The following is a 144179-nucleotide window of genomic DNA, read 5'->3' on the forward strand; positions in this document are numbered from 1 at the left end:
TTGTACTATTCCACATGAAATATAAGAATCTTACAACATTCTGTTTCCATTTCCTCCCTCATTCTCTGTGCTATTATTGTCATATACTATACTTCTACTTATATTATATATCCCACAATATATATTTTCATCTTAAGTGGTCACTTTTTTCTTAAAGAAATTAAGAGAAAAAAATAAGATAGTATTCTACATTTACCTACATATTTATGTTCCTCATTCATTCCTGTAGATCTGAATCTTTACCTGGTATAATTTTCCTTTAGCCTAATAAGTATCCTTCAGCATTTCTGGTAATATAGGTTTGCTGGCAACAAATTCTCTCAGCTTTTATTTATCTAAAAAGGCTTTATTCCACCTCAGATTTTAGGGATATTATCACAGAATTTTGAATTCTGGTTGACAGGGTTTTTTTTCCCACCTATTACATATGTCATTCCATTTTCTTCTAGCCTCCATTGTTTCTTATGAGAAGTCAACTCTGATTTTTTCTTTGTTCTCCTATATCTAATTTGTCCGCTCCCTGCATCTGGCTGCTTTAAGATTTTCTGTTTATTTTGGATTTTCATCAGTTGGATGTAATTTCCTGAACAGGAATTGAATTGATGAACACTGAAATTGGACCAGCATGTTCAGATTGTAGATTAAATCTCTGGAAACATTTCTTCTTATACTTTAGCCTATTTCCCAGCTTCCCAGCTAAGAAGGCATTGAAGACCTTGGAGAGTATTGGGATTAGATACCCAGAACAAGGAGACAGGAAAAAAAAAAAAGCCACGAGAAAAGGTTAAAGTATTATTATACTGAAAGATAAGAAGTCAGGAAGGACTCATGAAGAGAAAATGCACAGATACCTAACAATAATTAAATCAATTTTTTAGCTCTACCTAAGTAAAATTTTAATAATCAGAGTTGTTTAAAAATGAAATAGACTATCTCAAAAAAGTGAGGTAACCATCACTGAAGTATCGAAATACGAGCAGCAATAGTCCTTACCAAGAATCTGGAGAAGATGGCTCTGTCTTTGGCCTGGGGATGGGCTAGTCAACATCTATGTTTTCAACAAACTCTAGTATTTTATAATTCAATTTCAAAATTTTGGGGTTCTCTTTCATCCATTCATTTATTTAACAAATACCAAATGCTTATTATGTGCTAAGTGCTAGGAATAACATGGTGAGCAAAATGGACATGGTTTCTGTCCAGAATTTACTCATCTAGCAAAGTGATGAGGAGAAATAAATCTAAGCTTTAGCACTAAGGATTTAGATTAGCTCTAAGAAAGGGTTTCCTCAGTTGTTCAACACAGCAGTTTTGTAATTTGTATCCCTTTCCTGTAAATCTTTTAAAATAAGATAGATTCTCATCTATCTGGGACATTTTAAATGTAATCAGGCAATGCTTGTAGACAGAGGAATGAACTATATAGTCACTTGAAATCTTCTCTATTCTTGTGAGCCAATTATCTCAGTCAAGCTAGGTTTACGAGATGGACAGATCTCTTTCTCCCTCTTTTTAAAATGGAAACTGAGCATGATGAAATGATTTCCCAGAACCAAAAGCCAAACTTAGAAAAGTATACTTTATTATCATTGATATTTACTGAATATCTACTATGTGCTATGTATATACTGACCTAGGTATCTTAAGTATATTATATTATTCATTCCTTTCAACAACCTTATGACTAGGTATTGTTATTAACACTTTAAAATGAGAAAACTGAAGCTCAGAGAGTAAATGTAATTTTCTAGTAAGCAGCAAGATCAGGATTCAAGCCCAGATCTGTTTCTAAGGCCTCTTCTCTTAACCACCGTACTATAGTATGATCATACACAAAGTATATGTAGTGACTGGGTTTGTAATTCTCTAGGTTCTGCTGGCCAGGAGACATCCATGGCATGCTCTCTCACTCAGTGAAGACACATCTTGGCCCAGAACATGGAGGGTCCTAACTACCAGGTTAGAGAAGAGAATAGCAGGACCCTGAGCCTTCAGGGCCAAGTAACATGTCTCAAATGACTGAGCTGCAGTGCTCCTGATGAGGGGATGGATACTACTGCTAATTAAAGTCTTCATTCGGGGTCCAGCCTCCTTCCAGGGTTATGAGGCAGTATAGATTAATCCCCTGACCAAGGTGACACTGACTTGCTTTCTGATGCCAGGATCACCCTGTGGTTTGCTGGAGAAGATGTTTTTCCACTTGCTAATTGGATATTAAAGTGTTGTCCTTCTTACCAATTCTATAGGAAACTATTGACATGATTACATTTATCATACTCTTCAAAATATCCTGGTAGTTACATTCTACAGGAGAAGGCAGAGGTGAAAATCCCTCAGAAGACAGATACCAAAGCACTGCTACATCCCTCAAGAAGCCTTCCCTAACCCAGGTTATGCTCTATTATTACACTTAATTGAATTCCAGTTCATAATATAGTTATTAGTGTATGTTTCCCACCTACTTTACTAAAGTACAAGTCCTGGTGAAGCAGCTTTTGGAGACAGATAAATCTGGATTCAAATCCAGGCTCTATCACTTATTACTTCTATTTGGAGTTAGGCAAGTTACTGAACTGTTGAATTTCTCTGACTCTCCGCTTCCTCGTATTAAATTCGAGTTGATGATACTCCCCATTAGAGAGTAATTCTTAGAACTAAAAGAGACAATGTGTATAAAAACACCTAACTAATTAACTAATAGGCATTTGGCCCAGGGTTCTTTCACCTGGAGAGCAGAGACCATATCCCTATCATCTTTGCATCCCTCCAAGTACCTAATTTAGCATCTTGAACTTGCAAAATATTCGATCAGTGTTTGCTGAGTGAGAAAAGTGCTCTGGACTTGCAATCAAAAGATCAGACTTACTAGCTGTGTAGCCATGAGCCAGACTCTTTTCTTTAATGGAGCTCAGTTTCCTTACTTATAAGATAGAGTTGATAACACTTACCTCATCGGGTTGTTGTAAGGATGCAGTAAGCATCATTGTGCCAAGCACAGTGGTTCTAAGTCCTGATTATACATTAGAATTAGAATGTTGGAGCTTTCAAAAAGTACTAATCCCTGGCCCCACCTAGGTCATTTTAAAAAGTCTCTGGAGATGCGGTCTGGACAGTGTATAAATTTCTACAGTAGTTTCTAGCGGAGAATGAAGGCTGAGAATCACTAGCACAGTGTCTGACACGCAGCAAGCTCCCAGTAAGTCTTCTTCCTTCCAGGTAGAAGTAGTAGAGGTAATGATAATGGGAACAACTTCCTAGGGAAAGGAATTCTTTTTTTTAAATTTTTTTTTATTTATGGCTGTGTTGGGTCTTCGTTTCTGTGCGAGGGCTTTCTCTAGTTGTGTCAAGTGGGGGCCACTCCTCATCGCGGTGCGCGGGCCTCTCACTATCGTGGCCTCTCTTGTTGTGGAGCATAGGCTCCAGACGCGCAGGCTCAGTAACTGTGGCTCACGGGGCCAGCTGCTCCGTGGCATGTGGGATCTTCCCAGACCAGGGCTCGAACCCGTGTGTCCTGCATTGGCAGGCAGACTCTCAACCACTGCGCCACTAGGGAAGCCCCAGGAATTCTTATTTCAAAATCATCCCGCACATATCCTGTCACTTAGAAATTCATTTTTAAAAATTATTTTAAAGATTGAAATATGGCTAGGATGGTTATATTTATAAATATTTACAATTTAAGCTGTCTCTTTAAAAGCATCTAGTCCAAACCTCTCATTTTGTGGATAAGGAAACTGGATCCCAGAGAGAGGAAATTATTTTCCCTGTTTCACACAGTGGCAAGAATACAAGTCTGCAAACTGCCAGACTGCTATTGTTGCACTGGATAATGAGATCTTGCTCAAGCTACTACGTAACAGAAAGTAATGGAGGGGTAAGTCATCGAACACGTGCACAAGCCTTGTGCAAGATACTATAAGTGCTGTGGTGACAAGGATAAATCAAGCAGGGATTCTACCCTGATGGAGAGATTATAGACTTTCTGAGAAGAAGGTACAGAAAGGGAGGTGGATTTCTCTTTCCTTGCATTATTACCTTGGATCAGGGGTGGGGGGTCATACTGATTACTGGATCATGAAAAACCATCCTCATGCTACCCTGGGCACTTAACCTAAAGTAAGTTGTTATTGCTGTTGGGTTGTTGTTGTTTATTCTTAATGCAATATGAACATTATAAGCCAGGTTTACTGCTGAGCTCAATACAGACTGACCACATCAGAGGTATCTGGAAAATTCGTATTTGAAATTGACATAATTGAGATTTCCAGCTGTGATTGGAACCTGTACAGACCAATTCTCCTTCCAGCTAGAAAATCTGGATAAAACATTTGAAAGAAAAACATCAATTTGAAGGTTCAGAGATCTACCAAGGCATCAAACACTTGAGGACAAAGAATTTGACAAGGGAGAGATGAATACAACGTTCAGCTTCACTCTTCTCCTAGACACATTTGTTGATTCAAAAGTGCTGTCTGTGAGGCTGGGAGACTGAGCAGAGCCATTGGCAGCCTTAAACATTGGGGTAACAAAAATTGGGGTCAGAGTCCACCAAGGAGGAGAAGCTCGGATAACACCCTAGGCTTTCACTTAGGACCTCTGAAAGGCTACATTTTAGGAGTCAATATGAACTAGAAATAGACAAAAATGATACATCTCAAAAAGGATAAATCTCAGTTCTCAGTGAACTCAATCATCAATTGGATTGGGATAATTTCCCTCTAGACTTTTGGTAGAAGTAAATGTATATATTCTCTGAAGTAAAATAATGTCAGTAAGAGCCTCAAATTATCCTAATTTTATACACAATGCCTAGCATTTAAACAAAAGGTACGGGTGCATCAGGAGACAAGACCAAATGTGTGAAAAACACGAGGGAAAAAACCCAGAAAATGAGAGACCCATGAGAGATCCAGACCCAGACCCATGAGAGATTCAGATCTTGACATTATCAAATTAAAATAACTATGAATAATATATTCAAAAAATAGATAAGATGGAAAAGTTTCTCCAGAGAACTGGAATCTATTTTTAAAAGAATCAAATGGAAATTCTAAAACTGAAAGAAATACAACAACTCAAATTAAGAATTCAATGGATAGATTTTATAGCACATTAGACACAGTTGAAAAGTAGATTCACAGACTAGAAAACAATCAATAGAAAATTTCCAGACACACACACAGAGAGAGAGAGAGAGAGAGAAATATGAAAAAGAGCATGAGACATATGGACATGGTGCAAGGCCCAATGGACACAATATTTAAGTCCTTAAGGAAGTGAGAGAGTGAATGGGGAAGAAACAATATTCGAAGAGATAATAGCTGAGAATTTTCCAAAACTCATTAAAGGCATCAAACCCCATATTGAGAATCTCTATGAATCCGAGCAACATAAATACAAAAACAAAATGAAACCAAGAAAAAACAAAAACCCGCAACTAGGCACATTATAGCAAAACCTCTGAAAACAGAGACCAAGAAAAAACTAAAGGAATCTGTGGCAGGGGGCAAGGGAAGGGGGAGTTGGAATCACATTACCTACAAAGAGGCAAAATAAGACTGACAGATGACTTCCCACCAGAAACTATAGAAACCAGAAGGCAATGACATATTTAAGGTGCTGAAGGAAAATAACTGCTAGTCTAGAATTCTATAACCCATCAAAAAAAAAAAAAAAAACAATCCATCACCAAAAATGAATTTTAAAGTCTTCCGTTTCAAACAAAAACAGAGAATTCATCAAAAGTAGGCTAGCACTGGGCTTCCCTGGTGGCGCAGTGGTTGAGAGTCCGCCTGCCGATGCAGGGGACGCGGGTTCGTGCCCCGGTCCGGGAAGATCCCACATGCCGTGGAGCGGCTGGGCCGGTGAGCCATGGCTGCTGAGCCTGCACGTCCGGAGCCTGTGCTCCGCAACGGGAGAGGCCACGACAGTGAGGGGCCCGCGTACCGCAAAAAAAAAAAAAAAAAAAAAAAAGTAGGCTAGCACTGAGAGAAAAACTAAAGTCAGTATTTTAGGGAGAAATAAAATTATCCCAGATGGTAGATTGGAGATGCAAAAAGGAAAAGAGGCAACAGAAGTGATAAATATGTGGATGATTCTAAAGGAATATTGTATAAATTGATAGTATCATGTAAAGAAACCCCAGTTCCCAAAGCTGCTTACCTAGTGGAGCCAAAACCACTGTAGTCACCCAGGTGATCATTGGAAACACTTCCACATGTCTCAGCCATCACACTTTTTTTTTTTTTTTTTTTTTTTTTGCAGTACACGGGCCTCTCACCGCTGTGGCCTCTCCCGTTGCAGAGCACAGGCTCCGGACGTGCAGGCTCAGCAGCCATGGCTCACGGGCCCAGCCACTCCGCGACATGTGGGATCTTCCCGGACCAGGGCACGAACCCGTGTCCCCTGCATCGGCAGGTGGACTCTCAACCACTGCACCACCAGGGAAGCCCCTCAGCCATCACATTTGTTCTTGCTTTTCTTCTTATACCACAGACAATTTACCTGCTAACCATTAATACTAAGTCTCATCATCGTTTGTTAAACTAGTTCATCTTTGGCCAGGATTTGTTGATCTTTTATGATGACACTGTTCCAATATATCTAAACATGCTTTTTCCAACACGCTATGTACAAATGGTTGTACATAGTCTTTGCCAACATAATTTGATGAATGCTGTGGTCCCAGGATCTAATAATATATATTCAAAAATTAAAGGTCTACTTTCTCTTTCTTTGCCATTTATTTTCTGCTCCTGCCACCAACCATGTTGGAAGCTTTAGTACACTTTGCTCTGTTTCGGCACCAATTATCCAGTCCAGAGTCACAACCACAGCCACCTTCAGCTCCACCCAAATGCAAGCCTCCCTTTAGGCTAGAATTAGGCACAGTTTTGACTATAGAATTTAGGCTAATCTGGTGTATATGCAATGTAGTTCTTTCAGGTTTTTAAATCTAGACTTGCTGGTATGCCATTCTACCTTATTGGCTAGTCTGTATTCTAGATACCCAAGATTTAATGGGGCCAAACGTTGATTTCTTCTATTGGTTATTTATACCTTTTTTTGTCTAAGTTTCAAAGAAGTTCAAGTTAGTGCTTGGCGATGTTAAGTGAGACAAACTATATTTATTCATTTGCTTGACAATTTTTGAGCACCTAGTACAGTAAAATTCCTGCAGTGACTATGAGCTAGATTAAGACAATTGAACGTTGGCTCCTATCCTCCATCCAGCCCCCATTCTCAAATATAGTAGTCTAAGTTTTTTGTTTTTAATTTGGGGGAAAGAGAAGGAATGTGGAATGAAAGTGAAGGCAGGATGGGGAAAAAATGGGGAAATAATAGATAAATTTGCCTTTGGAAGCAGAGAAGTAGAGAATGAATTCCAGCATCTCCAGTATCTTCTGGATGTATCTACTTGAATTGGGCCAACAAATGGTCACTACTAACCAGGAGATTGCTAGAATTATTGCTCTTGCCCTAGAAATTCCAACAATAGGACCCGGAAGCATCCCCATCAATATTTAAGCTAGAAAAGATAACTGCCACCAGGAGTTGCCAAAACTCAGCCAGGTGGTGATAAATTTGGATGGGAACTCCCTGCTGGCTGACTGCACTGGCTAGCCCCAATTATTTCATTAACCTAATTAATTTGACCCCTCATTTTTTTGTTAGTGAATTTTTGGACACTACTTAAAGGATCAGTGAAATTTTATTGATATGAATTTTAATTAATATGCCCTCAAGGAATTTTTGGACACTATTTAAGGATCAGTGAAATTTTACTGACATGAATTTTAATTAACATGCCCTCAAGGAACTTGCATTTTATTGGAGGTGCTAGCTAAGTTAACCAATAATTATAATGCAATTTAATAAACTCTATAATAGAGGTATGGCTAGGATGGGATTATCCCAATTAAACAAGGGGATAACTAACTGTTTTTCTTTTTTCAAGTTTTTCAAGAGACAAGGGTGATCATCTTCATTGTAAACACTTTCAGACTTTGAACAGATTGTCAAGAATGATGGGTTTTAGATCTTTGTCAGACCAACAGCTGAGTGTGTTGAAACAAATGCTACAAATGAATAAGCCACTATCCCCTATTGCAGTACAACTTTCTTTCATTGACTATATTCAGTGTTATCATTATTATGATTATTATTTTAGTGGTTCTTAAGTTAACGTTAGAGCCACATTAAGTCCATTCTTAAGCTAAGCTAATTAACTCCTAAGCAGGTATAATCACGAACTCTATTTGACTATGCTAGTGGAAAAAAGGCCAGTTTAAAGAGGTTATGAAAATTATTAAACTTAAAACTAACATGAGGGAGAAAAAAGATTCCTTTGGGGCAAAAGCTTTTTCATTTCTAAGAATAGAAGAAATGGCAACAGGCAAAATCATACGGTTGGAAGTTTAACATTTTATAAGGCACATGGAGAGGACTCAGAGGAGAAGACAGTCCAAGGTCGATTTCTTTTTTTTTTGTAAATTTATTTATTTATTTATTTAGGCTGTGTTGGGTCTTCGTTGCTGCGCGCAGGCTTTCTCTAGTTGCGGCGAGCAGGGGCTACTCTTTGTTGCGGTGCACGGGTTTCTCACTGCAGTGGCTTCCCTTGTTGCAGAGCACGGGCTCTAGGTGCATGGGCTTCAGTAGTTGTGGCATGCAGGCTCAGTAGCTGTGGCTTGCCAGCTCTAGAGCGCAGGCTCAGTAGTTGTGGCACACAGGCTTAGTTGCTCCGCGGCATATGGGATCTTCCTGGACCAGAGCTCAAACCTGTGTCCCCTGTGTTGGCAGGAGGATTCTTAACCACTGCACCACCAGGGAAGTCCCCCAAGGTTGATTTCTTATGGACAGAACAAAATGAAGGAAGATTGGAGAACAAAAATCCCCGGACACTAATCTTCTCAAGGTTCTTACTTTGCTCTCCCTGCACAGTTCTTCTACAGCCTCTTCTTCCAATCTACTATAGCAGTCAGCCAAATAGCAGCTGACTGGTCTGTTTACAAAGGAATTCCCCACCCCCAGGAATGGCTACAATAGGGTTTCAAAAACGCAATTTATAAGCAAAAATTTACAGCAGGAAACATGAAAGGTACTGGGTTATGCATAAACCATGAGACATATCTGCCAGGGCCCTGTTCCTTAAAAGGTTGGATCTAATTATACAAGGAGCCATAAAGGAGATGGAGTTGGCATGAATGACCCCCAGAGTTTCACATTCCCAAGACTAAGGGACAAGGGGAAGGGGAGGACTTTGGTGTCTCTCTAAACAGAAATAACTCGAGCTTGGCGATGAGCTATGTGTCCCTTTTTTCTGTGATCCTCTGCCTCTTGGTCCCTTTTATGCTCTTTTATATTTGCCAGTTATGTGTCTCGGTTTCTTTTATCCAAGCCCTCTCCTGACTGATTATATTTTATCTCTCACTTTAATGGGCATGTGAGAGTACAGGATCTTCCACCCCCATCTCAGAGCAGACATCTTATTTCCTAGCCTTTCATTCCAGGGCCCACCCAATAAAACATGCTGAACTTAAAATGATGTAGGATCTGCTTCCACTAATCCCCAGTTTAAAGCTCAGTTGTAGAGTCTTTCCTCCCCTCCCCTGCTTATCTCTTTATCAAGGGAAAGCAAATAATGTTACCAGGGTCTTGAACTCCAGCTGTTATCTCTATCTCTACATTCTCCAAAGGACAAGTACCACGTGATGGAAAAAACACAGGCTTTAAAGTTCAGGGGGAATTGAGTATAAATCCTGATTCTGTCACTTCTTAGCACTGTGACCTTGGACAAGTGAATCAATGTATTTAACCTCCATTCCCCCATCTGTACAATGGGAATAAAAGAGCTACTTTATAGGGCTTATGTGATTAAGCAAAATGCTAAATGTAAAAGTGCAAGCCATATAATGTATATTTAGTAAGTGCTAACTATTAGAAAAAAAGACTCTTCAAGTTTAGGCGTGTACTGTTTTCATTCTCACAATAACATTGACATTCACATCCACCTATGCTAACTCTTAGGATATTATTGGTGAATGAGAACTACATTGCATCAGTCCCTGATAGCATGAGTGATGGACAGTAGAAGAACTTCCAACTTATAATTTTGATCAAGAAGTTGTTGTGCTTTCTTCTTGTGTGTCAGATTTCCAGCCAAGCTGGGTGATGAATTCATACAGCTGAACCGATCTCTCTGCTCCAGTAATGGACAGAACAATTTCTTAACCTAATCCCACCAAACCCTGGGGCCTTTCACATTCACCATGTAGAGTTTGGAGAAGGAAGTTGGCCTCCTTCAAGAGAGAAAGTTCCAGCAGAAACAGTGGCCCAGACTTTAAGTAGGAGCAACCTTGTGTCCATTCAGAGACTAACCATGAGTCTAGACAAAGACAGAGCAGGGGATTGCTCTATCTTTTAGTTAGCACTTCACAGTTTTCAAAGGGCTTTCATACTTCTAACCTTCTGGGAAGGCCAGTTCTTCACTGTATGTATGTTTAACTCTCCCTATGTCTTCTTCATTGAGAAAATATTAATTAACCCATTACTTATACATATTATTTGGTCCATGTCTATCTCTAGGAGGACAGGGACCATGTCTAACTAGTGTAACATTGTATTTCCAGCTCCTAACCCAGTCCCTGGCACAAAGTGGGTACTCAATAAATATTTGTTGAATAAAAAGAAGTTACAACACCCATATGCCCATCAATCTTTAACAAAATATTTTTAATCACGCTAACAAGCTTAGCTGGAAAATTAATCTACTGCCAAATCAAATGTCATGACATTTCCCAAAGCCAAAAGTAAGTATCTTTTTGGATAATCCAGGCTACTGCTCCACAGATCATCAGAAAAGGACTATAGACCCCCTTAACTCTCTCTGCTAATGAATCATCATCTCATTTAAGAAGTGAGCAGAGTATTTTCTTCCCAATTCCATTTCATCAGTTTTACTTAAACAGTTGTCAACTCTAATAGGTTGTTTCTCCAGATTAATTCTGCTCACTTTTTTAGAACGACTGATGGCACATCACCCCCATTCTGATCTTTCTATTCTTCAATATCTTCCTCCTAGAAGATAACAATATAATTTAGAGATTGTCTTATCAAAGTGGTCCAGGACCTAGAAAACATCCTAAAATTCATTACATTTTTTTTTTTAATTTTAAGAAATTTTTAGATTGCTCTAGATTGGGCTTTCCTGATTCCTACCCATAGGTTTTCTTTCTTTCTCTTTTTTTCTTAACATTTTCTTATTGGAGACTCTGAAAACAAATAAATAATCAGGGATGTGTGATAGAAGCCCTGAGACGTGCTTCATTCCTGGCGTTACCCCAGATGCACTGCAGCTGTGCCTGAGGCTGCCAACAGGGCTGAATGACATGTCATACACACTGTAGATGACCTGTCTTGTCAGGCAATGCCAAAAGCTGCTTTGATTAATTTTTATTTTTAAATGCAATTGGTGTGTGGGTGGAGTACAGATCCTGCCTTTGCAAGTTTGGGGCAGGGCACATAATCTGTCTCTTTCACCTATCTGTCCACCTGCAAAACTGGTATGACAATAAAATCTGTCTCTCCAAGTTGATATATAGTAAAACATAAACTATCCAGGACCACTGGTGAAAAGGTGCCATGCAAGCACCTCAAAATGTTCTGTTTTCTGAGCTCTCTGTGTCACATCTTGTATCTCTAACAAGCTTCCCTCAACTGTGTATTGAGTCCCCGGCCCCAGCGTTTAGTAGTTGTATAAGCAACAAGCACAGATTCATCTTAGTGCAAAGTAAGTTGAAATAATTCTCCTAGAACACACATCATAGCATTCCAGAGCCAAATGCAGATCACTTTTGGATAATCTAACCCACTGCTCCACAGGCAATGAGGGCTAGCCTCCTTTGGGTACTTACTATGTGCCAGGAACTGTTCTCAGTGCTTTACGTGCATTAGCTCTTCAATCCTAACAAGTACTCTATGACATAGGTGCTATTATTAAACTGCATTTTATATATCAGGAAACTGAGGCACAGAGAGATTAAATGGTTTGCTTGATATCACACAGCTAGTAAGTGGTAGAGTCCAGATTTGAGCCAGCTGGCTTAGCCACCACACTCTACTGCATTTCCAGATAATGATAACGACCATTTATGTGCCAGCCATCGGGCCAAGTACTTTACAGAGATTATCTCATTAAATCCCCATAACAACCATCCCCATCTACAGATGATAAAACTGAGACTTCAAAGAGTTAATCTGCCAAATATCGCATAGCTAGTGAGTGGGAGGCTTAGAGCCAGGCTGTCTGATTTTAGCATCTGAGAACAAAGAAAATACTAGACCATGTTGAGAAAGCCAATGATGGACTCTAACTACGGGATCTTCCATGCAAGACCCCCTCATCCTGCAGAAGGTGGTGCAAATGTGCTTGCTGGATCTGGTGAGGAGAGAAATTGCTCTGGAGTCTCCACTCTAAGGGGTGTGCAGACAGGCCAAGGGGAGAATGAACTCCCAAGTAGGCGCCTGGAATCTCTGTTGATGCAGGCTATCGCTTGTGACCAGCCAGCAGGCTTTTGGAGGGAAAGGCTAATGGTAGGTAGCTCACAGCAGAGAAAGCCCCCTCCGACCACCTTCCACAGCCCCAGCAGATCCACCAACTCTGCCCCCAGCAACAGAGGCTTCCTGTAGCATTCAGGCGGATGAGTTAAATTCACACAGTCTCAGCCTTGACTCTTAGAATGGACTTTCTGTTACTCTAACCAGAATGGCCCCAGAATGTTTCTATCTCCTGTGCCTCTAATCTCTGAGATCGGGGTCTGACATCTGCTCAAGTTTATCCTTTGCTTTGCCATCACATGAACCAACACTCTATACAATCTACTCTTGCCTTTTTATGATCGAATATTGCCCGTGGTATAATCAGGGATATAGTAGAATTGTGCAGGACCAGAGGAAACAGGGGCAAGCCTGGGAGAGGGAAGGGAGATGTAGCAGAGAAACTCTGAGGTTTGGTGGTTTGGGGTTTGGGGGATTGTGGGAGACAGGACGAATATTTCAGTGATGAAAGGGGCTAGTGAGTAGGAAGAAAAGGAAGGCAGGGGGTGGGTGGAGGATGTCCTCTGGGGCATCCAGCTCCACCAGGGAGGGCACCAGAAGACTAGCCTAGGAAATGTGGTCACACAATACACAGTACCCCAGATAAGGCCCAGGTCTTGCCCCTTTGCATTTCCTATCATCTCAGCCTGTCCCACTGAGACCATGCCCATCTATTCTGGTGTGATAAATAAGGCTCACTCAACTTCCTCACAGACCTGGAATTGGCTTCTCTCTTGGCCCACTGTCTGAAGTTGTCCTAAAATCTGTGCCTGGAGCAAAAGAGAGACAGCATTGCCCCCTAGTGATGCAAGGCCAATACCTGTGGTGTTCTAGAAGCTTTCCTGGACTTCCCCAGGCAGAGGCACGCAGATGGAATGGAAATAATTTCCTTAGAACCTCTGACTGTTAAATGACGTGTTTTGCCTGAACGACGAGGTCTCCAAATATCGTCACCCTGCCCCCACTCGCCTCCCAGCCAACTTCCCGCACAGACAAACTAGAACTGTTTGCAGTGTCTGTTTTTTTTTTTTTAATTTTTATTAAAATATAGTTGATTTACACTGTTGTGTTAGTTTCGGATGTACAGCAAAGTAATTCAGTTATACATATATAAATATGTATATTCTTTTTTTACATTCTCTTCCATTATAGATTGTTACAAGATATTGAAAATAGCTCCCTTTGCTATACAGTAGGTCCTTGTTGGTTATCTATTTTATATATAGCACTGTGTATATTTTAATCCCAGACTCCTAATTTATCTCCCCCACCCCGTTTCCCCTTTGGTAACCATAAGTTTGTTTTCTATGTCTGTGAATCTATTTCTGTTTTGTAAATATATTCATTTGTATCATATTCTTAGGTACATTGCCTCTGCAAGAAAACTTGTGGGTTAGTAAGTCAGCAGATCAGGACTGGGGAGGAAAAGAGAGTTCTGCTGTCTTTGTTTCCATTTCGGTCCATTCGGCCAAGTTGAAGCAGACTGCTTTTCATTTGTCTCAAATCCAAATAAATAAATAAACCTCTCAAACCAAACACCATCACATGTGGCCCCTAAGGAATAATGAATTACCTTTTTAGGCAAAGGAAAGAAAGGCCCAGAGAATCCTAGCCAAGCCTGGGGGGAGTGGAAGGAGGCAGGGAATACATTTTGTTGACCGGGTAAATGTCTGGGCCTGGAGCTCAGAAGCCAGGATAGGAGCATCGAGCTCTGGGAACCCAGGTCTGCTCTGTCCCCACGGAGCTGCCCTGCTTGCCTTCCCTGGAATCCCTGCACACAAGCACTCTTCCTTCTGCACTGTCTCTCTGGGACTGTCTGAGGCTTTGCCGCCACGCTGAGGTCACCTTCCTCGCAGCACCTCGTCTGTATCTGATAGGAGAAGGTAAGAGGTGGGTGGACTCCAGAGGATGGTCAGGGCGCGGCTGGAGCAGCCCTTACATCAGAGCGCAGGGCCGGGAGTCTAGACCCATCCTGGCCAACGCAGAAGCAGGGAGTGAGAGAGGCAAAAGGAGTCAGCCTGTTTCCATAGATACGGATTTCAGTTGCATTTTATGACAGCCGTGCCAGGCTGCCTGCAGAGGCATTGTTTGGATGCCTGGGGACCCTCTCAGAAGGAAAATGAAGAAAAAATTCAACAAAAAATAAATTCCAAGTGGCTTCCCTCCCAGTTTCAGGCCAAGAGCCCCCTCAGCCCTTCAGGGAGGTTCTTGTTTGAAATTGAGAGGAAGGCATTTGCCTCACTGGAGCCCTGGGTTATGTGAGCAAAGCTGGCCATGAGCTGCACTTACCCACCAGTGGAATTCCTCCTTTTGGAGGATTTACAATTCCATCTCTGCTTTCCCAACACTCTTCTCTATCCTTTGCCAGCTCTCACACATAAGGTAAAACAGGGCTTGTTACCAGGATGTCCCCCTACACAGTTTGGGGGAGCAACTAACATGCCTCAGTGGGTCCCAGGGGCACATCTGAAGCCCTCTGACTGTAGGAATGCCAGGGGGGTTAGAGGTCCCTCCTCTGGGGCTCCCACACCCTCCCTGTTATGTGTCCAGAGTCCCTTCATGCCTGTGAGAGTATAACCTGGCTCTGACCTATTTTGGTGGACAGCCTAGAGAAAATGGGCCAGGTACCTGGGAGACTGGCCTTGGCGAGTCATGTCAGAAGCACAAAAGTTGAGGGAAATCCCTCAGAAGCCACAGTATCTGAGGAAGTACAGAGCCCTGAGGCAGCCAGTTTTTAGGAAATGGGCAGTCTCTTTCCCCATGTTACCTTGGAGGGTGGGGTAGGGTACGAATTGGCCAGAGACCCTCAAACTAAGCTTTTGCAGGGCTTTATAACCTCACAGGTGTGAGCAAGTAAAGACTCCACGTTCAGGGGCCAGACGACAGGACACTGTGGTGCCGTCCTCATGGGAAAGGCTCAGGACAAGGAAACGGGAAGGTGACATAATACCTCAAAAGGCCGACCTGGAACCAAGGGAGTACAGCAATTCCATTGCTGTTTTTAGGGGGAAAGCAAATCTCCCAGTGTTTTGAAAGCTTCATGCCCTATAAGGCTAGAGACGGAAAGGTGACAGCTTTGTGGTCAGCTCTTTTGGGTCCCACCCACAGCGCTAGCTCAGGACTGATGCCCATACCTGAAACCACAAGGAACCAGCACCTGCCTGCTTCTCTGCCCCTTTTTCCCTGCAGGATTTTCCCCCGGAACTATACTGGCTGCTTCCCCTATATCAGCCCATCACAGAAAGGTCACCTTCACTAACCCGGAGGGACTTTTTCCTATCCTTCTCAGGTACCCTCAGCGGACATTCTCAGGTATCTTTCTATCACAGAAGAGGAAGGGAAAAGAGAATTCTGGCAGGGGTCATCCATGGCAGGGTCCTTGCCTTTAGGTTCAACCTGTATGGCTCTAGACCCTCAATCCGAGGCTCCTTAAGATGACTCTTAGAAGAGGCCACTGCTGCAGCTTCTCTTACAGCTGCCATATGGCTGAAGGAGTTACAATCCCCCACCCCCGGTGACTCCTCATGAGGACTACCACTGGGGCTTTGAGAGGAGAGAGCTCACCCTTGTCCCGGGGGAGGCTCAGCCTGGAGCCTGGGAAGCGCTCCCCTTACTCCCAGATTCACGCCATACACTCCCTGAAACACCCTTTTCCTTTCCCACTTCTACGTCTTCATCTCCTGCCACCTCATCCACCTGAACTGCTTTCCCTCTACTTAACACTCATTCATTTATTTGTTTACCAAAAACAAATTGAGTTCTTTCATTTGCCCAGCCTCCCTACAATAGACACAGGGAAGACACATCTCCTGCCCTCAGAAACCTCATAGACTACTGGGGGAGACAGAAACATGAATGAACTATTGAAAAACAAACTAGATAAGGTCAGAGGAGAATTCCTCGAGAAGGTAAAGCCCAAACTGAGCCTTAACAGATGAGTCAGTTGGGGAAGGGAGGTTGAAGTAGAGGGGACTGCATGGGCGAAGGAATGGAGGCAAAAATCAGGTGACATGTACAGGGAACTCAGTAGATCATGGATGCTGAGGGTCAAGTGCAAAGCTATGAGTGGCAACAGATGGGCTGGAGTAATAGGCAGGCTCCACACGGCAGAGGGCCCTATACGCCTTGTTAAAAAGCACAAGCTTCATCCTGCAGTGGCTCTTGAGCCTCGTTTCCTGGAGCTCCTGAGAGGCAGGACCTGGGGCCCGTCTCCCTCCACCTGAGTGACTTATTTTACATACTCATTTCCAGAGTAAGGTTTAATTTGAAGTAAAAATGTTGATCAATACCTCTGTGTGTAATAGCAAGCTACAGAAGGGTTTTTAGTATAGGCAGGTCAAGTTTGTGTTTCAGAAAGACCTCTCTGGCTTCTGGGTCCCACTTCCAACCATTCCTCAGGGCAAGTCTATTGCCTAAGAAAAGCTCTGACAGTAATAAATGATTTACAGCAAACATGAAAGCTAAACCGTGATAATTGTTGCCACACTGATTACATTCAGAGGGAAGAAAATGAAGTAGGGATCCCCTTTCGCTCGGACTTCAGGCAGAACCATCTTAGCCAGCTGGCCGTGTTGATGACGCCATCTAGTGGTACAAGTGCAGCATGACTCTAAAAGGAACCAAGATTGCTTCGGAAGAACCTTTGTGTCCCATTTATGTGTTAAATTCTCTATTCTCCTGTTTAACACTCAGAACAACTCACAAGGTGTGTCTCAATGTTCATCCATGTTACAGGTCAGGAAACTGAGGGCTTGATAGGAAATACCACTTGTTTTGAGTCTTCTTTGGACTAGGAGCCATGTTAGATGATTTACATGAGATTAGCATTATCCCTACTCCAAAGATGGAGAAACTAAAGTCCTTAGTGATTGAGAGAGCAACTAGACTAAGCCCTAGACAATGAAGTTTTTCTGCTGCCAGAACCATATTCTTCCTGATGAATCCAGTCAGATACAAACCCCTCACTTAAGTCAAAAAAGAAATCAAGTGGTAAGAGTCAGGCATTTTAGGAATTCGGGGTAACTGGCCCAGACTATAGCTATTTTATTTGCCACCAAAAAAAAAAAAAAAAGGGCAAAGAGAAAAAGAAAAAGAGAAAAGTTCCTCCTCATAAAAGAGTAGAAAATATGCCTGTAAAACAGAAAATAATAACACTCTTGCTCTCTCTTTCTCCACCCACACATGTTATCTGAATATAAATAAAAATCAGGCATCCAGAATCATAAAGAGGCAAAACAAAAACACCTACAGGAAGCAAAAGGACACAGATGATTCCCAGGTTTGGTTTTCCAATTTGCAAATCAGAACAGGCCCCTGAAAATGGGGATGATGATGAAATCTGTGGCCAATTACACCAAGTTGATGAATAAAAATTGTATAATTCCTTTATTATTAAAAAAAAAAGGCCAGGAGGAAAAAAAAATGAGGTAAAAACTAGGAGAGAATCAGCAGTACTCACATTGTTCTGACAATTCAGTTTTTTCAAGGATACGGGCTTAAATGCTGAACTGAAACAGAATCTACTCTGGCAGATTTTTTTTTCTAACTGGTTTCCTGAATTTGAATGACATGTAGAGGCCTTTCCAAGCCAGGCACAAAGTCAGGAAACCATACATTTTTTCATGACAGATTTGATTAAATAAAAATATAAATCCTCTGTTATAGCAAAACACACTAAAAATGAAGTTACAAGGGATAGTTTGAAAAAATGTTACAACATACATGACAGAGAAATAATAACCATAGTCTATAAAAAGAGCTTATGAATCAACAGGGAAAAGGCAAATAACCCATCAAAAATGGACAAAGGATATGAGTAGGCAGTTCAGGGGAAAAGAAATGCAAATGGCTAGTAAACATGTAGAGTCACTCCATCTGTCCAGTAATCAGAAAAATGCAAATTAAAATAAAAAATATTTTCTGCCCAACCGATTGCCAAATAAATGTAAAGATAGACAATAGCAAGTGATGGTAAGAATATATCATGAAGTGCCCTATCACAAGCTATATTGAGAGCATAGTCTGGTGCAGTCTGTATTGAGAGTAATTGGGGGTACCCACCAACTTTTCAATTTTACCTATCTTTTGAACAAAAAATGCTACCTCTAGGAAGACATCCTTCAAAAATATTCCTACACGTGCTCAAAAATATGTACATATGGATGTTTATTTTTAAAATTTGTAATAGCCAAAAAAAAAAGAAGCAACCTCAATGTCCTTCAATAGAGAACAGACTGAACAAATTTATAGGATGTCCTTATTATGGAATACTCTTGCAGACATTAAAAGGATGCCTTTGATCTCTATGTGTACTTCAAAGATATCAAGATATATCAAGTGAAAAAAGCAAAAAGGGTCTGGAAGAACACACACCAAACTGTTAAGCATGGTTACAGTGATCTTGGGATAGGAAGAAGGGGGTAAAAAGAGATCTTTACTTTTTATCCTACAGGCTCCTATATTGTTTGATTTCTTTTTTTCCGATGTGCAAGTACACATGCCATACATTTGTAATATTTTTTAATATGGATATGTGCCTAGTGAATTCATCTATTTAGAAAATATTTGCAATTATGCTGGTATCTCAGAACAAACAAACAAAAAGACATTTTTAAATACCCAGATGTTAACTGGTTAGCACAAAGACTGGAGATCCCAAATGCTCTGAAGGGTCAGCACTGTAGAATTGAATCTCCTAATTAAAGGAGACAAGATGAGCACCCAGAGCAAACACGGGCTTTGGAGTCAAGCAGATCTGGTTCCAGTCTTGCCCCTGCCCCTTTCTTTCTGTGACCGTGAGCAAATTACTTAGCCTCACTGGAGCTTGATAAAATGGAGATAAAAGTACAACATTTTTTTTCTCCCCTTCTGATTTATGATATTACAGATGTCAGATGGGCTAACAGGGCAGCTGAGAGACAGCAGGGAACTCAACAAGAGCTGTTTGCTTTCTGGATAGACCCAAAGAAATATTTCTAGGGCCTTGTCTTGGCGGCAGCGTGTCAGGAGCTGCGGTGGGTATGGGAGAGGGCTGTCATACCAAAGTTCTGGGCACCAGGGCCAGGATGATCGATTCTAGTAGCTGGGGCTACCTCGAGCAGTATCGGAATCACCTGCGGAACTTGTTAAAACAGTTTGTTGGTCTCCAACCCCAGAGTTTCTGATTCAGTAGGTCCAGGGTAGGGCTTGAGAATTCGCTTTCCTAACAAGTTCCCAGGTGATACTGATGCTGCTGGTTTGGAGAACCTACCGACCTGGAGCATCAATAACTGCTCCCACTCCAGTGAATTTTAGGCTGCAGCAGCCTCTTCCCCTACCCCTCTTCTTGGATGCTGTCTCTGCACCCTTCCACAGGCACCTAGAATGCCAGGACACTCCTTTGTCTCACCCCTAGCCAGCCGATGGCCACCTTCTGCGGCCTGTGCTCCTCTCGCCAAGGTGATGGGGCGGCTGAGGAGAACCCAAGACTCTGAGCAGGGGGAGGGGAGGAGTGGAGGGGCCATGCTGAGAGCCAGAGCCAGTCCCAGCCCTGGCCTGGGTCCTGCCTGTTCTGTGTGCTCAGCACAAGGACGGGAAGTGTGTCCCCCTTCTGCCTAAGCAGATTGAGAAAGATAACTTTGTTAGCAGGAGAAGCCCGGGCCGAGGGGTCGTGCTCTATAGAACTGGCACAATCTGCTCTCATGCATGAGCTGCTCCATTCAATAGAGAGCCCGGCCTTGTCCTGACAACTCGTCTGTGCGGGAAATCCTCTCCCCAGTGAAAGTGCCCCACGATCCGCCCTCCACCCCACCCCTTGCCCCTCAGGGCACGGGAGCCCTTGAACCTTGGCCAAATGGCTGTGATGAAGAAGAATCTGTCTCACAACCAAGCTGGCCAGGGAGGATGGTCAGAGAGGGCCATGGCTCACCTTCCCAGGTGGCACAAACAAGAAAAAGAAAGTATCGATCCCTGTGCTGGTGAAGCAAGGAACCCTTGATCCGAACCTTCTTCCTAATAGTGGGAATAGCAGTTACTATTTATCAAGTGCTTCCCAAATGCCAAATACTGAACTCAGTTTTACACGCGTTGCTTTATTTAATCACTACAACTCTTTGTGGTGGACACTGGTTCCCATTTTTCACAAGAAAAAACTGAGGCGGAGACATGGAAAGTCGCCGGCACGAGATCAGGCAGCGGGCTAGTGGCAATGCTGAGATGGTCTCATTCCAAAGCCTGGCATCACAGCATTGCTGTTCAGTTTCCTACAAGATGGAGGCCTCACCCTAAGGCCAGATCTGGGGTTTGGGGGCTGGGAGACCAGATCCCCACAGTCCCCCTCTCCTTGAGCAGACATATGTGTGGTAGGCATCCCGTCAGGGCCCGTGCCTTATCCATCTTTGTGTTCCCAGCACAGTGCCAGGTACCGTGACAGCTGAGCAAAAAGGGTGTAGTGGATATATGTATATGTATAACTGAATCACTTTGCTGTACGCCTGAAACTAACACAACATTGTAAATCAACTATACTCCAATATAAAATAAAATTTTTTTAAAAAGACAAAAAATAACCTATAAGGGAAAAGAATCTGAAAAAAAATATATATATATGTATGTATAACTGAATCACTTTGCTGTACGCCTGAAACTAACACAACATTGTAAATCAACTATACTCCAATATAAAATAAAATTTTTTTAAAAAGAGAAAAAATAACCTATAAGGGAAAAGAATCTGAAAAAATATATATATATGTATGTATAACTGAATCACTTTGCTGTACGCCTGAAACTAACACAACATTGTAAATCAACTATACTCCAATATAAAATAAAATTTTTTTAAAAAGAGAAAAAATAACCTATAAGGGAAAAGAATCTGAAAAAATATATATATATGTATGTATAACTGAATCACTTTGCTGTACGCCTGAAACTAACACAACATTGTAAACCAGCTATACTTCAATTAAAAAAAAACTGAAATTAAAAAAAAATGTTTTTAAAGTATGTAGTGGAAAGGAAGGGCAAAGTTGCACATTGGATGCTGGGTGGCATCTCGTTTCTCGGTGGTGCTGGAGTCTTAAAGACATGTGGGTGAACAAACCATACATGGACAAACAAGAGACAAAAATTACATTTCCCACGAATTTCTGTCCTCGCCCACTCTGTTTCAGCCCCTTGGGCCTATTGCTGAGCACCTTCCCCAAACACCCTCATGCCTCCGTCCCTCACCTTCTTCAACGTCTGCTCAAACCTTACCTTCTCAGCGAGGTCTGTGTCAGCACCACCTCCCCTCCACTGGCTCTCCCAATCCCCCCACACATCCTGTCATATTTTTTCATATTTGGTAGCACTTATCACCTTCTCACCTACTATATGATTCACTGGGTTATTGTATTTAATGAATATTATCTGCCTCCCCCACAAAATATAAGATCTGCTGTGGCAGGGATCTTTGTTTTATTCACCGATGTGTCCCAAACACCTCAAAAGGTGGGAGCTTAACAAATACTTGTTGAATGAATCTCCGAACATTGCCCACTAAGTCAGAGCCAGGCCTGAGACACTCAGGGAAGGGACCCGATTCACCCACAGCCCCTGGTCCTCGGTTTTTCAGAACCCCATTCCCCTTCCACACCTCAGCAGCTAGGAGAGAGAGATTCTGAGTCCCCTAATTCCAGTCACTGGGATTGACTGAGGACAATCCCCTCAGGCCCCATGTATCTGCCTGCCCTTCTAGTCGTGCCAGGGCTCACCTGTTTCTCCCTAAAGAACCCTGCTGCTTATATAAGTCTGTGCCCCCGACATGGAGGCACCGGAGCCATGGAAAGTGCCTGGGCCTCAGAGACATACCACAACATTTGAGCATCATTTCCACCCTGAGCCTGGTTTTCCTCATCTGTAAAATAAAGAGGTTGAAGCCAGTGATCTCTTCTGGTCTTTCCCAGTTCTGACACTCCCTGTGGTCAAGGTTCACTTAGAAACAGACCAACCCATGACCCTGGGGTGCAGGACACAGCCGTACTCAGAGCAAGAGGAGATCACAGCAAACATAACCAACAAGTGAACAAGGATTCACAGCATTGTGTAGGTTATATCGGTAGCCACCATCATCATAAAAAGTCCTTTTTACAAAACAGAAAGGCAGTTATTAGCATCTCTATTGCACAGATGAGAAAACTGAGACTCAGAGAAGCTGAGCAAATTGCCCACAAATAGGAAGCAAAAGAGCCACACCCAGAGTCGGGTCTCCTGACTACAAATCCCATAATCTTTGCAAACACGTAAATGCTTCGCTATTTCCAAAATGCATCCTGGTAAAAGAATGCCACCATTAAATTATCCAAAATGTTAATAATCTATTCTAAGTAATTACCGAATATAAAATTAGAATTTACATTTGAATGTGGTTATGTCTCATGTTTTAACGATTTATTTACATCCAATAAAATAATAGGGCCATCATGAGAAGACATCCCACTGAAAGACCTGAGAAGCTGACTCTGATTCCTGGTAGGAATAGACAACCCATCTCTCAGCAACAGCTAAGATGAGTCTCTCTCCCCATCTCTTTCAAAACATTCCTCAAGAGGTGTGGAATTAAGTGTTTATATTTCCAACGACTTTGCAGCTGACAACAAAAATAAATCAATCAATTGGGCACTATTAGTAGAATGTCTTCAGTGTCAACAGAATAAAAAAGCAAAGGAAGTGCTCAATTAGAAAGCTGGATTCATCCAAACCTGTGAAACTAATTGGTTCAGAGCCATGTGGACGTTCCCTGTTTTTCCAGATGCAAGTACGTGCTCTACTATCATCTCTCACACAATGATGTCAGGAGGTGGGACCACCCCACCAAAGTAGCCAAATTGGTCTGGGATGCCCTGGATGAGTAAAGTTCATTTGGAAGGTTGTGGAATGTCTCAGGGAAAGCACAAGCTTCAGGAATCAATATTTACTGAATGTTCTCAAAAGAAAGAATGACTGGGTTTCTTTCCCTCTCATCTCTGACTTCTTGCCTTATTGATAATTGGGAACAATCTTGACTGTCTGTTTTTAACTGAGGGATTCCTTAGAAGGCATTGTCTCAATCAGTGCGGGCCCTCAAACCTAGAAGTTGGAAAGAAATCAGAATTCTAAAGTAAATAAGGCTGTAGGCTAATGAACGTTTTAATAAAAATGGAAGTTAAGACACACAACATTGGTACCATCCTCCTTCAAACTGCCCCTGTCAAAATGCAATATGCCCACGACACCAGAAAGGACAGGAAATAAGAGGTGTGGGTGAAGCAAGCACCCTTTTTCCCCTGGCTTATTCTCAAAGTTGCCTTCGATTTAGTATCATACATTGCAGATTTCCTAAAACAATCCCAGTTACAGCCATTTTTGCTCCATTGTTTCTACAAGTAAGCTTGTAGAATAAAATGCCCCAATTTTTGTTTTGGAAAATGTGGTCAAAAACAACCATTTTCTATACCAGTGCAATAGACAGTCCCAGATAGTGGAAAGGGATCAGGCTCAGAGAGACAGAGAACATGCATTCATGCCCTGCACACTAGCTTCCCAAGCATCATTCCTCATTAAGCCATACTGGTGTTTCATCCAAGAGCCTCTTGGTAAGCAAAATCATCATACACCCATTTTACAGATGGAGGCACTAAAGTCTAAAACTGTCACTGACGTTGCATTATCCCCTTGATTCTTCAGCTTCTCAAAAGTATCTGTAGGGATTCCCTGGTGGCGCAGTGGTTGAGAGTCCGCCTGCCGTTTCAGGGGACGCAGGTTCGTGCCCCTGTCTGGGAAGATCCCACATGCCGCAGAGCGGCTGGGCCCATGACCCATGGCCGCTGAGCCTGCACGTCCGGAGCCTGTGCGCCGCAACGGGAGAGGCCACGAGAGTGAGAGGCCTGCGTACCTCAAAAAAAAAAAAAAAAAGTATTTGTAATTATGGGTGAAACAAAGTGGGAAATGTCATAGCCTTGACAAATGGTGCCAGAATTCTTTGGAGTATTAAGACTCCTTTTCAAAGAGGGAGACTGCCCTGCTGAAAGTTATGAGACACAAGAACAAACCACCAATGGAAGATGAAATATCATCCTTTAAAGGGACCAACTGACCTCTTGCTGGGGTGACTTTGGCCCAGTCTGACTCGGTGACCTCTGACTGTCCCTACATCCCTAAGATTCTCTAAGCTGATAAAAATGTGCTAGGAAACCACCCCCAGGGCTCATGCCCTCTGGAGAGAAGCCAAAGATTTCCTGTTGTAGAAGGCCAGTCTGCTGCTAAAAGAAACTTTTGGAGACTGCAGAAGCCCCAGCTAAGCTTTCCCACATCAGCTTTTCCCCACCCCTCGTCTCATCAGTGCCCAGCACAGCTCTCCCATTCTCTCTCTCCTATTGTTTTCCAACATCCCTCCCTTCATAAAAGCTGTCTGGCTGGGAGCTTAAAATATTGCTGGACAGTAAAACCTACCCATCAGGGCCAATCCAGTCATATCTGTTCAGTCGTGCAGCACAGTAGGGGCGGGGTAGAGAAGTGGGAGGTGGGCTTTTCGGCACCAAAGGAAATTTCGAGGCCAAGCTCACCATTTTACTGCTGAGCGCCAAGAGAAGAAGAGAGTACCTATTTCTCCGGGGGACCCTACTCCTATTGGCAAGTTTTCCATGGGTGATATTAGTTTGCAGGCTTCCCACGCCCCCCTCCTTTCCCAGCCTAATCTAAGGGCTATATCTGGAATTCTCCACAAGGAAAAATGTTGCCACTAAAGTTCGGTCTTGGACTGGGATGTCTGGACTTAGAGTCCAATTCCGAAAACCTTCTTGGAATCGCCCTAAGAGTTGGCAGAGGTTTGGAAGGGAAAGAAATGTAGGAATTGGGGGCACAAGGGTGGGGTGGTGGCAGAGATGTCCAAACTCTAACTACAACTTGACTTTTTAAGGCCTTTCATTTTTGAGAATGAATTAACACGTCCCCAGTTATCCTGAGGACCTAAACCAAGTATTTGAGGTTTATGAAAGATTTCTGTAATTTTTAACCTAAACTCTGCGATAGGAGTAATAGTAATAATTGTTGAGTGCTGTGGGTATAGGAGAGGCTTCATGCTCAGCATTCTTGATGTTGGAGCATTTACTAGAACACAAGGATGGGTTTGCTAAGGACCATTAAACTCTTCCTGGGAGCAGGTTCCGTGGTCCCTACAAGAGCTGGAGGTTAAAGGGGCTGCTCTAGAAACACAGAGGCGCATTTACACTCCCTTACCCACCAGAGTGGTAAGTGGCCTCTAATCCTTTTTGTGGAACTTGTTAACACGAATGTGTATGTGTTGTTCTGCCTCTTAAAAGGCAGGAGAAGGCAATGCTATCCTGGAAATCACCCTGGGCTTGAAGCTGAAGACCAGGGCTCACGTCCCAGCTCTGCCCTGACTGGCTGACCCCCCTCTTGGGAGACTTACTTAACCTCCCACTCCATCTCCCATTCTGGTAATGGGGACTAATAATGCCTAGTTCCCTGGTTCTCAAACATCCATCTGTAGACCTGTCAGTTCTGGTCCGAGATGAATTTTTCGGCAGCCTGTGACAAAAATGTGACAACAACGTAGTAAATAATGCAGTAAATTTTTCACCAGGTTAAATGTGTTTGATTTAAAGGCCTGTCTTTTATTCTGAAATTATGTCCTGCCTAGGTTTATGGTATTAAAATTCCCCTTTTATGAAATGATGGTGAAAATAGACTGCAGTCATAGTTAGCAATTAAATAAGTTTTAGGTCCTTGTTTGACAAAATAAGGAGTCAGTAGCCCTATGCTGGTTACCATATTTTGTTGTTGTTGTTGTACTAGTCTCTTAAATCCAAGTCTGAGGGCCACTGGCATAGCTCACAGGTTGTTATGAGGACTGAAACAAGATTTGCTAAAATGTATCATTTCTAAATAGATAAGGGCTACCCAAACATACGGTGTTATTTCAATCATTACTTAAAACCATAATCCTCTAGTGGGTTGTTCTGGTGGATACCCTGGGGGTGGAGCCTTGAACTCTGGCAGCTTATTTTCCACCTGCAATAGATTTTCAGAAGAAAATAAAACAGAGAATTGCCCTTTGATGAAGAGAAATCCTTTGGTTTCGATTTTGTCCTGCTCTGGTGGAACAGTTTGCCCAGATTTACTTTGATCTGACTTCCTTTAATTATAATTTTTCATTTTTAGAAGTGGAGAACCCAAGGCACTTTTCCTTAGCACCTCTAAAGCTTTTCTCCTTAATGCCATAGTTGGCCTGTTTCAATAGCATGACATTGGAAAGATTTTGTCCTAAGTTATAGTTTCTCTTCTTCCATTATATTATAAGATATTTTGTAACTAGACATTAAAAAAAAAAAAACGTAAGAAAGAAAACCACTCAAACAATCCTAGCATTGCAGGGTGGGTATGGAAGGACACAGCTCTGTCTGGCTTTAGTTTGGAAATTATGAATGGGTTGGTCAGGAGGGTCTTCATGTGTCATGAACATGTGTCGTGACACTCATGTGTCAAGAATTATTGGCCCCAGTTTATAGCTTTAATTTTATATAAAACAATACCTCAAAATAGCTAGTTTTGGATCAATTTACTATTCTTTTTTGGAATTTACCATTGCTTTGCAAGTTGTCAGTCTCCCACTGCTAGCCGCAGAGAAGAGGACTGGAGTTCCCTAGGCTGTACATAATACTGGTATTACATGCACCCAGGAATTGAGAATTTCAGGTTTCAAATGATTACCATTAGTCCTATCCACTGGTATCTATGGAGCTCCCAGTCTGTAAGATCTTTGTTCTGTGTCATGATGGTTCACAGACAATAAAGACAAAATGGTCCCTGTCCTCCAAGAGCTTTTGATCCTAAAAAGGGGAAACAAGACTGGTAGACATACAGTCCTGAGAGCTTGTGCTCGCCACTCACATTCATGTGGGTACATGAGTGAAATACACACAAAATCCCAAAGGGGCTAATGTGGTACAAGTAAGATTGTAAAAGGAGTTGATATATCAATGCGGATAAGGCATCAACACCACTAGATTTAGAGTTTGTTAAAGCCAGACTTGATCTCATAGGAGTAAATTACACGAATTATTGTTTTGACATGAATTTTAGATTGAACTTTTTGGTTAAAAAACCTTGGATTTTCCTGGTTCTTCCACCAATAGGATTTATGCTTGGGTTCTTTACCTGATTGTGGTGTTTTCCACCTTTTTCCAGAAGGCAATGGGAATGGCTGCCACTCTTTAATAGGGCAAATACTAGATTTAGCTGCAGTTTGAGGAGTGTTAAAGGTAGAAGTATAACTACATACATGTGACTGGGATTCTGAATGGCTGGTTTTGAATAGAGGACCCCCTCCCACTCTCAATTCCCCATTCCTAAATGGAACTCTTCCCAATGTCAGAGTCATGACTAGGGATGCCACAGCTGCTCTCACCTTCCCAGGAGGAGAGAAGCTGCTGTTGGATGCCTTGCCTAACTAGAAGTTTCTGGTCCAAGAGGAGCAACACTCTCTGCTCTTCACCAAGAAACAGCTGAGAGCATAGCTTGTTCACACCTGCAATCAGTATCTACCACCAAGTTCTGTCTGGCCAGGCTCCAAACCGCAGGTTGGAAGGAAGCTTATCCTCTCCTAAAGATGAAAATCCCACCTAATTTAAGATACCACTTTTCATCACTCATTCAAGTGTTTAGCAAATATCCCTGTCGTTAAATGTGGTGGGTGTATTCCTCTGGCCCCATGGACTTCTGATCCTATAAGGTGGGGCACAGCTGGAGAAGCCTGGACCAGCATCCCTAGCATGGGTTCATGCCCTGGTCTGAGGGCAGTGATGAGTAAATGTCACAGCACTAGAGAAGTTCAACATGGGTAACATCAGCTGAGGTGGAAGTTTTTTGTTTTTGTTTTTGTTTTTGTTTGCGGTACGCGGGCCTCTCACTGTTGTGGCCTCTCCCGTTGCGGAGCACAGGCTCCAGACGCACAGGCTCAGCGGCCATGGCTCACGGGCCCAGCCACTCCGCGGCATGTGGGGTCTTCCCGGACCGGGGCTCAAACCTGTGTCCCCTGCATCGGCAGGTGGACTCTCAACCACTGCGCCACCAGGGAAGCCCTGAGCTGGAAGTTTTGATCAGAGTCTTCCGGAGATTACCAGCTTGCCCCACAGGTTTGCACTGGACAAATGACCCAGTCTGCACACATCACCCCTGTCAGTTCAATCCCATGTTCATTAGTCATTGCTGTTGCTAGGGGCATTATATACTAGCATGTTTAATGGTATTTTTATTCCTACAGAACAAATTTTAGCTCTATTAAAATAGCCACAGTTATAGACCCTAAACCCTTTTCATTCTGTGGGACACTAAAACTGTCTTAGAGGACTTTCCTCACCCTGTAACATGATTTCTTCCGAAAGTGCTCCTCCCATTCTTTGGGTTTAAAAGAGTAATAATAATAATAATATATTTATACTGCTCTCAATTTGTAAAGCTATTAAGAAAGGTTTCCAGATTTCAACCTAGAGAAGAGAAAACGTAAATTAAGAGTACAGGAGTCACAAAGAAAGAAAGGTGAGAGAGTTGCAACATTGCTGACTTTGACGATGGAGAAAGAGGGCCACAAGCCAAGGAACGTGGGCAGCCACGAGAAGCTGAAAAAGACAAAGAAACTGAATCTCCTCTGGAGCCCCCAACAAGGAACATGGTCCTGTAGAGACCTTGATTTTAGCTCAGTAAGGTACATGTTGCTCACATAACCCACAGAACAGTAAGAAAATCATTTTGTATTGTTTTAAGCCACTAGGTTTATGGTAATCTTACCATAGCAGAAAAAACTTAATACGTTGTCCTTTAAAAAAAAGAATAGAGAGTACAGGAGTCACAAAATTGTATAGCTCCAATCACAGGCAATGTATCTCAATGGGGCAACAGAAAGAACCCAGCCTTTGGGATCAGACAGACAGAACCACTACTATTTAGCTGTCTGATCTTAGAAAAATTATTTAACCTCTCTGAGCCTCAGTTTTCTCATGTGGTGGAATCAAATTAGTTAAACACTTATCAAGCTCTCATTATGTGCTGGGCTCTGTGACAGGCACTGAGTATAGAGCAGTAAATAAAACAGGTGTGGTCCATACCCTCATGAAGATTACGGTCTAGCAGGATCCAACTGAATGAAAAAATGTAATGTCAAAAGTCTGTCATAAAGTAGATATTCAAAAAAATGTTTCCTTCCACTTCCAACATCCAATCATTATATACCCTAACACAGTCAAAAGTAAGGTGACTACGGGCAATTTCATACATAGCAAAATTTTGTTGAGGGCCCAGACACAAATGGATTAGTATACTTCTTCAGCATTATGACTCATGAACCTCAGTTCAGCTTACGGTTCTGATTTAAATCCATGTAACCATGGGTTTCTATTTATGATCAACAATGAATCCTTATTTTGGGGTGGAGTTCAAGGCTTATACAGATACTGCCTCATTTATCCTTTCAGGCAGCTTGTGAAGTGAACCCATTTTACAGATGAGGAAACCAGTGGAAGCAGATTCTTTTATGCTTCTTTCGTTCCCTAATACTCGTCTGCACAGGGGAAGCACTCAGTACATGCTGTTTACGCATTGACCGTGCCAGTCACTCAGGAAGGAGAGGTACCCTGAGAGATAGCAAAGAGAGGCTGATTCGAGATTGCATTGTAGCGTCTCAGCTTTCCTTCTCCTTCCTCCAGGTTGCTGAGACATGGGTGACTGGAGTTTCCTGGGGAACATCCTGGAGGAGGTGAATGAGCACTCCACGGTCATTGGCCGCGTGTGGCTGACGGTGCTTTTCATCTTCCGGATCCTCATCCTTGGCACGGCCGCAGAGCTCGTGTGGGGGGATGAGCAGTCCGACTTCGTGTGCAACACCCAGCAGCCAGGCTGCGAGAATGTCTGCTACGACGAGGCCTTCCCCATCTCCCACATCCGCCTCTGGGTCCTACAGATCATCTTCGTCTCCACGCCGTCGCTGGTCTACGTGGGGCACGCGGTGCACCACATCCGCATGGAGGAGAAGCGCAAGGAGCGCGCGGCGGAGGAGCTGTGCCAGCAGTCGCCTGGCAACGGCGGCGGCGAGAGGGCGCCCCTCCCAGCGGACCAGGGCAGCATCAAGAAGGGCAGCAGCAGCAGCAAAGGCACCAAGAAGTTCCGGCTGGAGGGGACCGTGCTGAGGACCTACGTCTGCCACATCATCTTCAAGACCCTCTTTGAAGTGGGCTTCATCGTGGGCCACTACTTCCTGTACGGTTTCCGGATCCTGCCTCTCTATCGCTGCAGCAGGTGGCCCTGCCCCAACGTGGTGGACTGCTTCGTGTCACGGCCCACCGAGAAAACCATCTTCATCCTGTTCATGCTGTCCATGGCCTCTGTGTCCCTCTTCCTCAATATGCTAGAGGTGAGTTACCTGGGACTGAAGAGAATCCGATCTACCTTCAAGAAGCCAGTGGAGCAGCCACTGGGGGAGATTCCTGAGAAGTCCCTCCACTCCATTGCTGTCTCCTCCATCCAGAAGGCCAAGGGCTACCAGCTCCTCGAAGAAGAGAAAATCGTGTCCCATTATTTCCCTTTTACTGAGGTTGGGATGGTGGAGGCCAGCCCACTTTCTGCCAAGCCTTTCAGTCAGTTCGAGGAGAAGATGGGCACCGGGCCCCTAGGGGACTTGTCCAGGGCCTACCAAGAGACACTGCCTTCCTACGCTCAGGTGGGAGCCCGGGAGGGGGAGGGGGAGGGCCAGCCTGCGGAGGCGGGAGCAGAACCGGAGGCGGGAGCAGAACCGGAGGCGGAAGCAGAACCAGAACCAGAAGCAGAACCAGAACCAGAGGTGGGAGAGAAGAGGCAGGAGGCAGAGAGAGTGAGCACGGAAGGCCAGGAGACCCTGGCCGTGCTGGAGGGGGAGAAAATGGAGACCCCCCAAGTGGGGAAGGAGGTTGAGAAAGAAGAGGTGACGCCTGAGAAGGTATCAAAGCAGGGGCTGCCACCTGAGAAGGCGCCTTCACTGTGTCCGGAGCTGCCTGGAGATGACACCAGACCCCTGAGCAGGCTGAGCAAAGCCAGCAGCCGGGCCAGGTCAGACGATCTAACCATATGAAGCAGTGCCAAAGGAAGAAAGAAAAGAAAACACCCGAGCTAACATATGGCAAGATGAAACCTAAAGTTGCCAACATGCTTTGAGTCGTCTGTCCCTCCCCTCACACCCACCCTGGTTGGACAGGCACTGCGGTAGAACCGTGCATGCCGTACAACTAGGAAACTGCCTTTCCCTTATATAAAGGCTATCCAGATGAACCCATTGTCCTGTCAAAGTTCCCAGTCTCATGACTGCCCTGCCCCTCTACGCCACAGGGAATTCTGCTTTCATCCCCATGTCCCCATAGAAATCCTTCCAATCAGAATTGTGATTGTCTCATAGCTTTTCACCAGTCTTGTCTCAAGCTCACAAACTCTGCTGAATTTTATCACCCCAGCATTTCCCTAGCAGACACCGTGTGACATATATTAGGGATCCCAAACTTAAACGCCTATAGGATGCAGGCCGGTGGTTGAAATTGGTGACGTGCGCCTGTTCTAATGCCATGGGAGAGCTAGGGCTGTGAAATTTGGAAAGCAGAGGGCAACTGCTGCTCATTTCCAGGCAGCGATTACCAGACAGTGTTACCTGGCCATCTGATTTTTCAAGAGAAGCCAGAAATCCAAACATTTAAGTGAAGTTTCCCACATTTTTAATGTTGCCAGCTAAATTTTAAATATGCCATGTGGGCCAAAGAAAATGTGTGCAAGCCAAAGTTAACCTGTGGGGTACCAATCTGCAAGTTCAGCTTATACTCATGAGCCCAGCTTTCCTATGGAATTGGTCATATTATTTAGGGTCTCAACTTGTTCCTGTGGCTTCCAAACCTCATTTCACCATTTTGGAGTGTTTGGTTTAAATCATCAGTCTAGGAGATGTCCAGAGTTCTCACTGGCCTTTCTTTTGGGTCACTGTAGCCCCTGGGTTCTGATGTAATTACATCCCTTGTATTGGTGGGAATTCTGCACTGGGCGCTCTCAGAAAAGGAGAACAAACCCCATAGCCTCTCCCAGAACTGAAAAGGCTTTGAACCCTGGTCGCAGTTTTCTTCCCTGAAGCAAAGGAGATCCTTTTCTTTCCTGTCCTCTTCCAACATCAGTGCTCAGCCTGAAATCTACACCTCCTTTCATCAGGGGCTGGGAGCAAGCCCAGCTCTGAGCCAGACGATACCTGCCTACTGGCCTGTCTTGAGGAGATTAACCCTCAGGCCTTGCTCAGGCAAAAAACATGTACAAAAAGGACCATCAGAGTGGCACTAGAGAGAGCCTCTTACAAATTGGGAACACAAACAGCCAGGGTCTCAAAGTCTAGCCCCAGGCCAGACTTCATCCCCGGAAGGGACATAAAGGCTTAACAAGGGAACAACAGGGATCTTGAAGGTCTCCTACCCTTTATCCCCCCAACCAACTCTCTTCAAACATAGAGTCCAGTCAGGGAAAATCCTCAGGTATAAGTACATATTTCACACAGGGAGCAATTTTACCTAGAGCCAATCAGTTCCCAGAGCAGAGGGAGAAATTGATATCCAAGCTGGTCCATCTAAAACAAAGCTATGCTTCATGGGCTGCAGTGCCAAGGCTAAGATAGGAGGGATAGAAACCACAGCTGGGATCTGGACAGGAGACCACCAGGGTACCCAGAAAAAACTGCCTTCATTCTATCTTACCCCCAACCAGCACCATCCCAAAGAATGCAAATCCCTTGTGCTGCCCTCTGTTTACCACCTTCCTTTTAAGATATTCATTTTAGATGTGCTTTTCTAGAGCAAAGCCTCCTCCAAAACTATTCCTCCCCTGTGACAGTATTCCCATTCCTTGGTGCTCCATTCTAAAGCAAAATGGTCTAAAAATGAAATTCATTCTAAGGTATGATTTTTTAAAATTAATCCAGGGAAAATTTACATTTTAAAAGAGAAAGCCTAAAATGTATTTTACCTAGGTTAATCCAAAGTGACAAACTTTCAGTGAAGGAATGAATTAGGTAATGGACAGTTGAATAGAAGAGGTATATTTGTCTTGTAGACAGGTGACTTTCTGGCTACTACTTGAATCTTCCTTCCCCTTGCAATCAACACTATTCCAGACAGACTTTCTTCAGTATGATGACAGAAGTAACAAAATCCCAGGCCTGAGAACCAGACATCATTGCACTCTCCCTAATGGCTGCACTATTGCTCCTACAGTTTTGCTCCTGAAGACCCATTTTAAGAAGATGTAAACTCAGAACTTGAAAATAGCTTGATCATTACCAGAATAAAGTGTCTATATCAACTAGGACTTAATCCAAAAGAGAAAAGAAAAAAACTGTCATTCCAAGTGAAAACTGCTGGTGCTCTTTGGAACCAGCTGTAGAGGTGTAGGTGAAGGCTGCTTGTCTTGTCTTGCTGGGGCCTAAGTGTGTGAGTGTATTTCCTTGAATGAAGCAGCATCCTGCTTCAGTGTCTGTACCTACCCCACCAGCGGGGAAGTTGCCATTTTCCCTCTCAGTCTTCCCAACAAACGAGGAAGCTTATTTTGGAAGAAACAGACACAGGCATCAAGGGACCAGGGCTTTTTTTTCTATTTCTGCTATTTGGTCGCTGTGTTATTGTCATCTCTTACCCTCTCTGTACCTCAGTTTTCTGTCTACAAACTAGAGGTGGCATTTACCACCAACGTACCTCCAGGGGTATCAGAAGGATTCATAAGTTACCTGCCAAGTCTAGAGCCTGTTGAGTGGTGTCTGAGAGATTCCTCCAGCAGCAGGGAGACTGGGAAGAAGGGCAGGTGGGTAGCTTCTATCTGACTCTCCCAACCTGCCTTGCAGTTATCTGGTGAGAGTTTTTCAATGTGGAATAGACACTCAGGAGATCCGTTTTCTCAGAGAAGGCTCAGAACAGAATCTTGACACCATATGTTTGGTAGGAACCTGTTTGACCTTGAAAAATGGCTGGGGACAGATGGGCAATTACTCTCCACCCATGGAAAATGTCACCTCATGCCTCACCTTAAGCTGCCACACAACTGCTGTCAGGTTCCATTCACAGGCAGTGGTGTGTCTGTGGAGGACCTTACCCTGTACAGCTGGATCCCTCAGTATCTCTTCTGAGGCAAATAATTATGATTGACTCAAGATGATAATCGCCCCTGGGCTCCATGAAGGCCAAGCTTTAAATCCTAATCCTGGTCCTTCCCCTGTTAGGTTAAACCTTTACAGTATGTGGATCTACCAATTTAAAAAAAAGCACTGGACAGCATGACATCAAAAGCACAGCTCTCTCGGGCTTCCCTGGCGGCGCAGTGGTTGAGAGTCCGCCTGCCGATGCAGGGTACACGGGTTCGTGCCCCGGTCCGAGAAGATCCCACATGCCGCGGCGCGGCTGGGCCCGTGAGCCGTGGCCGCTGAGCCTGCGCGTCCTGAGCCTGTGCTCCGCAACGGGAGAGGCCACAACAGTAAGAGGCCCGCGTACCGCAAAAAAAAAAAAAAAAAAAAAAATACAGAGAGATCAGCTCGGTGCTTTGTGACCGCCTGGAGGGGTGGGATAGGGAGGGTGGGAGGGAGGGAGGGAGACGCAAGAGGGAAGGGATATGGGAACAGATGTATATGTGTAACTGATTCACTTTGTTATAAAGCAGAGACTAATAAAAAATAAATTAATTAATTAAAAAAAATAAATACAATCTGTAAAACGAAGTAGGTGTGTACCTAGAAGTGATAGTGAAATAGGCACGGAGAGTTTTCCTTCTTGTAATTATCATATTACAACTAAATATGTAATTGGGGGAGGAAGGAGGAAAAGGAAATAAAATTCTAGGTTCAGCAGTTAAATAAGAGGAAAGATTTTTATGAAAGACAAGTCATCTCCACTGCCCTAGACATTGCTGCTCCCAAAGCCAGGAGAGAGTGGTACTCCACTGCAGCCAACAAGGTAGCAGTGGGATATACTGTAGCCTCCAGCCCCACGCATTCTGGAAGTTCTCCCAGGCAGACAAAGTATATTATGGAAGAATTCATAAAGTCTCCTGGAGGGAAAAGTAGATGGCGTCACTGCCTTTTTCTGCAAATTTTCCATCTATGAAATAGGATTAGTAAAGGCTCAGCTAAGAAATATGTTCACAACAAACTTCTTGGGGAAAATCTCTGGCAAAAGCATTATTGGGATTGTGTCCTGAATTCTCCAACTTTCCACATCTTTATGTCAGAGCTAATAGTTACATGTTAGACTGTTACAAAACAATAAAACTAACTTGACTTTTCACCACCTTTGTTTTTTCTTTTGACCTGTCAGCCATGCTACCCTGTGAAGAGTAGTTTCTGGTGTTCTTCCTTTGAAATTAAGGGGTTGAGGGACAAGAGCACTGGGGGACCAGGAGGGGCAGTGATATGCTGGTAAACGTGTAACAATCAGATCTTTCCAGGGTAAAGAGGCCCTGGTTTGTAGTGTTTGCCAATTTCCTTGCTATAAATTTTTCCACCATCACCAATTTCAACCCACCAACATAATGTCACTAGGCACAGAGATGAGAAGAGATGTACAGTAGCATAGAATTATAAATATTTCCACTATACAATAGATATAAATAGCCTCAAGAGCATAGATAATAGTAAAATAATTAAGAAGTGATTGAGCTCTGTGCATTACCTTTGTTTCATTTTTAAGTTTATGTAGTTTAATTGTTAATAATGACTGTACACTTAAAACTGCCTCACAAAATTCCAAGAAATTTAGCAAATGGCTCTTACGAGCCAGTACAAGCCAGCTCCAGCACACAGCTGGGTGGAATGGAGGAGAATCTGATTTAGAAAGAACATGAAACTCTCCTTATCAATTGAGGTTTGGTCAGTTTGTCCCCTCTCTTTCTCCACACAAATCTCAGGAAAAATAGTAGTATACTTCTTTGGCGCTTTGGAAAGGGACAAAATAATAGGATTTGTTCTCTTCCATGTCACTGAGAACTGTAGAAACAGTTAAAGTTATTCATTACAGATAAAAATAGATAAAATAAAATTAGCCAAAAGATTCTGCCTGAGATTTATCATGTCACTTCTCTACTTAAAATCCTTCAATGACTCAATTGCTTACCCCGAAATTCTAAATTCCTTAACATGACTTACAAAGCCTTTATAACTGATTGTAACCCACCTAGAGAGGATGTCTATTTTTACTTGCCCAGAATCTATTCTCCCTTCTTCTATAATAACATCTTCTATTGGGAAATACTCTTCCTCAGTTAGATATAGTCTTGGTGGGACTCTTAGTAATGTTTACCCTGACTTCCCGTGGTCAAGAGTCAGGTCTTGTTGTTTGTTTTTATTTTTTGTTTTTTGTTTTTAACTCAAATGGGCCAACCATACACTCACTCCCTGGAATGTGAATCTTGAGTGGAGTAACCGAGGGACCGAAACTTGGTTGAGATTCATTTATCTTGACAGAAGCCTTTAAAGAGACTCACAATTAGTTCCTGCTTACCTAGATTTCTGGGAGATGCTTAGTTCCTCTTTTTTCAGATCATGGTTCATCGGCCTTCCTTCAGTTCGCTAAGCCAGCCCAGAGTTCCTTTTTTTTTTTTTTTAATTTAATGTTGCCAAAATTGTCTCTATTAATTACAAGCCTCTGACTGGTAGGTACACCACCTTTCTAGCCTCGTCTCCCACATCCATCCACATATGCATGTGTTCCAGCCTTACAGAAACATTGGCTGGTCCCCAAATATGGACAAGCCTGGCACTTAGTGATGAAGAAATTCCATGGTATTTCAGGCCTCTGCCCTGTCCTGCCTTTTTTCTGTAATCAGCTCTTTCTCATCCTTCAAGATTCAGCTCAGTTGTCTTCTTTATGAAATTTCACAAACTTCCCTATACAAAGTGAGTTGCTCCCTCCTTTGTGATCTCTCAGTATTTGTGTACACTTCTCTCATAGCACTTATCAAAAGTGATTTCAGGGCTTCCCTGGTGGCGCAGTGGTTGAGAGTCCGCCTGCCGATGCGGGGGACACGGGTTCGTGCCCCGGTCTGTGAAGATCCCACATGCTGCGGAGCGGCTGGGCCCATGAGCCATGGCCACTGAGCCTGCGCGTCCGGAGCCTGTGCTCCACAATGGGAGAGGCCGCAACAGTGAGAGGCCCGCGTACCACAAAAAAAAAAAAAAAAAGTGATTTCAAAAAGAGATTTCATATTATATATCTCTGAATATTCGGTACTTAGCACAGTGCCTAGAACATAGCAATGTTTGCTGAATGAATGAACACTACTCAGGCATCTCCCAGGGCAGGAAGGAGATAATTGGCTAAGCACTCCCCAGCACCAGAGCAGGCTGACACTACATAGCAATATATCTGAGGAAGAGGTTCCCTGAAGGTCCCAAGAGTTCCAGGCTGAAGGCAGGCAGACTTGCTTTATCATAAATAAAGGAAGGCAGGGAAATTTTCACATGAGTTGCTGGATGTCATCTCCCAGAGAAGCCTTGGAAGCCATATGTTGATGACGGCAGTCAGAGCCTTTGAATGACTGTAGACTAGAGGACCAGCCCCCCCACCCCGACACCCCTACCAATTCCCACTAATTGGACTTTCGCACTTTACATTAAACAAAAAATAAGCTTTTATTGTATTAATCTTCTGAGCTCTCAAGATTTATCTGTTACAGGATCTAGCATTATCTCATCTGTTTACAGAAATTAAGGTTAGGTGTGACTATAACAAAAACCTAAACTATGTGGCTTTGGCTTAACAGTTGAACAGTGAGTGGTGAAGAAATGAAAATCAAAGGTTACAAGGATAGAGCCTCAGGCTATACCATGCAAATATTTAGTAAAAATGTCGCCTGTGATGATTTGTGTATTAGTTATCTATTGCTTGGTAACATATCACTCCAAAACTTAACGGCTTGAAACAACAATAAGCATGTATTATCTCTCATAGTTTCTGTGGGTCAGGAATTCTGGAGCAGCTTGGGGTCTCTCATGAGGTTGCAGTCAGATTTTGACAGGGCCTGCAGTCGTCCGAGGCTTGACTGAGGTGGTAGGATCCACACACTCACGTGGTTACTTGACCAGAAGGTTGGTGCTGGCAAGTTGGTATCTCTCTACTTGGGCCTCTCCATGGGTCTGCTTGAGTGTCCTCATGACCTGGTGTCTGGTTTCCCCCAGAGCAACTGAATCAGGAGATCAAGGCAAATGCTTCAATGTCTTTTATGACCTAAGCTTGGAAGTCACATACCATCAGTTTCACTGCATTTTATTAGTCACTTTCCCTCAGACTGCTCCAATTACTGTACAGAGAATAAACTAGAGAGGAGCAACATTTGAGATAAAGATGCCAATTTTGGCTCCTTTTTCTCTGTTTTAATGATTTCCTTGTACATATGATATGTATTGTAATCATCTCCAAATGCCTCTTGGAAATAGGCAGGATTGGAATCATAAATGATAACTATAATGCAAATCCCAGACCACAGTACAATTGCCACCATCAGGGAAGCCCTCAGCCAAGGATAATGTTTTTGGCCAGGACAGAGTTTTGAGTTCTTTTTTTTCCCCCTCCAGCTTCTGTTCTTCTCTAACATTTGGCTTTCCTGAAAACTGTTCAGCTTTTCTAATTCATCTAAGTTTTCCAAATGCATTTTTCTATCTTTCTCATTTGCTACAGTTGTCATCTCCACACTGGCTAGATCTGTAGATGGAAGAAAGGACAAGGCACCTCCGGAATTGAGTTAGGCTAATAAAACCAGCAGAAAATGGATGAGATCAAATAAACACAAGTGAGCTAAGCCAGCAGAATATAATGTAACAACAACAACAAAAACAAAACCCAATTACATCTTTAAGGCAGACATTATGACAAGGGACATTCTTATGACATTACAACAAATAGGGACATCTCTAATGTCTCTCAGACCAGAACCTCAACTTTCTCCAATTTCTTTTTTCATGATTGTATCAGAATGAAGCAATAATTTCCAGGACAACTCTATCTTTCATGAATTACAGACTATTTGTCCTCCCTTTAAATATTTTTTATATACTTATCCAGTAGTCAAAGACCCTTCTTGACTTGTAAAAAATCCTGTTGACCTAATTACTGTGCCTAGTTAGGTCCTATACATAGACCAGGACAGAAGAGACTCTCATCTTTACAGATAAGTAACAGACAAGGAAAACAACAACAAAGAGACAGCTAACAGCCTAGAATTTATGAAAGGTATAGGAGACATGAGAAGAAAACAGCGGTCACCAAAAGTAAAAGAATAGAATAATTTCAAAAGATATTTACTTAAGAAAACAAAAATAATCTCGAAATCTATTTTATGCTCTCAAAAAGATGTAAAGAAAACCTGGGCTCTATAAAACAAGAGATGAAACAAAAGATAATAAAATAACAAACTGAATTGGAAAAGGAGCTGGCAGAGTTAGCAAACAATGTCATGGCAGAATTTAAGAAGAATAAAGAGCAGAATTAACAGCACATAAAGCCAAATCAGTTTTGTAAAGTGTCAACATCAGAAATTCTCCCATAATGCCAAGGGGAAGAACAAAGAGATGAAAGTTATCGGAGAGGAGATAAACGATATGGAGAGAAGGCAATAGAAATCCAATACATAGGTATTGGTTCTCCTGAAGGAGAGTCAGGACAAGAGAACCACAATCATCAAAGACATAATGGGAGGAAACTTCCTTGAGCTGATAAAAGACCTGAAACCACAAATTGGAAGGAATTCACCATGTACCCAGAAAAAAAAAACTAGATAAATTGTGATTTGAACGTATAAAGAGATAATTCTACAATTTTAAAAATATAAGAAACAACTCCTGCTGTGGTTTGTGTACTGCTAATGAACAGTTAAGTTTTCACATTCTTGCCCAGTTGTGAACACAGAGTAGGATCACACCTTGTCAATAGGAGCTGAGGCTTCCTGTGAAGAAAATATATATTTCAATGTATAATCCTGGAAAGGGAAAGATCTTGGTTGAGAAAAGAGGACTTGGAAGGTGAGCCTTAAATAGGAAGAAGAGGGAATTCCTTTCTCTGCCTGACCCTCATTCTCTTAAGCCTGGAATCCAAAGAGTTCCAATGTGCTCAATATGCTTCCAACAGATAAAGGAACAATGGCATGTGCCATATAGAAGCAAGTCAGGGACTAAATTAGGGAGTTAGTGATTTAGTACTTGTCAAGATCATAGAACATTACCTGGCTCATAGTAAGCACTTGGTAAGTATTAGCTATTATCATTATCATAAATATTATTTCTATGTGATTAATTACTGTGATTTAGTATAGTGTTATTATTAAATGATACACCTTAGACTCAACTGGGATACAGAGATTTGAGAGAAGGGTTTGTGCACTTGATCTAGAGGGATAAGAAGGAGAAATCTCCCCTCTCTCTCAGAGACCACTGTTGGCCATGGGGATCAGTGATAGCTGTAAAGGAAAAGAGAAGCTAGGGTGAGGACAAGAAAGCAAAACTCTTGGCTCTCAACCGTAGCCATCTCATCCCTCCCAATGTGGAGTTAGTCCCCCCGGAGCCAACTTTGATTAACAGGATATTTATTAAGTTAGCTACAAAGGAAGAAAATATCAGGCTGGCTTCATTCTTCTCCATAACATATTAAATTTCAGAAAAGAACATCTGTAAAATATTGAGGATGAAAACTTTAAGCCAGGAACCCCACAACAAGCCAAATGGCATTCATGAGTAAAGACAATTGAAAGGAATTTCAATTATGCCAAAACTCAAAATTCCTGCAAACCCTTCTTTAAAGAAAAATTTATCTCATGATTCACTCAAGCCAAAAGAGAAAGAATTTTTAAAAAGAATTTAAGAAGGCCAAGTATGAAAGAGGCTAGTGATGAATACTGAAGACATTAAACATAAAATGAATTAAATGTAACTGTAGTAAGAATCGTTACAAAACAGAATACAAATGTCATAAATAATTCTTAACACATAGTAATTTTTTAAAAGTAAGGCTTAAAATCCCAGCTTATACCAACATAAACTTGGGAACTGTGTGAGGTGGAAGGAGTAAGGGAAAAGGAGAAATATGAGGAAGTAGAGTGCCCTGATATTTTTTACTTACAAAGATATTATTTTATTCTCTATTTTAGCAGTTAGAAAAATATAGAGTTGCATGTGTTATTTTAAAACAAAATGTATGCCTTCCAAAGTACCAGGGGAAAAAATTAAGGAACACATAGTCCATACAGAAGAAAAGAGAGAACAGAAAAAAGAAAAATTAACAACAGACACACAAAACAAGAAGGCAGAATCATTAAACCAAACCAAATATTTATTTGTATTGATATAAAATATAACATGGAACAAAGACATAGTATGGATCATTTTGCACTGTAAAATATGGCATCTATAAGAAGCCCTCAGAAATACAAGGAGATGTAGACAGAAAAATAGTAGTAGTTAGAAACTTTAACATGCCTCCTTCAGTTCTTGACAAATAAATAGAACACAAAAATATAGAGGACCTGAATATAATTTACAAGTCCGACTTAGTGGATATGTTACAGAATGTTAAATGGAATATTTCCTATGCCTTAGGGTTTCAGCCAAGGCTGCAAAACCAAGGACGATGAATGCTCAGTGCTTATACGTTCTGAAGAGTGAAACAAAGCAAAAACATTCCATAACTGCTATTAAAAAAAAAAATGGCCCCCCAAATGGTCTTGCAACCCTTAATCCACCATCTGCTCCAGATTATTTAAGAGAATGATAAGGTTTAATTGTGAGGGCATTCTTTGAAGAGAGGGTCAGATGAAAATAAAGTGCTGCAATGTTTCCCCTCCCATCCCCTCCAAATAAGGGTTCAAGGAAAACCTCTGAGATTTTTCTGGGAAACACCTGCTTGGAGGGAAGCCTGACATCTTACTAGTCATTAGCCACCTACTAATCTTCAGAAGTTTGCCCGCCCACCTCAGGCTACCACAGGAGCCAACCTTGGAGGAGCTAATGTGTGTGGCCCCAGATCTGCTGAGTCACAGACATGGTGACTGCCCCTTGCCCAGGGAAACTTGAGGGCTTGGGTAAGTGTTTCCTGTGGGCCAAATTCTTCACCACATTCTTATCTTATTACAGAAAACAAACAAAAACAAAAAAAAAGCATACTGGTTAAATAAATCATGGCATAATTAGATGATTGGAATGTTATTGAATCAATGAAAAATGTAAAATCTTTGGCATGAGAAAGTATGTTCATGATATATTTCTAAGTGGAAAAAGTATATAACAAAATATCATGCTCATTGTATCCATTGTGGGAAAAATGAAAAAGTATACCTGCATAAGTGTGGGCATTTAACAGAGTAACCAAGAATAAGACTGAATATCTCAGACTTTGGAAATATGCCAGGATTGAGCTCCTTGGTACTTGTCTTTCCAAAGTCCTGATGGTAAATCACAATCCAGTGAGAAAGGCAGGGGCTTCTCTAAAATGAGGGAATGTTCTTGATGTTAGTCATTCAGAGAAGTTAGTCCTGGAACAGGAAATGGTGGGGAGATAAGGAAAGCTTTCTGCTCTGCGCAGGCCCAGATGACAGGAAACCCAAATTTAAGTGCGGAGAAGTTCACAACAGTTCTTATGGGAAAAGCATGCACATATTTTACTTTTTTTCATGAATTCCAATTTATATATTCAATTTAAAATTTCCTCTCTATATATTCTTCCCTTATATTCAAAAATTACATGGATCAAGTTAACTCTGCATTATAATTACATTAATAAGGAATCCCCAAATTAGCTTTAATAAATGGGAAAAGATTTAATGTTATATATTTTAAATAATGCCTCTGAGTCTTTCCAAATTTGGCAGATATACAATCATCAGTCTTTTCAATCCAACAGGAATAATTGGCAACCAGAAATTTTAAATATATGTTTAAACAGAGTAATAATGAAGGCAAACTGTGACTGTAAATTCATTATAATAATAATGAGTAGGGGCTTCCCTGGTGGCTCAGTGGTTAAGAATCTGCCTGCCAATGCAGGGGACACGGGTTCAAGACCTGGTCCTGGAAGATCCCACATGCCACGGAGCAACTAAGCCCGTGCGCCACAGCTACTGAGCCTGCGCTCTAGAGTCCGCGAACCACAACTACTGAGCCCGTGTGCCACAACTACTAAAGTCCACGTGCCTAGAGTCTGTGCTCCACAACAAGAGAAGCCACCGCAATGAGAAGCCTGCACACCGCAACGAAGAGTAGCCCCCACTCACCACAACTAGAGAAAGCCCGCATGCAGCAACGAAGACCCAACACAGCCAAAAATAAAATAAATCAATTAAAAAAACCACACACACAAAAAATACTCTGGCCCTCAGTCCCCTTTCTCCAGGCAAATCAGAGCTGACCTTTCCCTATTGAAGAAGGGCTTTGAGGTGGGAAGCAGAGTCTCACAACCAGTCCTCCAGTTCTGTCATTGTGTATGGAAGTTGTTAAAAATGCAGATTCCTGGGAGCCACCCTCAGAAATCCTGAGTCCACAGGTCTGCCTTAGGGCCTATGAATCTACATTTTATTTTTTTTATTTTTATTTTTATATTTTTTTTTGCGGTATGCGAGCCTCCCACTGTTGTGGCCTCTCCCGTTGCTGAGCACAGGCTCCGGACGCGCAGGCTCAGCGGCCATGGCTCACGGGCCCAGCCGCTCCGCGGCATGTGGGATCTTCCCGGACCAGGGCACGAACCCGTGTCCCCTGCATCGGCAGGCGGAGTCTCAACCACTGCGCCACCAGGGAAGCCCTGAATCTACATTTTAAACAAGGTTCCCAAGCAGTTACAGCACCACACTTTGAGAAAACTGCACCTATAAACTTTTTAGGTACCAAGTATAGATGCTGTCCATGGGACCACTGGGAAGGAAGTGTCTCCTCTCTGAATATTTGGGGTTTCCTGGCCAGCCTACCTTGGTGGATTACTGGGGTATAGAGTGGAGTTCAAGGTCTCAGTGAACCTGACATAGCAAGGAAAGCTACATGGTAGGATGGCTATACATGGAGGGAGACAACTGGAGTAGGATGCCATGGAATTGGTGATGTCATATATCTCAAAAATCCATTTGTATGTTTAGTACAACTGCATGTGAATCTACTACTATATCACAACAAAAAGTTTAAAAAGAAAATTCCTAACAGAAGTCATCCAGCCACTGGCATGGGCAGGAGAAGAGGTGCTAGGATGTTTCCCAAGGATCTAGTGTTCGTGTCAGCTCCTAGGATCAGTCTTTTGTATGAATTTGGAGGAAGAGGGGAATGTAGTTAGCTGTCAGGATGTGGATGGTGCTGGACGGCGTGAGAAGATGGGTGCTGTAGCTGCTATGAAAAAGAGTGCAAAAAATTGTCATGAACAACACTGGTCCAAGGGACACAGATTGGTCATGTTGTCAGCAGACTCTTTAAGAGTAGATCTATGTGGCTGTCTGGCTGTCAATCTCTAGATGAGTGGTAAACAATGGTCAGCAACTATGAACATGAACTATTTTGGAAAGCATCCTTGGAAAACGGATACAAACAGGGGGCTCAGGTAGAGCCCAGGTGGCTTGACAGTCCCTGGAGGCAGAAGCAGATCTCACTGTTGAACAGGACTGTAGCAGCTAGAGTGAATTGGGAGAACAGTACTGAGGTAAGGGTAAGAGGACAAGCCATCTTGGTGACGGAGTCCACCACCACCAGGAAAGAGACCTGCTTTGAAAGGACAGTCAACTGGACGTTAATCTAGTGTGAAGGTTTTCTGGAGACATTCCATCAAAAGCAGGGGGGGCTTCCCTGGTGGCGCAGTGGTTGAGAGTCCACCTGCCGATGCAGGGGACACGGGTTTGTGCCCCGGTCCAGGAAGATCCCACATACCACGGAGCAGCTAGGCCCGTGAGCCATGGCCACTGAGCCTACACGTCCGGAGCCTGTGATCCGCAACGGGAGAGACCACAACAGTGAGAGGCCCGCATACTGCAAAAAAAAAAAAGCAGGGGGCAGTGGTTCTTTGGCTCACCCATGCCTGTCCTTGACCTGGACACAGTTGTTAACAATAGGGAGAATCCTGAATGGTGTCTTTCAGAGTTTTACACAGCCCTGGGGCCAATGAGATTGCATACCTTTTTCTGCTGCCAGATTCATTGAGACCCTGATCCCCACCATGCACTCCACTAAGCCACCAAGGTAAACTGTTTGCCTTGATAGGCTAACCCAGCATTCTGCACTATCACACAGTCTTGATAGATGACAATCTAACTCATCATATGCCTACACAGATGCTACTGCTTCCCTGATAGATGTAGCCAGGGACACAAAGTTCTCTGGTTTAAGACTCTCCCTTAGTAGGGCTACCTCCACTGCTCCCTCACCTTCAGGATTGGGGATTGGACATCTGATAGGTAGTTCGGGCTTCTTAGTATGAGTAGAGTTCAAGTCTAAGAAGAAAGACACATTCCCTTGTGTGTAATAAATCTGAGTCTCAGTTACTCAGATTGCAGTAATCTAAGCACTCTGGTCGAAGATGCAGGTCCACTCAAGGCTGTGCTTCCAGTATTGACTGCAGTCTTGAATCCCACACTGGGTGATTGCCCTCAGCTGGAGCCGGCTTCAGGCCAAGACTACAGGACTACAAGGAATAGGTAGAGTCCTGGTGGGAAAGGATAAGCCCTACAGCAGTGCATTAAGCCTTCACGCAATGAGTATTGAATGGATGAAGTAGTGATTCAGTCTACATGTGAGCAATTCCAACATGGGTTGAGGCGGTGGGGGAGATTATTTCCTAAAATAACTCATCTTCAGACTCTTAAAGAATTATTCCTTGTTTTGAATTAAATCTATCTTCATTTAACTTCCAGTCCTTTGTCCTACAAATATCTCTTGGGGCCATATCAAGTCTATCCATTCTTTCAAATGAAGACAGCTGTCAATGTTCCTGAGTCTTCTTTCTTCGATTCCTTTCATCTGTCCTCATCTGGTGACTCACCTCTGAGCATTCTCCAATACATCTAATTGCCTCTTAAAAGCGTGGTAAAAGAATGCAATACTCCAGGTGTGGTCTGATGGGCATCAAGTACGAGATGGATCACTCCCTTGTTAAAGATGGTGTGCTTTTATTGTTGTTATCACATCAAATTTACTGGGTTAGCTATATTTGCTAAAACCTGCCTTTCCACTCTTCCCTCTTTATGCAGTTGTTTGTGGAGCCAAGTATAAGCTGTAACATCTAGAACACAATGCCTGATTTATGGTCTAACTCATTTTTTTTAATGGTCTAACTCAATATAATAATAATCATTATTATTAACTTCATCTTATTAGCAATGACCATTATAAAATAAAATTACCACTTAAAATGTTAGCTCAGGGCCCACCTCCTTTAGCCTCAGAAATGGAAACGCTCCCTTGCAATACATCTGCTTTCGAATTTTCAGGCCACATTGTTGTATCCCGCCCCTTTTAGCCAGGCCACCTCTAATTAAGCCCCGCCCCGCCCCCTGAGCGGCCACTCCCTGGCCCCTCCCCTGGCCCTCAGCTCCTCAGCACCCGCCCACTCCTAGCCCGAGGCGGGAAACGCTGGACGTAGCTGCTGATTGGCTGGCTGGGGCGCAGCTTGATGGCGTCGGGCTGGCGAGCGGAGGTCCTGGCAGTGGCCCGCGGGCGACAGCTGCCAGTGTGAGGGGGCCCGTGGTCAGAGCGTGCTGTGGCCTTGGGGAGTGGGAAGTGGAGGCACGAGCCCTCCTTATACTTCGCCATGAGTTTCCTGATCGACTCCAGCATCATGATTACCTCCCAGGTGAGCTACCGCGTTCTGCCCCAGGACTCCTCAGCCTCCCTTTCCCGAGTCGTCTCCTCCGGGCCTCAGCGATGCGGGCTGGCCCGGGGTCTCGGTCTTCTCGCCCGCGGCCAGTGCCCGCCTCACCTGTGCCCAGAGCTCGGGGAGGGTGTGGGATTTGCTGCATCCGGTTCCCTGCCCCCTGGCTGTCAGGAGGCGTCCTGCGGCGGTCCGCGCCCCCCGCCCAGACTCCATTCCTCCTCACCCCACCCCACCCCCAGGTTTTCCGTTCACTTTTGGGAGAGGTCAGGTGGCCTTAGCTCTCAGAGCGGGTGCCATGAGAAGGGAGCTGGCCCCAAAGCGCCCCGAAGCTCTGGACTGCGCCGCTGATTCATGGATTAGGGAAGAGTGTGGTTCCGGGCGCGGAGGGCGCGACTCGCCAATCCCTGCTGGCTCCTGGGGGCACGTGAGGGCTTTGCTGGTTTAGCTGTCAAATCCTGAATCCGGATGCGGAGAAATTTGCCGCCGTCACTTCAGAGATCTAATAAGTATCAGGTTTCGTTTGTACAGTAACACCTCCATCCTTCATCCTCTGCTGCCCACGCTTTCGGATCTTTTTCTAACCCTCTTTCCTTCCCGATTGGCCACCTTCATTCATTCGTACAGTCAGCAAACTTTTATCGAGCATTATATAAAGTTCTGAGGATACAAAACTAAAATAAGACACTGACTTGTCCCTGCTCTATAGAAACTTCATCTAGTGAGCCTTTTGCTTTTACCATGTCAGTTCGTTGAGTTACTCTGTTTTATTTTCTTCACAGCATTTATCATAGCACTGATATCATTTATGTATTTGTTTATGAATTTATTTTTTGAGATAAATTCTTCATAGCTCTATCCTCCCTCCAAGTGCGAGTACTCAATAAATATTTGTTGGCCAACTGATAAAATTTGTAGAAGCTCAGACTACCTAATTACTGATCTTCCCTCCACCCACCCCCATTTTTCCAGTAATTTAAAGTATTCTTTCTTAATTGTTCTTTTTTTTTCAAGTGGCACATGACAGAAACAGTTCCTTCTGAGGGTTTAAAGTAAACTAAATCTTAGGGTTTTGGGGTTTTTTTCTGTTTTTGTATTGCTTTATCCTAATGCTTCTGTCTTCGGAGTGGAGCATTGTCCTTGTTTCTTGAAACCTTTTATTAAAACATTTTAGAGAGCATGAAACAAGGAACATCCTGATAGGATAAATTTTTTGTTTTTAAAATTACCATTCTTTATAAGTTTTCAGAACTATAGTTTTTATTGGCTACATAATATTCAAATGCATCAATGTATAAAAATCTGGACATGTAATTCTCTTGCTTTTCTAACTTTTCCAGGGCTTCCTGTTGCCCTTTATGACAACTCAGGGTTATTTTTAGCCCTAGTACCAACTCAAGAAAAATGACAATATTTAAGTAGCATTTTTTTTCACTCAGAATAAAAATAAGAATGTCAGTGAGGAAATTGGCATTACATTATAACCACTAAGATGGTTATAACCATTTTTAACATGGATATAATTGATTGACAAGTTGAACCAAGAAAGTGGCTTTCTGATCTTGTATGCCATATAATACTTTAACTTTCACACATGCATTCACATGCAATATTAAATTTAATTCTCAAACCTGCTCTTTACAAGTGAGGAACTAAGACCCGAAGAATCCTTTGCGTGGAATTGTTCTCTGTCCATATATTTATGTGGCTACTTCATCATCATTTAGGTCTCAGTAAAAATATCACTTCGGGGAGGCTTTACCTGACGCCCTACCCCCAGTCAAGGTAGCCTCTATTCCAGCCACCTTTTGTCTCATGTCCCAGTTTTAGTTTCTTCTAAATATCTATCACTTGTTTGTTTGTGTTCGTTAGATGTAAACTCCATGAGGTCCAGGATACTCTCTGTCTTGTTTCTACTGTATTCCCCAGCATCTAGATCAGTTTCTGGCACATAGTAGTCCTAGTAAATATTTAGTAAAAAGCACCTTTCTGGAGAGGTGTGATTACCTTAGAAACACCTTCCCCTCATTTTTCCTGTTTTGTATGAACTGAAAGATTTATTTGAAACGAAATCTGAAATCAGAGGTCACATATTGAATCTGGTCTGTCTCAGGCAACATCCTGGTGTAGAGATTGTCACAGGATAAAGTTCACATTCTTAATGTGGCTTATGGGGTCTCTTATGATGAGACCCAGCTCTTACCTCTTCACTTCAGCCTTGGCCCTCACCATTTCTCACTTCAATTTATAACACACTAGCCTTACTAAACTTCTTTTCATTCCTTAACCTGGCCATGCTACCATGCCTCCAGGTTTCCACCAGTCTGTTCTCTTTCTGGACCTTTTCCCCATATCCCTCCACTTCTTTCTCCTGGCTAACTCCTATTCAGCCTTCAGATCTCAACATGGATATCCAAAAAACCTCTTCCAGACTGGACTAGATGTCCCTATACATGTTTTCCTAGTACCCTTTGCCCACTTCACTTACAACAGCACTATCACACTGTTTCATAATTACTTGTCTATCTCCTCCATAGATTATAAACTCCTTAAGGCAGTGTCCATGCTCTCTTGTTTGCCATTCTACCCCTAGGGTCTGGCACATATTAGACACTAATAAATATTTGTTAAATAAATAAAAGTGTAAGTAAATGATCCAAGAAAGGGATCTTTTATTGTCAGTTCTTTAATAACTGTCCTGCCAATGGCCATCTATTTTTTTCAAATCTGTAGCTAATTTTCAATGTAGGAGTTATTTTTTGTAAAAGCAACTGTTATCTAACCTCTGTTTTCAGCCTTCGCTACAGTCATAAGACTTATCAGTTCCAAAGTACACTCTTAAGTCCCAAGGTCAAGACTCTGCACAATTTCAAAAATACTCTTTTTGAATAAGAGCTGTGCACTTTCTATTTTATTTGCAAAAATGTTTGAAATCGCTTTTACCTTTTGCATGCTTTTTAGATCCTCTGTAATCTTGCCAGAATTCATATTAATCTTGGACTTCTTGAATTCTCCTGGTATTTTTTTTCATATTACTTGTGTAAAACTCTTTTTAAGCATTTCTTCAATGTGAAAGGAGCCCACAATGAAATATAAAGGTATGTACCTCTTTCTCTTCTTCTTCTGTTTCCCACCCCCGCATATAGACTTATCAATTTCACTTGTTTTCTTTTCCTTGTCGAAATCCCATTTCAGAGTGCTCTTAGTGAAATATTTTATTCTTTTTTCATCCATCTCCACCATATACAATACTCCCTAAATTTCTAACTTCTCCATCTGCAGTCATGACTTCAGAAGTCATTTAAATATGGCCTCTAAACTACAAATTTAAATGTCTCCACTGGTAATGATTTATAATAGCCAAAGGATCTCCCAGGTAGTCTAGGGGTATTTTCTCCTAATCTATTCACCCTCTTCCTTTTCTACTCGGTCTGGATTCATGGAGCCAAGCTACTTTCTCATACCCTCTTGTTTCTTTACCTACATATAAAAGTCCACACTCGGATCACTGCTATAGTTTGTCTACTACTAACTCAGGGGCCTAAAGCCTTCTGTAGAAAATCATACAACTGTGCAGATTGCCGATGCCATAAGTTTATGGACACCCTTAGCTCACTGAATCGTTTTTTTTCTTGACTTTAATCAGCTGCTTGTTCCCTTCCCCTCATAATTTCTCTGAGTCTTTATCACTCTTCAAAGCTCCCTTTTCCATTTTCACCCTCCTACTCTTAGCAGACCACCTTGCCTCCTACTTTATCAACAAAACTGAGGCCAAGAGGTATGAGCTCCTTCTATTTCCTACATCTTAATCTAAGCAGTTATTTATATCCGCAACCATTCCCAATTCCTTTCCTCCCATGGGAGAAAATAAGGTGCCCCTTACTCCTGTTTAAGGCGATGTTTTCCACCTGTGCCTTTGATCATGGAGCAGCTTATTGGGAAGTGGTTAAAAGCACAAGCTTTGGAGTCAGCCACCCAGACTTCAGCTTGAATCCTGATTCCGAAACTTACTATAAATGGGTTAACTTCTGTTAAGCCTCAGCCTTCTCTGTAATAAAGACAATCAAACCTACCTTATCTGGTTTTCATGATTAATGAGATTGCAAGGCTAAGCACTTAGAGTTCCTGGAATATACCACATGGTCAGTAAAAGGTAGCTGTTGCTAATAATAATGAATTAATAACATCATCAACTCACCTCCAGTGTTCTATCAGTTCCTTCTCATATTTGTTTATCTCTTTCCTGCTTTCTTCCCCTTGGCCTGTAAATTTTTCTCTTTACCCCACATGCTTCTTTAGGCTACTCTCTAATGTTTTCTCTCTGCCTCATTCTTGGCTGTCCCTTGGGTTATTTGTGCTTATTGTCTCTACTGCCTTACCCGCCGCCGCCCCCACTACACCCCCCCCGCCCCGCTGCGGGCATCCCCAGCCCACTAGAGTCTGGTTGCTGCCTCCACCTCACTACTCAAACTGTTTTCCGAAGGTCAGCGTTGACCAACAAGTTACCAAGTCCTTTGAGCCTTTTCAGTCCTGGTTCTGTTGCCCGTCTCTGCTTCATTTAACAATCCTTTAAACTCTATTCCCTTGGTTTCAGGATACCACAATGTCCTGGTGCCTATTATTTCTCTGACCATTCCTCCTCTGTCTCCTTCCTGGTCTCTTCTTCCCATTCCTTCCCTCTACTGTTTTCTTCCTGGCATATTGCCTTCTTCACTCTACGTACCATTCCTGGGTGATCTCATATTCTTTGGTGGTTTCAGCTCTTAGATGCATCTCAGCCCTACCTTCCTAATCTGTCCTTTATGTCAATTTGGATTGCTCTCAAGCACTTAGCACATCTAAAAGTGAATCCATCATCGTCCTACCTCCCACCCCCATTCCCAAACCTTTGTTTTCTTGCAGTAGTCTTTATGTAAAGTGAGTGGCCTCACTCTTCATCCTGTATCCCAAACTAGTCATCTTTGATTCCTCCCTGCTGATTTTACCTTCTAAGTACTCAGATCTGTTGCCTCCTCTCTAACCACCGATGTCTTACTTCAGGCCTTTATCATCTCTCTCATCGGGACTGCTGCAACAACCTCCTATCATGTTTCTTTCTCTACAGTGTTGTTTCCCTCAGATAGCTACCATAGTGCTCTATACAAAATAAACCCAGCCATGTCTTTTCTGTACTTAAATAACTCCTCATCACCTACAGACTATGATCCAAGCTCTTTACAGTGGCCTCCAGGGCTTTCAGTCATTAGTTCTCTGTTCCTCCTCTTAGCCTTATTTTTAACCACTTCTTTCTTTGAATTTTATCTTCCAGCAGCACCAAACCGTGTGTAGTTACCAGTATATACCATACTATCGGACTGGCCCAAAAGTTCGTTTGGGTCTTTCCATAACATCTTATAACATCTTATGGAAAAACCCGAACGAACTTTTGGGCCAACCCAATATTTCTTACCTTTGTGCCTTTACTCATGCTCTTTGCTGTCTGAAAATAAAGCCCTGTCCTTCTACCCCCACTACCTGTCTTTTACCTGCCTAATTCTTTTTCATCTTTTAAGAGTGTTTGTTTGTTTGTTTAATATTTTAGGGATGGTGGAAACCTTTGAGTGTGTGGTGAATACCTTGGAACCTCTCTCTAGAGAAATGCATATAACCCCCAAATTTGCACATGATATCAGGTTTTAACCCTAAATTAAATCCTCCTTCATCTAAGGTATTATCGTCCCCAGAAAAATGTGTCCTAACCCCCTGCCAGATTGGTTTAGTCTGCCTCTTTCATATTCTTTTACAATATCATGTGCATGTCTCACATTATAATTATTTAGTGTCTTCGCCACTATACTATACCTCCTTGAGGGTAGTAACTATCTTACTCAACTTTTTGTCCCCAGCACCTAGCACAGCACATAGAAGTTATTACCAAAAAATTGAGGTTGAATGTTCCTGAAGAACAAAACATCTTTCACTGTGGACCATTTATCCATTCAGCAAACATTTATGGAGAGCCTGCTATGTGCCAGGCATTGTGCTGGGTGCTGAAGATACAAAGATTAACAAGACAAACATGATCCTTATCCTCACAGAGCTTACAGTCTAATGCCTTTTTAAAAAGGGTGTTTTTAAATTAGACATTAAAAAACTGTGTGGTGAGTGCTTTGGTAAGGGAAATACAGGGTATAATAGGATTATATAAAAAGAGCAAGTTACCTGTATTTGGGAGACCAGAGAAGGCCTTCAAGAGGTAGTAATAATTAAGTTACGATCTGTAGGATAAGTAGGGAGGGGACTGGAGAGAAGTTCCCATCAGAGGATAACATCTGCCAAGGTCTTGGTGTGAAAGAATGTTGTATCTAAAGCAGCAAAAGCAGTTCCATGTGGCTGAAAATATGAATTTGGTGGGTAGGAGGGACACAACAAGAGGAGGAAGAGTCTGCTAAACCATGCTCAAAAGTTCACACTTGCTCCTAAAGTCAGTGGGAAGGCATAAAAGAATTTTTTTTCTGAAATAATGCCATTTGCAGCAAAGTGGATGGGCCTAGAGATTATCACACTAGGTGAAGTAAGTCAGAAAGAGAAAGACAAATACCATATGATATCACTTATATGTGGAATCTAAAATATGATGCAAATGAACTTTTTTATGAAACAGAAACAGACTCACAGACATAGAAAACAAACTTATGGTTACCAAAGGGGAAAAGGGGTGGGGGAGGGATAAGTTAGGAGTTTGGGATTAACAGATACAAACTGTTATATATATAAAATAAACAACAAGGTCCTACTGGATAGCACAGGGAACCATATTCAATATTCTGTAATAAGCCATAATGGAAAAGAATATGTATATATATGTATAACTGAACCATTTTGCTGTACACCAGAAACTAACACACCATTGTAAAGCAATTATAATTAAAAAAAAAGAATGTTATTCTTCAATAAAGTTCCTAGCCAATATAAGAAGAAAAGAGGAGTTGTGTCAGAGTATGTGTATGTAGAGAAAGTTCTATTTACCAATGGAAAACAAATGAGCTTTAGAAAGCTGAACAGAGCTGTCATGTGGCTACTGTCTCTGATGCCAGCCTGAACCAAAACTGACAATGTGAGATCCTGCAACCTTTTGGCTTTATACTGAGATGGAAACCACTTTAGTGGATTAGTCAAGATGGTGGAGAATCTGAGAAAGGTCCATGAAGGAAAACATATAGAAAATATCACTCTTTCTACTACTTTCCTTTTTTAAAAATATCTTAAAAATAAGTCCTTTTCCTTGAAGTTGTTTTGTTTTTCTAAATACTTGCAAGCAGGAATATCTGTAAGAAGCAAGTTTCAGTGACTCCTTTTTTATTTGCTAATTTCTCTGGCTCATAAAATGATTATCATAAGATTACAGGAAAAATACATACTTTAATTTTTTGTCTAACTTAAACAAGGATAATTTCAAAAATTGAAGAGTCTTTCAACATCTAGTCCCAGTGTTGAGGACTTTAATAAGTAGATCTTATATGGGTGGATGTCGCCTTTAATCTCTGAAATAAGCTATTTAGTTAGGCGACCTTTTATGTAAAATAGTCTGTAGAAGGCATTTCTCAAAAGATTATGTATATTGACCTTCTATCTTCTTTCTCCTCCAGATACTTTTCTTTGGATTTGGGTGGCTTTTTTTCATGCGACAACTGTTTAAGGACTACGAGGTGAGAAGAGATCATTTTGATTATGCTAATATTATATGAATTTAGATTGTTTTAAATGAGACAAGAAAAATACCTCCATTAAAGAAAAATCATGTTCGAGAAAGACAAATATCATATGATATCACTTATATGTGAAATCTAAAGAAAATGATACAAGTGAACTTATTTACAAAACAGAAGTAGACTCACAGACGTAGAAAACAAACTCACGGTTACCAAAGGGGAAAGTGGGGGGTTGGGGGGGGTAAACTGGGAGTTTGGTTTTAACAGATATACACACCACTATATATAAAGTAGATAAACAACAAGGACCTACTGTAGAGCACAGGGAACTATAGTCAGTATCTTGTAATAACCTATAATGGAAAGGAATCTGAAAATGTATATATATATCTGAATCAGCTGTACACCTGAAACATTGTAAATCAGCTATACTTCAGTTAAAAACAAAATGAGTTATGCTTGAACTTCCATGACCTGTGATGGTCAAGAAAAAAAAAGAAAAATCGTGTTTACTCCCAAGATGGGAAGTTTTTGCCACTATATAATTCTTAAATTGGAGAATGTAATTAAGCTTAGTTGATTTTTTTTTTTTTAGGCAAGTCGTGTATAGCCCAGAAGCCAGGATCATGAAATATCATGGCCTTAGTCATATCAGTATATATACCAATAGCAGATAGTTATTCTTTGGGAGAGAATTTAACTTATAATGTCTCATAAATGTGCTCATTCATTTGGTATCTGGCCTTCAGTGTTAATTACCAATCTTACATCCTAAGTTAATACCAAATTCTAAGGCTGGTTCGATTCGTATCTTAAGCCTTGAATTCAGAAAGACCACAGCCTACACTGGACATTTCCTAATTAATCTTTCTCATTTAGTAATAAGCTCAATGGTTATGGACTATCTGGGGTCATTTCTAGTATGTTCTCCATTAAACTTCCCTAGGGAGTTTGAGTTGTTGTCTGAAATAGCCCAGAATTCCAGAGATTCTGTTCTGCTCAATACTTTAAGGCCTCCTGGGGGAGGTTCTAAAACTGGTCCAAGGTCTGCAGAATGTTGAAGTAACCCTTTTAGCACTAACCTGTATATATAAATCTGTAAATTTTTTTGTCAGTGTGCATCAGTAATTCTAAATGCTACTTCTGACCCTGTCACTTCATCTTCTTGTGCTTTAAATTTTTCATCCACAGGAGGAGGATGATAATAGTGACCCATGAATTAGAAGTACTACCTACTTTCATCTATTTCTTTAGCTCCAGACAAGTTACTGTCACGGCCCTGTTTCTAATAACTTGAGAACTTCCTTAATATAAGTTTTCTGACTTGTAACCAGAAGGTTATCAACTCAATATTTCACACAAGGAAATGACGTTTAGTCTCTATTTGACTTTTAACAGGTGCGTCAGTATGTGGTACAGGTGATCTTCTCTGTGACTTTTGCATTTTCTTGCACCATGTTTGAGCTCATCATCTTTGAAATCTTAGGAGTATTGAATAGCAGGTGAGTAAGAGTACTAATTAGCTCTCCTCTTAAAGAGACCTATGTTACTTCCTTTATGGTGGAAGATTTACTGGGATCCCATATCTGAAAAAATCCACCACGTAGTTAGTTTAGTCTCAGTAACTGTAATAATCATAGCAAATACAGGTCCCTAGCACCTAGTAACTGGCTTGACAAAGATTATGAAATAGCAGGAAAACAAGTCTGAGCATTAGTTCTGAAGTACTAATTGAGACTGAAGCTGTGAGAGCCTAGGTCCCAGGCTTCACTCTGAGAAGTTTTATTTTTCTCAGGCTGCTCTCTGATTGAATCCCAGTAAGAGCCCTTCACGTTGTCCTGCTGATTGAAAAATCTCTACCTGCAAAGATCGGAATTTCTCAGAGCTAGTTAAGGGCTTCTATGAAGACTGAACTCCAGTTCTTACTAATCAAGTTAATTTTGTTGATTTCATAGGCATGTTCAAGTCTGATTGAACTTAGAGTGTTCTTTAAAGCATTTTTTAAAAGCAACTCCTGTCCTCCTCCAAATAACAGACCTGTTTAGTTTATTGAACAGTCTATCCAAAATATTTCTTGCTTGTTAAACTGCAAGCTTGAGTTTTTGGGTGGCCAATGTTTGTGTGTAGAGAACATCAGCTATTCTGTATAGAGTCTTGTACTTTTTTATCACGACATGGAAAAGTCTTTTAAGAATAAAGTGGCATTGGCTCTGTAGTCAGGAATCAATGCTGAGCTAAGCTGTATAACTCATTATAGACCTCTGACACTTGAGACTTACGGAGAGATTATATTCTCAAATTCCTTTTTTGAGAATCAGAATTGATAATTATGGTCTCTTGATAGATAAATTAAGAACTTGTAGTATGGGAAAACAGGAATATGTTCTGACTCGGCTGCTTTTAAACTTGTTCTTTAATAATCCAAACCTTTCTTGGATGAGCTAGATACAGATCCTATGACCGTCAAGACATGCTAGTTATTAAATTTTATTTAAGAGCCCAGAAATAAACCAAAACATATACAGTCAATTATTTGAAAAGGGAGGTAAGAATACTCAATGGAGAAAAGATAGTCTCTTCAATAAATGATGGTGGGGAAATTGGATATTCACATGTAATAGAATGAAACTTGACCCCTATCTTACATTACTCACAAAAATTAACTCGAAATAGATTAAAGACTTAAATGTGAGGCCTGAAACCATGGAACTCCTAGAAGAAAATATAGTAAAAAAAACTCCTTGACATGGGTCTTGGTAACGATTTTTTTGGAAATCACACCTAAAGCACAAACAACATCAAAAACAAACAGGTGGGACTATATCAAACTAAAAAGCTTCTGCACAGCAAAAGGAACCATCAACAAGGTGAAAAGATAACCTTTGGAATGGGGAAAAACATTTGCAAACCATGTGTCTGATATGGGGTTAATATCCAAAACATATAAAGGACTCATATAATTCAATAGCAAAAAAACCAAATAATCCAATTTAAAAATGGGCAAAGGACCTGAATAGACATTTTTCCAAAGAAGATTTACAGGCCAACAGGTACATGAAAAAATGCTCAACGTTACCAGTCATTAGGGCGATGCAAATTAAAACCACAATGAAAACAGTAAAACCACACCTCAGATCCGTTAGAGTGGCTACATCAAAAAGACAAAACAGGGCTTCCCTGGTGGTACAGTGGTTAAGAATCTGCCTGCCAATGCAGGGGACACGGGTTCAAGCCCTGGTCTGGGAAGATCCCACATGCCGTGGAGCAACTAAGTCAGTGTGCCACAACTACTGAGCCTGCGCTCTAGAGCCTGTAGGCCACAACTACTGAGCCTGCATGCCACAATTACTGAAGCCTGTGTGCCTAGAGCCCATGCTCTCCAACAAGAGAAGCCACTGCAATGAGAAGTCCACGCACTGCAATGAAGAGTAGCCCCCTCTCACCGCAACTAGAGAAAGCCCATGCATAGCAGCAAAGACCCAACACAGCCAAAATAAATAAGTAAATAAATATTTCAAAAAATTAAAAAAAAAAGACAAAATATAACATAGTGATGTGGATGTGGAGAAAAGGGAACCCTTGTGCACTGCTGCTGGGATTGTAAATTGATATAGCTGCCATGGAAAACAGTGTGGAGGCTCCTCAAAAAATTGGAAATAGAACTACCATATGATCCAGCAATTCCACTTCTGGAAATATATCCAAAGGAAATGAAAACACTGACTTGAAAGAGTATCTGCACCCCATGTTCATAACAACATTATTTACAATAGCCAAGATATAGAAAAAACCTAAGCGTCCATCAAAGGATGAATGGATAAAGTGTGGAATGTATATACAATGGAATATTATTCAATCATAAAAAATGAAGAAATCCTACCATTTGTGATAACATGGATGGACCTTGAAGGCATTATGCTAAGTGAAATAAGTCAGACAGAGAAAGACAAATACTGTATGATTTCACTTATATGTGGAACCTAAAAACAAAAATAAGAACACCAAACTCATAGAAAAAGAGATCAGATTGGTAGTTGCGAGAGGCAGGGGGTTTGAGGATGGGGAATTGGAGGAAGGTGGTCAAAAGGTACAAATTTCCAGTTATAAGATAAATAAGTTCTAGAACACTGCTGTGTAATATATAGGAAATTTAAGAGAGTAAATCCTAAGAGTTCTCATCACAAGGAGATTTTTTTTTGTATCTATATGAGAGAATGATGTTAACTAAACCGTTTGTAATCATTTCACAGCATGTGTAAGTCAAACCATCATTGTAGACACCTTAAGCTTATACAGTGGTCTATGTCAGTTATTTCTCAATAAAACTAGAAAAAAAATTTATTATCACAACCTGGAAGTTTTACTGATATCTAAGCAGAGGTCAGCAACCTTTCCTGTAAAGAGCCAGATAGTAAATATATTAGGCTTTGTGGGCCACACCGTTTCTATTGCAACTACTCAGCTCTGCTGTTGTAGAGCCAAAGCAGCCATAGGCAATATGTAATCAAATGGGTGTGACTGTGTTCCAGTAAAACTTCATTTATAAAAACAGGTGCCTGGCTGGCCATAAGTAGTGATCTAAGTGGTGTAGAAAGGACTATGACTCAAATAGTCTAAAACCAAAATTATTGTTTTTGGTAGCTGATGTCACCCAACTTTTGACTCATTTATAATTAACAATCCAATATAGTAAGACGCCTCACTCAGTTACTTGGATTTATATTCCTCAAATAGCTTATCTTAAAGAGTATGGAAGTAGCATTGCTAAAATCTGGTTCTTCTTTAGGTGCTTTTTTGGGGGATTGGGTAGGCTGAGACATGTCTTCAGTTATACCTATTTTTTCATACTAACATTTTGTCCTACTGTGTAACAGAATTATGGACCATGATCATATATTATTACCTGTGCATTGACTATTCAGAATACTTTTCAAAAGAAAATCTTGGACCTGACCAAGAGTATTCTTTTGGCTCCTCTCTAAACAGAAGTGGTATAGCCTCCTATTTAAATATGTAATCTTGTTGGTATCCTTAATTTTCTCAAGAGAATGTCACTTTACCATCAGCTCAAATGACAGTTAAAATATATGGTTTGCTTTTAATTGGCAATATGGATTACACTTGTCATTTCAAACCCACTGCCTCCCAATATCTTTCAGAAACTTAGCTGAAATACTAAGTATGATTGCCTGGAGGATGTGCATATTGTTTGTTTCTCTAGATGCTCAAAAGTGGGTAATCCAGATGAGCAAAAGCTATCAGTTTATCTAAACCAAATGGTATTGGCTCTCTGTAGGGCAGCCTTTACTGAATAGCTCTTTGTTTTATGATTCCTACCATCTACACTAAGGAGTAAGCAGTAAGAAATAGCCCTCTGAAACTCATCAGTGTTTCTCTTGAAAGGATGTTGTGAAGAACATTGTTAATTGCCCTCATATTTTCTTCTTTATGAAATCTCTGGAGAAATTTCAATATGATCGTGGTAATAATTCAGTAATAATAAATCAGTAATAATTATGCTTACTTTATATAATTTGTTTTTCTTACATACACTATGATTTATCTAACTGATCAATTTTTCTATTTTACATTGACTATTAGAAAACGTAAAGCTAAATTTATGACCCACCTGTAGCAAGTTTCTAGAACTTTATGTTGAGCATTTTCATAATAACCATCAAGCCTGGCCTGATATTCTACCTATACTTTGCCACTGTTTTTCCTTCCTTTCTTATTTCCTTATAGTTTATTTCATCATCCTGTATTTTATACGTACTCATAAACCACTTAACCACTTAAGCTTTTTTGAAACAAGGCCTAGTTTTAAGTAAGTTTAAAATCAATAAACTTGACACCATCGAGAAAGTGAACAGATATCTTACAAATTGGAGAAAATTTTTGTAAATCATGAATCTGCTATGGGACTTCTATCTAGAATATATAAAGAACTCTTACAACTCAATAACAAAAAGATAAATATCACAATTAAAAAATGGACAAAGGATCTGAATAGGCATTTCTCCAAATAAGATATGCAAATGGACAATAAGCACATGAAAAGATGCTCAACATCTTTAGCCATCAGGGAGATGCAAATCAAAACCACAGTGTGATACCACTTGACACCCACTAGGATGGCTATAATCAAAAAGACAATAACAAGTGTTGACAAGGCTGTGGAGAAATTGGAACCCTCATTTGCTACAGGTAAAAGGTAAATGATACAGCCACTTTGCAAAATAATGGCAGTCTTCAAAATATTAAATATATGGGCTTCCCTGGTGGCGCAGTGGTTGGGAGTCCGCCTGCCGATGCAGGGGACATGGGTTCGTGCCCCGGTCTGGGAGGATCCCACATGCCGCGGAGCAGCTGGGCCCGTGGGCCATGGCCGCTGAGCTTACGCGTCCAGAGCCTGTGCTCTGCAATGGGAGAGGCCACGGCAGTGAGAGGCCTGTGTACTGCAAAAAAAAAAAAAGGATTAAATATAGAGTTATTATATGACCCAGCAATTGCACTCCCTCGTAGATACCTAAAGAGAAATTAAAACATTTCTACACAAAAAACTCCTGTATGAATATTAATAGCATTGCTATTTATAACAGCTAAAAAGTAGAACAGCCCAAATGTTCACCAACTAATGAATGGATAAACAAAATGTGGTATATTCATACAACGATATGAATATTATTCAGCCATAAAAAGGAATGAAGTATTGATAGATGCTACACATTGTTGAACCTTGAAAACATTATGCTAAGTTAAAGAAGTCAGTCACAAAAGATCACATATTACATGATTCCGCGTACATGAGATGTCCAGAATATGTAAGTCCATAGAGACAGAGAGTATATTGGTGGTTTCCTAGGGCTGGGGAGGTTGAAAGGAAAGGGGAGTGATTGCTAATGGGTACTGGGTTTCATCATGGAGTGAGAAAAATGTTCTAAAATTGATTGTAGTGATGGTTGCACAACGATGTGACTATACTAAAAACCATTATATTGTACACTTTAAACATGTGAATTATGTCTCAATAAATTGTTATAAAAAGAAAAAGCCCTAAAATATTTTAATCAACAAGTAAAATATATTTTATAAGCAGTAGTAAAAGTGGTCACACAAATCAGATGTTTATACTGAGGGTACAGAAGAAGTATTTATGTGTCTTTATAACACATATTATTATTAACATTTATTTTCTTTTAACTCATATTGAAATAGGACTCCCAGTGGTAAGTGAAACAAGTCATTCTACCAATAATATATATTGATAAATGTTATTATACATTGTCTATGAATATGACTAGAGCATTAACATTCTCAATTTAATAAGTAAAATTCTTAGGAGGTTAAGATGGCCATATATACCTTTCAGAACTTTGTATTTTTTAATCTCTATAAATGAGCAGATAGTAACAACCTAGTTGACTAATTAGATGGGATATATTCAGTATTGAGTTCAAAGAGCAAGAGATCCTTTGGAAGGCTAAAGAGAGTGAAAGTAGCTGCCCTCTTCCCCTCCTAGTGATATTCTTTGACATTTGTTTCAGCTCCCGTTATTTTCACTGGAAAATGAACCTGTGTGTAATTCTGTTGATCCTGGTTTTCATGGTGCCTTTTTACATTGGCTATTTTATTGTGAGCAACATCCGGCTATGTGAGTATTTTACCTTCGTGTCAGCACATAAGATGAGTATTCTTAGGGATTGAGGCTGTAGAGAGCTTCATTTCTATATTACTTTCAGTAGCTACTGTTGTTTGAGGGCACCTCATACACAGCATCTTTAAAAGATTGGTACAAGGGGCTTCCCTGGTGGCACAGTGGTTGAGAGTCCGCCCGCCGATGCAGGGGACATGGATTCATGCCCCGGTCCGGAAGATCCCACATGCCGCGGAGCAGCTGGGCCCATGAGCCATAGCTGCTGAGCCTGCACGTCCAGAGCCTGTGCTCCGCAACGGGAGAGGCCACAACAGTGAGAGGCCCACGTACCGCAAAAAAAAAAAAAAAAAAAAAAAATGATTGGTACAAAATAAATATTGAATGAATGATTAGGTTATTTGTCCTGCCACGGCTTTATTTGTTTCTACTATAATATCTTTCCTTTCATTTTTCCAATGCAGGGTACTATTTGTACTTTCTGATTTGTACCGGGAATTGTTATTAGTACTTTATCAGAAAATGACCTTTCCCCCTCCTTTAACTGTCATTTTAAAAGACTTCTTGCATTCTTTTTCTTTAATTAATTAATTTATTTATTTTGGGCTGCATTGGGTCTTCGTTGCTGCACGCAGGCTTTCTCTAGTTGCGGGGAGAGAGGGCTACTCTTTGTTGCGGTGCAGGGGCTTCTCATTGCGGTGGCTTCTCTTGTTGCAGAGCACGGACTCTAGGGCGCACAGGCTTCAGTAGTTGCGGCGCAAGGGCTCAGTAGTTGTGGCTCACGGGCTCTAGAGCACAGGCTCAGTAGTTGTGGCTCACAGGCTTAGTTGCTTCGCAGCATGTGGGATCTTCCTGGACCAGGGCTTGAGCCCATGTCTCCTGCATTGGCAGGCAGATTCTTAACCACTGCACCACCAGGGAAACCCAAGAATTCTTGCATTCTTAAAAAAAAAGAAATGTCTCCCCTAACTCAACCCACATCTTAATTTCAGCCAAATTTCTCTTATGATGGTAAGAGGTTTAGAAAACAATTTCTAAAACTTATATTGTTCCATCATTCATTTGCCAAGTGAGCAAGCCAGCCAAATATTAATTAGCATGATCCCATAAACTTATGTAGAGAAAGCTCTTTAACATATATCTATTTCACCTTGTCTCCTCTTTCTTAGTGCATAAACAGCGACTGCTTTTTTCCTGTCTCTTATGGTTGACCTTTATGTATTTCTTCTGGAAACTAGGAGATCCATTTCCCATTCTCAGCCCAAAACATGGTGAGTGTATATGTGGTGGAGAGAGGGAAAGTGTTGTTTATAATTTTCTAATTTGAAAAAAATCAAAATTTTTAAAACTATTGACTATGGGAAACATAGCAAGTTATTTCTCTAAAAAAGTCTGGTTTTGAACTGAATTTTTCTTTCATCCTAGGAGGTATCAAATGCTGGTTTGGGAACAGATTTCTATCATTTTAGAGTAGGAGTTTTGACTTTAGGTTAGTGAATGAACTTTAAGGGAGTAATGGGTAGAGAAAGATATCCTTAACTTTAACCTCCTAATATTTTATGCAGAATTATGGGAATGTATTTGTATGTGTATTTGGAAGTGAGGGATCCATAAGCTTTTATGAGATTCCCAAAGGGGTCTGTGACCCAGAAGAAATGGCCCCTGCTTAAGTGATAATAAAGATCATTTTAGGGAATGTATGTATTTTGGCAAAGAGCAATGACATAAAACACAATTAGTAGATGAAAAACTTTTTAGGAGTCAGTGTCTCTCCTCACACAAAAAAGTTCATCTTACATACAAGAACAGGTCATGGACATAGCCCTAATTTCTGTGCTAAAATCAATGAACAAAAATCCCTCACCTAACAAGTTCTTCTAGAACTACTCCAGAAATAAATACTACTCCAAAAATATACATATAAAATAGGACTTCCCTGGTGACACAGTCCCCAGTGCAGGGGACACAGGTTCAATCTCTGATCCGGGAAGATTCCACATGCTGCGGAGCAACTAATCCCATGGGCCACAACTACTGAGCCTGTGCTCTAGAGCCCATGAGCTGCAACTACGTAGCCCCTGCGCCTAGAGCCTGTGCTCCACAACAAGAGAAGACACTGCAGTGAGAAGCCCATGCACGGCAACGAAGAGTAGCCCCCACTCGCCGCAACTAGAGAAAGCCCGCATGCAACAACAAAGACCAACACAGCCAAAAAAATAAAACAAAACCAAAAGAAAACAAAAAAAACAATTAAATTTCCTATAAAGATAAAAAAATAGATTAGAGCCTACCTGTAATAAATATACTGGAACTTTCATATACTGGAGCTTTTTTTTAAAAAAAATACACATCTTTTCATTTCACTATCCTGCTATATTTATCAAGGTTCTTATAGCAGAAAACAGATTCTACTCTAACTAGTTTAAAGCAGAAAGTGATTTATTACAGTGTATTAGGGAGTTAAAAACCGTGAAAGTTGTCACCTACCACTCAGGACATATGATCAGGGACCAGACATTAGAAACGGCTTCAGCTGCCCCAGCTCCCAAGTGTTGTCACCACTCCCACGTTATTCACTTCTGTATTTGAGGTCTTACATGTGCAAGTGAATATGATGCAACCTAGGTAACATTCAGAACCTTAGCTTCAAGGAAATCTGGGAAAGAGCTTTTGGCTTTCCAGATTCTGTAGTTCAAGAAGACGTGCTAGAAAGGCATTGGAATGAGTGTTTAATGAACCAGTGTCTTGAATCTGCCGTACCTCCCATGCGTCCTTCCGTATCTACTCATTACCTAGAGCAGGGATTTGGGGGAGAGAGGTTATAAGACTCTCCTGCAGGAGTGTCAGAGGAAACGCAGTTTTGAAAAGCATGTGCAACATCATAAATAACTGTATATTTTAAAAACAAAAATAGCTATTTTGAAATTTCACATAACATTAAATAAGTCCCCAAAAGTTAAGAAGCACCAGCATACCAAAAACATTCAAACTCTTATCATGTCATACAAGACTTTCCAAGTCCTGACAACTGCTCTCGTTCTCTATCTGTCCTCCAGTCCTACCAAATTAGTTGAAGTTCCTAGAGCTGTTCTATCAGCCTGGACAATGCTTCACATCTTGTCTACCTGGAAAATACCTATTTATTCTTTCAGTATTCAACTCTTGTCAGTTCCTCTAAGAAGACTTTCCTGGCCATCATTAGGAGATATTAATTGCTCCTGCCTCAGTGTACTTGTATCACCTTTAAAACTTATGATTACTTGTTTCCTTATCCAACTTCCTCATTAACCTGTGAGCTCCCTGAGGTCAGAAACTACATCTTATTTATCTTTGTATCCTTAGTGCCTAGCATGGAACCTAGCACATAATAAGTGTTTAATACATATTTATTGAATTAGTGAATGAAAAAAAAGTTTTTGGTTCTCCAAGGTGGTAGACGAGCTCAAGAATGTAACATTCTGGGGCTTCCCTGGTGGCGCAGTGGTTGAGATTCCGCCTGCCGATGCAGGGGACACGGGTTCGTGCCCCGGTCAGGGAAGATCCCACATGCCGTGGAGCGGCTGGGCCCGTGAGCCTTGGCCGCTGAGCCTGCACGTCCGGAGCCTGTGCTCCACAATGGGAGAGGCCACAACAGTGAGAGGCCCGCGTACCGCAAAAAAAAAAAAAAAAAAAAGAATGTAACACTCTGGGTAGGAATTTAGGATTTGCTAATATGGTCAGCATGCCCATGTCACTGTATGGAAAGATTTGGGGTAGAGAGGCCCTGATAATATAACTCTTAAACTATTTCAAATAAACCCCCAGAGAGACAGATTTGTTTGTGATACTAGAAATGAGGGACAGTAGTTGTAAAAGGACCCCAGGGCTGCTTACAACGATAATGCAAGCTCACATGCAGTCCAAAGATGTGACTCTGACACCTTTTTCCAGCTTTCTTCTTGTGAGCAGTCGGCTTATGTGACCAGTGCAGCCAGGCCATGCCCAAGGGGAGATGAAGACCATCACATCTATTGTACCTTCATCCATCCCTTTTTTAAATTCTGTGGGAATGTCCTGAAGAATACACCGAGAAGAAGAGCTAAGAAGATAGTTTCAGTATTAGTCTTTCTTTTGTGCTCTGGTAAATAAGCATTTTGGTTTTATTTCTGAATGTTCAAGCATCTAATTAATGTGACCCAGTAAGAGAAATGAGTAGGAAGAAAAGTTTAGGCAGTGGCTGAGAAGCAGCCAGGCACCTTTTTAGAGCTTTCCCAGGACTCTCCCAACAGCCAATATGGTTTGTTGCTATGGAGACCACACAAAAAACTATAAGACCCAATCCTTACCTATATGAAAAAATGTCTGTGAAAGTATTCCATGTGCAGTGCCTGAACCTAGGAAGGTTGGAAGACATTCCATAGTGGGAAAGAGAAAGAGAGAATAAGAAATCATATGAAGCTAGAAGGAATCTCTGTGAGTAAATAGCAACAGTGAGATGGTCTTCTGCAAGTCACTTATCCATCTGACTTTCCATTTATGAGCTGGAAAACAAGAATTATAATGATTAACCTTTACTTCATAGAAATGCTGAGATTAAGTAGATAGTATCTAAAGGTACTTTAAACCAGAAAAAGATACTTAATAAAGGGACATCACCTTTATTAAGAGAATAAAAGGAGAGGGGACTTTTTTTTCAGTTTTTTATATTTAACAACCTGTATTAATCCCTTGGATTTTTTTTTATGTTACTGGGCGATAATAATGTACCCACAGTCTACAAACATTTGTTGAACACCTTCCATGTGCCAGGCAGTAAGAAAAGCAAAGTTCAATAAGACATGATTCCTTTCTGTAAAGAGGATGCAAATTCAAGAGATATGTGGAAAGTAGCATCAACAGAATTTGGATGAGGATTTATTCATTCATTTAACATTCTGCAAATATTTATTGAGTACCTAGTTTATATTAAGTGATAGAGATACAACCATGAACAAAATAAACTTGGTTTCTGCCCTCATGAAACTTACAGTCTAGAAGGAGGGACTAAACAGTAAATTGGTAAATATATAAGCACATAGTTGCCAATTGTGATTATTGTCATCACGGAGCAAACAGGTTGCTGTGATAGAGAATAATGCAGATAAGGATATCAAATTTAATGCAAGGCCTTAACGTCAACCTTTCTGAGGAGGTGGTATTCAAGCTGAGATTTAAAGGGCAAGATCAAAGGTAGACCCAGCAGGAAGGCACAGGAAACATCATGTAAAGCCCTGAGGTAAAAAAAAAAAAAAGACTGGTGTATTCAAGAGTGAGTAAGAGACAGAATGGAGACTAGTGGTATAGACTTTTTATTTGGGTGACTAGATAGCTGATGATGTCATTTGCTGAGATAAGTAATACAGAAGAAGGAAGATAATTTTAGTTTGGGATATGTTGAATTTGAGTTGCCTGTGTGCATCTATCTAAGTGATATTCAGTAGGTAATTGGATACACAAGTCAGGAACTTAGGAAAAAGGTATGGATTTATCTGTCCTCTTGGAGATAATTTCAGGAATCTGAAAAGTTAGACATCAACTAAATGCCATTAGGTGAGACTGGGGAAACAGGCAAGATCACCCAAGGAAAATGTATAGACAGAAATGAAAGAAGGAATTCTGGCCCATGCAGAGCAAAAAAAAAAAAAAGACCAAGGAAAAGCAAGTAGAGAAGGAAACGGGAAAACCAAGGGAAATTGTGGTATGAAAGCCAAGAAAGGAAAATAATTTTTTTTTTTTTTTTTTTTTTTTTGCGGTACGCGGGCCTCTCACTGTTGTGTCCTCTCCCGTTGCGGAGCACAGGCTCTGGATGTGCAGGCTCAGCGGCCATGGCTCACGGGCCCAGCCGCTCCACGGCATGTGGGATCTTCCCAGACCGGGGCACGAACCCATGTCCCCTGCATCGGCAGGCGGACTCTCAACCACTGCGCCACCAGGGAAGCCCGGAAAATAATTTTAAATAGGAATGATTCAGTGTCATAAATTATTAAATAAAACAAGGATTGTAAAATGTTGTTGAATTTTGCAACCAGGAGAAAATTTGTGACCATATTATAATAATGGCTAAGAGTCCAAGCTCTAGAGCTAGACTGTTTGGGTTTTAATCCTGACTCTGCCCCTTGTTAGCTGTGTGGCCTTGACTAAGTTACTTGACCTCTCTGTGCCTCCATTTCCTCATCTGTAAAATGTGATATTCAATAATATCCACCTCATAGGGTTGTTATGAGGATTAAATTAATTGTAAGTAGAATACTTAAAACAGTACCTATTATATAACAGGTGCTTGGTGAGTGTTACCTATTCTATTGCCATTACAATTATTAAAGTACTTTTTATTGGGTGAAGAAGAATGGGTTAAAAACTGAATTACAGCCAGTTGAAGAATAAATGGAGGTGAAAGAAGCTTGGCTATTAACGGGTAGATAGAGAGGATTGGTAACTAGATGTAAACTCAAGGCCAAGGACAGACTTTTTCTTAGGAAAGAGACTTGAAACTGAAAGGAAAGAACCAGCAAAGGCGGAAAGATTGAAGATACGAGAGATAAGAGGACAGGAAATGGAACAAGATTTTGGAGGAGGTGGAAGGGAAATTAGATCAAAACCGCAGGTAGAGAAGTCTTAGCTTCGGACACCATCTTGTTCTGAGGGGGGCAAGTTGGAAGGATGATTACAGATGTAAATATTTATAGTAGAATGAAGGTAGTTTATGTCTAATAACTTCCTTCTTATATAATAAGCCCATTAGCTAAAAAGAACAGATTGGAAAAATGAGTTAAAGAGTATCTGCTGAGCGGTAGGGGGAGACATGGCTGACCACGGGCGAGAAAAGGATTCCTTAGTAGTGTGTGATTTCTGTTAAGACTGGAGACCATATACCTGTAATGGCGTCAATGTCAGTATGCATTCTAGCAGATTGGTGCAGCTCAGTCATGGGCACAGGGAAGGCAGAGTGTTAGACTGATCCAGAGTTGGAAGTTTGCAGGATCAGTGCTTCAGGAGAAGAGTAGAGGACTGAAAGTCCTGGAGAGAGAAGTTAAAGCAAACAAGCTTGCAGTCCAAGCTCAGCAAAGAAGGAAATGGAAGGTCGGAGGAGGCAAAAGACTAGAGACCAGCAGTCATAATGACCTCTAAAATGGTGTAGTGGAAATACAGGCACAAGAGGACTCAAATATTGAAAGTTCAGCTTCAAAGCTAGTAGAATTCCTGAACTGCAGCTCTGGCATTAGGCCTTAGGAGTGGTTGGCTGAAGTGATGCTACCCTAGAAATAGGAAGTGAAAACAAACTTAAACTAGTGTTTTCCTGTGACACCAAACTTCCTGAGTTATTCTTTGTTTTTTTTTTTTTTGCTGTACGCGGGCCTCTCACTGCTGTGGCCTCTCCCGTTGCGGAGCACAGGCTCCGGACACACAGGCTCCGCGGCCATGGCTCGCGGGCCCAGCCGCTCCGCGGCATGTGGGATCTTCCGGGATCGGGGCACGAACCCGTGTCCCCTGCATCGGCAGGCGGACTCTCAACCACTGCGCCACCAGGGAAGCCCCCTGAGTTATTCTTAGCATTGCTTTCTGTCATATATCCCCAATACATCAACAATAGCATTTATTTTAACTACCAAGTTGATTTTCAGCCTTCTCAAATAATAGGAAACAATTGATAATTAGAATACAACTGAGTATCTAAAACTCACGTACTTACATTTGAATTACTCATTCTATAAATTCAGCCCATTTATTAGATGCATTATGTGCATATTGATGGCAAAAATGAATAAGACAAAGGTAGGTAAAGAGCTTATGACATTAGGGGAAAATGTATAGATTGAAGTTAACTAGAGTAAGAAGTGGTATCTGCTATTTATATTTTTCCAGCACTTTTGCTTTCCTAATTTTTTTGCCAAACCTTTTACTAAAAGTACTACCTTACTTTGTTAGAGTTCACACTACCTTGAATAAATAGGCAATAAGTGTTATTTATAATTGTTGTTATTATTTTACTATTACCATTACCCAAGAATAGAGATGATTCTCGAAGCATTTGGGATAAGAAGAAAATCAATAGACATATTTACTAGAGAAAAATCTACATATTAATAATTAAAATTTAGCTTATGTTAAGTTAGCTAAACGTAATGGTTGCTGTTTTCAGTCATGTTTCCTTTTGCTGTGCAGATAAAAGCCGTTTTACCTGTATCACCTGGCATTAATGTGCTTTGATATTTTTAGGGATCTTGTCCATAGAACAACTCATCAGCCGGGTAGGTGTGATTGGAGTGACTCTCATGGCTCTTCTTTCTGGATTTGGTGCTGTCAACTGCCCATACACTTACCTGTCCTACTTCCTCAGGTAACAAGAGTTTTGTCTCTTTTCTTTTTTCCCATTACTTATTGAATACGTATGTCACATTGTGCCACCATCATTAATACTTAAATATTAGATCTATGACATTGCCTTTTTACTCTTCTCTGTCCTTATGGGCATTGACCTAGAAATCTTTCAAATAAGTCTTATCACTTATATTGCTTGCCTTTGTTATTTGTCCTACATTTATTTATTTTTAAAATGGCAATTTCAATCTGACCTTCTCCACCCCCTTTTCACCCCCACTTTTTAAAGACACATTTTTAGTGGACAGCAATGTGAGCTAGTCTCAACTTCAGCAAATCAGTTCCTCCCAAAAGTAGAACAGTAGATGACAATGCCAAGTTAAAACTGTGCATACACGTATATCCTAAATGTCACTGGATCAAAGTTAAGCAAGTCTATAAGAGAGCTAATTACCTTCCACTTCCCTGAGGCCCCAGAAGAATTAGCTACTAAAAAATGACAACAAAAGCATTTTTCTTATTATAGTTATTTTAATATTCCTCAGAAAAAATACAGTTCCTTGAATTATAGGGTAACAATTGAGGTTTATGTGTTTCTCCAGCTGCCTTGTATTATGCCCAGGGATGGAACCCAAAACTTTGCTAACAGCTTGTGCTTATTATAGGAATGTGACTGACACAGATATTGTAGCCCTGGAACGGCGACTACTCCAAACCATGGATATGATCATAAGCAAAAAGAAAAGGTAGGATATCAGCACATTAATGCTATTAGAATTTCTCAACAAGGAAATTTGACATGAATTGGTGCTAACAGGGAATTTCATCTCATTTCATTTTTAAGTTAGGGAACCATCAAAGACTTAGTGTCTAATCTTATGTGAAAGAAAATTTTCAAATTCAACCTTAGTTCCTAACTTTAGATAAATTCTCTTGAGATAAATTTTAGAATAACTTTTATATTTGAAGGTATTCTACACTGGATGTTTTAAAAGTCTTTTGTGCTGCATTTTTACAAACTTTTTCATGCCTTATTTCAACTTCCCTTTCTCCAACTACTTTAAAAAATCCTTCAAGTCTTCCAGCTATTGTTGTTGTTTTTATTATTTAAAAACTACTTTTAAAATGTATGTTTTCGAGGCGACATTTCTAGAAATCTGTATCACAGTGGGTAAAAGCATAGGCTCTAGATTGACTATCTGAATCTGAATCTTTGGCCTACAACTCACAGTGTGACTTTGAGCTAGTTGCTTTATTTCTTTATGTCTTGGTTTCCTTATCTGTAAAATGGAAATAATAATAATGAGTTGACTAACATGTAAAGTTCTTAGAACAGTGAACTATACATAGCCAAGGAAAACTATCTAACTTATTAATAATCTCGGCAGGACAATCATTTGGTTTTAATACTTGGCCTTTATTCATTCATATAGTCATTCACTTAATAATTATATAGAAAGCCTACTTTATGCTAGGCACTGTACTAAATGCTGAATACTACATAGAGATAGAATGATGAATGAGGTAATCTGTTCCTACCTTCATGAGGCTTACTGGTCTACTGTTTTTATTAGAGTTATTAGTGCTCATATAAAAATGATGTCATAGAAGTTTTAAATTGCATGAGTGTTTTTCCATTTCATGTTTCTTCTTTCAACACTTTACTGTGTAGTAAGATGCATAATCAAGTCAAAGAAGACTTAATATAAGAGAGAACAATAGACATTAGAATGATAAAGAGGTCCAGATTCACCAACTAATTATTTATCTCCATTTGTATACATCTTTACTAAGGGAGTGGAAGTAGATACACATGTGTATACATTTGTTTACTTATATATGTTTTGTTCACATTCATGCTCTACAGTTTATTTTACATGAATGAATATGAATGTAGATTTTTAGAATATAACAACAAGAGCAGCATTGTTCAATATTAAAAGATACTTGTATAGGAACATACTATTTTGATTCCCATGATCATTCTCCCTTGTACTATGTTTATTTTATTTATATAGAAAGATGAATATAAAGTCATGACCCATGTCATTGTGGATGTGCACTTTTAAGCCATTTCATCACCAGTCATGCTGAGGAATTGGCTCTGATCTATACATGTACCCCTATAGACCTTGTTAAGTCAGGATCTGGGATGGTTTGTGGTCCTGCAGTAGGTCTTACTAATTTGAGTGGCTCTCAGAAGAATCAGCCTCCCAACTTGACCTAATTATCACAGTTCTTTACCCAGTGGAGCTGACAGGGCAGATAGACAGCTAACATGACAACACTGCAACCTTTGAGGTTCATGCAATGTCCTTGCTATTTACCAAAATATTGAAAAAATGTTTCCAGAAACACTCATAGTTGCAGAAGAGTAGTGACCAGAAAACATCTTTCAATTTAACAGCAGAGGTCCCTAGTGAGATGACATACACGAAAAATAGCATCTGTTGTGTACAGAAAAGTTAATGGTTGAAAATGGGGGCAGGAAAGAGGCATACTGTCTTCTCACTTGGAACACTGAATAGAAGATAAGGTTTATAGTATTTGGAAAATATTCATCAAAAACCTAGTTCAGATAGTATAAATATGCTGAGTTAGTGATCAAAGCCTTTCAGCTTTTTTCAGTTTGAGAGAATTAAGTGACCTGTTATTTTGTTTTATTTTTCTGTTGACTTAGATTTTAAAGCTTTTGTTTTGGAGATCTATGATATAACTGAAGTATAGTCTTTTTTCACAAACAATATTAGTTTTGAAATTGTAGTATTGTAGAAGATAAAAAATACAGTTATGCAACTACACACCACGGTAAAGGAAAAGAACTTGAACTAGACAATCACTTTACAAGAAACTTGTTAAGTCATCTTGAGCAAATACTAAACTGTCTCAGTTTTCTCATTTGTAAAATGGTGGGGTTAACTAAAGGGTCTCTAGGATCCCTTTCAACCCACAAATTCTGAATTTATACTTTTTCACACAGCTTATGACATACAAAAACAAAAAACCTAGAGTACATAGAGTATGTAAAAGTTAATGCAAGCTATTACTATGAGGAAAAACCTTATCTCTACCCTTGAATTAGAAACAGGAAAAATTGTTAAAAACAAATATTCTAAGGCAATGGAAAATGAACAGAGAGAGGTAGAAATTTGAAGAGTGTCAGGTAACTGCATGTTTGTGGTTTTCTTGCCTCGGAGTGCTCTTCAACCACTGCTCACTTAAGTATACAGATTGATAGAGTTCAAATCAGCAGAGTAACTGGAAAATTTAAAGGGAAAATTTTGGAAGCAAGAGAAATGCAGAAGGACTGAGATCTACAATCTACATAAAAACTTTGCCCAAATCCCTGCCTCATCACTAAACTATGCATGTGTAGAGGAAATACCAGAGAGTTGAGAAGTAGGCAGAAACTAGAAAGGGGTCTACCCTTGAAAGACAGCATTGCCTCTTAATGAGATTTGCAAGTTTGTTGTGTCTTTGACTGAGTGCATTGTCTGAACAGTATGTAAGTTAGACATTGTTGGATGACAGAAAGTGACAGGTATGTAAGTTAGACAAGTTGGATGACAGAAAGTGAAATTCTTACTGGCTTGAGGTGTCAGAAGGTAGAACTCAGGACTGGCAAAGCAATTAGAAATTTAGGAGGGATCCCTAGAAACAAAGGGACCACAGAGAGGGTAAGCAAGGCCTAAAATCTGATTATAAAATCTGCCCAAATTCTTTGTTGGCCACTAACCTGCTCAGGCTCAGAGGAAACCACCAGAGAGTCAGACTAAAGAAAGAGCCGCTCAGAGTTGAAAAACTGAGCAGAAACATTAGTTACTGCACACAGTAAGTATGACAGTTTCACGTTTCAAGTCCAGGTAAATTAACTGCTTACTAGAACAAAAAAAGAGCAGTCCTCAGAAAAATAAAACAGATTCCAAAGCCACTAAAACATAATATCTACAATGTCAAGTTTTCAATCAGAACTTACTAGACATACAAAGAAACAGAACTGTGCAACCCATATTCAAGATTAAAAGCAACTAATAGACACTTAACTCCAGGGGGGCCCAGATAACAGATTTAGCAAACAGACTTGAAAACAGCTATTATAAACACATTCAAAGAAATGAAGGAAGCATAATATTAATTAGTGAACAGAAAAGGAGTCTCAAAAGAGAAATAGAAACTATATTTTAAAAAAGAAACAAAAGAAAATTCAAACCTGAAAACTACAGTAACTGAAATGAAAATTTTACTATGTAGACTTAGCAGAATTGAGATGGCAGAAGAAAGAATCAGTGAACTTGAAGGCAGATCGATAGAAATTATTCAGTCTGAAGAATAGAGAAATCAAAGATGGAAGAAAAATGAACAAAATCTCAGGATGAAGCAATATCAAGCAGTCTAAATACTTGTAGTTGGAGTCCTAGAAGAAGGAGAAAGGGGCCAAAAAAGTATTTGAAAAAATAATGGCCAAAAGCCTTCCAAATTTGGTGGAAAACATTAATTTACAGATCTACGAGGCTTAAGTAGGGGAACCACAAAACTACACCTAGGTTCATATAGTCAGATTGCTAAAAGACAAAGATAAAGAAAAAATCTTGAAAGCATCAAGAGAAAAATGATAAATATAGGTGAACAACAAAAAAAGTAATGGTTGCTGAACAAGGTTATAGGATACAAAGTAAACATACAAAAATTAATTGTATTTTTATATTACTAGAAATTAAAAATACAGTACAAATTACAGTCACTCAAAAAAAATGAAATACTTAGGTATGAATCTAACACAACATGTACAGGACTTATATGCTGAAAACTATGAAGTGCTGATGAAAGAAATCAAAGGTCTAAATAGAGAAACATACCGTGTTTAATAGATTGGAAGACTCAACATAGTAAAGATGTTAATTCTCCCCACATTGATGTACACGTTTAATGTAAGTCATTTCAAAATCCCAGCAAGATTTTTTGTAGATACACACAGAATTATTCTAAAGTTTATATGGAGACACAAAAGTACTAGACACTTTTTCAAAATAACTAAAACAATTTTTAAAAAGTAAAATGAACAGTATCAGTCTATCTGATTTCAAAACTTATTATACAGCTATAATCAAGGATTATATTGGCAGAGGTATAGACGCATAGACCAATGGAGCAGAATAGAGGACTCAGACCAACAGAAAAATGCCCAACTAATTTTTTTACAAATTTGCAAAATCAATTCAGTGGAGGAAATATAGCCTTTCAACAAATGGTGCTTGAACAATTGGACATCCATAGATTTTTTTTAGATGAATCTCAGTCTAAGTCTCACACCTTATATAAAAACTAATTCAAAATGTAAAACTATAAAACTTGGTAGAAAAATAGGAGAAATATTTGAAATCTAGGACTACACAAGAGTTCTTAGACTTGACACCAAAAGCACAATTTATAAAAGGAAAAATTGATAAATTGGACTTCCATCAAAATGAAAAAATTTCACTCTGTGAAAAACCTTGCTAAGAGGATGAAAAGAGAAATTACAGACTGGGAGAAAGTATTTGCAAACCACATATCTGAGAAAGAACTAACTTTCAGAGCTTAGAGAAAAAAAAAAAAAATCAAACAGTCCAGTTAGAAATTGGGCAAAAGACCTGCACATTCACTGTACACGTTTTATAAATGGCAATTAAGCACATGAAAAGGTTTTTTTAACATCATTAGCCATTAGAGAAATGCAATTAAAACTATGAGCTATTACAACATACCTATTAGAATGACTAAAATAAAAATCAGTGACAACAACAAATGCTAGTAAGAATGCAGAGAAACTGGATCACTCATACATTGCTGGTTAGAATGTGGAATAGTATAGTAACTCTGGAACACAGTTTAGCAGTTTCTTAAAAAAACTAAACATGCAACTATTACACAACATAGCAATTGCATTCCTGGGTACTTTTTTTTTTTTTTTTTTTTTGCGGTACGCGGGCCTCTCACTGTTGTGGCCTCTCCCGTTGCGGAGCACAGGCTCCGGATGCGCAGGCTCAGCAGCCATGGCTCACGGGCCCAGCCGCTCCGTGGCACATGGGATCCTCCCGGACCGGGGCACGAACCCGTATCCCCTGCATCGGCAGGCGGACTCTCAACCACTGCGCCACCAGGGAGGCCCCATTCCTAGGTACTTTTTCCAGAGGAATGAAGACTTATCTTCACACAAAAATTTGTGCCTTAATGTTTATAGCAGTTTTATTCATAGTAGCCAAAAATGGAAATAATCCAGATATCCTTTAATGGATAAATGGTTAAAGTGTGGTTTATCCATACCACAGAATACTGCTGAGTAATAAGAAGTTATGAACTACTGATAGATGCAACAACCTGTATGAATCTCCAGAAAATTATGCTGAGTAAAGAAGCCAATCCACAAAGGGTACAGACTGTATGATTCTATTTATATAACATTTTTTAAATGACAAAATGGAAGTGGAAACAGATTCGTGGTTGCCAGGGGTTAAAGAAGGGCTGGAGGTGGGAGGAGGGAAGTGGGCTATACAAGGGCAACATGAGGGATCCTTGTAGTAATGGAAATGCTCTGTATTTTGACTCTACAAGTGTCAGTATCCTGGTTGTGATATTGTACCCACAAGATTTCCATTGGGGAAAGGTGGGGAAAGGGTACATGGTATCTCTGTATTTTTTTAATAACCCCATGTGGATTTACAGTTATGTCAAAAGAAAATGTTTAATTAAAAAAGTAATTGCTGACTTCCAACCAGAAGCGATGGATACCAGAAAACGGTAGAATGGAGTATTTAAACCATAGTAGACATTTTTCAGCTTCTTTACGTGCAAACTGCCACCAAGTACATACTTCTTCTAGTGATTACCTCTTAGCCTGTTGTGGGACCACAGTGCAGTGTCTGTCATCTTTACATGTTCAAGAGGTTCCACTCCACAGCCAGTCATTATGTTTATTGTATTATAGACATTGAAACTAAGGACAACAGAAATGCACTTCTGTGCGCCCTATCTCCCTCTGCCTTCCTTTAATCCAGCACGGTAGGTTGATGTAAATGAGTGGGATAGAACCTCTTCCCTTTTGCTCCAGCTTTCCCAACTATGAAAATAGGAAAACTAAGACTTATGAGTCTCGCCAAGTCAAAATCTCCCTAGGTCTGAGCCTCTTCTTGGCTGATCTACATCTTCCAATAATGCTGAGTTACAGTGAACATGTGTAATTAAAGGAAAAGGCAGAAGGAGCTAATACAACTTGGGAGCTATATTCCATTTACTCAGTATCCTAGTAAAGGTCATTTTAAGGAGGAAACAGTTAAGTCAGTGTGGCTAACACACTTAATATTCTTTATTGTTAATATCATTTTAGCCAATGGCTTAAAGAATTTAGCCCACAAAAATACCATTTGGTATTTGTTACCATTGGTTCCATTTGTATTGGTCCTAACCATGAATACCAATGCTGCTTCTTTATCTTTACCACTTCTATCTCTTGTCATCCTTTTGAGGTTAACCTTGAGTTAAATTTTTCTTTGGTTCTACAACTCTTTTTATTAGAGTCATTCTGATTTATTTTAAGCCTGTAGGCCTTGGCCTATTGTACTCTTCAAGTAGCCATTAATGCACAAATGATCTGTTTTTCCTCACAAGGACCCTATTCTATGTGGTGGGCTGGAACATGGCAGCAGCCACCACTGAGGCGGTAGGTCCTTCCACAGACTGACAGGACAAGAGGAAGGACAAGTTTTCCACTGATTTATTCGGTAGTAGGGGGAGACTGTCATTAAAGGGAGAATGGTGTTTTAGAAGAGGCCAGGTTTATGTGATTTTCCGAGGTTTTTGTTTGTTTGTTTGTTTTTCTTTTGTCTGCTTTTAAAAAGGAAAGAAAAAAACATTTATTGAGTTCCTACCCTGTACCTGATCCTTTAGCTAGGCATGTTAGCTATTGTTTTATTTTGTTTTTAAATGATAATGTTAATAATTAAATATATTATTTCATTGATCTTCACAATCATCCAGAGATGAGGAAATGAAAACTCTAAGGTCTCACAGTTTCCAAGTTGTAGAGCCAGTCCTCAAATTTATTGCCTACTCCAATTCTGTGCTCCTTCACCTATTCCACATTCCTTCTGGGAGTGTATGCTTTTCCCTCAGTTGTAAGTGGTGGAAAAGTGGGACTCCAGAATTTGAATCCTTCCCTGAACAGCTCAGCAAATGAAAGGAGCAGTTATGAGACTGGAAAGCAGATGAGAATGGACTACGAGGGTCCATGCTTCCTTGCTGAGGTTTTATATTTTATTTCAGGATGGCAATGACACGGAGGACTATGTTCCAGAAGGGGGAGGTGCATAACAAACCATCAGGATTCTGGGGAATGATAAAGAGTGTTACCACTTCAGCACCAGGAAGTGAAAGTATCCTTTATCCCTCTGCTTGATTCTTTTTCTCAACTCTGGACCAAGGGCAGAAGAAAAAATAGTATTGGGATATTCTCTTCTAAGATACCTGACTGCAACAGAGTTCAACTGGCCAGGGCTGGGCTTAGGAAATACAATGTGTACAGTCATCTTTCCAACAGCCATAGAAGATCATAAAATAATAAAACCATTGTCTTTGAACTGAAGGGGTCCTAACATGTCAGTCTTTCCATTTTACAGATGAGAAAATAGACCGAGAGAAGTTGTCACACAATGGCTTGTGGCAAAGATAAGACCAGAACTGTGGTCTCCTCAGTTCTTTCCACTACACTATTGTATTTCCCACCTCTGCAAAACCACCACAAAACAATGCCTCCCCCAAATGGATGGTTTGTATATGAGATTGTAAGGGCCCATTTCTAAAGCAGTCAGTTTTAGAAACAAACAAATTTTAAGCAGCTCTGTATCTCCAGTGACTTTTTGGTTTAAAGAATCAAGGAGATTGGGATAATGGACTTGTCTTGGCCCAGCTGGTTGCAGTGTTAAACTGATTCCCAAATTGAGTAACCAAATCTCTTTGTGGCTACCAGGTTATTAAGCCGGAATTTGGGGTGGGGGACTAGAGGTGAAATAGCATATTCCTGCTTCATTCTCTGGCCTGAGGAAGAACAGATTCCCCTGTGCCTCAACTGGAGGAAAAGAATGTAACCTATTCTTGCTATAAATTATGATATATCTTTCTGGTGTGAAATGAAGGTAAGAATTAGAAAAAGAAAAAAAAAGTAGGATGACCACAGGAGAGAGAAAAAAAAGATGACTTTAAATTCATTTCTCGTCTCCTATTTCCAGACAGAGTGCTAAGGGGTAAAATGATGAGCAGAGGATAGCCTCTCTCCTCAAGGAGCTTACTGCCTAATCATGGAAGAGCCAAACGTGTAACTCATTAAACCACATTATTCAGTGGCCTGGACCATGCCAACAGCAGCCACTACTGAGGAAGGACCTGAAGGGCATTTGCTGATTTGGGTAAACTCACAGAGAGGAGGGAGGATTTGGATTAAAGCCAATGCTTCTGTTTTAGAAGGGGCTGTCTTTACTATTTTTATTACTTAAAAATTCATAAAGGCCAAAGTTTAGGTTTAAGCTGTCTTAGCAACACTAAGTCAAGTCAAAAAAGTGTCGGGATTATTTAAGATCTCTGAGTCCTTTCCTAAATGGAGAGGATAATCACATGACCTCACTGAGTTCTTCAAAAGTGGCATAGCGTAATGGAAAGAGCAGGCCTTTGAGTAAGGCAGATCTGACTTTGCTTTCATGCCTATTAGCTGTGTGACTTTGAGCAAGTTATTTGACTCTCTGAGCTTTACTTTCCTTATCTGCAAAATGGATAATAACACCTATCTCATGGGACTGTTGTAAATAATAGAAGATAATATCTGTAAAGAACTAAAGAAGGTAATGTCTATAAATCCCAGCCTGTATTAGAACTCAGTAAACATTAGTTCCCTTCCCTAACATTGTATTTATTCAGATATTTCAGGAGAAAACTTTGCTATATTATAGGTGTTTTTCTTACTATGTAACCTTTTGAGATGCCAAAGATTACATTTGACTTAATCTAACTAGATAAAGCAAAAATAAACAGAACCATCTCTCTGAGCCACTTGAGCTGGTGAGAAACTGAGTGGTAGGTGTTTGGTGGTGATGCACTTGATGGAAAAACTTTTATACACCTGTGTCTGAGGTTGGAAAAATTGTGCTAAAGTAGTACTGCTGGCTATAAGCAGGAAATTGAAAATATGGGCAGCTCCTAGGACCCACTGTAGAAGAAAGCAAAAGCAAATGCTTTCTTTATTGCTATTCCTTGAAACTTCTATGTGATTTAAACCTTGATGCCCGTTTTGTGCCAGATCTTACTCTTATTCAACAGGAAGTGGATGCTTTGGAAGAACTAAGCAGGCAGCTTTTCCTGGAAACGGCTGATCTATATGCTACCAAGGTACGGAGCAAGGAAACTGAAGTGTGGTTTTTACTAATATGATTGAAGAGAAAACAAGACTAAATAGCTTTTTAGCATCCTCTATGGCCAAGCCATGTTAAGAGGCACCTCATAGCTTCAATATCAGCCATGAAGCACTGATGGCTGCACCCTTTGTAACATTGCTCCTACCAGTAGCAAAACCCTTAATGGAACACTCTCAAAAATAGAAATTAGTGGGATAGTCAGAAGAGGCTTTTAATCATCTAGGAAGGTGGCACACACCACTTCCTACTGATGATCCAGGATCAAGAGGGTAGCTCCTATGGTAGCTCCTCTGTTTTTTATTCTCTTGCAAGTTAGTAATAGTGTAAGAGCAGTAAGACACCAGTCTGCTGTGGTCTAGCCCTATTTTAAAGGATCTGGATCAAGAAGGGATCTAACGGGCTTCCCTGGTGGCGCAGTGGTTGAGAGTCCGCCTGCCGATGCAGGGGACACGGGTTCGTGCCCCGGTCCAAGAAGATCCCATATGCCGCAGAGCGGCTGGGCGCGTGAGCCATGGCCGCTGAGCCTGCGCGTCCGGAGCCTGTGTTCCGCAACGGGAGAGGCCATAGCAGTGAGAGGCCCATGTACCACAAAAAAAAAAAAGGGACCTAACTACAAGAAGTAACTTTCCTTTGTACACCTAAAATGCAATGTAATTTAAATATGCAAAGTCTATTAGTTAAGGTTGTTCAAACTATTTTAATCCTTTTTGAGGATTACTTCACAGGAATAGCCATGTAGGATAGAGGTAAACATAGGCTTTGAAGACAGATAGACCTGAGCCTAACTTCCCTTACTCACTAGCTCTGCAACCTTAAGCAAGCTATTTAACCTCTCTAAGCCTCTGTTTTCTCATCTGTAAAATTAAAGAGAACATATCTCATAAGAGTTTTTATGAAGATTAAAGTAGATAACGCATGTAAGGTGTTTATCCTAATTTCTGGCTTAAAGTAATCATTCAATAAATGCTTCCCACTACTACTATTACTGTTATTTTAATATTATTATTATTATCATGTGTGGTTTTAATTCTTAGCCTGAACAGTGATTCATAGAGGCAGGAATTTTGTGGAATATAAATGTAATTTTGCTGAGACTAACCATGTTTTGTGTTTGTTTTCCCTCAGGAGAGAATAGAATACTCCAAAACTTTCAAGGGGAAATATTTTAATTTTCTGGGTTACTTTTTCTCAATTTACTGTGTTTGGAAAATTTTCATGGTAAGTGTATTATTTTTAATTGTCAGGATTTAGGTGATTTTCCCTGGTAATGGCAGAGAGAGAAAATTGAATTTGGTTGAGGCATTGAACTAAATTCCAAATCCAGTAACTAAATTCCAAATCCAGTTGAGTCAATAGAAAATGTGATCTTTCACATCTCTGAGCCTCATTTTTTCACCCTCTCCTTTTTGGGTCACCTAGAAGAGGGAGGTTGCATTTTTATTCTGTCAGAAATCATGAATAAGTTCTTAGATTATGAAATATATGAAGAGTGAATATTGAAGTTTCTTATTTTACACCCTGCTTTCCATATTACGCATGAGTACGTGACTGTATATAACGCAATTCCTACCTTCAGCTCAGAATAGAAACCACCTGTCCTTTTTAATAATCTGTATATACCCAAAAAAGTAAATTCTAAAACATATTTCTACAGATAAATTCATCTTCTGTGCTTACAGCTCTTATTCTTTTGTGGCTCTCCCTTAACGCTCTATTCTTTATGTGCATTTTATGTACTGCATTATTTGTCTTTACTTGTGACTCATCTGCAGGTATTAATGGATTTCAGTGTGATTATAGAAAAGGCTGATTTGACGTTCTAGTTTGGTGACTTTCCCACTGGAGCTGTGCTTGCACAAAGAGGAGCTTTGTCAGCTTGTTAGTTAATTTTGATCAGTGTAGGTGAATGGAGGATTGTGGATTTAACAGATCTAATGTTATAATAAATTGATGTTAATACCCATTCAGATGACATTTTAAAATCTTTTTTTTTAAATCAGTGTTACTTTATTCTTTTTTTTTAATTAATTAATTAATTTGTTTTTGGCTGTGTTGGGTCTTCGTTTCTGTGCGAGGGCTTTCTCTATTTGTGGCGAGTGGGGGCCACTCTTCATCGCAGTGCGCGGGCGTCTCACTGTCGCGGCCTCTCCCGTTGCGGAGCACAGGCTCCAGACGCGCAGGCTCAGTAGCCATGACTCACGGGCCCAGCCGCTCCGCGGCATGTGGGATCCTCCCAGACCAGGGCTCGAACCCGTGTCCCCTGCACCTGCAGGCAGACTCTCAACCACTGCGCCACCAGGGAAGCCCAGACATTTTAAAATCTTGATTCATTCAGTGGGAGAGGATAAATGAAGATATTGTATTCAGTTAACTAAGCTACTAAAGGCTTTTCCTGAGATGCAGCCTTTAGGAGAGCATAACATTTTTAACAGCTTTGTTGAGATGTAATTGACATTCAACAAACTGTACATATTTAAAGTATACAATTTGGTAAGTTTGTATATATATATATATACCTGTGCAACAGTCATCACCACAATCAGGATAGAGAACATATCCATCCATCACTTCCAAAAGTTTCCTCAGGCCCCTTTGTAATGCCTCTCTATTCCTTTTTATTGCTGAGTAGTGTTCCATTGTATGGATGTGCCACAATTTGTTTATCTGTTCACCTGCTGATCGATATTTGTTTGTTTTCAATTTGGGGATATTACAATAAAGCTGCTGTGAACATTTCTGTACAAGTCTGTATTTGGACATATGCTCTCTTTTCTCTTGGGAGAAAGCATTTAAGTGTAGAATGGCTGGGTCATATGGCAGATGTATGTTTGACTTTTGAAGAAACAGCCAAACTTTTCCAAAGAGGTTGCACCATTTTATATTCCCACCTGCAGTGTTTGAGAGTTTCAGTTATTCCACATCCTCACCAACACTGTATAGTCAGTCTTTTTAATCTTAGATGTTTTAATAGGTATGAGGTGGTATTGAATCATTTTAATTTGCATTTTCCTAATGTCTAATGATGTTGGACAACTTTTTATGTGCCTTTTTGCCACCTGTATATCCTCTCTGGCAATGTATCTATTCAAATTTTCTGCCTATTTTTTTTTTTTTTTTTTTTTTTTTGCGGTACGCGGGCCTCTCACTGTTGTGGCCTCTCCCATTGTGGAGCACAGGCTCTGGATGCGCAGGCTCAGCGGCCATGGCTCATGGGCCCAGCCGCTCCGCGGCATGTGGGATCTTCCCGGACCGGGGCACGAACCCGTGTCCCCTGCATCGGCAGGCAGACTCTCAACCACTGCGCCACCAGGGAAGCCCTTTTTTGCCGATTTTTTAATTAGGTTGTTTTCTTTTTACTGAGTTTGAGAGTTTTTCAATTTAGTCTGGAAGCCTTTTATCAAATATGTGATTTTCAGATATTTTCTCCCAGTCAGTGGCTTGGCTTTTCATTCTCTTAGCAGTATCTTTCAAAAACCAGAAATTCTTCATTTTGATGAAGTCCAGTTTATCTTTTTTTTTCCTACTATGGATTATGCTTTTGGTGTTGTATCTAAGAAATCTTTGTCTAAAGATTTGTCACAAAGATTTTTTTCATATGTTTTCTTCTAGAAATTTTATAGTTTTAGGTTTTACATTTAGGTCTATGATCCATCTTGAGTTAATTTTCTAATATGATATTGGAGTATGAATCCAAGTTCATATTTTTCATATAGATAGCCAATTGTTCTCACACAATTTATTGAAAAGAGTAACCTTTCTCCATTGAGGTAATTTTGCAATTTTGTCAAAACTAATTGACCATATGTGTGTGGGTCTGTTTCTGTACTCTCTTTTTTTCTATTGAGATTTATATGTAACTTATATATTTACTTCTGCCCATACCACACTGTCTTGATCAATGAGTTTTCCAATTCATGAGCATGGTACAACTCTTCATTTATTTAGATCTTCTTTAGTTCCTCTCAACAGTGTTTTATAGTTTTTAGTGTACAAAACTTTCATCAGACTTATCTCTTAAGTTTTTAATTTTTTGATGCTATTATAAATGAAAATGTTTTTATAATTTTAATTTCCAAGTGTTACTAGCATATAGATATACAATTGATTCTTGTATATTGATCTTATATTCTGCAACCTTGCTAAACTCCCTTATTATTTCTAGGAGCTTTTTATAAATTTCGTAGGATTTTTCTACATAAACAATTCCATCCTACCTTTCTTCTTCTCCTCCTCCCCCAGCCTTACTGCACTGACCAAAGCCTCCAGTTACAGAGTTAAATAGAGCACTCATCCTGATCTTGTTCCTGATCTTAGGGGCAAAGCATCCAGTCTTACACCATTAAGTATGATGTTAGCTGTCGGTTTTTCCTAGGTGCCCTTTATCAGGCTGAGGAATTTTCTTTTATTCATAGTTTCTTGAGTGTTTTTAATCATGAAAGCATGTTTGATTTTGTCAGATGCTTTTCTGCATCTATTGAGATGATCATATGATTTTTCTTTTTTAGTCTGCTAATATAGTGAATTACATTAATTTTTGAGTATTAAACTGACCTTGCATTCCTGCAGTAAACTTTACTTAGCCATGATATATTATCCTTTTTATATTTTGTTAGATTTAATTTACTAAAATTTTGTTAAGAATTTGTGCATCTATGTTTATGAGAAATACCAGAATGTAGTTTTCTTGTTAATGTCTTTGTTTGGTTTATGTGTCTAACCTTAGAGAATAAGTTGAGAAGTATTTCTTTCTCTTCTAATTAGCAGAAGAGTTTGTGTGGAATTGTTATTATTTCTTTCTTAAATGTTTGGTGGATTTCATCAGCCATCTAGACCTGGAGTTTTCTTTGCAGAGAGTTTTTTAACTACAAATATAATTTCTTTAATAGTTATAAAGTTTATTCAGGGTTATCTATTTCTTCTTGAGTGAACTTTTGTACTTGTGTCTTACAAAGAATTTATCCATTTTTATTGAAGTTGTCAAATTTATTGGCATAAGATTGTTCACAGTATTCTCTTATTATCCTTTTAATATTTATAAAATCTGTAATGATGTCACCTCTCTCATTCTCTTTTTATGTAACAGCTCTATTGAGATATAATTCACATGCAATACAATTCACCCATTTAGTGTACAATTCAGTGGTTTTTAATATTCACAAAGTGTGTAACCATCAACACAATCAATTTTTATCACCCCAAAAAGAAATCCCATACTCACTAGCAGTCATTCCCTATTTCTCCCCCAGCCTCAGGCAGCCACTAATCTATTGATACTTTCTGTCTCTATAAATTTCCCTATTCTGGACATTTCATGTAAATGGAATCATACAGTGTGGTCTTTTGTGATTGGCTTCTTCACAAATGTTTTCAATGTTCCTCTGTGTCGTAGCCTCTATCAGTACTTCATTCCTTTTTATGACTGAGTAATATTTATTTCCTTATATGGATATACCACATTAATTTAAATTATCCACTTATCAGTTGATGGACATTTGAGTTGTTTCCACTTTTTGGCCACTGTAAGTAATGCTATTGTGAGCATTCATGTATAAGTTTTTATGTGGACAGATGTTTCATTTCTCTTAGGTATATACCTGTAGGGGTAAAATTGCTGGGTTATATGCTAACTATATGTTTAACCTTCTAATAAACTGCCAAACTACCAGGCTGTTTTTCAAAGCATCTGTACCAATTTACATTCCTACCAGCAATGTGTGATGGTTGCAATTTCTCCACATCCTCAACACTTATTATCTATCTTTTTAATTATAATAATTTTATTGTATGTGAATTGGTATCTCTCTAATTCTTGATATTGATAATGTGTGTCTTTTCTCTTTTTTTCTGATCAGTCTCGATAGAAGTTATCAATCTTATTGAACTTTTCAAAGAACCAGCATCTGGGTTAATTGATTTTTCCCTGTTGTTTTTCTGGTTTCTACTATTATTTCTCTTCTGCTTTTTGGGGGTCTTCTTTTTCTAGTTTCTTAAAGTGGAAGCTAAGATCATTGGTTTGAAACCTTTTTTTTTAATATAGGTCTCTTAACGCTATAAATTTCTTGCTAAGCACTATTTTAGTTGCATCTCACAAAATGCAACTTTTTTGATATGTTTATTTTTATTTTCATTCAGTTCAACATACTTTCTGATTTCCTTTTTGATTTCTTCTTTGACTTGTGGGTTAGAAGTATGTTATAAAATATTTGGGGATCATCTGAATATCTTTCTGTAATTGCTTTCTAATTTAATTTCATGTGATCTGCAAATATACTTTGAATCTTTTTAAGTTTATTGAGACTTGTTTTCTGACCCAGAATATGGTTAACCGTGGTTAATGTTCTATGTACACTTGAATAGAATGTGTATTCTACTCCTGTTGGGTGGAATGGCTTGCAAGTGTCAATTAGGTCAAGTTGGTTGATAGTATTGTTAAAGTTTTCTGTATTCTTACTGATTTTCTGACTAATTACTGAGAGAGGGGTGTTGAAATTTCCACCTATTGTTGTGGATTTGCCTTTTTTAAAATTCTGTCTTTTTTTTGCTTCATGTATGTCATGTAGGGTCATTATGTGCCCCTTGTTGAAATGATTCTTTTATTCTTATGAAATGACCCTTTTATTTTTTGCTATGAAATCTACTTTGTCTGATATTAATATAGACATTCCAGCTTTCTCTTGATTAGCGTTAGCATAATATATCTTTTTCCATACTTTTACTTTTAACCTATTTGTATCTTTAAAGTGGGTTTCTTGTAAGCAACTTGCTTTTTTATCTAATCTGATGGTCTCTGCCATTTAATTGTCATATTTGGACCAGGAGTCAGCCATCTGTAGCCCACAGGCCAAATCCAGCCACAACCTGCTTTTATTTTAAAAGTTTTATTGGAACACAGCCAAGCCCATTTATCTACATATTGTCTGTAGCTACAGTTACATGACAGTGGCAGAGTCTGCCAACCCCTGGTTTAGACCATTTATATTTAATGTGATTATCGATATGGTTGAGTTTAAAACAACCATGTTGCTGTATGTTTTTATTCATCTCATGTGTTCTTTTTTCCCCTTTTTCCTTTTTTTCTTCCTTCTTTTGGATTAATTGGGTATTTTTCTTAATTCCATTTGATCTTCCTTGTTGGCTTGTCAGCTATAACTCTCTTTTTGTTGTTTTAGTGATTGCTATTAGAGCTGTCAGAAAATAACCACAGGGAATGACCCTGGAATTCCTTGATTCTCTTACCCTGAGTTCGTCTACCAAAATGTTTCCTTTCTGGATCCTATTAAATTAAGTTGTATATGTCATAGCCTTATTCCCCTTTATACTCTACAGAAAAGAAAGATAGTGTAGATAGGGACTTTTGTTTGCCTATGTGTGAATAGCCAAAATAGATTTCTTATATATGATTTAGATTGAGAGTAGAATTGCATTTTTAGGAATATCCACCTGTAAGGTACATTTGGTGATTAATTCATTATTTTGAATCATTTTTTAAAATGGTGATTATTGAGATACTCTAATGTAAAGGTCTGTGTCTCTGCAGGCAACCATTAATATCGTTTTTGACCGAGTTGGGAAAACTGATCCAGTCACAAGAGGCATTGAGATCACTGTGAATTATCTGGGGATCCAATTTGATGTAAGAGTTGTATCAAAATCCTTGTTTGTTATGTTTCTTTCTATTTTATCTGCTCTAAATTACAATTCTTTAGATTCTAACTCCTTATTCTAGGTGCTTGCTCTGCTTTCATTCTTCTCACTGTCCTCTATATTTTGGCATATTCATATGGCAAATTCGTAAAGGGCATAAAACCATAAGTAACGACTGGCAATTATTATTGTCATGGAGAGTGATTATTTCTGTAGTTCCTCCTCTTCTTCTCTGTAGCAGCTACCACTCACCAGCTTCTCCATAACAAATATTCAAATACTTCTCTCTGTGATACTTGATGACATCTTCAAACATAACTCACCTTTGATTCCTCTGGTAGAAAATTAAATACTAATTAGTGTTTTTGTGTTAGAACTGAAATGATTTCTGCTATAAAAAATTAACTGTATTGGGCCTCCCTGGTGGCGCAGTGGTTGAGAGTCCGCCTGCCGATGCAGGGGATACGGGTTCGTGCCCTGGTCCGGGAGGATCCCATATGCCGCGGAGCGGCTGGGCCCGTGAGCCATGGCCGCTGAACCTGCGCATCCGGAGCCTGTGCTCCACAACGGGAGAGGCCACAACAGTGAGAGGCCCACGTATCGCAAAAAAAAAAAAAAAAAAAAATTAACTGTATCAATTAATTCATGTGGGTTTTGAGCTAAAAATGTTAACTGTCACCTGTGCACAAAGGTTTTTTTAATCATCTTTCTACATGTTTTATAATACCACTGTTATTAAACACACTCTTGTCCCAATTTAAGTTTAATGTCTTTATTTGTAGAATAGTATATTTTCCAGGTATATATATAGCCAATGATTCTAGCTGATTAGCACTTTGATAATAAGACCAATGTCATGTTCTTAGTCCCTATGAGTGCCATTTAGCTGTGCTATGATCCTGGCCACAGACTGCATGCTACCCCCAGCCAGCCATCTCAGCTGGACATGCCCCTGGTAGCTGGATAAAATGAAAATACACCAGAGCAAATTGAGCTCCAGTCCTTGAGAAACAGCTCAAAGCACACATTTTTTTGATGATAGATCAATAGTGTATCCTTTTTTGAAGGAGCATGGTATCTTTCCTTCAGGTAGTGTATAAATTATACGGTAAAGTATGCTTCGCTCTTTTTTCACATGTGTTTTCCTCTTTTAAATTTTTTTACTGGGGTGAGTTTTTAGAAATGCCCTTATCAGTGCTTTAAGGCTAGCTGCTGTGTGTGTATATGTATTCCATCTATAACTCATCTATATACATACTTCACGTTTCATAATTCTGAATAACATCTCTTAGATGTTAGCAATGCAGCTCCCCCTCAGATGCTTTTCAGCCCTGAATCAAGCACAGGGTATCACAGCTGCCTCTCACTCTGAAGCAATCCAAGAGGAGAAGAAGGTATCATCATGTGATTCAGATGAAGGTCAGCTATTTCCTAGACTATAGCTGAGAATGTCTACATATTCTTTTATTATAAGAAGAAAAGTTTCTTATAGTTTTGGGTGATCAGAGAACTGTCATTCACAGATATTAAAAATTATCAGGCTGCTATTTAGTTTCCTTTTAATTCATGCTTTTCACTTGAAGCTGTGTTATTAGCTTTGTGTTTCTTCTGGTTATTAGAGTTATTTTCATCACTTCATTGCACTTTCTTTCTTCTGTCCTTAAGTTTTAAGTCTGCTAGTTAAGATATCCACTGCAGTCTTCCTGTACATGTTTTCGCTGCCACTTACTTGCTAATGAAGTTCCCTCTCACAGCTACATAAGTGATAAGAATGCATCTTCTTAGCTTTCCCATCTCTCTGAACAGAGATTTAACAAATATTTTTCCTTCCTATTGTGTTGACAGGTGAAGTTCTGGTCCCAACACATTTCCTTCATTCTGGTTGGAATAATCATTGTCACATCTATCAGAGGACTGCTGATCACTCTTACCAAGGTAGGTTGTATCACAGAGTTTAAAAGTACTAATTTAATTACATGTGGCACTGTGAGATGATTTTACCTAATTAACATTTCTGCCTTCTGAAATCTTAAACAGCAATCGCAAATATTTAAAAGACATACAACAGAATAAAAGAAAAAGTTAAACTAATACATAAGTTGATGATGATGTATTTACATCATACACCAATCAGATAAGTACAGTTAGTTACCAAAGGTCACAGAATGAGATCCCAGTCTGTTTCATTCACTGATATGTCACCAGCATCTAGAACAGAACGTGGCACATGGTAGGTACTGAGCAGGTATTTGGAATGAATAAATGAGATAGTATTTGAGGTTAGAAGAATAACTGTGAGAGTTGCTTGTAAGGAGGATATGGAAGTAGGAGAAGCAGAATGTTCAGCTGTTTTCTGATCAACATAGGAAGGCTTCATGGAGCTGGAAGGTAAATCCTCTCTGGCAGAAGAGGTAGGGATTTCAAAATCCAAGAATTGTTTGAAAGGAGAGAAGAGGTTGGGAGGGGAGAAGGGATCACCAAACATCTAGCACAATTTTAGGAAGAGCTCAGGGAGCCTAGTAACAATTTCAACGGCTTGGAGTGGCCTGGAGTAATTTGTTTTAATGATTTATAATGATGTTAAACTCATATGTATCACATAGTTTCTGATAAGGTGGAATCCTTTCATGTTATAATACCTAAAACCACCAACTTACCCATATGGGAAAAGTATAACTGGATCCTTTTGGGGCAGTCTATTTAAATATCTTATTTATAGCCTTAATCATATGAATGGTTCTATAAAGGATTGTGGCATGGAAGAGACATTTTTAATTAAATGTTAACTGTACTACGTAATGTTTTTGACACAGGAATCTAGCAGTACCGTATAAATTCATCTCTCCTCCCTTTCTTGACAGTTCTTTTATGCCATATCCAGCAGTAAGTCCTCCAATGTCATTGTCCTACTATTAGCACAGATAATGGTAAGTTTAATGAACTAGCTTTATGTGTACAGCTGTAAAATGCCAGAAATGTATTCTGTACTTTTAAATATTTTAACAATGTCCTGGGACTTGTCTGTCACTACGTTCAAAGGGACTTCTTGATTAATCTGACTTACAGGGCATGTACTTCGTCTCCTCTGTGCTGCTGATCCGAATGAGCATGCCTCTGGAGTACCGCACCATAGTCACCGAAGTCCTTGGAGAGCTACAGTTCAACTTCTATCACCGTTGGTTTGATGTCATCTTCCTGGTCAGTGCTCTCTCCAGCATACTCTTCCTCTATTTGGCCCACAAACAGGCACCAGAGAAGCATATGGCACCTTGAACTCATGGCTATTATAGACTGCTACAGGCCAGTGGTGTCAGAATTTGGATATAAGAGGGAAAAAATGGAGGGGACCGGGGCCTAACATTTTTTAAACAAACAAAATGCTATGGTGGCATATTCTACCTCCAGCTTATACCTTCCTCCTCCGATGATACTGTGATCATGAGTAGCATCAGCTACTCATGATCACAGAAATGAGAGAGAGAAGTAACTCAAGCTAGTACTCAGCCAAGAGCACCCTGTTTGGGTTTGAGGCTGGTGCAGTATGCTGGGTGGTGGGACTGGACAGAGCCAAGAAACTAAGGGGAGAAAATACACTGGAATTCTGGGCTAAGAGAGATCTAAGGTAGCTGGGCCAAACACATGAGATTCTGTTCAAGTCAAGGATCACATGGAGAAGGTTATGACGTTCCCTTGAGATTGACTATCATTAAAATCAGAGATTGTTAACACTTTGGACTTAGCATCATTTTATCGAGGATAGCTTGGTTAAAAAGTTATGCTTGTGTGATCTAATATGAATTGGCATCCCACCCTTCCTCCCCAACCCCTGTCCCCTTAAAATAACCAAGAGGTTATCTGTCCTGGGGAAGGAATGGTATGCAACTGAACTAGAGTCTACCAAGAGAGACTTCAAAGTATGTCATTTTTCTTGATTTCCTTTCAACTTATTATTTAAAAGTGAATTACTCTAAATTCAAGTCAGTGATGATATCTCATTTTTTCTTTTCATTTGCCCCTCGTGCTGTGGGGTAAAACAATGAATAACTGCTAACTGGAATAAGTCACTTTCCTATCCTACGACTCAATTTCTTCATCTGTAAAAGGAAGCTGTTGGAAAATTTTAGAACACTCAGATATGCAATTTAAGAAAATCCTGAATTTTATTACCAGGAAGTCTCTTTTTATTACTCAGATCTTATTCTGAGTTTTATTGTGTTTTGGGTTTCTAGAGGCAACATGTAGATTAAAGCATAAAAAGTTTACCAAAAACTAAAGCACTATTAAGGTTACATGAGCTAACAGGCAAAATTTAAGCATACTCAAAAGGCATTTTTAATGGCATTTATTTTAGCAACAACAACATTCTTACCAAGGATAATTTTAATAGGCTTATCTGCTCAGGTACTTTAATTAGCAGTTCTCACATATACAAATTTATAAATCATCTTTGGTGCTCTAGGAACCTACAGAAGAGATAACAGCATACGGAGAAATGTAGTTAAGTTGAAGCTTGAAAGAAATCAAATGAAAAGCATCTGGCTCCTGCCTTAACTTTTCCTAAGTTGACCATAAATAAGCTATCTGCAGTAGCCGCCCCTAAAACAGATGACAACAGAAGACAATCACACATGACAAACTGGTTTCCAGAGGAGTTCTTCTCTAACAGAGACAGTAAACCGGTGGTAGTTCATTCCTTAGGAAAAGATTCCTATTAAATACCCAGAAACAGCTATCAGCCAAAGCTATTACTTGTTCTCATCACATCTCTGTATCTTCAGAATTGGAAGAAGAATGAGAGGCTGTACTGTGGGCCTGTGCAAAAGAAAACAAAGGATCTATAAGTGGTAAGAGTGTGAACATCAGGAGATGGATGATCTATTCCAGAGTTGCATGACTTAAATCAGGGAGTAGAGTCACTCACTAGAAGCCAGGTGACCTGAATTCTGTACTTGGCTTTGTTTCCAGTTTGCTGTTTGACACTAACAGATTTCTTAATGTCCATATATGTATAATTTCTTTTCTGTAAAGTTAGCATAGTACTATAATGACTTCCTATAGAGTTGTTATAGAATTTTTTAAAGACACCTAGAATACAAGGTCAATGGCTATCATGTATGCAATGGTCTGCAAGTCTGTATCTCCCTAAAATGGGTAAGTTGAAATCCTGTTCCCCAGGGTGATGTTATTAGGAGGCAGGGCCTTTGGGAGGTGATTAGGTCATGAGGGCAGAGCTCTCATGATTGAGATTAGTGCCCTTATAAAAGAGGCCTCCCAGAGCTCTGCAGCCCCTTCTTCCATGTGAAGGCACGGCCAGAAGTCAGCAGTCTGCAAGCTGGAAGAGGTCCTTCACCAGACACTGAATCTGTCAGTGCCGTGATCTTGGACTTCCCAGCCTCGAGAACTGTGAGAAATAAATGTTTGTTGTTTATAAGCTAACCAGTCTATGCTATTTTGTTTAGCAGCCCAAACAGACTAAGACAGCATGTATTCATTAAAAATGAGTATTTGTTTTTTGTATTACCAATCAATAGAAATAATGTAACAGAAAGAATATAAAACTTTTAGAGTCTTGGCTTTGCCATACATTTTCTTTATGAACTTAGGTCAGTTTACTTTTGGACCTCAAGTTCACCTGTGAAAAGAAATTAAGACTTACCAAGGAATTTATCTAATCCAAATACATACGGAATAATGCTTACTCTTCCCCAGTAATAAAACTTGAATATCTGCCAATTATTTTAAAAACAATACTGTCACTAACCACCACCATTCATTTTCATGCTTACCATGAAGCAGGCACTGCTCAAAGCACTTTAACAGTCTTAATTAATATAATCCTGATAACAATCTGACAAATTATCCTTGTTTTATAGGTGGGGAAACTGAGGCATGGAGAATAAATCCATTTACCCAAGGCTGATAAATGGTAGATCCAGAATTTGTACATAAATAGTCTGATTCAGTTTCTTCTGGTGGTTCCCATTATAATTTTGATAAGTTACCATCAACTCCATGCTATGAAAAATAAGATGTTTGCTGTTCTTATACCATCTCCTCTCTGCCATGATAAATAAATTTGCTAGTTCTCTTTACACTGTAATTTTCTAGTATTTTAGGAAATCTGTGGTAAACATAGACACATGGTGCACTTATTAAGGACTTTACTAGACTCTGGTTAGTTAGATTACTAAAAGAAATGTATCACCACTCACTCGTTCTTTTGCCATGTGTGAGTCTTGCTCTGCTTCCTCCGGCGTTCCTTCTTCCGGATCAGGGGCATCATCCAGTGGATTAGCCATGGAGGAAACGATAGGGATTTTCTTAGCCTGGAAATAATCATAGGCCTTCTTTCCACAGACTAAGAGTATGACATTCTTGCCACTGGTCTGGATTCTGTCCACCACCTTCTCATAGGGCTCATCCAGTACGTTCACTCCATTCACTTCAATGATGACATCCTCATCCTCTAGCCCAGCCAGGTCAGCAGGGCCACCCTTCTGTACCTGTGGGCAGAGGTTCTGAGTTATCACTTCCAAACACAGATAACAGAATGTTAGACTAGCTATTCTTCAGAGGAGAGATGAGGACATTGAGAATTTATTTTTAATTATGTTATTATTTCTCCTTGAGGTAGAGAAGTTGAGAATGGTTCTCTATTGCTTTTCTCCTTATGAAAGCTACAACTTCCGTACTCAAATGAGTAGTGTCACAGTGGTTGAATATCATATGTCTTCTGGGTTGAAGGCATTAGATTTCATAGGTCCGCCTTCTTTGTTCCCAACTTGAGAGCTGTAGAGATAGTCTTCTCACTGTCAGTCCCTGCAGGGTAAGGGCATTATGCACAGAAGCAAACAAGTATCACTCCCATAATATTTAGTGACTGTCACCACAGTCATGTCAACTCACTCTGTTTACAGTATTTGATTTGAAAGTATCTATAGAGACAATTAGGTGGAACAGATGTTTAAGAAATGAAAGATGTGAGCTTAGGATGTACTAGTACCTATCTTAAAGGGTACAAGACCATAACAGTGTTTATTTGAACCCACGTGAGACCCTCAGTGTAAGCCTTCAATGTAACCTTTTTACTGAGCCATCAGTGAGTGGGAGAAACTGGGACTCTCCTAATTGTGACTGTTCGTTGGGCTGCTGGAACCAGATCACCATACCTCTTTGACGAATGAGCCTGGCTGACCCCGAATCGCATTTAAGTGAAAGCCATAGCCATCTTCACCTTTGACCAGCCTGCAGAGTTTAGGCTTATGATCTGCTACTTCCTCGGTAGTATCTGGGCTTGAGACCTCCAGAGGGGCAGGAGTAGGAACTGGAGCCTCCTTGACAGACCCATTAGGCAGTTCTTGATTTTGATAGTAGAGTAATGGAGAAAAGCCAGCCTTTAGAAAATAAAGGGGAAAAAAAACCATTAATTTTAAGTATGAGAAGTTACACTTTATTAAATGTGCTGGTTTAATTTATAAGGTATCCTCCATGTTCCACTCCTCTTCCAGATACATCTGGCTGTGGGCTATAAAATTTCTCTACTACCCCAAACAGAAAAGGTATAAAGGAAGACTGAGCTTGGTTATAGAGTAATGAGTGTAAACATGTAAACAAATGTAAATATATATAAAATAAAAGCAGTATAGAATGTTGTACAAGGATCCAAAAATAAGTCTAACAGAACTGCCAGTTTATTCTGATTCCATGATAGTGAGCGAGTCACTGAACAAACCATAGGCAATCTCCCTGTTAGGAGATTATAGACATTGAGTGACTTGCCCAGTACCTCATGCAGAGCAGGTTCACCTGGCCCTTCCCCTTCAATAAGATGGTCTTCAGAACTCTTCAGAGCTCCTTAAACACATTAGAGAAAGTGAAACATGAGACATTATTTTTACCACTATTTGAATTACACGCAGTAATTAATTGGGGGAGGGGGTAGAGGAGGTTGGCAATCATGTGATCACATATGGTAACAAAAGTCAATTCCAGGGCTTCCCTGGTGGTGCAGTGGTTGAGAGTCCGCCTGCCAGTGCAGGGCACATGGGTTCGTGCCCCGGTCCGGGAAGATCCCACATGCCGCGGAGCGGCTGGGCCCGTGAGCCATGGCTGCTGAGCCTGCGCATCCGGAGCCTGTGCTCCACAACAGGAGAGGCCACAGCAGTGAGAGGCCCGCGTACCGCAAAAAAAAAAAAAAAAAAAAAAAAAAAAAAAAAAACTCAATTCCATCATTTGCTACTTGCTTCTCCCCCTCCCCCTCCAGTCCTGTATCTGCTGTACTCAATTTATTTTACTATTTATTATTGTAACCATTAGCTGACACTTCTATTAAGCCAGACTCCTCACTATCTTTAAATACTTCTAATCCATCTCAACTCCCAGACCATCCATGTGAAGAAGGCAGTGATGGTCTCAAATATAAAGAGGCAGAGAACAGGAAACATATGACTGGTTTGTGTTACAGAATGAAGAGTTTAGCTGAGTGTGGGTTTTAGGTGAGAGAATTAAAAGGGTATATTTGGGTCTAGTAAGATCTTGGATCAGTAGTTAAATTATCACTCACAAGCATCCAGGACATTTGTTAGGCAATGAGTAGAAAATCAAGCAATTGAAGGTGAGTACGTTTGCTCTGCCCCAAATCATACTGTTCAGCAACCTGGATAAAACTGGATTTGGGGTCCTGGTGTCATCTGTCTTACTAACCCCAAGACCACATCTTCCTTTCTTATCAAGAGTAGCACCAGCACAGAACCTGCTAGTTACCTAATTCAGCTAACTTCAGACCTTTCAATGATATACTTGCAAATCTTCCCACATTTCTTTCTCTTTAAAATGTGGAAAATTGGGGGCTTCCCTGGTGGCACAGTGGTTAAGAATCTGCCTGCCAATGCAGGGGACACGGGTTCAAGCTCTGGTCCAGGAAGATCCCACATGCTGCAGAGCAACTAAGCCCATGCGCCACAACTACTGAGCCCTTGTGCCACAACTACTGAAGCCCACGTGCCTAGAGCCCATGCTCTGCAACAAGAGAAGCCACCGCAATGAGAAGCCCACACACCACAACAAAGAGTAGCCCTTGCTGGCCGCAACTAGAGAAAGCCCACGTGCAACAATGAAGACCCAATGCAACCAAAAATAAAAATAAATAAATTTATAATTTAAAAAAAGTAGAAAATTGGGACTACCCTGGTGGCACAGTGGTTAAGAATCCGCCTGCCAATGCAGGGGACATGGGTTCAATCCCTGGTCCAGGAAATGTGGAACAACTAAGCCCATGCACCACAACTACAGAGCCTGCCTTCTAGAGCCTGCAAGCCACAACTACTGAAGCCCGTGTGCCTAGAGCCTGTGCTCTGCAATAAGAGAAGCCACCGCAATGAGAAGCCTGCACACCACAATGAAGAGTAGCCCCCGCTCGCCGCAGCTAGAGAAAGCCCGTGCACAGCAACAAAGACCCAATGCAGCCAAAGATAAATAAATTTAAAAAATAAAATAGAATGTGGAAAATTGTCAAAGTGACTCATCACATGCAAAAATACCACTGATGTCACTACCCAAACAAGCAAATCAACTGTATCTGCCAGTAGCAGCTAATCTTCAGGCAGAGGACAGTAACATTAAACACTTAATGAGTTTTTACTCATTCTTCACTCAAATATTTGGCTGTCTAGTATGTGCCAGGAACTGTTTTAGGTGTTTGTTTTATTCACTGATATATATCAAAGATCCAACCACCTCCCACCTACCCATCTATGGAACTTACTTTGGGGTGGAGGGGGTAGTGAAGAGGGAGGAAGAAGATGGCAACAAGCATCTTTTTAGGTCCAATTTCTCTCATATTAACCAAAACATTAAAATTATAGTTCAGTCATGCTGTCATAAGTTTAGGAGGCATTGAAAAGGACTTGATGCCAGAATTCCCTTTACAACAGCTACAGCAGTGACCTTCTGACTTCTGCTTGATTTTTTCCACCAACTGGGAGCTCCCTGCTCTGCAGAGCTTGTTCCTGGCAGCTTCAGTTATCCTTAAGCCAAAAGCTAGCTCCCTGTGCCTTCTCTATTTGGTCAAGCTGTGCCCCATAGAACACCTCAAAAATAAGTCTACTTCCTGCACGTAATAGCCTTCCAAATTCATTAGATAGATAGATATAGTTGAGAGATGATAGATAGATCTAGATAGATAGTATATAGATATATAATATATATATAACATTTTTTAAATCCATTCATCTGTCAGTGGACACTTGGGTTGATTACATCTTTTGGCTATTGTGACTTAATTTGTGGCCTAACATATTGTCTATTCTGGAGAATATCCCTTGTACATTTGGGAAGAATGTGTATTCTGTTGTTGGATAGAGTGTATGTCTGTTAGATCTAGCTGGTTTGTGTTGTTCAGGTCCTCTAGTTCCTTACTTCTGTCTGGTTGTTCTATCCAGTATTGAGTGGGATATTGAAGTCTCCAACTATTATTGTAGAACTGTATTTCTATTTTCAATTTTGTCAATTTTTGCTTCATACATTTTCCCAGCTTTAATGAAGTATAATTGACAAATTGTATATATTCAAGGTGTACACATGATGATTTGCTAGACATATACATTGTGAAATGATTACCACAATCAAGTTAAATTAACACATCCATCACCTTACGTAGTTACCATTTAGCCTTTCAAATTCTTGAAGATGTTCTTTCTTCCCCAAAGTCTGTGCTTATTCAAGCGAAATATTCATGTAGTGTCTTACGAAACCTCTGCTCTGGTTACCTTTCTTGACACTGGCCTTAAAGTGAGGTTCTCAGAACTGGACACAATGTTGATTTAACAAACATTTATATGTGCCAGGCATTATTCTGAATGCTCCAAATATTAACTCATTTAACACTCATAGCCACCCTTCACTGTAGCTACACCCATTTTACAACGAAAGAAACAGACACAGAGAGGGTAACTTACCCAAGATTACATTACTGGTAATTTCAGGTATAGTCTGACCAACTCAGTACAGTAATACTACCATCTCCAGAAGCTAAGTGTCAATTAATGTAACCTTAAATTGCATTTTTTGGATAGGGGCAGAGTGTCATCAAGACAAGTGTCTTGAAATATCTAATCAAAATGATGTGCTGGGAGGGATTATGGCATAATAAAACCTGCATTCACACACCGGCTTCAGTCTGCTAAGCTGTGTGACTTTCGCCAATCATCACTTAGTCTAAGTTCCATTTTTTTCATCTAAAAAGGACGCTAGTACTACCGCCACCTCTCATAATATTCCTCCCTCTATATCACTTATACACCTTTGGATGCTTCTATTATTGCATATCACACAGAACAAGTTCATCTTTGTTCATTTTTGTGACCAACACCCAGCAAGGCAGATGGTGCCTTAGGAGGCCCCCAAATGTCTGCTAAGCTAGAGTGAACCTCAGTTCTTATGACAAAAATGTTATAAAAACCTTAAAATGTGCAGATAATAGCTGTTGTGATTAGAGGAAATAAGGTTAGTTTGACACCAATTGGTCTTGGTGAATCTGTGTTTCTACTCCCTTGCTAAGGGCTTATAAACTGTTTAATAATCCTTTCTAGGCTTTTACACGGATTGATAGAATGTATTGGTCTATAGTTTAAAATCCAATTATTCCCTATTTGGGAAAGTTAGGGCTACATCTGCTTATTTCCAGGCTATTGTTCATAGGTTTTTCCCAGGTCACCAAGAGAGATTCTGCAGTTATATTTGCAAATTCTTTCAAAATCTTGAATCTAAGGACTTAAAACTCATGTGCCAATCACTTGGCATTCTCTTATCTCTACCAATTTGAGCTTCAATGCAGCCTTTATGATGATTTTATGCCCCTTCCAGTACGAAGATCAAAGTGGTAACTTAGCCAAAGTTTGAGGGCATGACTGAATGGACCCAACCTTAATTCATGAATATGTGGCCTTGTATTACTTACCAGTTTATATATGTTTTCCGTCTCTTTGTCCACCACCAACAGTGAAGTCTGGTCTCCACTCTTTTTAATCATTTCCACCACACTGTCATGATCGAGGGACTCCACAGACTCGCCGTTGACAGCAACCACCAGGTCATTGTTCTTCAAGCCAGCCTTCTCTGCTGGACTTCCGGAATCTATGTCCTTAACGATTTGACCTACTCACCCCCACCAAAAAAAAATTAATAAAATTATCAGAAAGACCACTAAAAAACAAACTGGGGGATTTCTGCTGGAACCTAAGGCCCTTATAAAATAGATATAAAAAGCATGCTGAGTACAACTCCTGTCCTTCCCACTGGCACCCTAGGATGTCTATACACATCCTATCCAGCCTCATTCTTTGGTCAGAACTCATTCCAAGAACAAACCCAGCCATTAATAATGAAAGGGTTTTAAAGAATGTTGTTACTAAAAGTGTTTGGGATTCAATCTTAACAAAATAGCATGCTCAGCAGTAAGAAGGGTCAGCAAGGTCCCAGGAAGTCAGTGTGCATACTTGTATCTGTACATCTTATGTAGAAGTTGCCATAAAGAAAAAAGGGGGAAGGGAAGAATGATGAACAAAACCAAAGAATTCAGACCCTAGGAAACCCATGCTGGCATTTTAGTAGCAGTTGGGCAAATTCAGTTGTGAATGCGTTTGTGTGTGCACACCACAAGGATGTGTCTTTAGCCTTATTCTCGTGACTTAAACTATCTTCACCAGATGCCTCCAGATCTCTCACACTTTTTTCTGTCCTTCATTCAGTTTTTTTTTTTCTTTTTTCTCTTTCGCGGTACACGGGCCTCTCACTGTTGTGGCCTCTCCTGTTGTGGAGCACAGGCTCCGGACGCGCAGGCTCAGCGGCCATGGCTCATGGGCCCAGCCGCTCCGCGGCATGTGGGATCCTCCTGGACCGGGGCACTAACCCGCGTCCCCTGCATCAGCAGGCGGACTCTCAACCACTGCGCCACCAGGGAAGCCCCTTCATTCAGTTTTAACAAGCTCCAGTTTCACTTTTCCAGCTAGCTGCTTGGCATCTCCAACTGGATATCCCATAGATTCCTCCAATGTAATGTATTCAAACCAAAAGTCATCTTGGCCCGTCTCCCTCATCATGGTCACCTGTTAGTGGGAGCACCATCTCCCCAGGCACTGACACTTAGCAACTGATTCTTCCTCAGCGTCCACTCCCCATGTCTAATCAGCCAAGTCCTTCAGTGCTACCTTAATATTTTTATACATCTCCTCTTCTCGAGTTCTAGATCCTCTACCTGAAATTCTACCTAAACTGCCACAGCACCTTACCAGTTGCTCTCCCTGTCCTTAATGCTCACCTTCTCCAATGCAGACCTGCCTCCAGATTCATCCTGATGCAATGTCTGACCGAGTCACTCCCCAGGGCAACAGCATGAACATGGGCTTTGGAACTAAACAGACCTGAATTTGATCCTAGCTGTACCACAACTAACTGTTTGACCTTATAGAAATTATCCTATCTTCTTCAAGTCCTCAATTTCAGCAATTCTTGCAGAATTATTAGGAGTAATTGAGATGTGTAAAGCTCCCGAGACACTGTAGGCTTAATTTTTCTTCTCTCTCACACTGTTCAAAAAACATTTAACTCCCCACTGACTATAGAAACAAGTCCAAACTCCTCAATACGCACTAAAGGTCCATCATTTCTTGCCAGCCAACCTTTCTAACTTGGTTTTCTGTGCTACACATTAGATGCCAATAAAACTGTGCCTGTGTTTTCCTGCTTTACTCATACAATCCTGTCTTCATGGACTGGCCTTCCTGTCCCCACTCCATCAACTTGCCCAAATTCTATTCATACTACGAAGCCTGAGCTCAAGTGCTGCCTTAGTAAAAGAGGCCTCCCAGTACATTTTTAGTGAGAAAAACTTGCTCCAACATTGGATTTCCACAGTATTTTATCTGCCCTGTATTAAGGTGCTTCTCACCATCTACCTTCAGTTATGGATACACATGTCTTATGTCCTCTACTAAACAAGAGGCTTCTTGACTGAAGAATTCTTGTCTGATTCACTTGATATTCTCAAGGGCCCTGAGGATGTTTTTACATTATATGAACCAAATTAATGTTTCATAAATTAATATAAATATATGATTAAAAGAAAATAGCAACTTCTGGGTGAATAACAGTTCACATGGCCTGAACCTACATTTTTTTAATGTATTCAGCTTCTGTAGGAGGACCTTAGTTCTTTCCTTATTGAATTACAAGGAACCAGAAAGACTCCTGGTTCTCTTCAAGTCCCAGATCCCAACCCACACCTCTGCCTCAGACCTAGGGGTGTGTTGAAGCTGCCTCACACCAGCTCATGAAAACACTTCTCAACTTTGCATTCTGTGACAGCATGTTGGTGGCTTGAAATCAGACATGGTGGGAGTATTTACACCACAAAAAACAACACAAGCTACAAATTAGGGCTTTTTTTTTTCCAGAGAGCCAATTTACCAGCATACTACTGCCCAGATCCAAAATTCTGCCTTATAATTCTGCTGTGGAAACCTAGGGATGCCCATCATCAGGCCCCCACCCCATATGCACGGAGTTAAACTGACCCAGCTATGCTTTCTAGTTTCTTACTACTTCCTTCATGAATCTGATGAGGGGTTGGGGGCCTTATGGAACTCTGGAGTCAGACTGGGATGAGGAATTGGATGGTTACACTGCCAGGTTTTCTGCTCTTCAAGTGCCTTACCTTTCTGTTCGGGGCCTGACCTCAGATAGAAACCATAGCCATTGCTTCCCTTCTTCATCTCCACAACCCGGGGATGGTGGGGTAGCAGTTTCAAACTGGCTGTTTCTCTCTTGAATTTTATCTTCTGCTCACTATGGTGCTTGTCAGTTTCCTTATCCACCAGCAGGAACATGACGCAGCTTCCGGACTTCTTCACCTGTAACAACATACACAGGTGAGGACCAACATCAATCTCCAAGAATGATGCTGGGAAATAGGAAAGTTTCTGTATCAAGGCACACAGTCTATAGATTCAATAGGAAATATGAGATGTGAGGCCTGAGTTTAATCTGTAATACTGTTTTCTACCACCTCACTGGTATTTATCTATCTTCCCTCATACAGTTGTTGTTTTTCGCCTTCTTAAGTATGACCTCACCCACACAGATGCTAACTGAACCCAAGTGAAATCTGTGTACCCAGAAAGGTACATAGGTGAAGACTAGGAAAGGAGTTTGAAAAAGAAAGTAAAGGTCTACTTTGAACGATCCTTCTACCAGGAGAAGATAAATTTTCAAGGTTCCATATGACCCCAAAGGAAAACTTCTGACGGACTTCCCTGGTGGTGCAGTGGTTAGGAATCTGCCTGCCATTGCAGGGGACACGGGTTTGAGCCCTGGTCCGGGAAGACCCCACATGCCGCGGAACAACTAAGCCCGTGCACCACAACTACTGAGCCTGTGCTCTAGAGCCCACGAGCCACAACTACTGAGCCAGCGTGCCACAACTACTGAAGCCTGCGTGCCTAGAGCCCACGCTCCACAACAAGAGAAGCCACCGCACACCGCAACGAAGAGTAGCCCCCAGTCGCTGCAACTAGGGAAAGCCCACGCGCAGCAACGAAGTCTCAATGCAGCCAAACATAAATAAATAAATTTATTTTTAAAATTTATAAGTAAATAAATTTATATATAAAAAAAAAACCTCTGGGCTTCCCTAGTGGCGCAGTAGTTGAGAGTCCGCCTGCCGATGCAGGGGACACGGGTTCGTGCCCCGGTCTGGGAGGATCCCACATGCTGAGGAGCGGCTGGGCCCGTGAGCCATGGCCGTTGAGCCTGCGCGTCCGGAGCCTGTGCTCCACAACGGGAGAGGCCACAACAGTGAGAGGCCCGCATACCGCAAAAAAAAAAACAAAAAAAAAAACCTCTGAGTGTTTTCCATGTGTCATGGAACCATGCTAGACAGAAGATTTGGGATATAACAGGTCTTCAAATACTCCCCATGTGTAGCTCAATATTCATCACCACACTGGTTATCTTCCAGCTTGTATTACATTTTAGTAACATGGGCTCAACATTCACTTTATTATAAATTTAGAGGGGGATTCCAACCCCCCTCTAAATTGGAATTAATTCCAATCAATTACAAATAAGATCCAAAAGATAAAGTTAATGGTTCTTTAGAACACTTTTCTTCAAAACAACATGAAACTAGCAAAGGCCTTATTCCAAAACCCTATAACACTTTATACCACTAGTGAGTCTGTTTGCTGTTAATACAAAGGGTTAGCTTCCCATTATTATAGTTCGCCCATCATAAACTACCATTCCTGTCTTCCTGTCACTTCGAATGAGAGCAGAGTGAAAGATACAGTAAGAAAAGTACTCCTTTGGGATATACCTTTTCAACCACCTCGTCATGGGTGGCATCCTCTACGTTCTCTCCATTCACTTCAATCAAGTGATCATCAGCCAGGACTCCTGCTTTCATAGCCACACCTTGAGGTTTTATATCAGTCATGCACACTCCCTTTTTACCTGAAAGAGGGTAGCAGGTGAACAAGCGTCACAACTCCATTACACAGAAAGTCCAACAGCAAAGGGTTTTCTCCCAATAATACAAAATTAGAACTTCAAATTTTAGGGCTAACTCAAATAGACTTTGGCTTCTGATCTAGAGTGACAATTAGAGCTCATAGCGCAAAGCTTGACAGAGCCATTACTTAGTTGGTTTTTGTTGATTTGAATAGGATTTCTGAACCCAACTAAATGCAAAGAAGCAATCTCAGGTGGCACTGGCTTCTTGAACCAGAAAGTACCAAATCATGCCCACACTGCATCACTGTGTCATACTCCCTTTCTTTGCATTTGTAGAATTAGAAGTCGTCTGCTCCATTCTGTCCTCTTTAATTAATACTATCAACAACCACCACATCCAGTGGAGTGAATAAATCTCACTGATGCAGGCTAAAGAGGGCAGAGGCACAGGAGGAGAGGAAAGCATCCACACAGTCATTGTGTATTAGTAGGTGGTATGATTTAGGTGCTTCTTAAAGAAGTGCTGTCAATTCTTTCAAGATATTAATATATCAGCCTAGGCAAAGGGTAGCTTCATAATGACTACATAAACAATTTGCAAAGAATAACAGTAATTTAAACTCTGCTTCCTTAAATACTTAACATTTCTCCTGTTACCTTGTTATGTATTTGTCATGAAGAAAAAATTTTCTTCATAAAGCTAACCTAAACCATTCACCATGGACATTATACAAAGGCCAAATGAGTAGAGTATGAATTAAAATTTCTTTTTCTTTTTCTTTTTCTTTTTTTTTTTTTTTTTTACCATTTTACTGATAACCAACCTCTGGGAAATGCCAAGCTTCCCTTGACCACCTACATCACTGTGTTTTAATAACTGACAAACTTGAGAAATACCTCTTATAGCTAGTTTATTTATCTTGCTACTGGTTAAATAAGCCTTGGAAACTATTTTATGTTTACTATTGGTCTGCTGTTTAGCACTTAGCAAATTATGACCCACTATCAGTACCTCTCCAATACCAGAAAGAACAGGGAAGGAGCAACATTAGAGGTGGAACCAAAAGGCTAACACAGCTATGATTCCAACCTCAATCCCAGTGGAATCATTAGAAAACCGTGGTCAACTGAGCGTGGGTCAGCCTGCAGCTCTGAAATTCTAGAAACAGAACTTCTAATGCTTTCTGATGGTTGGGATTTCTCAAATCACTGTACCTCTCAGCTAGAGGTCAGGAAGTCAGGTCAGAGCTTGGCCACAGCTGAGGGTACTATTTAAAGGCCACAGGAGGGTGGAGATTTTTGCAGTGTCCTCAGCAACTGTAACAGTGGCTGATACATAAATAGGTACTCAAGAATTTTTTGAATAAGTGACTACCTGTGCATTCTGAGAGATGAAAAGAGATATCACTCTAATTCAAGAGTGACCATCATGGAGAACCTCCCTTCTCTTGCCTCTTTTTCTCCATTCTCCCCTCCGTCTTTACCCACGAAGAAGCATCAACCCTCTAACCTTCTGGCCTCAAAGGCTCAGCCTGATGAACACTGGGGGACAGGAGTGCCCAGTGTCCCCCACACAGTGCTGCTGTCCAATGTCCTGATCCCTCTTTGCACAACTGTGCAAAGCAAGGGAAAGGCCAGGGAGGGAAAGGGAGAGAGAGGCTGCTGTTGGATCTCCAACTGAAAATTAGTCAAAGGAGTCATTAACAGATAACAGTATCTTTCTTCTGGAAAGCTGTTTGTCCCTGCCCCACCCTCAAGCTCACCTTGGACAGTTTTCAGAGAGAAGCCATAGCTACTCCCCTCCTTCACCAGGTAGCAGAGCCGTGGCTGCGTCCAAGTCTGTGCTCCTCCGTTCATCACAGAGGGCAGCTTCTTATCATTCAAACTCGACTCCTGACTTTGACCCAACTCTTTCAAATCTACTTGTTTTTTCATAGCTTTCTCATAAGAATCCCCATCCAGGACCAGTATAGTCACTGAATTCCCACTTTTTCTGACCAGATCCACAACCTAGGAGGAAGAAAGAAAAAGGTTCACTTTAACCGATAACCCTCTATCAACCTCCGGGGTGGGGGCCGGGGGAGGGCTCACCATCTGGCTCATTATGTGGCCCTGGAGATTCTACTAGCTGACCCCTGACACCCAAATAGTTAGCAGATCGTGCCCCAGCCATCTCTGCCCAGGCCCCTCCCGAGATCCAGGTACAGATTAGGCTGGGCCTCTAGCACTACTGTAATCTAGAGTATAGCCCAACCCTAGCCCAGGGGACTTTTACTAGGACTGGTCCTTTCCAGGGATGAATGCTGCCCTAGAGCAAAACAGGTCCTCCTGGGTCTATGGAGACAGCATAGTACAGTGAAAAGAGCACCCAGTTAGAGGCAGACAGAATTGGGGTAAGGTCAGACCCTCCCCCATGTTCACTACATGAACACATTAGCAAGCTAAGGTGACTGAGCCTCCACTTCCTCATCTATGAAATAGTGATATGAACCTCATGAGTTGTGGTGAGGATTTAACAAAATAATGAATATGAAATTGCCTAGTATAGTTCCTTTCATGTAGCAAATATGCAATGCATATTAGACCTGACACTATTCAAACCTAGGAATAATTTTTACAGTTCTTGGTTAATCATGGGAGACTTGATTGGCCGGCAGAATATGGCTGTAAAGGTGTCCTGCCTTGCCAGTGGCAGCCAGGAAGGCTCCACTGACCCCCAAAACTAGATTCAGCAGAGATGTGGGAGCTGAAGAGATCCTAGAGGCAGAAGAACCTCAAATGTCCCATTTACCTGCATATGCTCTTTCTTGTCCACAAAGACACCATTGATCCTAAGAACTCTGTCTCCATCCTGGAGACCTGCCTTCTCTGCTGGGCTTCCCTTCTCAACCACCCGGACCAGGTGGCCATCAGTGTCCTTCTCAATTCGCAGGGAGAAGCCATAGCTTTGCCCTTCCTGTTTAGACAGCTTGCATTCTCGGGGGTTGAAGGTGGAGGCCATTTCTGTGATGAAAAACAAATGGGTAAATCCACAAGACAGAAAATCTAACTGGGGTGAGAAATCTGTCCTCCATCTCCTATACCTCTATTCTTCTGTCACACCAAATCCAGACTGTTCAGGTAGCAACATTCGGGGTATAGGAAGCCACCTTCCAGGACTTGCTAGTGACTTCCAAATCTATTTCTCCCCAAAGATGACCTTACACTTGAATTTCAGACCCATGTGTTCGGCCAGGTACTGGACAGAGATACTTCCATTTCAATAGCTCCAAGACCAAATTCCCCTTTGTCCCCTGACCAAAAGAGATTAGTTCCAAATACATTACCTAAAAATTTTAAGAAAATCCAAGTCCACTTTCATTTAAATATTTGAAGAGCTTGCCAAGTTCTGGTCATTGAAGATAAATCTGTGGACAAGACAGACCTATACTTTGCCTCTCATATCAGGGAGAACATGTTTCTACAGAAACATGTTGAAAACATGATGAATGATCTACTAGGGAAGAATAGAGTGATAAGGGAGAATATAACAGAGTGTCTTGGGAGTAGGGAATGGGGTGGGAAGAATTAAGAATGGCTTCCTGGAGAAATGACTTTTCCAAGACCTGAAGAATTAGTAGGAGTGGTGAGGTGAGACAAGATAAGGAAGACCTCAAACAATTAAAAATCAGAGAAGCCAGGCCTGAGAGCTGACCTGGTACATTGGAAACAGATAGAAAAGTGGTTTCTAGGACGCTGAAGTTCTAGTCAGAACAGAGGAGGGATGCCCGACAGAGAGAGGATTCCCGCTGCCACGTCAGATTTCTCCCTCCTGAAGCGCTTCCGTTTCCACCCATGCTGCCCCTCCTTTCACCCCATTGCAAGAGCAAGGCTCTGGGCCACAGGAGGAGGAAAGGAAAAGTGTGAAAACCAACAGCTTGGGGCCCTGGTACCCAGACATTAAGGGTCAGATTCCTGCTAGGCACAGGGAACTATATTCAATATCCTGTGATAAAACATAATGGAAAATAATATGAAAAATATGTATAACTGAATCACTTTGCTGTACAGCAGAAATTAACACAACATTGTAAATCAACTATACTTCAATAAAATTTAAAAAAAAAAAAGATTCCTGCCAGGGGTCCCCAACCCCTCCTGGCTTAAGCACTTGAGAATAGAGGCCAAGAACAGCTGGTGTAGAGCAGAGGCCCGAGAGCAGTAGGCTAGACTCTGCTGGTTAAACTGCCTGCACAGCAAGCCCTCACGTTCCCCTCGTCACAGCTCCCTCCAGTAACTCAGAATAAACCATCCGTTTCTCCTGGAGGGACAGGAGCAGATGACCGCACAGGGTATGGGGGTGGAGGGCGGAGGAGAGACAACAAAGTGCTCCAGGCTCCCTAGAAGCCACGCCATGGTAATTGGACTTGGCCATCTCTGACTTCTGTGCCCACAGAAACATACAGTACAAATGGGGCAGAAAGCCTCCCACGGCCCGATCCCTTGGCTATTGCACTTGCTCTCAGCGGAGTCTGGCAACCAAGCCACCAGAGGCATCAATGACTAAGAAGCCAAGGAAACAAGAAATAAATAGACAATGTTTCCACACTAACCTATCTAAAATAGATAACTAACAAGAACCTACTGTATAGCACAGGGAGCTCTACTCAATACTCTGTAGTGGCCTATATGGGAAAAGAATCAAAAAAAAAAAAGAGTGGATATATGTATATGTAAAACTGATTCACTTTTGTTGTACACCTGAAACTAACACAAGAGTGTAAATCAACTATACTCCAATAAAAATTTTTAAAAATAAAAAAATAGACAATGTTTCAAGTGATCTCTTATGAGGGCCTGAGGCCTAAGGCCACCCCAAAGAGAATCAAGGGCAGAGAAAAGTGAAACCACAGTCACCACGATCACCGTCCACACCTGGGAGAGCATTGCAGCTCTGTCTTATCATGACCAACCGCCAGGAAGATGCTGCTTTGGGAGGAAAGGGGGAAAGTAGAGAGTTAGGGGAGAAGAGGGCAGCGCCAGAGTGGGGCTTCCTCACATGCGGGAACCTGTGTGTGGCCTCTCTGACTCTGACCCATGACTTTTCTTTCTACTGATCATCCAGCCTGCAAGCATTCCGTTTTCCAACTGGAATCTACATCTATGTCCAAACTTACCCCTAGATCCCTATCAGCTCTCAATTTCATAGGCCTGAAAAGCCTTGAAGGGAAAAAAAAATAAAAGCCCTCTGAAATTTGGAAGTATCAATAATTATAGAGAAACCTCATCCAAATCCTACAAAATTCAAAACATGTCCTGAAAACTATTCAAAATAAGGGCCATTAGATGCTACGTTTTCATCAAGAGATGAGTCTCTTTCTGATCAGCGTATGAATGCTCGTTTCTAAGGTACCCACCCCTACAGTTCAGCCATCTCACACTCTGCAATGGCAGCCACAGGATCTTACTCTTTTTCCCAAGGATGGAAGATGAATCCTCCTTGCTCGTAGGGCGGTCCAGTGTTTGGGGAGAGAAGAGACAAAGTTTTCCTGTATCTCAATAGAGACCTGAAAGTCTGATATACAAGGAAACACAAATCCCTGTTTCTGGGCAAAATCTCAAGTTGTTTGTGTGTTTCTTTCTTTCTTTCTTTAAAGTTTCAAACAGCCAGACAGTAATCACTCAGATCTGCACTTATGTCTTTGAAGCCTCAGGTGTTCGAGGTCAGAGTTTCTTTTCACATCTATGGTTGAAGCACAGAGAATTAGATCCAGTTCACACCGATAAAAATACTGATAGAAATGCTACCACTCTGGGTGGGAAACAGCTGCTGTCCCCAGGCCCAGATTATGTCCTTCCACCCTCTCTGCTCTTCCCACAATTCAGCCACTAAAGGATTAATGCTGCCCCCCATACCAAACTGATGAAATATTTAACACCTTCATCTGTACTAGTAGAGAAAGCTGATCAAAACCCCCAAAGCTTGGCCTTACATAGGGCCCTGAAACTGTTTGTTTCCTGTGCCATCTTGTAGAGAGACAGTTCAACTAGGAATCAAGAGGGCTGGGCTCTGGTCCAGCTCCAGTCCTGGGTTTGTCTAGTCCACAGCCTGGTTTACACTGGCCCCTAAATCAGGGCTGGCATCAGTCACTTTAGCAAGACTCTGTCACTACTCCATGATAAGGATGCCTGGAACTCTGGAACACAGGGCCTAACTAGGAAGGATCTCTGTATTTAAGGATACTGTTTCCTATTTCTTCCTCCTTTTCTTGCAAATCAAAACCACAGTGAGATATCACCTCACACCTGTCAGAATGGCTATCATCAAAAAGACCACAATTAACAAATGTTGATGAGGATGTGGAGAAAAGGGGACCCTCGTACACTTGTTAGTGGGAATGTAAATGGGTGCAGCCACTAAGTAAAACAGTATGGAGGTTCCTCAAAAAATTAAAAATAGAACTACCATATGATCCAGCAATTCCACTCCTAGGTATATATCCAAAGAAAATGAAAACACTAATTTGAAAAGATACACACCCCAATGTTCATAGCAGCATTATTTACAATAGCCAAGATATGGAAGCAATACAAGTGTCCATCAACAGATGAATGGATAAAGAAGATGTGACATACACACACACACACACACACACACACACACACACACACAATGGAACACTACTCAGCCATAAAAAAGAATGAAATTTAGCCATTTGCAACAACATGGATGGACTTGGAGGGTATTGTGCTTAGTGAAGTAAGTCAGACAGAGAAAGACAAATACTGTATATTATCACTTATATGTGGAATCTAAAAAATAAAACAAACAAATGAATTGTTTGTTTGTTTAAAACAGACTCACAGATATAGAGAACAAACTAGTAGTTACCAGTGGCGAGAGGGAAGGAGGGAGGGGCAAGATAGGGGTAGGGGATTAAGAGGTACAAACTACTATGTATAAAATAAATAAGCTACAAGGATATATTGTGCAGCACAGGGAACATAGCCATTATTTTATAATAACTTTAAATGGAGTAGTCTATAAAAATCTTGAATCACTATGTTGTATACCTGAAACTAATATAATAGTATAAATCAAATATACCTCAATTTTTTAAAATTAAAAATAAGTAAGGTAATAGTTTAAAAAGAAAAAAAGGATACTGTTTCCTATTTCTTCAGCCCCCACCCCCATCTTCTGCTTCTTGAGAATCCAGAGATCAGAACCCTATGGTGGAAAGATATGCAATTAGTGAAGGCCTATGGATTTCCATAATATCATATCGGCAATGATCTGATTCAGGCTGGAGTCCATCAAACCCTCAGCAGGCCTTACTCCCCAGTTCAAAGAGCCAAAATAAAATACTGGAAATGGAAGAAAGCTCTAACCATTTCTGAGCTCTGGGGGAAAAAGTCAATTTTTGGCAACAAAGTTGCTTGTCTGTGGGAAGGAGAACAAAGTGCTGGTGGGCAGGAAAGACTCAGTTTTGAGAGCCAAAGAGATTTTTTTTTTTTTTTTTTTTTTTTTGTGGTTCGCGGGCCTCTCACTGTTGTGGCCTCTCCCGTTGCGGAGCACAGGCTCCGGACACGCAGGCTCAGCGGCCATGGCTCACGGGCCCAGCCGCTCTGCGGCATGTGGGATCCTCCCGGACCGGGGCACGAACCCGTGTCCCCTGCATCGGCAGGCGGACTCTCAACCACTGCGCCACCAGGGAAGCCCCAAAGAGATTTTTTTAATCAAACTTTATTATTAATCATACCTTTAGACTCCACCTTCTTCTAAAAGGATTAGATTATTGCTACCAGGAAAGGCAATAATATATCCAAGGTCAAGAAGAAAAAGTAGGTACATTTTAGAAGTTAGGAAGGCTAGCTAACGACAATAAGAGGAGGGTTGGTAGGACCTGTGAATGTGACCAGAGAAGAAAGAACTGAAGCCACTGGGCTATTTTCCACAGGAGAAAAGTAGCTGGTGGGACCCAGGGGACTCTCCCAAGGCCAAGGTAGCCAAGGTCTCCCGGCTCCAGGCAGCCATCAATATGGACCCATACACGATCCGAGTCAACACCCACCCTCCCCAGCGGTGCTGCACAGAGCCAAGAGTGTGGGCAGGAGCTGCTCCTGAGAGGATCACAACCACAAAAGTGAGACTCAAACAGCCAGAAGGGTTCAGCTTAGTTGGCCCAGGCTAAGAGGAAGCCTCATTTTCCCCTCAGTTTGTGTGTTTGGGGCTGGAACCTACAGGAACTTCCTCAGCAGGGCTAGTTGGAGAAAGAGTGAGACTCCATTTCAGTTGATTCCCACACCAGTGGGACTTGTAGTGAAGCATGCCTGCCTTGTCACCCGGCACGTCAGAGAGTCCCCTGTTCCACGATAGGTGCTGTAAGTGGAAAGGTCCCATTAAAAAATACCATGGGCGTGAATGCCTTTAAGCACCGCCCCCGTACCCCTCCAGTGCAGGGGAGGGCTAAGAGTGAAGGGATCTTAAAGCCACTTAGCTCATCAAAAATCTGTGATCTCCTGAGAAATATTTGAGAGTCTCAAGGTCAGTGGGAACCTGACAAGAACACAAAGCATCTCCCAATACAAAATGGAACACAGGGTTCTCCGAATTATTTCCTGCTCTAAAGCAGAGTTATTTGTCTAACTCCTGTAAGCTTCCAGGTATTATTTTATAAAAGAATCCTGAAACTGCTGTAGATGAGCTAACACACAAGCCAGGGAAGAGCAAATTCTTCTGAGGAAGGAAAAGACAACTCCTGGAAAAGCGAAGTCAGCAAGAATTAGAGGATATTTATTCGTCTCCTCAGCCCTGGGAGCTGTCTACCCAAAGTCAGCAGCCGGTTTCATCTGAGGGAACAGATCTACTTAGTTGACAGTGTAAATCTATAGACCATCAGGTGATGCCAGTAATAATAAATCATGTTACCGTTTAAAAACTCACCATATGTCAGGCATGCTACATTATCTCATTTAATCTTCACAATCACCTTACAAATTTAATCTCAATCCCAGCTGGCCCACAGAATCACCTGCAGAGATTTATAAAAACAGATGCTTAAACCCCACCTCAGATCTACTGACTCAATCCAGGCTTGAAACCTGAACATTAAGCATTTTTAGAATCCCCACGAGTTTAGGAAACTAGTGCTCAAAACCACCCTTTGCTGCTCCCAGCTTCCCTTCCCTCCCCTCAGTCTTGGGATAACACCCTCATGGGTCAGAGAAGAATGTCAAGGTTGGGTGAAATATTAATGGCTATCTTGAGCTCACCTTTACTCAACTTGAGAAGCCAAGGTGGCAGCCTGGTTAGGAGAGGCCCTCAGGATCCAGCTCTGCCCACAGTCCTGCCCGGCCAACAGCATGGAAGTGTGTGGCAACCTAAAGGCTGTGACCCTGCCTCCCTCCCCACGTTCTAGTTCTGAGCCAGGAAACAGAATCCAGCAGCTGGAAACAACCTTTAACAGCTCCCATGGGCTCTTTGTCCAAGGAATTAAGTCTGAGGGGGCCCTTCCCTGGCCAGCAAACCTAACCACCCTAAGAGCTGAGGCCATTTCTCCTCCTCCATCACACTATGGTTGGAAACCCAAGCTCCATTCCTGTCTGAGGCCAATCAGATTCTCCAATTAGCATACGGGAGTGGGTGCAGCTTGTTTAGGATCATGCACACAGGTCCCTCAAAATTCTACTGAACATCAAGAAGACGTATTACCCCAAATGTGATTTCATTTGTCCATGCCACAGATATTTGCCTCACACTTATACGCAGAACACCATTAAGTGGTTGATGGAATAAAGTAAAACAACAGCTCTATCCTCAAGGACTTTATAGTTAAATGGGGGTGAAGGAAAAGTTTTAGTACAAAAATAGCTACCACTATGAGCAGAGTATAAATGCCATGAGACCTACAACATGGGACAAATTAAGGAAAGCTTCACTAATTAGGTAGGATTTGATTTAGACATTGACAACACATAGGTAGGATTTCAACAGGTACAGAAGTAGGAACATTCTAGCCACAAAGAATAGTGTGGACCTCAGGCATGGAAGTGGGAAAGTTCTTGGGTATGGTCAAAGAAGAGCTAAAACTCAACATGACTGAAGAAGAGCCAACAGGAGGACAACCAAGATGTCCTTTTGTCATGGATGACAAGTTAGACTGTAAAGGCCTCGAATACCAGCCCAAGGGATCTGGCCTTAGTTTGGTGGTCAGGGACCACGCAAAGGTTATAAGCAGAGGAATGACAGGATCAGAGTTGGGCTCCAAGAGGGATGGCCTGAAGCAAAGACGTACTGGAGGTAAGTCAAGAAAGAGGCTCTTGTAATAGTCCTCCTCACATGCAACGAAGACCTGCCCCAGCTGGTAGCTGTGAGAATAGAAAGGAGGTGACAGAGATGGAGGAACTACAGAGAGGACTGAGTGACATATGGTATTAACTCTTCAATCCTGTCCTCTCAGATTTCTCCATGCAGAGATGGCCTCAGACAGGACAGGTACAACACAGATGTCCAAAATATTTATTTACACTGACCGTGGCTAGTGTACAGGAAATACAAGAGGTCCCTATTCCTCTCCCTAATTACTGCTTACCTCACTCACACACAGTTTTGCTGTGGGTTCAAGAGGCCTCATTGCACAGAGTGGTACATGCACAATTCAGTCTTCTAAGGTCACCACTCAATGTGAACGTAGCTGTGCTTTTGGCTCCTCTCAGCTCTGAGTTGCCAGGATGCCCTAATTCTGCGGCCATCTTTTCATTCTGTCTGTTTCCCCATAAGTGGTATACTTTCCCTGGATTTATTACCCTTGCTCAGTTTTTTCTACTAACCACCCTTGATACCTTTCTTAGACTCCCCTTCTGTATGGAATCAGTTTCGTCACTCCCAAAATTCCTATGTTGAAGCCTTATGACTGTTTGGAGATAGAGCCTTATAAAGAGATAATTAAGGCTAAATAAGGTCACAAAGGTGGGGTCTGGCATCTTTATAAGAAGACACAGAAGTGCATGTACACGGAGAAGAGGCCATGTGAAGACACAGTAAGAAGGCCACCATCTGCAAACCAAGGAGAGAGGCCTCAGGAGAAACCAACAATGCCGGCACCTTGATCTTGGACTCCTAGCCTCTAGAACTGTGAAGAAATAAATTTCTGTTTAAGCCACATGGGCTTCTGTTATTCTGTCACGTGGTATTCTGCTACAGCAGCTCAAGACTTAATACATCTTCCAAGTAATGCTGCCCACTTGGGCTGGGTGTTAGAAAGGAAGAGGTTAAAAAAAAAAACCCAAAAAACAAAACCCCACAAGTTCATGCCTTGGTGACTGGCATAAAAGTTGTACCATTAAAAGATGATACAGGAGACTTCCCTGGTGGTGCAGTGGTTAAGAATCCACCTGCCAACGCAGGGCACACGGGTTCCATCCCTGGTCCGGGAAGATCCCACATGCTGCGAAGCAGCTAAGCCCATGAGCCACAACTATTGAGCCTGTGCTCTACAGCCCACAAGCCACAACTGCTGAGCCTGTGCTCTACAGCCCACGAGCCACAACTGCTGAGCCCATGTGCCACAACTACTGAAGGCCGCGCGCCTAGAGCCCGTGCTCCACAACAAGAGAAGCCGCCACAATGAGAAGCCCGCACACCGCAACAAAGAGTAGCCCCTGCTAGCTGCAACTAGAGAAAGCCCGCATGCAACAACGAAGACCCAACGCAGCCATAAATAAATAAATAAATAAATAAATAAATAAATAAATAAACAAAAATTAAAAGATAAAAGATGGTGCTGGGACTTCCCTGGTGGACCAGTGGGTAAGACTCCATGCTCCCAATGCAGGGGGCCTGGGTTCGATCCCTAGTCAGGGAACTAGATCTCACATATATGCCACAACTAAGAAATCCACATACTGCAACTAAAAGATCCCGCATGCCACAACAACAACCCAGTGCGACTAAAATGAATGAATGAATGAATAAATAAATAAACATTAAAATAAATTTAAAATATTAAAAATTAAATTTAAGAAAATGGTGTAGTTATGAGGAATGAAATGGCAAAGTCAGTTTGAGGTAGTTTTACATGAGAGGACTTGGCAGAACATCCTGCAGGTAGACAGAAGTGTGGGCCTGGAGCTCAGGAGATGAGGGACTAGAGTCCTCATGGCAGTGATCGGTGATGCAAGGGAGTGAGAACATGAAAGGAAGAGAGCCGAGGATAAAGCCTTGCATGATACCGACATCTAGGCGACAAGAAGATGAAGCTGAGAAGGAATGATCAGAAGGCCAAGATTTTACAGTCCAAGGTAAAAGAAGAATTTCAAGACAGGATAGTTAACAATGCAAAATGATGCTAAGAGGTAAAGAGAATGAAAACAGAAAATGCCGCTAAGTTTAGGAAATGCAAGTTCAGGACAGATAAGGGACTAAGAAGGAAGTGAATACTAGTAAATAACAGAGGCCGTGAATAAAGTTACATCTTGAAACAGATAAATGAGAGAGTTGGGATAGCAGCTTAAGGGGAAAGCAGGGTTGGTGGATGGTTTTATTTTTAATGTTTGTATATCAAGGGATGATATGGAGAGCACAGCAAATGGGTTTGGCCTTGATGAGGTGGAATACCTCTACCGAGGCAGGAGAGAAGTGGAAAAAATGAGATAAAGAGGAAGACAAGGGGCTTCCCTGGTGGCACAGTGGTTGGGAGTCCGCCTGCTGATGCAGGGGACACGGGTTTGTGCCCCGGTCTGGGAAGATCCCACATGCCACGGAGCGGCTGGTCCCATGAGCCATGGCCGCTGAGCCTGCGCATCCAGAGCCTGTGCTCTGCAACGGGAGAGGCCACAACAGTGAGAGGCCCGCGGACCGCAAACAAACAAACAAACAAACAAAAAAACCAGAAGGCTAGGAGGTGAGGGTTTCTATGTTCACGATGAGACCAGAACTCATTAGAATGTGAGACAGTGGGGCCCGTGTGAATTTCGAGGAAGAGAAGCCACAAGTGTCCCCTGGGAAAGATGAAGTGCTCCAGGGACTGGCTGGGCAGGATGAATGGGGAGAGGGAAGAAGAAGGAGCTGAGGGAGCAGTTTTGCAAATTAAGGGGTTGACACAGGAAAAGTCTTCTTAAACGATGTCTAGAACAGAGTAGTTTCCAGTTAACAAAAAGTCTAAAGTGGCCATATAGGTATGCAGCTGATGTGAAGGGAGTTTGTATTTTTATTTCCATCTTCCCTCAGCATTCTAGTCTGGGTAAATACATTAGAAAGAACAAGAGTTTTAAAGCCAAACCCACTTTTGGATTCCGGTGTCACCACTTGCCAGCCGTGAGAACATGCGTGACTTCCTTAATTCTGAGCTGGAGATAGAAATACACCTAAAATAGGAAATGCATATGAACCCAGCAAAGATTACTGAAGATGGATCATGTAAAGCAATCCAAGCATAGCATTTGGAGCAGAGAGGCCCACTCCAGGTGCCCCATCTTCCCTGCTCTCTGGTGAGGGTCCTGAGTCAATGGGAATCCCATTTCCTGTGAGGACATTTGAGCAATGTTCCTGATTTTCCTTTTGAAGCAGTCAAGAGATTGAGTGATGCACTAGGGATGGGCAGGAATCTTGATTGTCAGGTCAGGGATTCTCTATCTCCTCACTCTGGACCACCTCTGCAACGTTAGTTTTAGCTGCTGAAAAGTCAGGGCTGAGATTTTGTTCTCCATGAAATCAAGCTCAAATAATAAACTCAGATTTCCCTAAACCCAGAAGTATCATGTAAGTCTGAAAGCTAGGGAATTACAAAAATAGAACCAAATGCCATATATCAAGGAGGTATAAGATTCCAGGGAGCTTTTACAGAACTAAGCAGACCAGAGAGTCCCAACACCTGGAGCAGATGAGCTCTAATGGATGTGAGTACAAGATACACCAGCCAAGGGACCCAAGGAACAGAAAAGGGTGGAGAGGATGGAGTGAGGGAAGCATCACCCGATATGCGGATGTATGGGTGGATCATGGTCACCAGGGAGTGATGAGTGAACAGGTTCACTCACCAGACAACATCACAGGATTTCCAAAAGATTAGAGAAAGGATGTGGGATAAACAGCATGCTTCTTAAAGAGGGAAAATCAGAAGGGCACTGTCTTCAGTGACAGCCAGGTGCAATGACTACCATCAGGAAAGAAAATGCCCCAATATTGTCTTCTTTGTCTCTCAAAATCCAGGATGTAGTGGATCATTCTATAAATACAGTAACCCTACAACTGTTAGTCACGAGTACTCTGGACCCACCACCATCTTATCTAATAGTTAGGAATCAATGGTGCGGTCATTATCAGACCACAAAGAAAACATAGCCTCTCCTCACAAGGCTCTTATGTAACCAACACCTGAGCCATGAAAAACTAAACAGTGAAAACTTAGCAAGACAGTGGGGAATAATGTTTAATCCTAGTTACTGCAACTGGGGAAGGATATTTGTATAACCTAGGATGTAACCATAGAGTAAATTATTTCTGTTTCATTGAGGCATGAGGGGAAGAGAGGGCAGGAACTCTCGGGGAACATTCAACTTGAATGTGACTCACTTTGCACTAAACTCCATGCTGGTTTATAAAACACTTTGAACTTCAGCAAGGAGGAAGCTTGACCAGGCATGTCTGCACATCGTGCCCTTGTGAGAAATGCTGCCTCTTCAGCATTTACATGCATCCATGTCATAAGTAAGACAAAGAAATCACTAGACTTTTGTTGGAAAAATACAACTAGAGGAGACTGGTGATGTTAAGTCAGCAACTGTAGATGGTGAATTCCCTACAACCATCAGCCCTGATCAAGGGGTTCCAGCCCTGGGCCAGGAATGTCTGTCTTCTATCAAAGCCTGCCTCAGAGCCTCGGGACATACTGTTTCTTCCAACAGCATAAAAGAAATCCTAGTATATCTCAGCTGGTGTTGACAGATGTCTTGAGCTAGGAGGAGATAAATGCAATTCAATTTCATCCTTCTTCAAAAATATTTTACCTAGAGCAGATCCAATATCTTTGCTGCAGATTATATTTAAGCCACCTGGATTCCTCCTTTGAAAAGCAAGAGGTGTGGGGGATTTCCCTGGTGGTCCAGTGGTTAAGAATCCATCTTGCAATGCAGGGGACGCCAGTTCGATCCCTGGTCTGGGAACTAAGATCCCACGTGCTACAGGGCAACTAAGCCCACGTGCCACAATTAGAGAGAAGCTCACGCATGTACCACAACGAAGTGAAGAGCCCATGCACTACAAAGAAAGATCCTGCATGCTGCAACTAAGACCTGATGCAGCCAATAAATACATAAATAAATATTTTTTTTTAAAAAGCAAGAGGTGTGGAAATTCAAACACTCAAGTTTATTAATTTTAAATGATTAGTGTCAAAACTAGAAAAATAAGTGGGGCTCCAAAATATGTTTATGCTAATTATACTTTCCCACTGTGATGGCTACTGTTTGGTCTTAGGTAGCCATAGATTTCAAGTGTGGGAAATTAATGAAATGTGTTCCAATGGAGAAGGGTGATCATAGGACCAGTGAGTAATTCTAATTTCTCATCTATGATAAGGAATGGAATCTGCTTATCCTGAAGTTCATTTGGCCCGCTGGTACTAAATGTCGCTTCCCCCTACCCATGCATCATGAATGATACTTTGTCCTATATGGTAGGACTCTTGGTTGGAGTTCAAGACCTTCCCCACTCTACTTGCTTATCTAAGAGTTCTACAAGTTGGGAAAGAGATAAAGTCGATATCGTGTGGACACAGAGGTGCCCTCGGAGAAAGGATATCCTTGTGCTGCTGATAGAACTGGTACCTGAAAATAGCCGAGGGTTGGCTGGAACAAGAGTATCTCCCAAAACTGGCGTCTTGTTTTACAAGACCCTTTGAACTTGCATTTCTGCACCCTCGCTCTTTTCCTATATATCCAGCCTCTAGGCTCTCCCAGCCACTGCCCCAAGACAAACTTCCTGATCTTACTCTCACCATGTTAGTCTCTAAAAACAATATTTAAGAACCTAAAGTCCAGACTCCTTTCTCAGGCTTTGAGGCTCAACATTATCCAGCCAGACTCCATTCCCCTCTGCTCCCCAGCGACACCAAACTGGCCCACGTGTGGTCACCCACACCCAGCCTGCCCTTCGCTCACACCACATGCTCTGCCTGAAATACCTGCCCCCTCTCCCTCCGATTACTTATTTATAGTAGGTCACATTTTTTCCAAGTGAATGAATTCAAGACCTATTCAAGGCTCAGTTCAAATTTTAGGTCATATAAATACAAATCCTTTCCCAACCACCACAGTCTGAAGAAATCACCCCAGCCTCTAAATTTCAAGTACCATTTATATAATCAACAACTTACATTGAGTATGTACTACTGAGGCTCAACCCAGATTAGACACTGCTCTGCCCTCACAGAGCCCGGAGTGAAGTGGAGAAAGTTATAGACACAACTACCAAACATGGGTGCTGGAATATGGAAAAGAACATGTTTGTTATTGTTATACACATTTGTTGAGCTCCTGCTAGGCTCCAAGCGCCAGCCTAGGTTACCTTTTATGAGTTCTCATTTAATCTTAATGGTCCATTTTACAAGAAAAAAAAGTCCCTGAAAATATAAGTTGGTTTCCCATAGCTATTTGGATAAGCAACAGAACCTGGATTCAAACCCAGTTGAGTCTGGGTTCCTCCCCGCAGCCTCCCAACCTTGAGGGCTGTGTTAGGGAACCCAAGTAGTTACACTTGGAGGGGGAAGGCATCCCAGGCAAAAGGAGTAGCACAGGTATGTTCAGGGATGGTGACTGGTTCCCAAAGCCCAGAGAATAGGCATATGTTGAAAGTAAGAAGCAGGTCAGGTTAGACTGGGAAGCACTGTAGACTCAGTTCTATAGACTACAGAGGAGCTTCAGTGTTTATGTCCTGTGAGGCTTGGCCGTCTCAGACCACAGCTGCCATTGAGTTGACGAGGGGTTCTCTTTCATATTTATCAAAACTCCTTCCCACTGACTGGGTTCCTTCCTTCCCTGGGGTCATGCCTGTCATAAAGCTGTCTGAAGAGCATCAGGATAGTAGCACTTAAGGTGCACAAGACACTATGAGCTTCTCCAATCTCATCCTCATTAAGACCTAGGTTCTATTATGCCCATTTGACGGATGAGGAAATAAGAGAGGAAGAATACATCTGCTCTGGAATTCAGGTTTCTGATTTTTAATCATTTAGCCATGATACCCACCAGGCAAAGAGATTATCATGAAGGGCCAAGGAAAGGAGTTGCTGAGATCTCAAGGAAAATACATCTAGCTCTACCTTGCTATTCTCATCAAACTCCTATGCAACAAATGTGAAAATCATTTAACCAAGGTGTGACCGGAGACACCCATTCCCACTTGATCAGACTTGGGACCTTAGGTGCCTGAGAGACTATCAGAGTTCTTCAGCCTCATCTTTGATAAGAGCATTTTATCCAAACATATTGACTCTATGCCTGTAGCTCCCTCCCTGCCACACTAACTTCCATTTATCATAATAGCTAAGCATCTACTCTATGCCAGGTATTGTTCTAAGAACTGGTATTACAGCAGGTAACACAAAGGACAAGACCCCTGCTCTCTTGAAGTTTAATGTCTGCCAAAGGTGACGAAAAGTGCAGAAGATGACTTCTGATGATAAAGGCTACAAATGATGAGATGCAGTGGTGAGGTGGAGGGAGGAAGCTAAATTTAAAAGCCATTCCTGGGGAGGTAACATTTTAATACCTACCCAAATGACAAGCGGGAGCCAGCCTTCAAAGCTCCAGGTTCCATTGTACTTGGTGGGCTGAAAAGGACATTCGTGATCATCTAGTCTTAACTCTTTATTGATAAATGAGTAAATAGAGGCTCGATGAGATTAAAAGACAAGATCCCCCAGCTGACGGCAAGGCTGCCCCACTGTTCCACAGAGCCCTTGGAAAGACACATTTGAAATGTAAGCACAGGGGTCTCCCTGGTGGTGCAGTGGTTAAGAATCCGCCTGCCAATTCAGGGAATACGGGTTCGATCCCTGGTCCAGGAAGATCCCACATGCCGCGGAGCAACTAAGCTCGTGCACCACAACTACTGAGCCTGCGCTCTAGAGCCCACGAGCCACAACTACTGAGCCCACAAGCCACAGCTACTGAGCCCACGTGCCACAACTATTGAAGTCTGTGCACCTAGAGCCTGCGCTCCGCAACAAAAGCCACCACGCACCGCAACGAAGAGTAGCCCCCAGTCACCGCAACTAGAGAAAGCCCGCGCAGGGCAACAAAGACCCAACACAGTCAAAAATAAATAAATTAAATAAATTAATTTAAAAAAAAAAAGAAATGTAAGCACACTTGTGGTTATGCATGAACACATATTTATAATTTTATTTTCAATACAGCCTTGGGGAAAAGATGAGAGTTTTTGATAGACAATAAAATTGAGGCTCCAGTTGGTGAAGCGACTTGTCTAATGGCCCGTCACAAATAACTGAATCAAAACCCAAGTTATTTGTATTCCAGTCCCAAGTTCTTTCCCCAGGATGAGAAACGGCTGTCTAGCCAGTGGTCTATGAACATAGGACATCATTACTAGCCACTTAATGGTTTATGATACAAAGAACAAACAAAAGAGTCAAAGATAAAAACAATTTACTTCGTCATAACACACAAACTCAAAGTCCCTGAGTTATTTGCTGCAGGAAAGAACATGTGATTCCAGGTGACTAGACAACCGTGGCCTGAGACAAAGAGCCCCTGTGACTTTTGGAAAGGGGACTGAGAGCTCGTGGGTGCAACATTGCAGGGACTATAATTAAAGAGGAACGTGTTCCTGCAGAGCCAGCCCAGATCAGAAGTGTCCTTAGCTGGGAAGCCCTGAGATGACAGTCACATTTAAATCCCTTGACCACTTCTGCTTAGGAAATAAGCTTCTAGTGGTTCCCAAACCTACCTGCCCACAAGAATCATCTGGGGAGGGAGTGGGGGAGATGTTGGGGGAAAAAAAAAAAAGATTTTTCAGGACCTCACAAGACCCAAAGAACTAGATACTCCAAAGGGCAGAGCCTGGGGATCTATGTTTTAAAATTCAGCCAACCTAGAAATCCACTGGTTTCTCCACAATTCTCAGAGCTATAATGTGATAAAAAAAAAAAAAAAAGAGGAGAGACGCATGTTTTTATTATCCAGTGAGAAAGTTGTTAGGTTGTATCCTTTAAGGGCTGCTTCCAGAAGAAAATCTTTACTACCCAAAGCCCTTGTACAGTGGGAAGGTCCTGTGAGAGAGAATCTCCCCACGACCTGTGAAGTCTGTCGTCTCACTCCCTTTGGCTGCACATCGAACCCCCATGCAACCCTGGGAAAGCTTTTTCTCAGGATCAGTTTACCAATTCCTTTGTGAAGCAGACCCCAGCCTGACAGGGTCGGGGCGTCTCAAGCAGAGAACCTCAGAGTGTGGAGAATCCCTCCACCTCGACCCCAACACCACCTGGCTCCTTCCCCACCAGCCTCTCTTCTGCCCTGGACAGCCAGCTACTGTGTAGAAAAGGAAAAGGAAAAAGAAGGGGGTTCGGGCCCAGGTGGTCAGTGCCCTCAGTCATGGGGAAGCCGACTCATTTCTTACCTGGGTCCTGGAAGAAGAGGAGCCACCGGGTTCACCAGGGAATTCTCTCTCTGCTGGTGAGCTCTAGTCTTGGAACTCGCTGGACTTTGAACAAAGGTTGATTTAAAAGCTGATGTATTTAACAGGGACGTGTGGTCTGAGTTCAAGTGACCTCTGTCCTGCTTCCTGCCAACTGGCTGGGCCCTGAGCTGGGCAAACCTGGAAAACCCTCAGCAAACCCGACCCGACGCTCCGGCCCACCTACCTAGTGATGCCGGGCGCCCTGCTGGCCGCCCCCACCCCCGCCCCGCCGCTCCCTCCCTCCTGGAGAAAAGGAGGGGAGAGGGAGAAGCCAGCTAGGGAGGAGGGGCCTTCCTCGGCTCTCTCCCCTCTGCAGATACCTCAGTCACACCCAAGTAACATACAAAGCCTCTGGAGCCTCCACCATCCCCCATGGCGAGGGCAGGGCTGAGGACCATCACCTGATGATCCTCAAGCCCTGAGGTCTTCCTGGGGAGCAGTACCTGTGTCACCCCCCCCCAATAGGAGGCCAGCAGGCCAAGGAGTCCCAGTAAATGGATCAAAGCCCCTCGCGCGCCCATCCTTCCTCCTCCTCCGCCTGCCCACGAGTTCTTACTTGCATGCTCCCTAGAAGTTGAGCCAATAAAGCCCCTGCTCTTATTTCCCAGCTCCCTTCTTCTTCTCAGACACTCTCTCCTCTTTCTTTCTCTCTCTCTCACCTGAGGGTGCTCTGTCTCTATTCTCCAACAGTTGCCTTCCCCGTCCACAATCAGAACCTCTCAGGCAAGTCCCGCTGGGCAGGTGGAGGTACTTGCCGCAACTCCTGGGCCAGTGCCTGGGCAGCGGGCTGGCATCTGTGCTCGGTCCCAGCCACGAGCAGCTGACCCCTGTCAGCAGCACCCACACAGGCAAACCTAGGGCTGGGCTTCTCACTGACCTGGATCCTCAGCCCACACTGGAAATCAGGGCAAGAGATTGCTCCAAGCAGTGAAGCAAAGCGAACCACAGGCTGAGGACAGGGTGGCCTTGCCCTCCCCCACCCATGCTCCAAGGGCCTCTTGTCTTTGCTGGGTCTTGGCTGCCCTGGGGTGAAGGCATGGCTGGAGCCAGGGGGTAAATGGTGGTCAATGACAAACATCTGAGCAGCTAACTCATACCAGGTCACCTCTACCTTCACTCTATACTCCCTGGGCCTCCTGTATATCTTCCAAAGTGGAGGGTAGAAGGGGAAAAATTTGGATTTAAGATCTGAACATCTGGGGACTTCCCTGGTGGCACAGTGGTTAAGAATCCGCCTGCCAGTGCAGGGGACATGGGTTTGAACCCTGGTCCGGGAAGATTCCACATGCTGCGGAGCAACTAAGCCCGTGCACCACAACTACTGAGCCTGCGCTCTAGAGCCCGCAAGTCACAACTACTGAGCCCACGTGCCACAACTACTGAAGCCCGCATGCCTAGAGCTCATGCTCCACAACAAGAGAAGTCACCTCAATGAGAAGCCCGAGCACCACAATGAAGAGTAGCCCTCACTCGCCACAACTAGAGAAAGCCTGCACACAGCAACAAAGACCCAATGCAGCCATAAATAAATAAATAAATAAATAAATAAATAAATAAATAAATAAATAAATAAATATTTTTAAAAGATGTGAACACCTGGGTTCAAATTTTTTTTTAATTTATTTACTTATTTATTTTTTGGCTGCATTGGGTCTTTGTTGTTGCACGCAGGCTTTCTCTAGTTACGGTGAGCGGGGGCCACTCTTCATTGCGGTGCACGGGCTTCTCATTGCTGTGGCTTCTCTTGTTGCGGAGCACAGGCTCCAGACGCGCAGGCTCAGTAGTTGTGGCTCACGGGCCTAGTTGCTCTGCGGCATGTGGGACCTTCCCGGACCAGGGCTCGAACCCGTGTCCCGTGCATCGGCAGGCAGATTCTCAACGACTGCGCCACCAGGGAAGCCCTGGGTTCAAATTTTGACTCCATCACTTCCCAAGTGTTTGATCTACAGGAATTCTTTTTTTTTTTAATTGGAGTATAGTTGCTTTATACTGCTGTGTCAGTTTCTGCTGAAGAATTCATTTTTAACTCTGTCTCACTTACCTTCATCATCTGTAAATAGTTGTTATAATATTGTTTTTAGAAACTTTTTTATATGGAATCAAAATATCTCTCATTTCTGTCCCTGAGTCCTGATGGCTCCCTCTGAGCTACACTAAGTCTACTCTTTATTCTACATAGCAGCTCTTCAACTATTTGAAGGCTGATGTATCCCCCATAAGCCTTCTTTTCTCTGGGTAGCAATGGATGCCCCTCATTCCTTCAGGTGGTTTGCCTATGTCATGACTTCAAGACTTCTTGCTCTGGGTCCCAGCCAACTTGTCAATGTCCCTTTTAAAATCAAAGGCCTAAAGGGAAAACTTGAAGGTGAGGGAATTGTCCTATATTTTGAGTGTGGGGTGCCTATGCAATTGTCTACGATTACCAAATTTCACCAAACTATACACCTAAAATGGATGAATTGTATTGCATTTAAATAATGCCTTAATTTTTAAATTAAGGAGCCGAAATCAGTAGAATTTACTCTTGAAACTTCTAAAATGAAAAAAGTTGGATGATCAAAAGAAAAGGCAGGGGGCTCCCCTGGTGGTGCAGTGGTTGAGAGTCCGCCTGCCGATGCAAGGGACACGGATTCATGCCCCGGTCTGGGAAGATACCATGTGCCATGGAGTGGCTGGGCCCGTGAGCCATGGCCACTGAGCCTGCGCGTCCGGAGCCTGTGCTCCGCAACGGGAGAGGCCACAACAGTGAGAGGCCTGCGTACCAAAAAAAAAAAAAAAGAAAAGAAAAGAAAAGAAAAGGCAGGACTTCCCTGGTGGTCCAGTGTTTAAGACTCTGTGCTTGCAATGCAGGGGGCACAGGTTCAATCCCTGGTCAGGGAACTAAGATCACACATGCCACGGGGTCATAAAAACAAAAAGGCAGCCTTCACAGTGGAGCTTACACTCAGTCCCCAATCAAGAGACTTCTCAAACTCACCCTTTACCCCAGTCCAGATGGGATAAATAACCACAAGCCTTCAAACTGGGAATAGAAGAGGCCTTGAAATATAGAGACAGTGCTGGTTCAAAGTTAAATAGAAATGAGCAATTGTTTGGTTGTTTTTTTTTTAATGACAAAACTCTTTCCCACCTGTTATGTGGAACTGAATGAGATTTACCAGATCAGTGGCTCTGATCTGGTTAATGCAGAAGGGAAAATAACATTGTTTATTGTGTGTCCGGTAAGCCTTTATATCTATTATTCTGTTAACACTCAGCATGATCTTATGAGACAATATCCCCATTTTACAGATAAGAAGGCTTAAATTCATCTGGTTAATTACCCTGTCTGAGATCTCCTGGCTCAGAAGGCTTAAAGAGCCTGTCTGTCTCCTTAGGTAGTACTGTTTTGCCTCTACAATAAGGCCTCCCACTACCCAGGGAAGGAATTTGCTCTACTTCCCTAAAGGTACTCAAGCAGAGGCCGATGTTGACCTGTGTCATGTTACAGAAAGATGTCTTGCATTGTTAGGAGACCGGAGTAGGCGATTTCTTGGATTGCTTCCAACTCTAAGGTTCTGTGAACCTAAATGCTGTGGGTCCTGCCCATGACGGTATAGTTGAGTCCTGCCCTGGTGTGTGCGTAGAGGACATGCAGATAAGAGTTACAAACATGGGATTTGGCATCAGATGCTGCTGCCATTAATGGCAGATTTAAGATCTTAAATCTGCCATTAATAGCTTTATATTTTTTATTGTGAGCTCAAGTTTGTCTGGGCTTTATCTCTGGAAAATTTGGCAGCTTGGGTGGAGGGTTTTATGTTGTTTTTGTCAAGCAGCACCTCTCCATACCCCTAGAATGTGAGGTAAGGCACCAAAAACCTGGGGTCAATTTATGTTAGTTACTTGCCTTAGTGTTCCCAGATCATGAAAATAATTAATGTCGGTTACGGTGCTAGCACCTCCTAAAGGCAGATCTGTGGTTGGGAATTTGCAAGAGAGGATTCTTTTTTCTCTCCAGAGTCCAGGACAAGACAGATGGTTTCCTTGTTATTCCTAATCTGCTTTACCCTGTCCTGTTTTTTCCATAAACATATCTCCTTTTATCATATTTATATGTTTATTAATTATTTTCTGTCTCTTCCCCACCAGAATATAAATTCCCCAGGGGTAGGGATTTGTACTTGTTTTGTCACTGTATCCCAAGTGCCTGGAATATAAGCCTAGCTTATAGCAAGCTTTCCAAAAATGAATTGAATGAGTGAGTGAATAAACGAATCTCTTTTTGTCAACAGGACTGCTTTTTATCCCACCCTTTCACTGAGAGTGTAGCCTTCGGAGGGTTTGGTGTCCATGCAGGGTCTCAGTTCCTAGGTCTTTTCTCTTGTCCCAAAGTGACCCTGCAAAACAGATTGCTTGGTTACTGGTTTTCAGCTTTCTCTTCACTTCTGGAACTTAGAGATTTCTTTCCTTTCATCCACGTTCAACTACCTATTTGAAAAAAAAGTTTGGTATATTTTACCCAGTATTTCTACGAACTTTGTAGAGAAAGGGTTTTCAGATTATCTAGTCTGCCATGTTTCCAGAAATGATTCTATCACTTAGCAGTTACTTTTCCTCTCAAAACTCCAGCTTTTGACAATACTTCAAAGCTACAGTAATCAAAACAGCATGGCACTGACACAAAAACAAACATATGGATCAATGGAACAGACCAGAGAGCCCAGAAATAACCCACACACCTACGGTCAATTAATCTTCAATAAAGGAGGCAAGAATATACAGTGGAGAAAAGACAGTCTCTTTAGCAAATGGTGTTGGGAAAGCAGGACAGTCGCATGCAATTCAATGAAGTTAGAACACAGTCTCACAGCATACACAAAAATAACCTCAAAATGGCTTAAAGACTTAAATATAAGACATGACACCATAAAATTCCTAGAAGAGAACATAGGCAAAATATTCTCAGATATAAATCATAGCAATGTATTCTTAGGTCAGCCGCCCAAAGCAAAAAAAAATAAAAGCAAAAATAAACAAATGGGACCTAATCAAACTTATAAGCTTTTGCACAGCAAAGGAAACCATAAAGAAAATGAAAAGACAACCTACAGACTGGGATAAAATATTTACAAATGATGCAACTGACAAAGGCTCAATTTCCAACATATACAAACAGCTTATACAGCTCAATATCAAAAAAAAAAAAAACAACCCAATCAAAACATGGGCAGAAGATTTAAATAGACATTTCTCCAAAGAAGACATACAGATAGTCAAAAAGCACATGAAAAGATGCTCAACATTGCTAATTATTAGAGAAATGCAAATCAAAACTACAATGAGGTGTCACCCCATACTGGTCAGAATGGCCATCATCAAAAAGTCTACAAATAATAAATGCTGAAGAGGGTGTGGAGAAAAGGGAACTCTCTACACTGTTGGTGGGAATGTAAATTGGTACAGCCACTATGGAGAACAGTAGGTGGTTCCTCAAAAAACTAAAAATAGAACTACCCTATGATACAGCAATTCCACCGTTAGGCATACATTTGAAGAGAATGAAAACATTAATCTGAAGGATACATGCACCCCAGTGTTCATAGCAGCATTACTAACATAGCCAAGATATGGAAGCAACCTAAGTATCCATCAACAGATGCAGGAAAAAAGAAGATGTAGTATAGATAATGGAATATTATTCAGCCATAAAAAAGAATGAAATTCTGACATTTGCAACAATGTGGGTGGACCTAGACGGCATTATGCTTCGTGAAATAAGTCAGAGAAAGACACATTCTGTATGTTATCACTTATATGTGGAATCTAAAAAATAAAACAAATAAATGAATATAACAAAACAGAAACAGACTCACAGATATAGAGAATAAACTAGTGGTTACTAGTGGGGAGAGGAAAGGGGAGAGGGGCAGGATAGGGGTAAGGGATTGAGTTACAAACTCTTATGTATAAAATAAATAAGTGACAAGAATATATTGTACAGGGACTTCCCTGGTGGCACAGTGGTTAAGAATCCGCCTGCCAATGCAGGGGACATGGGTTCAAGCCCTGGTCCGGGAAGATCCCACATGCCGCAGAGCAACTAAACCTGTGAGCCACAACTACTGAGCCCGCACGCCACAACTACTGAAGCCCGCGCACCTAGAGCCCATGCTCCGCAACAAGAGAAGCTACTGCAATGAAGAGTAGCCCCCACTCGCCACAACTAGAGAAAGCCGGCGTGCAGCAACGAAGACCCAAAACAGCCAAAAATAAATAAAAGTAAACTTATAAAAAAAAAAAAAAAAAAGAATAGGGCTTCCCTGGTGGCGCAGTGGTTGGGAGTCCACCTGCCAATGCTAGGGAATGCGGGTTCGTGCCCCGGTCTGGGAGGATCCCACGTGCCGCGGAGCGGCTGGGCCTGTGAGCCATGGCCGCTAGGCCTGCGCGTCCAGAGCCTGCGCGTCCAGAGCCTGTGCTCCGCGGCGGGGGAGGCCACAACAGTGAGAGGCCCGCGTACAGCAAAAAAAAAAAGAATATATTATACAGCACAGGGCAAGATAGCCATTATTTTGTAATAACTTTTATTTTTTCTTTTGGCGGCATGGTGCAGCATGTGGGATCTTAGTTCCCTGACCAGGGATCTAACCGGTGCCCCCTGCAGTGGAAGCGCAGAGTCTTAACCACTGGGCCACCAGGGAAGCCCCACATAATAACTTTAAATGGCATATAATCTATAAACATATTGAATCACTATGTTGTATACCAGAAACTAATATAATATTGTAAATCAACTGTAGTTCAATTAAAAAAAAATTCCAAGGCTTATGCCCTTTCTACTACCAGTCTGCCTGGTTTAGTACAAGATTCCAGCCTCTACCCTTCACATTTGAGATATTCCCTGATATGCTCAAATTTTTACTCCAACTTCAGATCTGATTATCCTTGTCTTTTTAGTAGCTCATTAACTTACTCAGAGCCTGACATTTTAAGCTCTAGTGGTTTTCTGTCCCTGACCTGAGTCAATGTTTATGACAATCTCCCCTTTTACTCCCTATGTTACTATGGCCTTATCCAACACCTGAAGAAGCAGTCTGTGTAGTCTGCATACCTTTGGAGGGATTTATTAGGCCAGGGTCCAGATGCAGAATTGAGATAAATGTTTTACAGCAGTGAGAGGCAATGGGCAGGAGGAAGGGCAAAGCTGTGGTCCTCGGCTGGTTCACACATTGTGGCCCCACATGATTGCTGATCTAAACTTTCTAGTTTTTTTCAGCAACCAGGTAGCAGGGCAGGGCAGGCCTGAGGACCCCTGGAGAGCTGTGACTTATTAATACTTGCAAGCTGGCTGCAAAGGATACTTTAGTAGTCATTTCCTCCCTCTTCCTTTTCCCAGCTGAGGGGTCAGAATACACAGTATTTTTCCACTGGGGGAAAAAAAACTGACATGCAGAGCGAGAACAGGCCATGTCCTGGGTTCCTGAATGTACCAAAGTTCGGGCACTCTCGGAGTATGGATTAAGGTCTCTACTTGCCTCTTTCTGAAAGACACAGAAATGGAGGATCAATGGTCCTTGGAAAGTTCGGACCCTGTCTGAAAGAGCCAGTTTCTCAGGGACCCCAAAGGGACAAGCTTAAGGATAGGAAAACAGCAAGGAAAGTGCCGGGGATCTCAAGGCCAAAGCCTCAGCCTGACTCCAGCCCTCACAGAGAGACTGGGGACCATCCCATCCATGGGTGAAAGGCCAGTGAGAGAGAATCAAGACAAGGAACAGCCTAGTGGGCTCAAGTCTGTGGCATGATTTAAAAGACACCCCTGCCTCAAAGTATTGCCTCCTTCAGGATGGTCCCAGGACTTCCTGACACTCTAGTTTGGAGAACAAACGAATTCATGTGAACCCTGTTTTTCCCCATTGCTTAGAATTCTAACATGCCAGAAAAAAACAAAAAAAAACACAATACTCATTATCCACTGAAGACAGTACATCTTCTTCTCAAAAGCCCAAATCAGATTAAGGATGATCCCATCTGATCTGCCTCAAGGTGGAGTACAGCCTCTGTGCCCTCAGCCAGCTATGGAAGTGCTGACATTCTACCCTCAGCAGTGGATCCTTTGCTAAACACTATCTTTTCCTTTCCCCTACATCAGACTGGAAATATTCCAGGGGACAAAATGTGAAGTCCCTGATTCAAAGACTTGGGCATCAGGAAGGCCTGGGATTCCTAGAGGCTGTGGGAAGGCTGAAGAAGTGCAGATGTCCCAAAACGTGTGAGGCTACTTTCCTCAACTCCCTTGGCCAAAGACAAAGCTTGGCAGGAGGCTTAGCGAGGAGCTCAGCACTGGGACTCACAAGCCTGCAGCTTGTGGGGCAGCTCTCAAGGGGCGATAATCGGAGGAGGATGGGGATCTGCAGCTCTAGAGCCACGTGCTACATGACGTTGGCGTCCAACAAGCAGGGAGATGCCGAGAGGAACCATCTTCCTATTTGCTCATACAACACAGTGTGGGTTTGTGGTGGCGGTGAGGGGACATCCCAGCCCAGAAGACAGACAGAGCTGCAACTGCAGCCATTTCTGCCATCAAGCTGTTGTGTCCTGGAGAAGCTCAGGTTATCCCCATACAGGTCTGCGTGTGGAGCAGGTGGCAGTGTTTGGGCTGCCAAGCCAGCAGTTCTGCAGGAGGGAGGCCTGGCTGCAAAGGAACCACTGTCCTCTGTGACCAGGAAGAGACAAAACAGACTCTCCCTCATACCAGTGAGTTGGGCAGACAGACTCTCTCTGCCTTCTATTTAAAAGACAGAACTTGAGGTCTTCCCTGGTGGTGCAGTGGTTGAGAGTCCGCCTGCCAATGCAGGGGACACGGGTTCATGCCCCGGTCCGGGAGGATCCCACATGCCGTGGAGCAGCTAGGACCGTGAGCCATGGCCGCTGAGCCTGCGTGTCCGGAGCCTGTGCTCCGCAATGGGCGAGGCCACAACAGTGAGAGGCCCGTGTACCACACACACAAAAAAAAGACAGAACTTGAAGTCAATATTCCCAGTGAGCCATTCACTACAGGCTGGAAGTTAGAATTGAAGCCGAGAGGTGTTGTTCTCAGGGCCTGCCCTGTCGCCCTGATACCCACACCCCTGAAGCTGCCACCACGTCTCCACAATAAAACAGCCCTGACTCCCTCCTCATATGATATTACCAAGGAGTCTGGGCAGGAGGCCAGTGGATACAGCGGCGGGATTGAAATGCCTACACGGCTTTGCTCTAAGTGCCCTCTGGCCCTGAGGTTTGGTTTCCTTCCAGAAAACTATTGGCTGTGCCAGAGGGGTCAGTTCGCCCTTTCCCAGGGGAGACTCTGGGTCTCCCACCAGGCCCGTGGAGCCAGGAAAGGCTGAGGGCAAGGCAGAGAAGGGGAATAGATCCCTTTTCTCTGTCAGCCTCTGACGTGCTTCCTTACATGGCCTGTCACCCAGGTTGCCGACTGTCACGGCCGTCACAAAGCAAGTGTAAGCCCCAGATCAGACCAAGGTTCAGAGGTGCTCTCCCCACCCAACACCCCACACACTCACACGCAGTACGAGCCACGTGTAGATTCAGCCAGGTGAGCTTCAAGGGGAAATGTGCCAGAATAACAAAAATTTCTCTACATGCAGATGTGGTCTCAGGCATTTTCATTGCCTAAAAGTCTGACATGGTGGAGTGAAATGTGGAAATTAGTCACAAAAGCTGAAGTGATCTTTGGCTGCAGTGAATATACTAAGCTCTGACTATGCTGAGGCCGGTGGCAGGTCTGAGGCCCACACACGCTTGACAAGGGAACTTTACAAACTAGACTCTGGAGGAGAGTAACAAGGATGAAGGAAATATTGACACTGTGCCATAAGGAATAGTTGAAGGAACAGGATATTTAGCCCAGAAGGGAGAAATGTTAGCTAGAATGATTAGCGTTCTTCACAGATTTGATGAGACTCCATGTAGAAAAGGAAAACCAGGTGATGCTAATAGCCAACATTTATTGAGTACTTACTATGTGCCAAGCACCAGGCTAATCATTTTACACACATTTTGTCATTTAATCTAAATATCAGTGCTATTATTATTCCCACTCTACAGATGAGGAAAATTCGGAGAGGTTGAGAGTCTTGCCCAAGGTCACATACCCAGTGGTAGAGTCAGCAGATGAGCCCAGGCCTGCGACTTAACCACCATCCAGAGACATGTTCTGTGTGGAGCCCTTGGCAGAACCAGACGCAGTGGTTGGAAGTGAAAGTGAGGCAGATCTGAAGGCAACATGAGAAAGAATTTTTAAACAACTGGAGGCAACAAAGAACAGTGGGTGGGTGCTTTAGGTGGTCATGAGCTACACACCACTAGAGAGATGAACGCAGGGCAGGCAAGAGGTGTTATGTAAGACAGTTTGCAAGGAGAATTACAGCGGCAGCAACAGCACCTGGGAACTTGCTAGGAGTACAAATCCCTGGACCCTACCGCGGCCCTACTGAATCAGAAACTCTGTGACTGGGCCCAGACACCTGTATTTTAACAAGCCGTCCAGGTAATTCTGATACACGCTCAAGTTTGAGAACCACTGGCATAGAAGTTTCTGCACCCGGCGAGGGACTGGACTAGCTGATGGTGTTAGTCCCTTCTGTCTCTAAGACCTCACAGTTCTATAGAAGTGAGATAGAAATATGATTTAACATCTAACCAGATTTTCTTTTAACATTGAGCGCATTCTAGTAATATCTTGGAAACAATATATCAGCTGCTAAATTGTGTGATTGGACTCAGGTAACTTAGACATCCCAAGGCTGACAAAATAAATATTTGGGGGCTTCCCTGGTGGCGCAGTGGCTGGGGGTCCGCCTGCCGATGCAGGGGACGTGGGTTCGTGCCCCGCTCCGGGAGGGTCCCGCGTGCCGCGGAGTGGCTGGGCCCGTGAGCCATGGCCGCTGGGGCTGTGCGTCTGGAGCCTGTGCTCCACAACGGGAGAGGCCACGGCGGTGAGAGGCCCGTGTACCGCAAATAAATAAATAAATAAATAAAGTAAAAATAAAATAAATATTTGGAAGGCTGTGGGCAAGGGGCTGCCCCTCCAGCCCCCACCCCCCGACCAGGAAGCAGCCTACATTCTAGCCACCTGTCGCTCCACGGGTTTCCAAACAAGCCCCACAAAGTCCCCACTCCTTGTTCGTTCCTGTTGTTCCTCTATCTGAAAAACACTTACCTTTTGAAATCCTCCCTTCTCTGAAAGCTCAATTCAAATGTCTCTGTCCGTGAAATTTGCTGACAGTATCTGGTGCACGGGGCAGCCTTCCTTCCCTCTCTCCTTCCTGAGTTTTCTCTCACTTCTGGGCAACTCGCAGCACCTAGAGCGGTCAGCCTCGTCTCACAGGGGTGGAGCTTCTCAGCAGAGCGGCGTTCTTCTGGCGCTCAGTCATGTCAGCCCCCCAGCGCCTACCGTACGATGATGCTCAGTGAGGAGGGATCAGAGGCAACATTTTAGGAAAATGATGTATGCAACTATTTACAAGATAAACCGATGCTGCCTGACTGGTAAGAAGGGAGCCCTCTGTGATTCAGTTTCAAGTCCTGAGGTCTTTGCAGAACTTTGAGGTTTTTGCAATAACCACTGTGAATGCATATGTGCGCTGCCGGGATGAAGGTGCCCCACCTTCACGCAGCTACAGCCCTGTCATCTTCAACTCCTCTTCACGTTCGTAACAATCTTCGTTGCATAATCCCTGGATGATGTGAAATACTGAATGCCCTCTCAGCCAACCTTCCAAGTATCCCACAGAGACAAGCATGGACAAAACTCCTTTTTAGAGAACAGAGAGGTCATAAATTAGACCACTAGTGTAAGGACAGCAAAGAAGGATACTGGGTCACCAGATACCAGGCCCAGTTTTAACAGCTTATGTCTGCAGGGCCAGGTGTCCTGTGGGCTGTGGTGGACTGGCCCTGTGGCCAGGATGCTGGTGAGAGACAGAGAAATGGGATGAAAGACCCCCCTCCCCAACAAGGGTTTCTATACCCCAGGCTCCTGGAATTGACTCGTTCTATTGTGAAACCTGAATACTTTGGTGGAGTAACGAGGAGTTCCTGATGTCTGTCTCACCTGACAACACTTAGGATGATGGCTTCGGTGGGGCCACGTGAAAGGACCTCAAACCCCAGAGGTCCTATTACAATTTTGGAGCAGGGGGCCACAGAGCACTACAAAACAGGAATTCCCTGTCCACACAAGGGTGAAAGGGACTCTAGATTAGTCATGAAAAATTTCCCCCAACCCCACTTGGCCTCCTGGGTAGCACAGCACTGGTTGGCAATCATGACAGGTGTTTGCTGTAGAACCAGGAGACTTCCTGTTGTGCTGGGTCCCCTCTGGCACAGAGCCTGGCCCACTCTTGCAGAGGTTAGAACCCAAAGCTTCTCATTCTCAGACCAATGCTCTTTCCACCAAAGTGCACAACCCTAGAATTTAGGAATAATCGCTGCAATCTCCCCAGCCATCAACAACCAAGGAGGAACAGAACAGAATAGAAATGGGTGAGGGGTCATAAGTGAAGAAATAAGGTCAGTCATCCACCCCTTCACCCGTACATACAGGACCAGTTTGGCCGCCCTCACCCCTCATCTCCCCTGCTCGCCCAGCCTCCCTGCATCGCTCCTAGCCCATCTTCCCCTTCATCCTGCAGCAGCTCTGTTCTCTGTCCTACATCTAAGCAAAGTCTTCTCTCAAGAAAAGACTAGGCACCTTTCTTTATACTTGAGGGCACATTCTGTCCTTATATCTTCTAGTTATTCTAGTATCAGTCTTATCCTTATTATGAACTATCAAGTGAAAAAGCTTTCTCCCCCAAGGTGAAGAAAACAATTTCAAAGAGTGGTTCTTCTCTGCCCTTTCAGCACCTTAGTCTATTTCTAACATGCAACAAAAAAAAAAAAAAAAGAGGAAAAGGAAAAGGATAAAGTGGCAGAGGAGGATGTGGAGGAGAGAGAGGAGAAAGAATTTCACAGTGAGGGTAGAGGAGGAGAACAGCAGGAAGACACCTGACTGCTACAAAAGAACCCATTCTCTGGCTTTCAAAGATCATAACTACCAGTAATGAAGGCACCAGCAATGACAGAAGTGGGGGACGGAGTTTTAACAAAAATGAAGAACCAGTCAAGGGCTGAGAGCTCATTCAAAGTGCTTTCACCAGAGCCCCCAGCCTGAGAGCAGGAAAGAAGAATTTCTGTCCTGAGGTAAAGAGCCCCACTGGGGACTTGGGGTCTGGGAGCAGGGATGGGACAGTTGACAGGACTGCTCAGGCAAGGACAGGCTTCCAGTGAGGTCCCTGAAAAAACCCGTTTCTTGAAATGTTCTTTGCCCTCAGGAGCCTGGGAAGAGAAGTGTTCCTCATGCCCACGGGGCTGGCATGCTCGCTCTTCTCCAGGGGGCTTTCAGGGATACAGCCTGTTCTGACAATATCCTCAAATGGGAAAGAACCACACTGTGTGTTCATGGGAGGGAAATCCAGGTGAACTCCTTGAAGTAACTGTACCTGACAAAGCCTAAATTCTAAATTCCTTGTGCTGTTTTAAATCCTCCAGGCTAATTTCTTCTGTTCAGTCTTCATGGGGGATGAATGACAAATGGTTGTTCTCATCAATGAAAAGGAGATAGTTACCAGAGGAAAATTACCAAGGTTTGAATAAACTCTCCTCTGGATCCCTCAAAGCCTGGCCTGGGAAAAGCCACTGGGCTCCATGGAGCTTGGTGCTTGCCGTGTGAGGTGCCTTGAGGGAAGCTCACATCCCAGATGTATGCTCTGGGGGTGATGCAAAAAAGGGAGACTTTGGGTCACTGGCATGTTTTTGGCAGAGTAAACCTGGGAATTCCAGGGTGAAGATAATGGTTTGGAGATAGTTTTCCCCAAGTTCCAGAGTTATACACTTTAGTGGGAAGACCCTTCATCTAGGAATCAGGAGAACTGGTTGCCTCAGTTTCCCTACATGCAAAATGAGGACCCTGTCCTGCAGGAGCTCTTAACTGAGGGTCCATGGGATCGTGAATCGGGGGGAAACCTTACATCTTTATTTTCACCAGTCTCTAGCTGAAAGCATTTGCTTCAACTATGAATGTAGGCAACAAACCACATTAGAACTTGCATTCAATAGAAATTAGTTACTTTCAAATCTCCTTACGGTTGTTACAGATTTCTCAAAATGTCCTATATGCTCATCACTATTATGAAATTACAATAGTTTATTAGGTTGATGCCACATCTAAAAAAGCATGTATACTACTCTATCACACATTCTTCTAATGTTTGGACAACCGTTTTGAAATAATTTGTTTCTTTTGTTATCTTATGTATTTTATTTTATGAATTTTTAAATGTTATTCTGAGAACAGGCTCCACAGGCTTCACGAGACAACAGAAGTGTCCACAGCACATTTATGTTAAGGTTGAGAGGCCGTGCTCTAGTGTGTTGAGAGGGGTCAGAGCCGGAGGCCTGAGAAAGCAGACAAGCGCTCCAAGGGTCTCCTGACCCTAACTTTGGCTTACATACAAATCTGGCTCTACTCTAAGGAATTTGGTGTTACGGTGATTACTGAGATCCCATCTCTGGGCCTGAGGCATCTTTTTCACTTTTGTGGGAGATCTGCAAACAGAGGTATTTGTGGAGCGGATTGCTAGTGTTCCAGCTCCTCTGACAGGCTAGGTCTGAGCTTTGGTAGAGGAGAGAATGGAGCCTCTTCTTTACAATCTTGTCCCCACCAGCAAACCTTGGGCACAGCTTCATGTGTCATTTAATCGTCACAACATTCCCATGAGGCAGCTTTAAACACAAGAGGAATGTGTGGCTGAGCAATTTTACGAACATGCACGAAATCACACGAAGCTTGGATCTGAACCCAGGTGCCTCCCGCTTTAAAAGGTCGGGGAAAGGAGGACGTGTACTGTCGGCTGCGGCTGCGAGTTCTCCATACTGAGAGTCCACAGGCCCTGGGCAGCCAACGGAGTTCAGGAATCCCCGGGGAAAGGCTGAAAGGTGAGGGTGCCAGCCTGGTGCCAACCTAGTCTGCACCCTCATCCTTGCCCGCTCCGGGGCTGGCCACATTTTATGAGGGAGAGGAGACTGCCTCCGGCACCTGGTGGACCCAGAAAGTCCCCAGAATTCCCTCCCCACCACCTCTACCTGCTAATGAGGGCCAGCTGCCGCCCTAGTACAGGCTGTGACCCCAGGACCCACCAGACCCGATCTTGCACCCCCCTGACCTCCGCTACTAGTTCAGGTTTTCCCTGGCGAGCCCGCACGCCCCCTGCGCCCCGGCCGTTCGCGGGGCCAAAGGTTGGTCTCAGGAAGGCTTCAACTGGAAGGCAGCGCCCTCTAGCGGTCAGAGTGCAGAACCAGCAGGGCCCTGTCTGCACCACACCAGGGTGCTCCCGGTCCGGAGCACAAAGGTCACCTATTCCAGGAGCATCCTTGTCCCATGGACCCCACCTACCCACAGCCCTCCACAACGGACCACGACAGACTTACACACTCTGCTTCAGCTCGGCCCTAGGCACCGCGAAGCCCGTTCACTCTTGCATCAGCGCCTGCGAGCCGGCCAGCCTGTCTGCCGCTCTTTTCTTGGAAGCAGTCCCTACCCTGCCCCCTCCCATCCCGCTCACCAGTCCCTAAGGAACCACGCCGGGAAAAGGCATATGACCTTCTCAATATCTCACAGCTAGCTAGTGCAGAGCCAGGACTGGAAGCCAAATCTCCCCAGCACACTCTCCGCTGTACCTGTAAGGCACTAGCTCCCCAAAGTCAGCAAACATCTGTCAAGGCCTAACCCCACTGCCATCTTGCAGCCTTTCCAGATCCCTCATTTAGAATTTCTCCTTTCCTATTCCTTGATATACTTTATGACCTTATTATTGTTATCAGAGTCCTCCTTGTGTTGCAGCTGTTCCTGAATGGCTGGATGGGTGTGAGAAAAGAGGCAAAGGAAATTCCAAGAGAAAGACCCCATAACTTGGGGGTTAGAATCCTTGCTCCCTCACTTAGAAGCTGTGATTTTAAGCTGGTCACAATGCCTAAGTCTCCATATGCTTAGTTCAAATGACAGATTTTTAAATAACCATAATAGCTCAGTGTTTTATGAGAACTAAACACAATCATGTGTGTGGATGTGCTTGAAACACTGTAAATTGTCTCAAATATGAGGAACCATAAAAATAATCATGGCTAACATTTACTGAGCCCTGACTCTATGCCAGGCACTATACTAAGTAGTTTACATAGGTTGCTTCATGTAACCTACACAACAACCCTGGGAAGAGAATATTATCATCACCATTTTATAGATCAATAAGCAGATTTTCAAAGAGGTTAAAAAACTTGCCGAACATTATACAGCTAAGAATTGTCAAAGCCAGATTACAAACCTGTCTTTCTGATTTTAGAGGCTGCATTTAACCACTAAAATAGTCTCTGCTGTTTTAGTTATCTCTCTGTGCCCTGTGTCGCCTGACATGTCATAGTTGCTCAGTGTTTGTCAAAGACATTCATTTATTAAGGGCTGAGCATAGTGCCTGTCCCAGGAGCCTAAGAAATTTGCTTGTCACCAAGTAAGTTTTGGGACCAGGACTTGGACACAAGCTGTCTGGCTCCAGAGTCTATGCTTTTAACCACACCCCTTGGCTGAAGGAATAATTGCAATCCTCTTTCTCTTTCTTTTCAAATTAGATAATGCTTGCAGTGAGACACAAAAGCATATCACTAAACTTTCAATGTTTTGTATCAAGAGTCAGCAGGACATTCTGTTGGAGACAAGGTGAAGCACGAAGGTGTAACAACATAGGAGAGGGAACAAGAGGTCAAGGCTAAGGCAGCAGCACCGGGGGCTAGATCACTGAGCTGCTGTTGCTGCTGGGATTTTTTATTAGGATTGTGACAAATTTATAGGTAAATATAAAGAAAATTAACAATTATCTCCATTTAGATTTTCTTTCATGTTCCTTAATAGTACTTTATAGTTTTTAGCCTATAGGTCCTAACAGAAATCTTGTTAAAGACAGAAAGAAAAACATCGTATGATATCACTTATATGTGAGATCTAAAAAAAATGATACAAATGAAATTACTTACAAAACAGAAATAGACCCACAGACATAGAAAACAAACTTATGGTTACCAAAGGGTAAGCGGGGGAGGGATGAACACACTATAAGAGACTGATAACCAACAAGGACCTACTGTAGAGCACAGGGAACTATACTCAATATTTTGTAATAACCCATAAGGGAAAAGACTCTGAAAAAAAATAGATATATACATATATGTAAAAAAAAGACGAAAAAAAAAGAAAAAGCAGGATTCTTTTGAACTATTGTCCAGATACTATTTGTCCAAATACAGAGTCAAATATTCTGTATTTATTTATGTAAGACTATATTCAATGTCAGCAACACTCATCAGATATCTGGTGAGCAAACTTCTGAAGTGTGTAACTGAAATACCTTCGGAATTATTTTAATTCTGAAAATACTTATTGTACTAAAGAGTTTATTATTTATTTTTAAATGTCTTTATTGTATATAATTGCTTTACAATGGTGTGTTAGTTTCTGCTGTATAACAAAGTGAATCAGCTATACATATACATATATCCCCATATCTCCTCCCTCTTGCGTCTCCCTCCCACCCTCTCCAACCCACCCCTCTAGGTGGTCACAAAGCACCGAGCTGATCTCCCTGTGCTATGCGGCTGCTTCCCACTAGCTATCTATTTTACATTTGGTAGTGTATATATGTCCATGCCACTCTCTTCGTCCCAGCTTACCCTTCCCACTCCCCGTGTCCTCAAGTCCATTCTCTACATCAGCATCTTTATTCCTGTCCTGCCCCTAGGTTCTTCAGAACCTTTTTTTTTTTTTTTTAGATTCCATATATATGTGTTAGCATACGGTATTTGTTTTTCTCTCTCTGACTTACTTCACTCTGTATGACAGACTCTAGGTCTATCCACCTCACTACAAATAACTCAATTTCGTTTTTTTTTTTATAGCTGAGTAATATTCCATTGTATACATGTGCCACATCTTCTTTATCCATTCATCTGTCGATGGACACTTGGGTTGCTTCCATGTCCTGGCTATTGTAAATAGAACTGCAATGAACATTGTGCTACATGACTCTTTGAATTATGGTTTTCTCAGGGTATATGCCCAGTAGTGGGATTGCTGGGTCGTATGGTAGTTCTATTTTTAGTTTTTTAAGGAACCGCCATACTGTTCTCCATAGTGGCTGTATCAATTTACATTCCCACCGACAGTGCAAGAGGGTTCCCTTTTCTTCACACCCTCTCCAGCATTTATTGTTTGTTGATTTTTTTGATGATGGCCATTCTGACTGGTGTGAGATGATACCTCACTGTAGTTCTGATTTGCATTTCTCTAATGATTAGATATGTTGAGCATTCTTTCATGTGTTTGTTGGCAATCTGTATATCTTCTTTGGAGAAATGTGTATAAGAGTTTATTTTAATGTAGCAAATAGCAAAAAGTTTATAAACTTCCCAAATATCTTACTGCAAACAAAGCCAGTTTTCAGGATCCGGCCTCAAAAGTTAGTTTATTATAATAAAATTATTGAGTATTTGCCTTAAAAAAAGAGTTGGAATCAGAGTTCCTCTTGGTTTTCTGGATTTAGGAATGTTTAGGAAATACCCTGGAGGAAAAAGAATGCAAGCATCCTTCCCTGAAAAGAGCAGATAACAATATCTATGAAAATTAAATGATTCAATGCATATAAAGTACCTGAC

General features: G+C 41.8%; 3 protein-coding genes across 4 annotated transcripts; 2 read left to right on the forward strand and 1 right to left on the reverse strand.

Moving 5' to 3' along the window:
- Positions 1–30325: 30325 nt before the first annotated feature.
- Positions 30326–31711, forward strand: GJA8 (gap junction protein alpha 8; the record flags this gene model as incomplete). The annotated part of the gene is made up of 1 exon (XM_079728474.1): positions 30326–31711. The coding sequence occupies one exon, from the start codon at positions 30326–30328 to the stop codon at positions 31709–31711; it is 1386 nt and encodes a 461-aa protein (XP_079584600.1).
- Positions 31712–47396: 15685 nt separating this feature from the next.
- GPR89A (G protein-coupled receptor 89A) lies at positions 47397–92946 on the forward strand (the record flags this gene model as incomplete). The annotated part of the gene is made up of 14 exons (XM_079696342.1): positions 47397–47438; positions 55085–55144; positions 56546–56649; positions 62695–62801; positions 63971–64072; positions 71037–71157; positions 71804–71884; positions 79437–79546; positions 81460–81548; positions 82700–82792; positions 89112–89207; positions 91064–91153; positions 92080–92145; positions 92285–92946. The coding sequence occupies 14 exons, from the start codon at positions 47397–47399 to the stop codon at positions 92489–92491; spliced, it is 1368 nt and encodes a 455-aa protein (XP_079552468.1). The 3' UTR covers positions 92492–92946.
- A 1030-nt stretch (positions 92947–93976) lies between these two features.
- On the reverse strand, positions 93977–108725 carry PDZK1 (PDZ domain containing 1; the record flags this gene model as incomplete). Of its 2 annotated transcripts, XM_079696340.1 has the most annotated exons (8): positions 93977–94030; positions 95431–95721; positions 96388–96612; positions 101175–101371; positions 103929–104124; positions 105588–105724; positions 107488–107734; positions 108516–108725. In XM_079696340.1, 8 exons carry the CDS (start codon positions 108723–108725, stop codon positions 93977–93979), a joined length of 1557 nt encoding a protein of 518 aa, XP_079552466.1. The 2 variants fall into 2 exon arrangements, with proteins under 2 accessions (XP_079552466.1, XP_079552467.1); XM_079696341.1 differs by lacking the exons at positions 103929–104124; positions 105588–105724.
- Between the last annotated feature and the right edge of the window lie 35454 nt (positions 108726–144179).

The sequence above is a fragment of the Hyperoodon ampullatus genome (assembly GCF_949752795.1).
Source record: "Hyperoodon ampullatus genome assembly, chromosome: 2".
Lineage (NCBI taxonomy): Eukaryota > Metazoa > Chordata > Mammalia > Artiodactyla > Ziphiidae > Hyperoodon > Hyperoodon ampullatus.